This window comes from Centropristis striata, chromosome 1 (genome assembly GCF_030273125.1).
Source record: "Centropristis striata isolate RG_2023a ecotype Rhode Island chromosome 1, C.striata_1.0, whole genome shotgun sequence".
Lineage (NCBI taxonomy): Eukaryota > Metazoa > Chordata > Actinopteri > Perciformes > Serranidae > Centropristis > Centropristis striata.
Window position 1 is genome coordinate 17620622 of NC_081517.1, and position 101908 is coordinate 17722529.

At 38.8% G+C, this 101908-nt stretch overlaps 5 protein-coding genes across 8 annotated transcripts; 2 read left to right on the forward strand and 3 right to left on the reverse strand.

The window, feature by feature from the left end:
* The first annotated feature begins 8172 nt into the window (after positions 1–8172).
* On the forward strand, positions 8173–30699 carry lpar2b (lysophosphatidic acid receptor 2b). Its single transcript, XM_059333254.1, has 6 exons — positions 8173–8233; positions 8422–8544; positions 18496–18928; positions 20632–21126; positions 23936–24195; positions 27971–30699. The coding sequence occupies exons 3-6, from the start codon at positions 18673–18675 to the stop codon at positions 28067–28069; spliced, it is 1110 nt and encodes a 369-aa protein (XP_059189237.1). The 5' UTR covers positions 8173–8233; positions 8422–8544; positions 18496–18672; the 3' UTR covers positions 28070–30699.
* Positions 30700–35317: 4618 nt separating this feature from the next.
* On the forward strand, positions 35318–56344 carry LOC131971709 (calmodulin-regulated spectrin-associated protein 3-like). Of its 3 annotated transcripts, XM_059333275.1 has the most exons (19): positions 35318–35493; positions 41112–41389; positions 41819–41959; positions 44323–44409; positions 44578–44613; positions 45158–45205; positions 46536–46674; positions 46920–47059; positions 47357–47450; positions 47552–47603; positions 48417–48478; positions 48588–48618; positions 48794–51281; positions 51358–51479; positions 51597–51883; positions 51969–52068; positions 52866–52978; positions 53093–53211; positions 53612–56344. In XM_059333275.1, the coding sequence occupies exons 1-19, from the start codon at positions 35358–35360 to the stop codon at positions 53939–53941; spliced, it is 4803 nt and encodes a 1600-aa protein (XP_059189258.1). In that variant the 5' UTR covers positions 35318–35357; the 3' UTR covers positions 53942–56344. The 3 variants fall into 3 exon arrangements, with proteins under 3 accessions (XP_059189258.1, XP_059189274.1, XP_059189267.1); XM_059333291.1 differs by lacking the exon at positions 45158–45205; XM_059333284.1 differs by lacking the exon at positions 44578–44613.
* Positions 56345–60192: 3848 nt separating this feature from the next.
* On the reverse strand, positions 60193–67101 carry soul5l (heme-binding protein soul5, like). 2 transcript variants are annotated; one of them, XM_059333322.1, is made up of 7 exons: positions 66775–67101; positions 65322–65381; positions 64423–64504; positions 64175–64295; positions 63938–64077; positions 62349–62512; positions 60193–62232 (listed from the first exon to the last, which is right to left on the reverse strand). In XM_059333322.1, coding segments are annotated over exons 1-7 (1059 nt in total). In that variant the 5' UTR covers positions 66777–67101; the 3' UTR covers positions 60193–61742. The 2 variants fall into 2 exon arrangements, with proteins under 2 accessions (XP_059189305.1, XP_059189299.1); XM_059333316.1 differs by lacking the exon at positions 66775–67101 and adding an exon at positions 66646–66739.
* Positions 67102–68184: 1083 nt separating this feature from the next.
* Positions 68185–84480, reverse strand: LOC131971729 (protein GPR108-like). Its single transcript, XM_059333303.1, has 18 exons — positions 83937–84480; positions 82133–82252; positions 79647–79697; positions 79305–79396; positions 79140–79210; positions 78826–79025; positions 78685–78747; positions 78490–78591; positions 78280–78413; positions 74416–74491; positions 74205–74278; positions 74006–74123; positions 73794–73924; positions 72767–72810; positions 72626–72675; positions 72061–72144; positions 70886–71007; positions 68185–70011 (listed from the first exon to the last, which is right to left on the reverse strand). The coding sequence occupies exons 1-18, from the start codon at positions 84030–84032 to the stop codon at positions 69924–69926; spliced, it is 1716 nt and encodes a 571-aa protein (XP_059189286.1). The 5' UTR covers positions 84033–84480; the 3' UTR covers positions 68185–69923.
* Positions 84481–85450: 970 nt separating this feature from the next.
* On the reverse strand, positions 85451–87258 carry LOC131974626 (caspase b-like). Its single transcript, XM_059337022.1, has 3 exons — positions 87192–87258; positions 86012–86285; positions 85451–85899 (listed from the first exon to the last, which is right to left on the reverse strand). Exons 2-3 carry the CDS (start codon positions 86274–86276, stop codon positions 85700–85702), a joined length of 465 nt encoding a protein of 154 aa, XP_059193005.1. The 5' UTR covers positions 86277–86285; positions 87192–87258; the 3' UTR covers positions 85451–85699.
* Positions 87259–101908: the final 14650 nt, after the last annotated feature.

Below are 101908 nucleotides of genomic sequence, written 5' to 3' on the forward strand. Positions count from 1 at the left end.
GTGGTTAGAATCCAGACACTAACACTGACCCTCCAGGACAAAAATGTCTCCACTCAAACAGATTAAAACCACAATTTTTAAACCCACAGCCATGACAGCACAAAAACATGCAGTCTGTTATGTCAGCCTTTCAATTTAGAATCCTGGCTTCAAAATTAGCAAATTAAGATTGAGCCATTTTCTCAGGTTTGCCCTGTGAGGACAGAGACATGCTATGTTCCTTGTGTCCACTAGGGTTGTTGCTGCTGTAGTGCTGGAGCACTGCATTGTTTGATTCAATGCATCAAAATCAGTGTTGTTAATCATTAACCTACTTCAGACTGGAAAAAATAATCTCCTTACAATTTAGTATACAGAAAATATTTTTAATTATGTAAACGAATTTGCATTTAAACACTGAGAATGCATTAATATTTAAGAGAGATTATTATGACTGGTTTTCAAAGATGGCAGTAGCATTCAATAAAACACATCATTTTGAACTTCATTCTAATTTGAATTATTCTAACTGACTTTAAGTGAAATCTCTTTCAATTATATTAAACTGTATAAATGGTTGGTGGACCATGAAAACACCAGGGACAATGTTGGAAATAAGTTCAGGACATTTATTCATTAGTTTTATTTACAAAAAAGCTCTCTTGTTTTCCTTTTTTTTGGCATTTTAGCATTTTAGGAATTTATTAGAATGTTGAATGAGAAAAAAATTAAGGTTAAAATTAAAGTAAAAATACAGTACATAATATATGCATATATGCTGTAACTGACATTTTTGTTCATTTAATAGCTTCATAATAATAAATAAGCTAGTAATAGCCTAATATAGTTAATACATTTGAGGAAATAAATAGTTAAGATCATATTTGTAGAATTAATATTAAAGGTTACGGTAGTAGTGGAACTGTTGTTCGCCATTTCTAGGAGGGTTGAAGAGCAAGAGTTTTCACGGCTTAATAAACACCCGTCTTATCTTTACATCTCGAGGGGAGTCATATGTGCAATACAACACATTTACACTTTAGCACATGAGATTCCTATGACATTTTTCAGAAGATGTTTCACTTCCATACAATGTAGTGCAGTTTTATGATGTATGCATTTGTTAGAAGTTGGGTTTTTTTTTTTTTTTATAAAAGTGTCATATCATTTGACCTCTTTTCCAATGGGTGTGATAATGACAGGAAATAGAAGGGAGACAAAAGCCAATCAGAAGTAAACAGGACACAGAATTTAATGAGACTTGAAGGTGTTAAAGGGCTTACTCTGTAATTGGACCACTGTGCAGGATGTATTTTTTACAACAGAGCAGCAGAGGATGTTGTGGTCAAAACCAGTTCAAACCAGACGCAGGTTGGGCAGAAGCAGAGAGATTCAAACCTTGTCAGTCACATGATTTTAAAGGCGATCCAGAGCAAGTTCAAACATCAGCGCTTTGCATTTTGGGACGAGCTTGAACTCTCAAATATCACACATCTGAATTCTTGGCACACACACACACTAATACACACAATAATTCTGCACACACTGTTATTTAAACTGTATCCTAAACGGTGTCTGCTGTGGCCTTGAGCTGTCTGATAATGTGTACACTCATAACTCTGCTGTTGTGAGGATCTGTTGTTGTGAGGATCTGCTCCGTTCATCCGTTCTTTATCTGATTCAGCTTGCAGAAAGCTTTTCCTGTCTGTCGCCTTTTTGACTTTCAAATGAGTGCCTTTGTGGTTTTGCATAGCATTTAACTTGTTCGAATCAAGTCCAGGGCGTGACAGAAACCTAGCGAATTTCCAAAAAGGAAGGCGGCTGGCGAAACTAGATGTGGGAGAACTGCCAGGCAGGCCTCTGAATTTATCAGGTGAGGATGAGAAAAAGAGCAGCATACAAAGATAAGGGATGCTGCTGATATGCTGCACTCGCTTCTTTTTCATTCAGATATAAATACACAAGAAGTAGACAGCATACCTAAGTCTGGGCTACATGGAAGTGAGATTTAGAAATCTAACAAGTAAAAGGGAACCAACAGCATTTGTGGTTTAAGGCGAGACAATAGGGTACAGAATCTAATTTGTAATAGATATTTTACTTCCCCAATTGATTGATTGTAAATGAAGGCAGTTGTTTTTTAGTACTGCAAGCTTTCTGAAATGTTATGTTTAATTATACACATGAGGCAATATCTTATTAAATATGTGCTAATTTGCATACAATTTTACAACAGAAGTCTGAAAACTGGATTAAGCCAGGTTCAAAATGCTTGTTTCCTTTTGTTGATATAGTAAAGTCAAAGGCTTTTACAGAGGGAGATTTTGGATATCTGTTTTTACTACTACTGCAAAATCATAGCATAATCTCAAAAGCCATAAAAAGGATAGGAATGTTATTGAAAAGTTTGGTGTAATGCTTACTGAAGTGGAGATTTCTAGCTCAAAGTGTGAAAAAAATAACAAATATCACATGGAACATTGGTTACTCACATAAAGGTAATTATTTTTTGAATTACAAGCTTTCTGAAATGCTATGTTTAAATATGCAAATGAGACAATAATGCTATTACACAAAGTGTGGTAAAAAGAAGAAAATCAACTCAGTGTATATTTTGATGTTTTCTTTACACTAGTTTGAAGATCAAACAATAAAAAATGTATCAGTTCATAAAAAACAATGTTTTTTCTTGATGGGTCTAGAATAGAGAAAGGGGAACCAGGGATAATATGTGGCTTAATGAATGAAGAAGTGAAAAATGTGCAGAGACACAATGTAAGCATGACCAGCAGAGGAGTGACGAGGGGTGAATGAATAGCAGAAAAGGAATGAGAAACATTGGTTTCTACTGCATGTTGCAACAGACACTTCAGAGCTGAGCTGCGTCATGTGATCCTCTTATAGAGGCAGAGAGGCACTTTGCATTTTTGACCTCCTCTGTTTTGCATCTACTATTGCAGCAGAAAGGAACATTTATTCCATTTATTTAAACACAATGTTATGTTTCAATTCATTTTGTGATGGTTGAGGGGCTTATTTTCTTTTTTTCCTCTACTCTACATTTTGAAAGGAAATAGGGTTTTTAGCATTTGGTCTTTTAATAATCTTAAACTACAGAGTTTATCCCTGCTTCCAGTCTTTGTGCTAAGCTATGCTAGCATTTTATCCCTTCTTGCAGTTTGTGTGCTAAGCTAAGCTAACAGTTTCCCCCTGCTTCCAGTCTGTGCTAAGCTATGCTTGCAGTTTCCTCCTGCCTTCAGTCTTTGTGCTAAGCTATGCTAACAACCCCCATGCTTCCAATCCTTGTGCTAAGCTATGCTAGCAGTTTATCCTTGCTTCCTGTCTTTATGCTCGGCATTGCTAGAGACTATCTCGCCATTGTATATTTTTGTGCTAAGCTATGCTAACAATCCCCCTGCTTCCAATCCTTGTGCTCAACTACGCTTACAGTTTCCACCTGCTTCCTGTCTTTGTGCTAAGCTACGCTAACAGTTTTCACCTGCTTCCAGTCTTTTTGCCAGGCTTTGCTAGAGGCTTCCCCTTCATGTTAGTCTTTGTGCTAAGCTACGCTGCTTCCAGTCCTTGAGCTCGGTTATACTTACTGTTTCCCCCTGCTTCCAGTCTTTATGCTAAGCTATACTAGCAGTTTCCACCCAAAAGAGAATTTAAAATAACTCAAATTTAGTTTGCTGTAATCAGGTCATTCTAACTCAGAGGTACATTGTGATTCCCTCTTTTAATAGAGGAGAGTGTTTGGGAGGATGGAGGGGATTACACACGTACAGTACCACATGCCAGCCTCTTGTACTGCACATGTATGGCTTCCTCTCCACACTCAGATTGAGTAAGAACTGCTGCAGTCTTCCCGTTATTGCCATTAAGAGCGGTGGGGGGTGGAAATCGGTGATGAGGGCAATCATTGGGACATCAAGGCTCTCCCAAAAATCGATGCCAGATGACAATAAGCAGCTCCTTATGAGATTCAGGCACACGCAAACACAAAGTCACAATTCAGACTCAAGCACATTGCACAAGACCCCACATAAGTCTGACAAAAACACACATTTGCTGACACATTCTGCTGCTCACACGCAACTCACTCTCATGCTCTGTGTTTTATGGTGCACATGGTCGCCTGTGGGAAGTGATCTGGCTGTCATTCAGTTGTTGACTGGGCCTCCCCTCTCTGTCTCTGCCGTTGTTGTACACGCCCTTCTCAATAAATCACTACGAAGCACATCTGCTTTTCTGCCATTGTTGTTTGGGGATTGACAGTACATTTCCTTTTCCTCCTTTTTCCTCTTTCCTGTTCTAAAATAGAGCTTCCTTTTGTCTCCTTCGACTTTTTTAGTAACCGACTTTTTCTGCATGACCTTTTGGCTTTGTTTTTGCACTGGCGTAAAATTACGAGTGTCTGGTTAAATAAATAGCACCAGTGCATTTTCTATGCTACTCCCAATTTACACGATTTAGGATAACAAGAGAATTTAAAAGCTTGTGTTTTTATTTTCATTTTTTTTAAACTATTATTTAAACAGATGGTCCCTTGAAATAAAAACTGTCCTCCAACACAATACAACTCCATGTGTCATTTGTACAGCAGCTTATTACCAATCTTATTTATGTTAGCTAGCAAAGCCCTCTAGTGGCCGTAGCAATAATTGCAGAAAGGGAAAGCAAATGGGGAAGCAAGGAAACGGAGTGTAATGAATGACACGATCCACTTAGGAATGTTGTTCATGTTGTTGAATGGGTCCAACAAAAATAGGACTTTCATAATTTTCCGTGACCTAAAAGAAATTACGTCCTAATGGACTCAAACTTAACCCACCGCACTTACTCCTGCTATGTTTCTTGACTTCATCTTTGCTTGTGTTGTATTAACTCTCTAATGTACGTCGCTTTAGATAAAAGCGTCTGCTAAATGACATTGTAGAATTGTAGAATTTTTCTAAAGTGACAAACATCTGAGAGTTTATACAGCACAAGCAAAGATCTAGTCAGAAGACCACACATGAGTAAGTGCAGTGGGGTTAAGTTGAGTCCAATAGGACAAAGCTGCAGTGCAAGCAGTTTACAAATATGATGCAAGAAGAATTGGAAGAATAGGAGAGTTTTTTGTTATTATTCTTTTTTTTCATTCCCCATTATCCATGTTTATTATGTGTGAAGGAGCTGTATCTTTAGTCTCTTCTTGAAGATTAAGATGATGGAGTTTGGTAACTTGTTTCACCATTGGGGGACTACAGAAGAGAAGAGTCTGGCTAGTAACTGAGGCAGTAGTGGTGGAAGAGCCAGGCGCCTTTGACTGGAAGATTGTAGTGAGCCAGAGGTCAAATAGTTACACAATGTTCCTTATCCAGTTTTCTGTAAAGAGCTTAAGTTTATCAGAAAAACCCAGCCCTTTAATATACACGTTTTGCACAGTCAAAATGAATTCCATAGATTTTGTAAACAGCTCTGTCATCATTTTGATGACTTTTGGAAAACTGATGTGGCAAAACTGCTACTGCAAGACCTTTATGAAATAGTGCATGACAACAGCTACCATCTTATCGCAACACTTCTAGTGAAAGTGACTGCAGTATTTTGTCATTTTAAATGCTGGTTTGTCTGCCGTAAAGTTAACCAATGATCCTAGAAAGCCATCCTAGGTATTGTCACAATTTTTTCCATGCTATCATCATCACTGAATGGATCTTGTTGATCAATGCTGTTAAATGTTCACTCAAACAAATAAAAACAGCCATCAGATATAATTCATGAAGCAATAACAGCCAATATCAAACCTTAGATTTAATTGTATATCTCTGTGGCCTGCTGGTAACCCCGGTGTGGAGGGTGTTATGCCCTGACATGAAAGATGTGTTTGGTCATGTTCAGTGGGTAGCAGGTGGAGGAGGCATGGAGGGCAATCAGCATCCTCGTTGCTCATGACGACAGCGAACGCAGCCTCCGGGCAGCTGTCTGTGACGCTGAGAGGAAATGGAGAGGGCCTGGATACAACAAAGTGGAAACTATGACTGCTGGAACACACACGTCGGCTACACGCTGCGACACACAAGCCGCCTAATAAGGAAAGCAGATTGTACATGTTGAGCAAACATGCCTGTCACGTTCGTCGCACGCTAACCTCCACACACGCCATTTGTGTAAACAGGAAAGAGTCTCCCCTTTTTCCTTGCCTCATGCATTTTCAGTCTTGCTCCATCTCTGATTGCCGTACAATCTTCCTGTTATTTCCTCCTTATCTTTTCCCCTTATTTCTCCGCTCATTTTCATTATGAGATGGTACTTTGCACGCCTGATAGCCCTCTGGAGTTCCATAAAAAGTTATTGCAGCAATCTTGAGTGCAAACACTCACCCTAAATTACAGGTTCAGCCCTAGTAAAGCTGTGCCAAATTATGGAAGAAAAACAAGATAAAGCTTCATTCTGTTTCTGACATTTGTGTCTGTGCCCCTCTCACTGTGGCGGTGAACCCGGCTGCCTGTGGGCCTCGTGCCCTCATCAGCTGAATAAAAGATGAGACTGACAGCCTTTTGTTGCTGGAGGTTGGTGGTGTTGTTTGTCATTATTGTACTGTGCGAGGGGGCAGATTTGGTTGTGATGAGGATGAGGACGAGGTCAAAAGCTACAGCTTCTGTCTCGGGATGTTTTAACAACATGTGACAGTAAAATGAACTGATGTCCAGCAAAAAGAAAGGTTCAGCTTCGGCCCACAGAGTGAGACTGGTAGCCAAGGCGGGAATCTGAAGGGATCCAAACCACGAAGAACTGAAACTGAAGCTGCTATGATTTTCCATCTGGTTAGTTACTTTTAACGCAGTAGCGGCAGATGAAAGTATTTCAGGCATTTCCCTCTATTCAACAGTGGACAGTTGAAAGGTGACAGGAAACACGGGGGAGAGAGAGAGCATGCAACAAAGGTCCACAGCTGGTGTTGAACCGGGGACGCTGCAATCACGTATGCAGATGAAGAATTTACATTCAACAAGCTCATAAAGTCATCTTCCTCTTTTTGTCTCGTGCTTTTTCCACTGCGTCCACTTTTGTTTTCTTTTCCCTTATAGCATCCACAAAGCTCAAGGATGTTATATTTTAGGTTCAGTTTGTTTGTTTGTTTGTTTGTCAAAAGGACTGCAGAAAAAAATACTGACCCGATTTTCATAAAGCTTAATGGAAAGGTGTGGCATGAGTCCAGGAAGAACCTGTTGAATTTTGGAGCACATCACGGGGCGGGTACAGGAATTGTTTTTCACTATTGGTAACGTTGCGAGTTAGGGAATGACCTTGATCTAGTTACTGGTTGTTTCCTGCTCTCCTTTATACTGATGTGAAAGCATGAAACCACCAGAATTGGATTAAAGGAACCGAAACGCATCCTTACTTTTTTCCCCCACAGTAGGCATTGTTTCAAAGAATTCAAGCACTTTCTCATAACTGATGATGTTATAATTATTTATATATATAATTTTATTTAATTGTTTAGTGTCTCTTTATGACTTTTTGATTTTGGTGTTGGAGTCAGATAATTTAATTTTCAAGGTTTCCTCAAGCTATTTTTCTAACACTTTATGATAGCCTAATTCTATAATTTAAGAATGTTATTTTGTAGAAAAGACTAGATTATTTAGCTATTTGCATTCGCAAGGGTTCACAATTTTACAAATAAAGGGTATTTAAAAAATAAAACAGATTTAAAGCTAATGTCATCTCAGTATATTGAAGTTCCAATTCTCAAAAGTTACTTAAATCTCGTAATTAAACATATTACTAGTACTGTCATTTATTTATTTATTTAGCCTATTTATTTATTTTTACATGTTGTGATCATGGGACAGTGTGGGCAGTTTTGTTTTTCTCTTTTCTGCTGAGTAGCTGCTGTATGGGATCACTATTTTACAAAAAAAATATTCCCTTTTAAAGCAATATACAGGGAGACACAGTCCTAACCTCCAGCTAACCTTGGGCATCAATTATTCACCTCCCACAACTATGAAAATCATATAAACCCGCCTGAACAACATCATCCCTGCCCACACTGTCAATCACTCCCTGCCCCACTCTCATTGGCTGCCCACAGAGGGGGGCGGGACCACAGCGCTCAGGTTGGCAGGAGCAGCAAACCATCCCGCTCCTTTGTGAGAGAGAGAGAGAACCGGCAGCAGCAGCAGCAGCAGCAGCAGCGGAGGAGGATCGTGCCGCACCCTTTCTGCTCCCCCCGGGACTCAACGCGTATCACTCCGCACAGGTAACAACCGCTCAAACTACCGGAAGCAAAAGAGAAGCCCAAACACAGGTGACGGACACTGTCCACCAAGTTTGTCGGAATAAAAGAAAAAAGAGAGACTGGAATGGAGCCTCGGTAGAAACCGATAGAATAACGATTGTTTTCTTTCTGTCATTGTCGGAGTTTTTTTTGTTCACCTTTGTGCTCAGAGAGCGTTGAACGTGCACAAGAGGTGGTGACTTCAGGTACGAAGTCTTCAGGCACATTGTTTCAACTCAACGAGGACTCGCGCCTGGATTTACTTGACAAACAAGTTCACAGACAAAACATAGGTGAGTTAAGACTTTTCTCCCTCTTTCTCTCTATGCATTTTTTATTTTTTATTTTAAATTAATCTTAAATGTAGTTTGAAGTGCTGCAGAAGACAAGGAGTTGAAGTGCGTTCGTGCGCTTTGTTCGGGTCTCCCATCAGCATGCTGAGGCATCTGCACTGTCTCAAAGCGGCGTGGAAGCAGTCTGGAGTTCATTATGAACATCCTCAGTAATGCCCTTTCTCAGAAATGATCCCATCTCGACAACGCAACCTTGCGACATTTGACTTATCTTCTAGAAAAACAGATTTTATCTTCTTTCGCGCAAGATATTTCAGTTGTGGTGTCTCATTTGGGTGTAACCACGGCACATATCCTGGCAGTAAATGCCACTCAGGACGCATAAATGATTCACCTATGGGTCTTAGTTGCAGGCAGGATAGACAAATAACGATATGCCTTTTTATGATTCACACTTTACGGCGCAGGTGTTACCAGTTGTTTTTTTGTTACCTGCTCAATCTAATGCAATCCAGTGCAGGGCAGACTAGCCCTGCAATAAAGTCTGCCATGCTGAAGGTCAAACTGTTCAGGTATTGTTGACACTGTCACAAAGTGTAACTTTCCAATCCTGGGGGTCAGAAATGTACAAAACATGCAACTAATGATTATTCTCATTATTGACTAAGCTGTGGCTTATTTCTTTTCCATTTATTACTAGTTCAGTTTATGAGAAAATGGTGAAAACAGCTCATCACATTTTCCTGGAGCCCAAATTAATGTCTTTAAATTTAGTGGTTTTTGCCACACCGCCAGTCTAAAATACTAGAAATTCAGTTTATAGTGCTATAAAACAGAATAGTTCTCAAAGGGACAGTCAAATACACACATTTTATTTTACCTGTTTACCAATCCAGATTGTTTTGATGTGAGTATTGGCTGCAGAGATGTCTGCCTTCTCTTGAGTGTAATGGGATGAGATAACACTTCGCTCTTGGTGTTAAAAGATAAATAAAACCAAAACAAATTGACAATAATCAACGAAAATGTCTCTCTCCGGAGGTTATGACCCAGTCAGTCAAGATGCCCCACAGACCTGGTTGTGAGCAGTTTCATATAGTAACTATTTTCTTTATAGTATAGTTCAATACAACATCATGTTGTCCCCAAATACACATATGCTCATTCTAGATATTGATAAGCTGGGCAAATGCATTATAGAGAAAATCAAGTAAACACCTTTCCAGTTTAAGGCTTGGTTGTTTTACTAACTCTAACACACACTGTGCCACTGGTGTACGTGTGAGAAACCAATCTGCATCATCAACAGAAATACTTTCCTTTTCCATTAACGGCTAATTAAAAGTGTACTTAGTCTGCAGAACAAATAAAGGCTCCACACTGTTTAAACATAATGTCAGATGATCTCTGGGTTGATTCTGATATGTTAACGGAATCCTCTTCCGGCGCCATGTCTGGCTTTCTTTTCTCTCCTTCACATTGGTTGCCCTTTGTTTTTTAGTGATGCCTGAAGGTGAATTCATTGAAAAGAAAGTTTCCTGTTAAACTGCTCTTGACTTTCACTCAGGAGGCTATTAGCTGGTATTTATTCAGGAAACAATCATTTCTGAGGCACATTGGGAGAGAGCAAATATGAGAGGATAAAACAGTCCCGCTGGGCTTTATGTGTGACGCACAGGTCTCCCTTTTTAAAAAGGCTTCCTGTGTTATTGCCACAATTATTCTTTATGTTGAAGAGATTATGTTCATTCATGCTTCAGGAATAATCCTATTGTATTGGGTGCCTGTGCTAGTGAAAAAGGCAAATCATGTGTAGCGACCTTCATATCAAAGCAAGTGGCCTGGTTGGCTGCATGTCTTTATCAAGATAACAGATTCAGGCAACAACAGCAGGCCAGGCTGCTAGGAAGAAGGATGGTTTAAAGCGATCTTATCTATACTCTCATGTAAAATGTCTTTTTGTGATTTTTATTTTAAGCAGAAATGGCTAAATTAGAAATAACAAAGTGCATTCCCCCGGAATAACCCTGTGTTTCTAACCAGATCCACAGCTAATGTAACCTTACTTTTCCAAAAAGGACTAAAAACTTGATTCAGACTCTTAAGCAAAGACTTGAAACTTGGCTTAGACTATAGCCTAGCTTTGAGTCTTGAGGCTTGACTCAGATCATTGACCTAAGACTTGAAATTTGACTTTGGACCTGCATGAAATTACTTCTAAAGGTCTTTGGCTGGCACACACTAATAATAAAACACAAAGTAACTTAAACTTTGAGTTTATTGACCAAGTACTTTTATTATTTTACTTGAGTGGGATTATCAGATGGTAATACTCTTTCTTGATTTTTCTTTTATGAGTAAAGATTTTCCGTACTCTCCCCACCACGGACCTTATCTCTACCATAACACAGGCGACAGGTAAACCCACTGAAGGAAATTAACTCATTCTGACAATTTTTTTATCTTCCCTGTAATACAACCTAAACCGGGGATTTCCTAAAGGCCAAGTGACTAAGATATTGCCGTAAGAAATTTAAATTCATAGCCATAAAATTATTTTTTTATAGATGATATTTAGCTGTTTTTTATTCATGACAGTGTCTCCAAAGTATTTGATATAAGGTTATTAATTTAAAATGTTCCCTCAGTACAGTAGTTCAGATGCACTGCAACTATAGGTATATTTTTTATTCTTTTCCAACATGTGTGTAAGTTTGCTCTGGAGCCTTTGGTGCAAAAAAAAGAGAGACCTCTTTGTTAGATCGACCACGTTGGTGTCCTTGTGCGGTAAAAGAGGAAGTGTCTTTGCATGTGTCTCTATGATTAAATAGCTTAAGTTAATCATTATGCAGATGACATAGAGTCAGTCCCACTAGTTGCATGTCGATGCTTCACAGCTGGATGGAGCCGCTTTGGAAGATAAAAGTTAATTAAATCCAATACGCCCAGAGAGAGCACGGCTGGGGAGATGAACAGAATTTCTCTTTCTACCTGGAATAAGAGGTCACAAAGAGCAGACTATACCACCTCTGCAGCAGTGTTGGTTTTAGTCACAGATGTGTGTGTAAATCTTTCCTGTTGCTGGCTGACGTTGATGTGCTGAGGCTCAACTTTCAGAGAGCGAGAGCGAGGAAGAGGGAGGGGAGGAGGGAGAAGAAGAGACTCGGGTGTGGCTGCTCTGGTAATGACCGGTTTGCAGTCAAACTGGTGTTTACTGATTCAGCCCAGTCCGTTCACACACAAACAGACATATGATGCATGAAAACACACAGTCATGCAAATGCAGTCGTCTTAGAGCCACACAAGTGAACTCCAGAGTCAGCAAAGAAAATATGACGGGAGGGGAGAAACGGCTTAAACGCAATGAAGGTCATGATTACAGATGCACCATGAAGTTTTACTGAGTTGCACTGGAAATGCTTTAATTAAACATTAATCTGACAGATCGCATAGATCTCTTTAAAAATGTGATGTTCATGTTTTTAGTATCAATTCAAAATAAGTTCTGGATCATGCTTAAACAATTAACATGCTGTTCATGGATTACGTTTCGAAAGAAAGAAGTAGTTCAGCAGTTGGGGAAATAAGCTGATTCTTTTTCTGGCAGATGTAGATGAGAAAGTTGACACCACTCTCATGTCTATGAGTCAAATTTAGGGTGGCAGCTAGAATCTCCTTTGTTCAGTTTGCTGAAAAACTGAAGTGTAACGTTGTTATGTGTGGACTTGGACTATTTCTTGGCCACAACCGTTAACTTCTTGGAGCCTCCAATTGTTGTCTGACAACACCTCAGAGCCAAAGTCGTTTTTATGCCTCTGCAGGTGACAGCTAAGGCCAGAGGCATTGTGCTTTTGAGTTGTTTGTCCGTCCATCTCTACGTCCCATTGTCATGAATGTGATATCTCAAGAACGCCTCGAGGGAATTCTTCCAATTTGGCACAAACTTCAACTTTACTCAACATGAACTGATTAGATTTTGGACATCAACCGTCAAGGTCACTGTAACCTACCAAGCTACTTTTTTAGCCAGTACTCAAGAATTCATACACTAATTGTGACTACATTTCATGCAAATGTGTAATAGGATATGTATAAGTGATGGTGTTTTATATTCAAAGGGTCAACTTCAATGTGATATTAAAAAACATTTTTCTGGTCGTTAATCAACACCATAACTCATGACCAGAAGGGGAGATTGTGACCACATTTCACACTTGCTCAGATGCTGAATTGGTGACACTAATCTTGGGTGTCAACCTAGAAATTGTGATGATTGTGTAGATCTGAGCTGCTTGGTTAAAGATGATTTAGAATTTGTAGGTTGTTTGCAGCAACATCCACATTTGAAGCTTGGACTGTTTGTGAAGCTTCAAGGTAGTAATTCTGGCTACACTTTGTTTTCAAACTGGTTAAACTTATATAAAATGTTAATTAAGCCAGATTTAGCTTCATTTGGACAGAGCCAGGCTGTCTTCTCCCCCTGCTTTCGGTCTTCATGCTAAGCTAAGCTTGCTGGCTTCTGTTCGGAGCCTCATTTTTTTTACTGTAAAGAAATGAGAGGGATATCAGTCTAGTTGTCTAACTCTTGGCAAGAAAGCAAACTGTTTCTATTAGCATGTGTCTTGAAAACACTGGAAAACACACTTTAATTGTTTTGGTCTCCTCCAGCTCTTATGAAACAGCGTGTTCTGTTAAATGTGCCTCTGTGTTCACCAACTAGTTCTCACCTTTGTCTGCCTGCTGTTTGGAGCTAGGCTGGTAGTATACAGTTTGGTTTTGCAGCTTTTTAGCTGAAAACAGCTGTGAGAGCATGTGATGAGAGAATAGGCTGTATAATGAAAGCAGGGTTTCTGTCAGGATTTGGTCGTGGTGGTTCCACATCCTGTGTTTGCAGCTGCACGTGTTTGAGACCTGTAGCCACGTAATCTCTCTGGTTTCATGCACGTTTGAATAAAATCCCAGTTGTTGAAGACATGTTCTTATGTCACCTAAAGGTACACAGTATATTCAGAGTTTGAAGTTGGTTTTGTCCTCCTGTGCATCTGTCATCCTTTTTTAGCTACTGCATCAAACTGGTAAAGAAAGACTTCAGGTCTTTTATACGCTCTGAAGTAGAGCAGTTAGATGTTTATCGCACTTTGTTTTGTGACCTTTGATACAGAAGTTACATTTAAATCACTTGACTGCTTTGTGGTTGCTTTGATTGTCTGTTTGAGTATCTTGCTTCAGTGCACTTTGCAAAGGCTTCAGCCTCCAGGTTGCACTGTGTAATGCAACAATTTTTCAGTCAATATCTGAAAATATGTGGGTGGTCTGATTATTGATGAACTAACAAATTCTTCAAGGCACCTAGCAAAAACAAGCCAACGTTATCAAATGTTAAATGTAAAAAAGAAATTTAGTGGGATGAAATTCTATCTAAAATTGGTATAAAAGTTTTTATTTAATTCAGACCTTTCTGGCCTCATGTTGCCTCAAAGACCAACCACTGATTTCCCATTGCACTTTTATAACAACATTTTTGGACAATTTAAAAAACAAGGGATCAAAATCTATTTGATCTCATACATTTGTCTTTCTTGTCAAATCCTGGTGCACACATTACCCAAAATGCAACTTGACCATTAAAAAGGGTGTACTTGTATTATTTTGAGCTCATATTATGATTCTATCAGTGGCAACAAATTGCCTCATAATACAATTTATCCCTATTATTTGTGGGACCAAATGTCGTCCAACTAAATGTGGATATTGTGACAGGCTGAGCTGCATACAGCTTTTTTCAACCTATAAAGAACTGTAAACGGACTGTGATGTGCAAAATTGGTGGAGACCCCTTTAAGTAAAAAAAAAAAAAAAAAAAAAACAGTCCCAATTTTTAAATGTAGAAATTTAAAAATTAAAAAAAAAAAAAGAAACACTGGAGTCAGATCAGCACTGATCTGTAGATATTCTCAGTTGAGGTCAGGGTTGGTGTAGAAACTTCCAAACCAATTTGATATTAAAGGGACAGTTCACCCCAGAATCAAAAACACATACATTTCCTCTTATCTGTCGTCCTATTTATGAGTCTGGTTTGTTTTGGTGTGAACCGTTACTCCATTTGTAACCCACAATATGTTTGCACATGGTGATATATCTTATTACTAATGCAACCGGTAGATTCAGCGCTGTGACACCTTCAGTACAGGTTTTTACTTTGCCAGAACATGTCACAAGGACAAATGTCAGCTCAGCAAAATCATTCCGCTCCTCCATGACACCAAACTGGCAAAACTGGTTATCAACCAAACTCTTGTGGAGTTATTAGAATCAACATGAGCAGAGAGAAGGTCAGACATCCCGAATCAACCTGTAACATACAAAACAATGGGTGTGTTTATGTTTTGTCAGGAATTATACACTTCCTGTATGGATTTCCCCTGAGATTCTCCAACATGTTTTTAAGATATGTGGTGAATAAAAAGTGCAACCCTGAGGCATAATTTTAATGCAAAGCAGCATAAATGCTTGAGTTTCTATCTCCTTAAGCTGGTGCTTAAACACATGATGGACAGAGGATACAAAGAAAGGGAACTGTAAAGCAATGAGAAGCCTCCATAGGTGTGTCCTGATGTGGTGGAGGAAATGGGTCGACTTTGTGCACACGGCCCGGGGTCAAAGATTGACTGTAGTACAAGTGTTTGATTGATGTCTTGTGTCTCAGACGGGGACATCGACGTGCAGGGGAAATGGAAGAAAAGCCTCTCACTTCCTCTCCGCTCATTGCACGAACAAGAACTTGTTGGCATTGTTGAGACACACATTTGCATGCACACACACCACAAACACTTATTTTGTTGCATTCCCTCCAGTGTTTTACATCGTTCAAACCCTTTTAATCAAACCCTTTTCATGCAGTTGTGTCTCATCCATCATTTCCTACTTGAGCCTCTTAAGTTCTCACTCTTTCCACATTTTTCTGTTTTTGATTTGGCATCTCTCTCCACACACCCTTAGTAGGAGAGTGGGTCACTGAGGCTCCCTCCCTGCATGTGTGTGTGTGTGTGTGTGTGTTGTGCATGTTTGGATTGAGATTGAGTTACATAGCTGGATTGTGTAATTGTGAGGTGTGTCTCTGCTGTAGGGAGCTGCTCTGCTGTTTCCATTGTTGAGAGAGACTCGAGCTCTGAGCCGGCGGTACAGTTCTTGTCGTCGTGTTGCGCTGGTTTTCACAGGAAAAAGGAGAATGTCAGAGAGTTGTTGACTCAAAACGCACCATGCAGCCTGTACCAGTTTACTGTAAATAGAGGATTAAAGCATGTTGTTATTGACCACATTATGACTGCGTGTCTTGGATTGAAGTTCTACCCTGAGCTCTGGTTGGTTTTAATTACAGCATCACACTCACAAAGCCTTCCATGTTCCTGTCGTGACTTGTAGAGATACTTGTTCACTGAGCTCAGTTGTAATATGATAATAACTAGTGAATGCTGTTGCTGCTTATCAAGATTTTCTGGTTTATGGCGTTTAAAAATTTTGAACTTGTCAGGTTTATGAGTTAGATGCACTTAGGGGTGGGCGATATGGCCCTAAAAGAATATCACGATATTGGGCATATTTTAATGAAATTTTGTAAAGGAGAATAAAGGTTCTTGTATGTTTTATTTAAGGCATCTTATTTTGACAGTTTTCTTGTAAATTCTGTGGTGAATTCTCTTAACACACTGTGCTCTTATTTTGAAAGCTGCATGTGTTTAGCGACAGGGAGTAAGTAGCTTTTTGTGATTAAAACAACTTTAATTGTTAGCTAATGTTAGCTCGTGGCTAACAAACGGCATAATGCCCGTACTAGTTCATAGTATTTAATTCAGCTAGTGCGCTCACACAGACGCACACGGAGAGATGATGAGGATTTGGGACTGATACAGACAGGTCGGCACGTTTCTCTATCATGCTTCAATTGTTTTCAAGCTTATTGGGGAGGGCAGCTCGGTGTATTCAGTTGTGTAAGTGTGTGAATGCACGCGCATGTCTGGGACGAGAGGACGGAGAGGTGAGGGTCGGGGTTTGACTGACTGGTGACAGACACTCAACCTTACGCCACTACATCAAGAAGTAGGAACGTTGCCAATATAATGATATGCATTTTTTTAACCATAAAAAAATATACCGATATTATCGTGACGATACGATATGGCACACCCCTAGCTGCACTTTTTGTTGTTTGCATCAAACGTCATGTGCTGTTTTTATATTTAATAAAACATCTTTGGCTGGCTACGTTTACTCATTTGCTTACACACACCGGCAACTTTATGAAGTATACTGCTCATTAATGTAGATATTTAATTAGCCAATCACATGGCAGCAACTCAATGCATTTAGATATGTAGACATGGTGATGACAAGCTGTTGGAGTTCAAACTGTGCATCAGAATGAGGAAAAAAAATGATTTAAGTGACTTTGAATGGGCTGGTCTCTGTATGTCACAAACTGCTGAATTTACTGGGACACAACCATCTCTAGGGTTTACAGAGAACGATCCGAAAAAGAGAAAGTATCCAGTGAGCGGCAGTTCTCTAAGCTTTGTAAATGCCTTGTTGATGCCAGAGGTCAGAGGCCAGACTGGTTCAAGATGATAAAAAGCCAAGAATAACTCAAATAATCACTCGTTACCACCAAGGTATGCAGAAGACCATCTTTGAACACACCACACCAACCACCTTCATAGGTGAAGTGTGTACCTAATAAAGTGGCATGTGAGTGTATGAAAGACTTGTCCTCATGTGCGTTAAGGCCATTGAGGTACATACTTTAGTGGGGTTACCAAAGTGATCTCAACTCAGGAATCGCTGTTGTGGCATTTTATGAAGACCCGAGGACTGACAACAGGAGAGCAGTCTTTGGGGTTTATTATTACTTTATAAGAGGACACATCAGGTGGTGCAAGACATGTCAGTTTTATACTATTTGAGGAAATGTTCCATTACAAAAACGTAGTATCACTGCGGTTTGTGATTGCACATATTTGTTGGTGCTTTAAAAAAAAAGTCATTTTTCTTTGTAGATCTAGCCATTTTCCATGGTATTCTTGATAACAACCAAAATCATTATCAAGAAAACCACTTAAAATGTATATGTAATGTAAAAAAATATCAGCTTAAATTAAACTCTTATGAGCTACTTTTTTTGTTATCATTATATTTGTCCAAACAAATGTACATTTTAATGCCAAGTACAACTAAATGTTTTTTTGAAGAAAACAAGGGTGGTCTAATAATTTTTTCCATGACTCTTATGTATACAATAACATGGAAAGTAGATAATAAATAAACACCCAAAAAGCTTAAAGACAAACTTTCTAAAGAAGTCCACTTTGACCAACTACAACCATTAGATCTGGGGAAAGTCATTTTAATTAGTTTTGATGGCCTCAAAATGTTTTTTTGCTCACTTGGCTTAACCTAGTTGATGCCCAAAACTGCTTGGGTGCTGCACCAAAGCTTTATAATGGCTGGGTAAACCCTGGAACACACACACACACACACACACACAGAAGCAGACAGACGGGTTTTAAACAGGCAGCTGAAAACGTCTGGTCCATGTACATTTTATGGTTTTAAACTTGGCCCAATTTAATTTGTAATAGAATATCCCTGCTGTTGACGCTGTAAAGCCCTATGAGACGTATCTATGATTTGAGGCTATGTGAATAAAATGTACTAGTTTTAATTTCAAATCAAAAGTGACAGCACCGCCCCTTTAAATAATACTGTAATGATGAGTTCAGCCATATAGTTAATGCATGATAGTTTCCCGATCAAACTTGAATTGACTGTTGTGAACTCGACTGTGGGCTGATCGGCCGCTTATTTTTCTGGTTAGATATTGTTGAATTTTGCGGATATTGTCAGTTAAAATATGGATTTAAAGGTTTACATTTTAATGAAAGATTCATTATTCCACAGATTGAAGACCAGTGGAGTCCCTCCAGTCCTCACCGGTCCAGCTGATGGCATGCCGATCGCCAACCCACCAGAGAGGGCGAGTCTGAATGACACCCTAGACCTTCCCCTCTGCTTCCTGTGTACAGCGCCGCTCGCCTCTCCGTCCTTTCCAGCTGTTCACCCCCCAGATATCTGAACATGGATACTCAGAGTGACGACACTGTAGGATGCTACTACAACAAGAGCGTCAAGTTTTTCTACGAGAAGAGCGGCAAGAACATCAGCGACCACTGGCGCAACCGGGACTATGTGATCGTCACTCTGGGCATGACGGTCTGCTTCATCGTCATCTTTTCCAATCTTTTGGTCATAGGCGCCATCTTAAAAAACAGACGCTTTCACTTCCCCATCTATTACCTGCTGGGTAACCTGGCTCTGGCTGACCTCTTCTCAGGTACTACTGTGTTTCATGTGTTCTGGTTGTAACAAAGAGTCGGACAAATTATTTGAATGTGACTATTTAAATTTAAACTGCATTGTCACATCTCAAAATTATACACATTTGAGGATATCTGAATGTCTAAAAGCATTGAATTAATTTTAAAAAAAAAGGCCATAGAAGGTACCAGAAATCATAAATATTCCATCTTGCCTGCAACTTCTAAAACGTTCAGATTGCACACAAGTACTTACATATATTTTTTTTTATTAAATAATACTAGGCCACATTGCCCTTACTTTTTTATCACACTTTTTCAGGTATGGTGAAAATATTAGTTATGATCGATAACCAGATTTTTACTTGTGTTGGTTTTGTACTTGAGCACACTGTGTTCAAGTAGGTTTACTGCAGAATGTCACCTTTTTAATAGACAAAAAAATGTAAAAAAAAATAAAAATGAAACATATAAAGATTATCTCACCAATTACTCTCTGACTCTCAGCACTGTGCATCCCCATACTTTTTTAAAAAAAGTTTTACGACCTGTCAGGCAACTCGGCTGCCTTCTTCACACAGTTTAATATAAGATGTGGTTCGTACTACAAGACTGGTACACGCTACATTTAAACTGGCTGTTTTTAACCACACCACAAATGTTGCTCTCTTCTCTGCTACAAACTAGCTTCCAATCGCATCATGATATTGTTTAATGTTATAAAGAAAGTTAATTTTTTTAAGCATTTGGACAGGGTTGTTTTTTGCCATTTCTTGTTAGCTGAGTTCTGTCTCAACTTACATATTTGTTGCAACACACACACAGGCTGCGTCATGAAAAGTGGCATCTGGGCAACAAATGTGATAACATCGGGCATGAAACTTTTATCTCTGAAGGAGTAAAATGCACCTTTTTAATGCTGAAGGTTTTGTTTCTTTTCAGACAAGTTGGCCCATTGTTTTATATTATAATAACACTTATTCCAACTTTGTCACCTGTTTCTGCAGTCATAGCTGTTAGGGCTTGCAAATATAAACTGGATAGGTGATTAAAAATGTCAAACCATTTTTTTCCATGTCAATCCATGTCAAACCAACAATCCTAAAATGCAACCCACTCCTTGAACACAACTAGGGTTGCAAAATTCTGGAAATTTTTCAGTTGGAAACTTTCCATGGGAATTAACAGGAATTGATAAGAATAAATATGAATAAACCAGGAATTAACTAAATTGAAGGTTGGCCCTTAACAGGGAACTTAAATATAGTTGGGGAAAATATATTTCATGAGCATAATCTTGACTAAAACAACCAGATTTCATGGAAGTACACATGAATATCTGCTATTCCTCAATCACATTTCAATTCATTTACATGTTGAATGGGACTTTTTTTTATACTACTTAATTTTTAAATGGGTGGGGTCTGGGGATGAGAAATATTTAACTCAACATTCATGTTTTTGTTGTTCAATGAAAGTATTGATTGTTCAATAAAATAAATCTTAAAAAGTAAAGATAAAGTTTTCTGTTGAAATGTCATGTTTTTTTGATTTTCAATATTTCCCAAATTCCCCAGCTTAACTTCCCATGGAAAGTTTCTGCTTATTGGAAATGTTCCACCCCTTTGCAACCCTAAACACAACACAGTAATATTATGAATTATCCTGCAGCTCTTGTTTTTATTTCTCAGTTATTTAACCTTCCTCTCTCCTCCTCCAGGTGTCTCCTACCTCCACTTGATGTTCCATACTGGTCCCTGGACCATTAAGCTGACCAAGTACCGGTGGTTCCTGCGACAGGGTCTGATCGACACCAGCCTCACGGCTTCGGTCCTCAACCTGCTGGCCGTGGCCGTGGAGCGCCACCAGACCATCTTCAACATGCAGCTGCACAGTAAGATGAGCACCCGGCGTGTCTTCGTCATCATCGTGTTCATCTGGCTGGTGGCCATCATCATGGGCCTGGTCCCCACCATGGGCTGGCACTGCCTGTGCGACCTGGAAAACTGCTCCACCATGGCGCCGATGTACAGCCGCAGCTACCTGGTGTTCTGGGGCCTGCTCAACCTGCTCACCTTCTCCATCATGGTGGCCGTCTACACCAGGATCTTCATCTACGTGAGGCACAAGAGCAAGCAGATGTCGCAGCACACCACGCAGATGAGACACAGAGAGACGGTGTTGAATCTGATGAAGACCGTCTCCATGATCCTGGGTGAGAAAGCACACAAATCTCACGACTTAAATCATTTCTTCTGATTGACAAAACACATCTACAACACGTACAAACACCTGAGTGTGTCTTTAATGAGGATTTATTCATAACATAGGAAGTCAAGACTGTGTTCCTTCACTTAATAGTTTTGAACTCAATAACTAGAGGTGTGAATCCCAAGTGGCTCTACGGTCAGTATTATTGCAATTTTAAGCATTTTGCGTTATGGTGAGTATTGCGATATAATATATTGCGATTTAACTGTTTAACTGCATTCAATACAATCAAGAATTGTTTTGTCAAATAAGAGAAAATTCTCAGTCTATTCATCTCACTTCAGTCTTTTTATTTCTCCACAATGAGAGTCAAACCCACAGACTGACCAACGAAGTATTCAGTCAAACTGAACTGAACTGATATCAAACATGTAGGACGACAACAACTGCAGCATTTTATCAAACTATCTCAACTTTAAGCTTCACGGCTCTGAATTTTTTTGGAATGAAACATAAAAAAGCCGACTATCCTTATGCACATGATGCCTATAGATTCCTAAGATCTCCTACTTTCCTATGATACCAGTATCTCCAGTATATTCCTAAAGAAGTGAATCCAGAAATGAAACAAAAACGGTGAAAATACTGACAGCCCCATCGGCTGTCGGAATGCTAAAAATTGATACTTGGCGCCCATGAATCGATACAAGGTGCCACGCAAAATATTGCGATACTATGCTGTATCAATTTTTTTCCCCACCTCTATCAGTAGCCATGAGTATCTATTGTAAGGAGTGAGAAAATGATTCAAGTGTTGGAGAAATTGCATCTTGAGGAATAAGTGCTACAGAAAAAAAGCATGTTTTTCACATCAGTACACACAACACAAGCACAATAGATATCCTTAGCAAAAAAAAAAAACAGGTGTAATGACAGAAAATTACATACTCGACAGGCTCAGATGCAGCCATCTAATTTTAAAATGACACAACACAAATACAGTTTATCATGCAGATGGCAGAAAAAAGGAAAGGAAGCCAAAAATGTTCCCAATATCCATGTGTGTTTCTATATTACCTCTGTGAAGCCATAGTTAGACTAAATAAATTAAAAAAAACTGTTAATTGTTTCTAATGAAAAAACATTTTTCTGTTTGAGGTTATCTGGTGAATATTCAGCATCTCAGTCACGCTTTTTCCCAATTTAACTTTTTTATTTTTTAAGCCAACCAATGTAAGCACCTGTCAGTCAGACTTTATGAGGACCTTGTTTACTGTAAACAGTGGTGGTTTTTGTCTCCTCATAGTGGGAAACACAAACAACCTTTGGGTGTTAAATAATCATTGATCAGCTGATTTGTAAGTAATCAGGGTTAAAATGTTTAGCCCTCTATAACTAGTGAATATTTGCTATTTACTATGCAATATTAAAGCTAGTTACTCAACAACCAGGGCAGGACTGGTTGGTTGGTTTGCTCAGATAGATTGACAGCGGTGTGTATAAATTCCTGACAGAGCTCTGCTCACTTCAAACCTGCAAAGAAAAAGCACAAACAAAACCAAAATCTCTCCTGTGAAATGATCCGTGTCCATGTTACTGCGGCTGATGGTAAATCATGTTGGAGAAGCTGATTGGAGATTGGTTTGTGGGGCCTTCTATTTGTACAAACCCACACACACCACATGTATATATTATTTTTTATCATTTATAACAGATACAAAAGAGAGTTTTCAGGAAAAAGCTTGCCTGAATCTTCAGAGAATTAACTGACAAAGACTTTCAGGCTCTGAATGTGAACACTGCATCCATGTAGGATCCTCCCTGAGCGTGTCTGTACTTGTTAAGGAAGACTAAACCCCCCCCCCCCCCCCCCCCCCCCACACACACACACACACACACACACACACACACACACACACACACTCCTCTCTTTCTCCTGCTGATGCCCTCTTGTTTTCTGCTGAACTGGCCGTGCGCCCTCTCTCCTCTGCTCTCTTTCCCAGCCTCCCTCGCTCCTGCTCTCCCATTTTGAACTTTCGATTAAATTCCTCAAAGTTTTAAAAACGCTACTCTTCTCTGTGCCGTCGCTCAGCAGCCGGCAATCGGCACTTCTGGCATGTGATGAGGGTGAGGAAAACCCTGAGCGTGCCCTGACAGGGAGCTGCATAGTTGGTTTACTGACTGTTTATGACAGTGCTGAGAGCGTGTGGGGTGTGTTATCTTTTTTACTCAGGACCAACTTGAGTCTTTGACCTTGGGAGTGAGGTATTTTGGCTGTCTTCAAATTTCAATTTGGAGAGTTAAGACTTGGTTTTAGATGTAGTTTGGAGGTTAACCATGTAGTTGTGACAATTAAGGTCGTGGCGAGGGGCTGAGGAATGCATTACACATCGTGTGTGTGTGAGAGTGTGTGTTACCACATCGTCTCCACATTTCCGTCCGTTGCTCATACTTGTGCATATGTTAGTGCTGAACGTGCTGCAAATGAATTCCTTAGCTGCCTAATCGAGTATTATGATAATGAAATTTGATCATACAGACTAAACCCTGTGTGTGTCTGTGTGTGTCTGTGTGTGTCTGTGTGTGTCTGTGTGTGTGTTGTCTGCAGAGGAATTTACAGTACATTCCCTCTGTCCCTCAGCTTGCCCCCCATTTCTTCACATTCTTTACAACTCTGTTTGCAGTCTGTTAATTTTCTTTCCTTCTATTTTATCTGCTCAACTATCCACACCTTTTTATTTTTATTCCCAATGTTATCACAAGCTTTACTATGACCTTATTTACCCTCCATCTCCCTCTCCCTCCCCCTACAGGCTGCTTTGTGATCTGCTGGACACCGGGCCTGGTGGTGCTGCTGCTCGACGGCCTCGGCTGCGATGAGTGCAAAGTGCTGCGATACGAGAAGTATTGCCTGGTGCTGGCCGAGTGCAACTCCTTTGTCAACCCCATCATCTACTGCTTTAGGGACAAGGACATGAGGAGGACCTTCAAGGAGATCCTGTGCTGCCTGTGCCGGCGGGGCGACAACCGCAAGAGCATCTCCGGGGTTCACTTTAACACCATGGAGCACGAGGTACTGTCTGAGAGCAACGGAGCCGATGACAGCAGTCACAAACAAAACAGCCACTCGCACTAAGAACTGTTGAAACCACACTAACTGTATGTGTTTACCACATAGAGTACGACACGACAACCACCACTAAAACACTTTAATAACTGTGACAAACTGACCGCGTCGCTATTCACACCTTATGAATAATAATAATTATTATTATTATCAGTTTTCACTCACTGAAATAAAAGAAAATCTGATTTAACAACATCCAGGTGCAAATTACATTTGAAAAAAGACAGAACTAAGCCACTCTGTACCTTTCTTAAAGGCTCTTATTTTTACTTAATCGATATAAGAACAGTGTAGCAACTGAAATTGTAAAAAAAAAACAATGGGATCAACCTACCGAGAATTATTATTCTTAACATCCCCCAACTTTACAGAGCTTTATATTCAGTTTCTGCTCTTTAGGTGTCTGACTGCAACTTTACTGTTTTGTTGCTCTCAATGCTTTCAAAGTGTTGTTTTTGGGCCAAAGCAGGCGGCTGTTGTCAATGAAAAAGCACTAAAGATCCACTGCACAGTATAAAACAGCAGACAGTTGCAGTTAACGACTAGCTAGTGAACACAGTTGTGTGAATATTTGAGTGCACTATGTGGCCAGACACACGACCCTAAATGAAATAATCTGTTGCTCCGCAGTCCAAAATCAGTTTAAACTGCACAATGCTGTCCTGAAAATCAATAAACAGCAGAAATAATGAGCCGTGCTTATCAAAAATGTATTGCACCTGATAGTTATTATTGTATTCTACTGCAAGGAGATCCGCTGCCTTGACAAAGCAATCATCATTAGATTAAAACGTGGTGGTTTGTAGACTAAAGTCGTACTCGGCAGAACTGTAAAGTCATTACACTTAAGCTTTTTGTCTGTCCTGCTTTAATTCACTGTTTTAACCAAATATAAACAAACATGCTTGTGCTCTTTAGGTGCTCTGTGTGATTGCAAAGACGTTTGCAATGATTAACTCTAACTGTCCTGCAGTGTTGCTTTGTTGAATTGTGTCAGAGAGCATGCAAGTGTTGCTTAACGTTGTGGTATACATGAAACAATATTATTTCTAAAACTGACATGCTGTGCTGTAACACAATGAGTCTGTGGTTAACCTATGATAGAGCAAAGCAAAACCGGCAGCCGATCACCGCTCAGCCGGAAGCCTCGCTTCAGTGTGTTAACTTCGTTCAGTTCCTGTCCCATAACTTCAAATCATCATAATAATGTCATGGTAACCGCATCAGCTTAACAATAGATGGACTACACTGTTTTCGAACTGACACATTTTCTCCTCCAACAATGTTTTAAAACTTGAATCAAGTAGCTGCTTCTGGTAAAACAGGCGTCCTTGCTGGAAGTCTTTCATGGAAACTTACCATTACTCATTAACATCTTACATAGGAACTGAAAGAGTAAAAATGAGCATTCTGATTCATTTGGGTGTCCAAGTTTTACATTTACTGGACTGTGAGTATAATTACAGATATAAGTGTTTTTTTCCGCTACATTCATAGTAGTCGTATCATATTTGTGTCTCAAATTCTGAGCAATAGATCAGACAATTCATGCACTTTTGCACCCATCTAAGTGAGATTTTGTACTGAAATTATATTTGCAAGTGATTTATTTTGAGAAAAATCACTTTAATGCACAATAATTCCTTTGGTTTGCTGTCAACAACACCACATAGGTGCACAGTGATTTTCCCTCTCTTTAAGCACTCTCAACTCTTGCTCACAGTGTCTTTTGCCCCATGGTATTTCATGGGGCAGAAAAGTCCCTAGATTGATGCCTAATTACTTTAAAATTAAAAGTACAAATCTTTGTTCTGGGTGTGCATGCCCCCGGACCCTAACATGCCATCACCAGACTAATTTTCAGATCTGTATAAATGTGGAACCTTTCAGTTAATTTTTGATTTCCAAGGGGCATAATCAATGAGCCCAGAACACAATGCCTCTGAATAGATCTACAACAAAGAGAAAAACTGCTAAAAAATACATTTAAGTATGTCTCTGAACACATTTGAAGCCAAAAATAGGCTCTGCATCTACAGAATATTGATTCTTATTTGATCAGTGCTGCCTTGTTTGAATTGTGTCCGTCTTCATATTCAACCCACCTTAATATGAGATAAACGGTTATTATCGGGGGCTGCATCAGGTGGAAATCTCTCTGAATGGGAGAGTGATCAGGTGCATCTGCTACAGCAAAACATGAGCTCTGCAGATTTGACTGGTTTCTAGGGTACCTGGATTACCATAGCGATGAAAAGTCTAGGCTTTTATTTCATATTGCAATTCATATAGCATAAAATAAATATTGCTATAAAGTTTTGTTCTAATATAGAGCAGCCCAAGCCTCTTGCTCTTAACTCTCCAGTTTGCCTGCAGAGTGACATCGTGTGCCACAATTTCAGCAAATCAGAGAACTGGAGTAGGCCATTTCACTATTTGTCTTTGATAATAATTTTTCCACAAAATCTAACTTGTGTGTGTGCAAATTATTTTAAAATGTGTCCTGTCATGCAGACCAATGTAATTCCATACATATGTGTGTTCATCCAGCCAGGACGTCAAAGTTTCCATGAGGCAAACTTAGCGAAACATCAAAGACTGACCTCGATCAAAAACGAGGCCTTAATGGTCACTCTGCCTCTTACTATAAACAGATTGCTCTCTCTGGAATTACCCTTTTGTCTTATGCAATAGTTACTTAGTTTATGGGATGCACAACGTTTCCATGTTCTCTGTACTGTTTCTGTTAATGTGCGTGTCGGATCGTGTGCGCGTGTTGCTCAGTCTTAAACCAGTCCAGATGTGTGCTGGTGGTTACACTGGGTCGTGATCCTTGCCACATTTCCTCTGACTTGTTACTCTGGTATGTGTGTATGTTGGAGGCATGCGCTCTGTCACTCACACACACACACACACACACACACACACACACACACACACACACACGCATGCAGCCTGTTATTGCTGTTAGCAGGAAGTGCAGGTGTGTGGTCTCGTGTTCCTGTGTGTGTGCACATGCATATCTGAGTGTACACTGATTCAATGAAACATTGTTTTACATATTTTTTTTGTGACGTTAAGATTCGAGCTGAGGCCTGAGGGGTGGGAGGCAGAAGGGAGATGTTTTGGGCGAATCTGAAATGTGTTATTAGTAAAATATGCATTGACTCACACAATTAAAAGAAAGTTGGACACTCATGGATAATAGCAAATAATCAACTACTAGTACTCTTAAAGGGATAACCGTATATATATATAAAACTATATTCTTTGTCTTCAGATTTCAGGTAAATCAACGTGTTGATACATATTTTCATACTATAGACACTTCAGAAATCATATTGCTTTGGGTTTATTTTTGTACAAACATTGTTAAAACTAATATGAATAAATGCATCAATCTGCCTACATCTGATTTGTTTGGTCCCATCTGTCTGCCTGCTTTGTCTGTTTTTACCGTGATTGCTTCTTTGTCTTATTAACGTTTGAAATCATCTAAAACTGCTGGAAACACAGTAACACACATGCATGTTTTTAACATCTTACTCTCTCAGGTCATTCTGCTCTTTTTGCTAGTTTGGACACGACTAACCCTTTTTGTTTTCTTTCTTTTCACCTAATCCCATTCCTTATTTTTCCTTTTTCCCCCCTCTCCTGATTCTTTTACCTCATTTCAACTCTTGCCTCATATCCTTATCTGTCTCTCCACCTCTGTCTGTAGAACTGTAAGTCTCGTATCAGCGAGCAGACAGAAAAGAGCAATGGGGCGCTTCTCATCCGCGACGGCTCAGAAGACATCCCTGCCTCTTCAGAAACCTGAAATTAACTCAAACAACGGGAGGAACTTTCAACAAACTCGAGACATGGCAGCCACACACTTGACGCTGAAATCTACAGATCTGTGCAGGGACACGTAAACAAGCCCTGAGACCTGTTTTTCTTCAGCCAGCAGACATGTGTCAAGGTCAAAAACTGTTTAAAGAAAAACTGGATTTATATCTCTGCTGCCAGCACACAGAAGAATTCACTTGATGCCAACAAGACTGTGAACGTCTCCTAATTTAAACGGAAGCAAGCGGCTCGTTTGTGCTCCGTCATCGACCTTCAGCGGACAAAAAGGACATAAACTCTCCATTTCAGAGCCATTTAAACAACATAGAGGGACATTGGAGAGCTCATTTCCTGTTGAGACACGAATGAGAAGCCCCAGTTCAGAAGAAGCAGCACTGACGGCCACTGAATAACTGGAAGAAATGACTCAAAGTGTGCGGGGAAGTCGCAAAGCACAAATATGCCCCCTTTTCAATGCCAAGTAATAGATTCTGCCACAAATTATTTTCATCACGATGGATTCAAGTGTATGTAAGTTTATTAGCTGCACTGATCCAGCACCAATAAATCCATCATGACGGCTGTGAAGTTCAGGTCGTGTTGCAGCTGTTTAATAGAGACGTAGATCATCAGGAGGCTGCAGTAGTGATGCTGTTGAATTGTGCTGAACTTTATAGAGAGGTGTGTCCCCTGTTAACCTGCCCTCATTGATATAAATGGTATGAGTTATATATAAACACCTGTTGGTGCAATAAAGTTCAGCAGCAGCACAAACTACATGTGAATGCATTTGAATTGAAAACAGTTTAGACAAAAACTGAACATCTGAACCTTCCCTAATGATGATTTGGTGCTGGACTGCTTTAGTTTGAGCTAGGTGTACCTAATAAACTGGCAGCTGTGTATATGGAAGCACTGAAAAACACATTTCGCTGCCAAGGCCAATGAAGGTCATGCAGGAAACCACTTAATAATATTGGCTCATGGTTCATAGATCATTTCCTGATGTTTTATTGATTGGTCACAGGCTGTTGTAGAAAGAAACATTTGGGTTGCCAGGTTATGGAAGATGTTTAATTTACTGTTTTTTAACCTCTTTAAAGCAATACTTCAACCCCAAAATGATCATGTGTTTGTCAATGTATCACCCTGTGAATTGAATTCATGAAGAACACTTTGTTTCTCCTGCATGCACCAGGAAAAGTCTTGATGATATCCTACTTGTCTGGACATGCAGACGTAGCACACCTGTGCAATCTCAAGACTGTTTATGCAGAAGTCTTTAAAATAGTAAGGTTTTAGTAAAAATGCAATGTTGGGAAGCACTGATGTGTCACTGGAAGAATGAGACTTGGATTATACTGCATGAGGTGTGTGAGAGTTTAACAGCCTGTTTACTCCAGTTCTTTATGAATTTTCTTGCCGTGGAGGCATTTGATGAAAACAATTTATTTACAGAATTGAAGGTAACACAGGGTGAGTTATTGATATACAAATGATTGTAGGGGTGAAGTATTCTATCTATATCTATCTATTTGACAGTTTCGCCACTTGCAAAGCAGCAGAGCATCCATCAGTGTCTTAAGAATTTAATATTTAATCTAATTAAAGATCCTTCCACCTGTTTAAGCTTCACTCCGTCACTGTCTTTGCCTCCTGGCTGTTCATGTAACTTATTTGTTTTGATTATTGGATTTAAAATTTGTAAACAAGTTATTAAAACACAGACCTGATGCACTTTTGCACTGAAGTGACCTATCAGGGATTTACCACATGATGACTTACTATTAACCTCTTAACCAAGCGGCAGCCAAATACACTGAGGGCAAACAGCAACCTGGCAACTCATTTGTTATTCAAATTAATGGCCAATTGTTCTAAAAGGCTTTATTAATGCGTTATTTACATTAATAAAGCCTTAGTCTGAATTTAATTAAGTTTAAGAGTGTAGAAAGTGGTACAGTGACACTTCTCTCAATTTGTTTTTAACCAGAATCATAAACCGAATTTTAACAAATTTGTAAATTTTACTTTATTCATAGTTTTTACCCCACATATTTTAAGTGTATGAAACACTTCAGATAATTTTAACAAAGTGGAAGATACACATGTCGTTAATTTTTCTCTTAAATATCAACATGAACACACCGACTTGTAATTTAATGGATACAATCCTGTTTGTTCCTGAATGCAATACAAGTTAAAACTTTTTTTTTTTGGTGCAGTACCATACGTTATAAGCTGTTTCTTCTTCAAGATTTGATTTATTTTTTATTTTTTGTTGTCACTGTTTGCCACCAACACTGTTGTGTTTGCGTCGTGTAAAATGTCTCTGTGCTGGAATGACACACAATATTCTTTTTTTGTAAATTTGTTGTGATATAAAATTTTTATTTATGGTCACATCCTAATTGTAGATATTATGTACAGAACTCAGTGCACTTAAACAGATTTGCCAGCAGAGGCAACTTTAAAAAAACAAAAAGGGAAATCAAGCTCGTCATTATTGGTTATTGGATGATCTCCAGAAATGTTTTTGAATTCTAGATGAATTTTTATCAAACAAGACTGAGCAAAGAGGACAAGTATGGGTGATGTGAAGCTTTATGGTGAAATATGTTATAATAAAACTGTTAGATGTTTATAGGAATGAGCCTTTATGACAGTAACGCAGTGTTTGAGATAATCTGCCCTCAGTAACTGACAGAGACGCCATTAAAACCTTTGGATACACACATCTCTGACTCCTGGTGCCTTTTTACTGACAGCTTTTCTTTTATCTCTCTGCCAGATTCAAGTTTCTTCTTTTATTGGTTGTTTTTTCTTTACTTTGGATCTCTCCAGCTCCATTTTTCAGTCCATTTGTCTCATTCTCTCTCTTCACAGAGGGAGAGAAAGCTTCTTTAACCGCCCTCCTATGTTCCCCAGCCCTCCTCCGTCCCTCTCGGTCGACTCCCTCCTCATGTTGCCAAGAGACAGTCTTTTCAGCGATATCGGCTCTTTCTTGTCTGTTGAAAGTGAGAATCTCTTCTGGGAACGCTTCTCCCTCTTCAGGTTATCCAGGTTCAGTTTATCCAGGTTCAGTTTACTCTTCTTCTTGTGTTTCTTATTGGGTAGCGCCCTCGTCAGCTGACGCCAGGTTTTGCTCACAGGCGACTTCTTCTTCTTCTGCCAGGGAAAGGTCCTTTTGGAGGAGGAGCCACCCATAGCCAGCTGACATGCAGGAGGAAGGAAAACATGGTAAAAATAAAGATTGTTCTCGAGGCCAGTTTGCTTTTTAAAAAAAGTAAAGAAAAGAAAGGGAAGAAAACAATCTTGGAAGCAGCTGGATATACATTTTGATTATTTACATGGTTTGAATTTTCCTCTATTTAATTTGTAAATCAAAAAACCTGATTTTAAGTATTTTCAAGGATTCATACGTTTTTGAAAAGCAACATTTTGAACACCACATTCAGATTGATACTTTCCAAAGTAAATTATTTCAATTCTTGCAATTCAGTTATGTTTACATGTTTAATACTTCATATTCAGAAGTATATCTGACATTAAATTATAATTGTTTCCAGAAAGAGGGTTACTTAATACTACTCTCTTCTAAATGAATATCTAAAATAATGCTCTTTGAGTATCTAGAAAAGTGCTATACAAATTGAATGTATTATAAATTAAAAACAATGTAAATATGATTTGATTTATTCTATAATCTATTTAATATGGCCTGATTTAAATATTCTACTACAAAACTACAATATAATTGTGTCAAATGTGATATAAATATGCTAGTATCTACCAGTATCACCCTTATAATAAAACAATTTTGTTATATTATTACCTTTTTAATACAAACACAATTCAATGAGTAACACAAGACATTAAGAAAATAAGAGACTTAACAGATCATATATATTAGAGATAATTAGCTCTGTCAGTTCAAATGATCTTATTGTATCCAATATTAAACCTGAATGGTTTTCTGAGTTAAAGTCCACTCATGCTCTTATTTCAGACTTAATACATTCACAAAATGCCACACAAACCTGATTTCCTCTCCGCAGTCCGTCAGAACAGAAGGACGTGTTGCTCCTTTGTGTTGTGAGTCTGAAGGAACGGACAGTTTGTACCTTTATCATCATGTAAAGGATCTCATGGGCCGCATCAGATAGCTCCACTGACGGCACCAACACTGAGACAGCAACTGCCAGAAAGTTTTTACATTTTTAAAATGCAGCGGCCAAACTGGTTGTTTGACATTCTTAGTGACTTAACAGTTCTTTTGTTTCTGCTGATTCAACAACACCTACTACTTACGCCCTTAAATGTCCCATTACAGTGTTACATATGTATGCGTGTGACAATTTGCAGTTTGACAAAGACTCTCGTTTGTGTTTGTTGAACTCTTTTATATAGCAAATTTAACCTTTTGACCTTTTTAATTTTTTTACTATGAATGTGCAATATGATGACTTTGTTTTAAGGGCAAACCTACTGTATTTGTAAAAATAATTACATCCATACGAGTGCAATAACTGCATTTATTCTAGTGCAAAAATTACACCCATACTATTGCAGTACTTTTTTTTTTTCAGCAATAAGTACATTTATTCTAGTGCAATAAAGACAATTTACAAAGGCAAATACATTAAGAAAAGTGCAATAACTACATTTGTTCTAGTGCAACAAAACATTTATACTACCGTAATAAATACATTAATACTAGTGCAATAAATACATTTATTCTTGTGCAATAAATATATTAATACTAGTGCAATAAATACATTTATTCTTGTGCAATAAATATATTAATACTAGTGCAATAAATACATTTGTTCTAGTGTAATAGATACATTAATATTACTAAAAAAATTAATTTATTCTTCTGTAATAAATACATTAATACTAGTGCAATAAATAATTTATTCTACTGTATTAAATACAGTAATGTTAGTGCAATAATTACATTTATTCTTGGGCAATAAATTAATGAATACTAGAGCAATATTGACATTTATTCTCATGCAACAATTAACTTTATTCTAGTGCAATAAATGCCTTTATTTAGTTAAACCTGAATGGTTTTCTGAGTTAAAGTACAATAAATTAATTTTATCTAGTGGGGTAAATACATAAATACTACTGCAATAAATTAAAATAAATACATTTTTTACTTGTTTTTTAGAGCATGTTCTGTCACCTGTGGATGTTTATTGGCTAAAGTTGTTTTTCTGTGTATTTTTATTGGTCTGAAGCTTTCTGTGGAATTCTACTAGTCATAGTAAGAAAAAGCATGTGTTACTAATAACAATAAAGGTTAAAACAGTGAGCCAGCATGCATAATACCACGACCCGGAAACTGAGGCAGCTAAATGGAATTCAGCCATCATTAATGTTATTGTTTACATCTGTATTTTTCCTGCGGCGGAGTCTCATAGCTGGGCACTCAGCCCACTAGAGAAGTCTCAAAGTTATTTGACATGCACACCAGTGTTGTTTGTGCCAAAAAAAGGTAATATTACAAAAGTAATATTATGATAGAAACTCATTCAAAAGGCTGCCTGGCCAAGTGATCACAGCCCAGCTGGAGGGCCAGCTGTTGGTCCTCTCACATTAAGTGCTGCAGGATATTTTCCAGGGCTATTGTGCAGCTAACAAAGAGTTACATACTTACATCTATATTATTACATTTACAGTCTTTAAACTGTAGAAGGAGACAATAGCTATAGATTTTTTCTCTCTTTTTTTTTTGTTGCAGATTTGATTCTATTTTAACTTCTCACAGTAACTAGCTTTTACAGTCCATTAAATTACCTTATTGATCTAGAAGGTAACTCACTAACTCATTTATTTCACTCACTCACTCGTGCTAAGACTATCTGCCCGCTAAACATTTTCTCTTCTTGTTTAAAGCCTCATTACTCAGGCTTACAAGCAGTTTATTTAGACTCTTAGCAGCATCCAAAACGACTTTAATACAACATTAATACTAGTGCAATAAATAAATGTATTCTTGTGCAATATATACATTAAAACTAGTGCAATAAATACACTTATTCTGTGCAATAAATACATTAATACTAGTGCAATAAATACATTTATTCTACTGTAGTAAATACATTAATACTAGTGCAATAAATACATGTATTCTACTGTAGTAAATACATTAATACTAGTGCAATAAATGCATTTATTCTTGTGCAATATATACATTAATACTCGTGCAGTAAATCAATTTATTCTACTGTACTAAATACATTAATACTCGTGCAGTAAATCAATTTATTCTACTGTAGTAAATACATTAATACTAGTGCAATAAATAATTTATTATTGTGCAATAAATACATTAATACTAGCTCAATTAATACATTCATTCTCGTGGAATAATTAATAATATAATATAATTAATACTAGTGACTTATTGACATTTATTCTCATGCAACAATTACATTTATTCTAGTGCAATAAATACCTTCCTACCTACCTATCTGCCCGCTGCACATTTTCTATCTTGTTTGTAGCCTCATTACTCAGGCTTACAAGCAGTTTATTTAGACTCTTTGCAGCATCCAAAACAACTTTTATGCACACAGAAACCACTCTGCTCACTCGGTTTCAGATGATTTATCTTCTGAAATGAGAATGCCTTCTTTGTTAGATCAGGCACTCAGGATTAAATTCTCTCTTTTCCCCCTGAACTTTGCAATGCAAATATACTGTTTCTGCTGACCCAGGCAGGGTCACCTGGTTATTGGCCTGCGGCTGAAGTCTGTGCCTTGCTCAAGGGCACCACCATGTGGATGAAGAAGACACTGTCACTGACATATATGTTCCCAGCTCTTATAAGACATTTTAATCTGCTATTAAGGACAAAAACAATGCGGCTGTAATGCAGCAGAACATTTACCAGCTGTTAACGTTGCTGCTGCGTTCACGTGAGCCCAATTTTGGAAACCTTTTTCTGTGATATCCCCATTGGTCGAGATGTGACGTATACGGGGGCGTGGAGCCGGGATCATATTCTAGTATGAAGCATTTTATTCACCATATATTATATTTCTTTAATCTATAGAATAATATTGAGCCACATGTTTCTATTTTTACCCTCTCTGTTTAACGTCTTGTTTTCATTCTAATGTTGTGTCTGCATCACAGGGTCCTCCTCCCTCTCTCCTCCTCCTCCTCCTTCTCCATCCCTCCTCCTCACATTTTCCCGGTGCGGTCGGTGCTTCTGCTCCTGCTGCCTCCGTGTCGTCCGTGCGGCGCAGCGCAGCGCGGCCATGGTGGACTCTCCCAGCGCGATGAAGAAGACCTTCTCGGTGCCGGAGATCAAACCACTGGACCAGTACGACTTCAACCGGGCCAAGATCTGCGCCAGCGTCCGGTGGCTGCTGTCGAAATCGTACGGCTCTGCAGGTAGGAGCCACCGCCGCTGTAAGCTCATCACCGAGGCGCTGCTTGGGTGGGGCGCTTAATAATTCATCCTGCTATAGCCTATATATGGAGCTCTGAGTTTAGACTGTCATTTTATTTCACTGGAGCCCTCCAGCCTCCATCTGCCCGGCTGCATCTATCCGCATCAACCGCTGCACTGATGCTTAGTGAACCTGCGCGTCCCTCACGGGCTGTGCTGCATGTAGGTTAGGCTCCATGTTACTGAAGCCAATTTTCAGCCAATTATTGACATGCATATGAGACTTGTCAGGAGGAATCTCCTCAGCGCTGCGTGATGCATTAAGGTACTGGAGGCTGTCATCGCTGCAGTGCAACAAAGCCTTTTGTCATCAGGCCTGTGGAGGGGTCCACCGGCAGAGAAATAACTATAGATTCATATAATCTATCGTTTAATGACACGACTGAAACAAAAGACGTACAGGCCCTACATATGTGTGGGCCGGCTGTAAATGGGTCAGGACCGCATAATATTTGTGTCAGTGTTACGCACGCACGCTGTGCTATAGCGCGTGGCAGCCTAGTGAAGGTGACATAGTGGGTTTTTATAAGACAATGGTGGTGCTGACTGCTGCACATGTGGCTGCAAATGCAATGCAAGCATTTTATAATGAGTCATATTCGGATTATTTTGGGACATATGCTACAAATGGGAAAGCGTGTCAGCATTGTCATGAATGTGGCCAAAAATACAGTAAATACACTAATTTAACACTTGCAATGCAACCCAATGTTATACCATTGTGATGAATAGCATCTTAATAAGGCTTTTAATGTTTAATCGTTGTTGTTGAATATAATGACATCATGCTGTGGATGCTCCTTTTATGGGGTGCGACTGATTATCATTTGCACCAGCATAGGGATTTAGTTATTTAGTTCTTTATTTGCATAATTTATAGGAAAAGTCATAGAAACATGTAAATGAAAAATAAAATACATGTTCAGGTGAGGTAGAAACCCTGACAGATTTAATCCATATTTATTCTACTTGTAAATATAAATAAATTTGAATAAGTTTGAATTGCTCCTTTTGTCAGGTCAACACTCCAAATATATCAAATTCACAATCATATAAAACAGAAAATGCAGGAAACCCCCACATTAAGATGCTGAAAATGGGGAATTATTGGCAGTTATGTTTAATCATTGACCCAAATGATTCATTAATTATAATGTTCCAGTGCTGTTTCTGTTATTACACACCACTATTGGTGCGAATGACGTGTCCCAGTCACAGATCAGTGCAGTATGTGGGTTCAGGCTCTGCTGACTAACAGTGATGTCACACTGTGGTTAATACTGCAACAGTAAAAGTTGCATAGTTTCTCTTTATGTAATAACCCCTTGTTTTTTTGTCTGTAGTAATAGATTTAGACAGAATTTCATGTTGCATTTGTGTCTGGTCAGTGAGTGGGACAGGAGGAGAGATGAGCTGAAAACCTCTCAGCAGGGGACGCTGCATTGTTGTCTGTCAACTGGAAAATGCCCACTGGGTGCCTCATACAATTTTAATGGAAGCCCTTAAAGAAAATAGCACTAATAAAGCCACACAGATTCATACACACAGCTGAGATTCATTCTACCTGACATGGACACAGACACTAGCTTTGTTAGTGACATTTCTTCCTAATTTTGTTGTTATTTTGGATTTTCCAGTCTAGTTTAGCTGGACGATGAGGGGAAAATAATGTAATAAATATTGACAGTTTTAACCCATCTTTAATCTACGACTTGTAAACATAAATATATATTGAAGAGGTTAAGTCTTCAAATGTCTCTTTTTGTCAGATCAATGCTCCAAAACCCCAAAATATATAAAATGTACAATCATATAAAACTGAATAAAGCATACACAAAGAGGGGGAAATAAAATAATAGGTATTTTTCTCAATCTTGTTTTTGCACCGATTGTGTAGGGTTGATTATTAGTGTTTTTACAAAAATATTTACACAATTAGGTTTGTGATTAATATTTATCAGTAATGTAGATATAATGAGGTAAAGTTATGTGGTAGAACTACTTGAAGAGGCTGGTGGATTGAGAAAATAACTCACTTTTTTGTCATGCAGTTGTAACCAGGACTAAACAACACTTTTTGCCATATTATGATATCCAAAATCTAAGATGATAGTAGGTTTCATATCACAATATCAATACAACATTGAACAAGTAGGATTATACCTGATTTTGTCATTGTATATAATGTATATATTTTGATTTTCACCTTATTGTGCTTGCTATCTCAGACTTTTATATTTGCACTCTAACGTGTTGCTGCTGCAGCTATTTCCCCTAGGCATAATTAAAGTTTTATCTTGATCTAATTTTAACCAGGAAATGAACTCACTGGTCCTGTCCTCCTCAAGATACGATAAAAGCACATTTATAAAATAAGATTAAACATACCTGAAAAATATTCTCCAAATAAAATGTGAAGAGAATAATCAAAGATCATACAAAGATATTACCAGAAGGATAATGTACAACTGACAACATTTCAGCAATAAATATACCTTAATAAGATGTACAAAAGATGTTTAAAATATGTTGATTTTGAATCCTAAAAAGATAAAAACATATCTTAGTATTACGTTCTAATCTTGAGGTTTGTTGTTTTTCAAGCAAAATATTTTTAAAGATTTTCTGATATTAACTTCTCAAATGTGAGTATTTACTGCTTTTCTTATAAAAACTGATGGTTAAACAATTTTGAAAAAAAAAATGTAACTGCGATTATTTGGACTGATGTAATTGCGATATGATTTGTGACACTGGAGGGAATTATCATTTATGGATCATTATTCTCATTTAGAAATATGTAAAAATGATCATGCACCAACAAATGGTTTTTCTTATGATGATTTGAAAAACAAGTTGGAAAAAAATGCCTACATTTCGGAAAGAGTGCATACGTATATTTACAAAATAAACAAAGTTTTAGCATAAAGACAAGTTGTCTTTGTGCTGTATTCAATTGAATGTAGGTAACAAAGGATTTGCAAAATCACTGCATTCTGCTTTTATTACATTTTTTTCACAGTATCTCAACTATTTTGGCATTGTGGTTGTAAGCCAGGAAATATCTCTAGAGCACCATAATAATTTAATTCAGAATGGTATTTTAACGCATTGTGATTAACTAGTCCACAATGCAGACAAATATTGAAGACAAATTGGGCTCTGGGATATTAAAACAGACATTTCTGACCATTTACTTATTTGATAGAACAACAAATCAGTTATTTTAGAAAATAACTGGACGATGTTTCCAGCCTGTGTGTTCTTCTCTGTGTGAGGACAGTGAAGACAGGAGATTTGAATCAGTGCCACACTGTCATTTGGTGATTTCTACCTGATCATGCCCATACAGTCCATACACTGTTGTGCAGTTTGAGCTGCACAGGCCTGTTTCTGTGTTTTCCCCTGATTTAATCAGTATTATGTTAAATGGGTTAGCTGGTTCCTACTCTGCAGTCCGGCCTCATCGCTCTGCTGTGATCGGGACAGAATGGCCGATTTCCATTTCCACCATCCCCATGGTGACGGCAGTCCTTTTTCCTCCCAGTGCTGCAGAGTGTGAAAGGCAGAGAGTTTAACCCCAAACAGTGTGTGTCACACTGCAGTGGAGTGTGTGATTTTAACTGTTGTTTATGCAGTGACACAGATAGAGGTTTCTATTCAAATTCAACGTGGCTATGCAGCAATTTCTCTTTTCTTCACGGCGGAAAAGAAGGAGTACAGTTACATAAGAGAGCATCCATCATAACAGTAGGTGACACAGAGAAAGAAGACTCCTCTTTATGAGTCATAGTCAGATATGTAAGGACAGATGAAGCAGGAGAAAGGCTTAAAGAGAGCGAGGATTGACTGTTGTAGTAAGTGGAAGAGATGTAGACTCTGATATTCCCTTTAAGAAGTCCACTCCAATCTTCAGGATTATCCCGTCTCCTTGTTCATCCTTCCAGAGCTGGAATATGGGTCAGCCAGGGAAGTGTGTGTTCTTGTGTCCACAGCGTGTATTTGTCTATGAAATGACCCACTCGTAGTGGTCTTCTTGCACACACTTGTCTGGGGGACCTAGCTGAGCTGTTCATGCACATGATGGCATTATCTTCTCCTGCAGGCCTGCCGCAGTCAGACTCTGTCACTTACTGTCCCCTCATCGTCATAGTGGGAAAACTTCTTATCCAGGAGTTAGTCAGTTTTGTCTTCCAGAACAGATAATCAGCAGTAGTGATGTGAACTTTGTAATCTTTTCCACGATGTGTTGACGAAGCAATTCTCTGCACTAGAGCAGCACAATGCAGGGAAGCTGACGCATTTATCCCCATCTCTTCTATCTGCAAGAAATATCTTATTTCTGCACCCTAAACTTCATGGTTCATTCTCTCCTCACGTGCAGCTCAAAGAACATCCGTTAGTAGATGAAGGAGTTGCTCCACTCTCTGATAATTATCTCCATGTGTAGATAATGACTGAGTGGACTCTTTCAACTTCCGCTGTCCACTGAAATATTAATTCTGAGCTCTTTTGCCTCCATGAACTCGGTTGTTTCTTTCCTTCTAGCAGCTCTGCTTTGAGCTAAATGCCACCTTCAATATGCTAACCAAATCCATGATGCTAACATGCTGATGCTTAGCAGGTATAATGTTCACCATCTTACTTTAGCTTCTTAGTATGCTAACATTCGCCATTTAGCTCTGAAGTTGTCACAGTACCAGATTTTAAACTTTGATACAATACTAGGATCAAACAACAACTTGATACCCCTTTTGATACCATCGTAAAAAGCAAAAATGTCTATATTTTTTGTTTACAACAACCTGCACATAGTACTTGTTAAGAAAAAGACAATGTTAAGGAGATGGTATTGTACATGTGGTATCAAAACAGTATCACTGTTTTGATACTTTGACAACCTTAATCACCACTAAAGTCGGTACAGCTGAAGCTAATGGACATGCATGCCCTGCAATGTAATTTACAGGTATCATAAAGCTTTTCACACTCTTTCCTCACAGCAAGAGGGTCTCCAGTTCGACTCTGGCCAGTGGCTCTTCTGTGTGGAGTTTGCATGTTGTCCCTGTGTCAGCAGGGTTCTCACCGGGGACTCCTGCTTCCTCCCACAGTCCAAAAACATGCAATTAGGTTTAATTGGTAACTCTAAATTGCCCATAGGACTGAATGAGAGCGTGATTGTCTGTCTATATGTGTCAGCTCTGTGATAGTCTGGCGACCTGTCCAGGTGTACCCTGCCTCTCGCCTAATGTCTGGGAACCATGAGTGTCTATACCAAAGGCCATCAAGAATTTGTTGAAATATTTCTCCAAAAAGTGAAAATTTCTGCAGATGACACAAGAAGAAGAGATGAAGATGATAACAAGAGTTATTAGGATTCATGCTTAGATCAGCCTCTCCTCTGGGGAGCATGAATGTCTGTATAATGTCATGTTATTCCTTCTAATGATGGTTTAGATATGTCAGCTTGGATCAAAGCTGTGGACCAACTGAAAGACCAATAGAGCCATGCTACTTGCGTGGCTAAAAAGCTCAGTGACTCTCCTCTTCCCTTTTTCAGAAAATGTCCCTGTGGAGTTGCGAGAACCACTTTACAAAGACCAGTATGATCAAGAGCACCTCAAGCCGGCCGTCTCCAAGCTGCTTCTCTCCCCGGAGATCTACTGCAGAGCCCAGGCCCTGCTGGCACAGGCGCAGGGGGTCTCTCTGCCGGCATCGCAGGGGTCCCCGGCTGACAACTCCGCTCTGCTGCAGTTCCTCATCAAGAAAGGTTTCACTCCAAAAGTCCAGGATGCAGACGTCACCGAGGAGGACCTCAGCTTCATCCCCATCAAGACGGTGGGTTTGTTGGCGTGATGGATTTGTGTTAAGCTGTTTAAATTCGACTTCCAGTGGTTCTCTTTCTTTTATTGAGGGATTTATTTAAAGTAAAACCACAGGGGAAAGCTCCTTATAATAAGTAGGTAAATAAGAATTAGTAAAATGAACTCCAAAGCAAAGTAAAGAAAAGTTTGTTGTGTGATAACTTTGTTTCTCTTAATGTTTTTCTGTCAGTTGAAGTAAAAGAGGAGTAGCAGTAAGAGCAAAAAAGAAAGGACACAAAGGAAAAGGAGAGGTGTAGTGACATAAAAGTAGAAAAGGCTTAAAAAAATAGAAAGCCTTAAGCATTCAGTACCTACAGAGTCAGCACTGTAGTTATATATTGATTCATTGTGTGTTTAAAAGTCTGATGAGTTGGTTAAATTGTCCCTCTTGTGATCGGTGCAGAAAGCCCACCTCGCTCTGATCGACTCTCTGATGACGCTGGTTGCTAAAGATGCGGTGGGCAGGGTGAAGATGGCGGTGGAGGCGGAGCAGATGGGCGTTGGGGCTCCATGGGAAAATGCTCTTCTCTTCTGGGTCAACAGGGTGAGAGCACAAAATCACTTTCAAACGCTGCCATCCTCTTTATTTATATAGGTGTTCAGTTAAAGGACAGGTTCCATGTTATTCACTCGACACCTGTTTAAAATGTAGTTTACTGGCAGCTTCAGCCTGCAGCAGATTCTCACTTGGACTTATTGAGCCATATAAAACCAGGATGAATCTTATTTTACTGAATTCTGAGTAAACCCAGAGATGCATTTAAATTCTACCAGAAAACTTACTTTTTACAGATTTTACTATGCAAAGGTTTCTGTTTATTGTGTGGATGGAACCAAGAGAAATGGTCAATGAAACCCTGAGAGAAAACACCAATTTATAATCACATTATACACTGTGTTCCAAATTATTATGCAACTGAGTTTTTTCTCCGATTTTCCTAAATAGTCGATGCAAATGACAGTCAGCATAATTTAAGTCATCAACCATTAGTTTAATGAATTGTAATGTGATTGGACAAACCTCTCAATGATAACAGTATTTTTTTTTTAAATAAAAAACTTAAAATGCACTGTTCCACATTATTACGCACAACAGAGTTTTATAACATTTTATAGGTTTTTAAGAACTGAAAATGCTCATTTTTGGATTTTCCAGCATTCGGAGGTCATATTTACTGAAATCAAAAGCTATTTCAATCAAAATCATCTTAACAAGTCAAGTTACATTTTAACATAGGACCCCTTATTTGATAGCAGCTTCACAATTCTTGCATCCATTGACCTTGTGAGTGTTTGGAGAGTTTGTGCTTGAATTTTTTTGCAGGATGTCAGAATAGCCTCCCAGAGCTGCTGTTTGGATGTGAACTGCCTCCCACCCTCATAGATCTTTCGCTTGAGGATGCTCCAAAGGTTCTCAATAGGGTTGAGGTCAGGGGAGGATGGGGGCCACACCATGAGTTTCTCTCCTTTTATGCCCATAGCAGCCAATGATGCAGAGGTATTCCTTGCAGCATGAGATGGTGCATTGTCATGCATGAAGATGATTTTGTTACGGAAAGCACGGTTCTTCTTTTTGTACCATGGGAGAAAGTGGTCAGTCAGAAACTCCAAATACTTTTCAGAGGTAATTTTCACACCTTCAGGGACCCTAAAGGGGCCGACCAGCTCTCTCCCCATGATTCGGCCCAAAACATGCCTCGCCACCTCCTTGCTGACGTCGCAGCCTTGTTGGGACATGGTGGCCGTCCACCAACCATCCACCACTGCATCCATCTGGACCATCCAGGGTTGCAGGGCACTCATCAGTGAACAAGACTGTTTGACAATTAGTCTTCATGTATTTCTGGGCCCACTGCAGCCGTTTCTGCTTGTGAGCATTGGTTAGGGGTGGCCGAATAGAATAACTGATAGAATAACGCATAACTGCAAGCCTCTGGAGGATCCTACACCTTGATGTTCGTGGGACTCCAGAGGCACCAGCAGCTTCAAATATCTGTTTGCTACTTTGTAATGGCATTTTAGCAGCTGTTCTCTTAATCCAATGTTTTTGTCTGGCAGAAACCTTCCTCATTGTGCCTTTATCTGCACAAACCCGTGTGTGCTCTGAATCAGCCACAAATCTCTTAACAGTACGATGATCACGATTAAGTTTTCGCGAAATATCTAAAGTTTTCATACCTTGTCCAAGGCATTGAACTATTTCACGCTTTTCGGCAGCAGAGAGATCCTTTTTCTTTCCCATATTGCTTGGAAATGGTCATCTGCTTAATAATGTGGAACGCCCTTTTTAAGTAGTTTTTCCTTAATTGGGCTCACCTCGCAAACTAATTATCACAGGTGTCTGAAATTGATTTCAGTGATCCAAAGAGCCCTGAGACACAATACCATCCATGAGTTTAATTGAAAAACAAAAAATGTAATCTTTATGACACTTAAATACAATTTGCGTAATAATTTGGAACACGGTGTACATATAGGCAGTACAGAGGCCTAACTGTCTTTTGAGCTTCTTGAAAGGTAGATTTGTTTTCATTGTTTGTTTTATTAGTTATTCCCTTATTGGATGGTGAAAATGGCATGGCATAGAATGTATAAAGAGATGTGGGTGTAGCTTAGGGGTCTGAAAATTGAAACCAATGCAGAAGTGACTCAAACCTGCATTCTTACAAATGTCCAGCAGGGGGCAACTACACTGTTTGCAAAATAAGCCAGATTGTATAGTATTAATGTTTTTTAAAAACCCTCCTCCGTTGATTTATTACCTTTGTAAACAATTGTATTGTCCCATTTGCTACTCTGTACAGTATATCGCTATATATATCTCTGTGACGATGGTTAGTTCGGTCTTCATATATATTTTAAAAAGAAATAATAAATAAATGAACTTCTCCCTTTAACTTCCTACAGCTGAACCAGAAGTTGAGAGAGATCACAGAAGAAGAAGAGCCCAACAAGTCTCAGACGTGCACAGACCTGCAGACTGCCCAGGACACGGTAAAAAACACGCACCTACACACATACACATGCACGATGATTTGCTATGAAGCAGCTTTCTCTCATACTGTTTTTGTGTTGCTGAAGCTTCTAACACCGACCTTGCTCTGCTTCTGTTCTCCCCCCTCCTCCCTGGTTGTGTCTCTGTCATGCCTTGCTCTCTGGCAGTGTCAATCCAACCGTTGGTACTGGAAACTAGTCCCCGTAAGTGTACTCTTCTCCTGTCTATCTTCCTCTCTTAGTCCGTCCATCTGCTGTGGCTGACATTTTACTGTGCCTGCTAGAAATGCCTCTCACATAACTCTTATCTGTCCTGTTATGGGAAGTGCCTCAGTGTATGATGTCATTTAAATATCTGCTGACCTTTTTTCAACTGACTAATTAGAAATCATTCTGTAACTGCTTATTATTATTTAACAGATGATGTTTTGGACACTGGGTTGTTTGTGACTTTGTTACATTCAGTCATCAGTTTCATCTCAAACTGCTCAGATTATCAGAGCCGAGGGGGAGGAGATGTTGGAAAGGAGGGGGGAGAAATTATTCCCTCGCTGATATTTAAACCACCTCTGCGCCCCCTTTGTTCGTCCCCCTCCTCCTCCTCCTCCTCCTCCTCCTCCTCCTCCTCCCCTGTCGCTCTTCTCTCCCCTGAGCAGTGCCATGTGACTTTGTGGTGTGGCGGTTCCCATGATGACCGGCCCCCTTGTCATTTATGCTTGTTTCCCTCTCTCTGCCATCCCCCATCCAGCATGCTATCGCTTTTTGTTTGAAGGAGTCGGGGAATAAGCCGCCAGTGGTAACGTATAACACCTCGCTCTTTTCTCACCCTCATCCTCCTCGTCTCCCGTTGCAAAACGCACTCGACCTGACTGACAGACTGACCAATCGCCACACCTGTCCCACGCTGTCGACCAACGACTGACTGACTGACAAACTGCAAGCTAATCACTATTCCAACCCCGAGGTTGGATGGAGCAATTAAAACTCATTAGCTTTTAACAGTATTTATCCATATTTCGTCATGTTTTCCTGCTTTTCTTTATAGTGTGTTACTAAGCCATGTTATAGGAGGCATAATGACACTGATTGCTTCTCTTTACTGTTTAACTTTATCCTCCTCCAACAAGGCTGCGTAACATCATTTACAGCTGATGCACATGCAGCATTTGTATTGTGTTGGACTCTTTTTTTGGGTGTAATGTATGAGGGGCCGTATAGGCCATGATGTATATTTTCCCACTTACAATCACAATTTTACCTCTCACATACACAAAAATACCTCTTTTTTTGTGAATGTGCGAGGTATATTTTTGTGAATGTGAGAAGTAAAATTCTGAATGTGAGTTATTTTTTTGTGAATGTGAGAGGTAAAATTCTGAATGTGAGAGTTCTTTTTTTTGTGAATGTGAGAGGTAAAATTGTGAATGTGAGAGGGATGATATGAATTATGACCTGTACGGCCCCTCATAGTAAAGCGTGGTACAGTACAAGAGCTTTTCACTTTGATTAAATTCACTTTTTTTCTTATCTGATTATGTATCTCTTACGTGATCAGAATTGAAGGCTCACAGTGTCGTCAGTGCCTGTTTCTGCTGCATGGACACCAGAGGACAAACGTCCTCATTTTCACTTAGAATCATTTTAATACCCATATTTCTTTTTTGAGCAATGTCCTTTTTTTATTACTTTGCACTGCACCTTCTGGTTGGTGTGTGTGTGTGTGTGTGTGTGTGTGTGTGTGTGTGTGTGTGTGTGTGTGTGTGTGCGTGTGTGCAAATGTTTCCTAATTGAGGCATCACTGGTCTTGCGCTTTGTTTCTGTTGGTTTCCTTCTCTGTAAGTTACCTGGAGTTTGGCTGCCATCATAGTTTGAGTTGATGGTTTTTGTTTATTGTCTGACAGAAAGAAATTCCTGGCTGGTTGTACATTTCTTTTCTCACTGTTCTAACTCTTTGAAAACAATATTATCTTTTATTTTCACATTTGTAACTATCTGTATCTCTCTTACGATCCTTCCTCTCTTCCCCTCACTCGCCCATTTGCTGTTTCTGTGTCTTTGCTTCCTCTTTTTACCCTCTTCTCTCTCCTCATCCTTCTCCTCCTCCTTCTCTCTCCTTTCTTCCCTAGATCCGCTATAAGAAGGACAAAGTGCAGTCTAAGCTGACTCCTACTTTCCCTCTGGTCTCTGCGGTCAAAGATCTGTCTAATGGCTGCGCTATAGCTGCTGTGTTGCACTACTACTGCCCCAGCTTGCTGCCTCTAGAGGGTACACACATGTACTCAGACGCAAACACACATGCATACACCTACACATTTGATGATTAAATATTTATTTTTGGCTGATGTATGCTGCAAGACAGCTAAATGATGGCCCCATAATCTAAAAAAGGTTTCCGATAAATGTGGTTATATCTACTGGGAGAGCAAAACCTTTCCATTGGTACAATTATTTATAGTTTTATTTTTTTTAAAGTATCTGATGTTTATGTATGATTTCTCTGCTCCTTCCAGATGTTTGTCTGAAGGACACCATGTCAGTGGCTGACAGTCTCTACAACCTGCAGCTGATAAGAGAGTTTTGTGAGAGCAGTTTACAGAGCTGCTGCCCACTCGGTGTTGAGGACTTGCTCTACGCTCCACCGGTTCTGCATGTAAGCATTATAACCTTTCACTTTTACAGTCGATGCACTGTGGACACATAAGTGTAGATAAGCAAAAGAGTAAGGATGAAAAAGAAAGCATGCACACAAGTGATTAAAATTATTTGTGGAAGAAAAGTATCACTGCAGGATGAACAGTGAATGCAGGATTTCAGCCGGGGTGTAGTTACTCTTTAAGGTGTTGACAGTCCAGTTTCCATGCAACATCCCTTTGAAACGATGTCTCAATGGTAAATTTAAATATTTATTTTGTGACACTCTCACACAATTTTGTTTACTTTTTGTCAGTTGAACATCATGAGCTTCATAGCTGAGCTGCTGGAGTGGTTTGAGGTTAAGAAGCCTGATTTTGTCCAGCCGATCCAACCCATTGACCTCTCAGGTTTGTGACTCAACAAATACGTTGATGTGAACATTTTTCTCGCTGTATAATTGGCCAACTACGATCAGTCTCTGACACTGCCTTGTTCCTATGTCTTTCAGATATATCAGTGTTACTAGACTGTAAAAGTCCTGTCAACGGGAACAGCAACAGGTAAAAAACATCCCACTAATACCACCAACACAATGGTGATCTAAACTGAGCTCAACCTACAACCCTGAATACATGAAAGAGAGGAAATTAGTTTCACTGTTAAATTAATAATTTGACAATACCCTTTTTTGCTTTGTTTCCAAGAGTCAGATAAGAATATTTATACCACTCTGATATCTGTCTTAATTTTACACAGGATTATGTGTTGGACTAAGGCTCCAAATGATAATATAAATAATGATAATAATAATGCTGATGCAGATCCACACGACTTCTAACCAGGTTGCGGAAAGTTTTTTCATTCTTTTTGCTCTTTACACACTTGAACATACTGGAAAAGTCATGTTTCTCTCTAATGAGCAATCAAGTCTGCAGTTATAAAAATCCATAATTAAGAGTCAGAGGCAACCAGCTAAAAAGCTGGTCATAAACAAGGGTAGGGAAGCTGTGTTAAACATTATTACAAACAGAATGCAATGATATGTAAATCCTTTTCTACCTACATTTAGTTGAGTAGTCAAGATATCCAATGTTCTAACTAAGAATGTAACTTTTTTTTTGGAAATATACTCTCTCCCTCTCTCCTGAAATTGATGCATTCTGTTTTACGTGCCCCAACTTCTTTGGAATCAGAGTTTTAAAATACTATGGTATTTATTGAGCCAAAACCAAATTAAAACCTAAAGAAACCTGATATGAAATATGACCCGGGTTCGGCTTTGAATCAAGGCCTCAGCCTAAGCACACTATTGTGAAATTTGCTTTTATTAGATTTGTGAACTAAGAACATTTTATTGTATTTTTCTGTTTCAGTGGTTCTCCTTCCTTTGTCTTCAAACAACCCTTTGTGCCCAACTGCTCTTCAGTTTCACCAGGTAAGAAATAGAAAGAGATCCACAGAATATTTATTTATTTATTTATTTATTTATTTTCAACCAAAATATTCCTGAATTTGATTTGGACTTTTTTTTTGTGTCTTCCCAGAGCACAAAAGTTGGACAAAGAAACAGATCAGGTAGTTATACTTCAAAGCTTCATGTGATTTCTATAGTAAATGTTGTGTTGCATTCATATTTTATCTTGATTTTTAAAATCTTCTTACTTTGGCTTCCGTGGTCTCTGCTTTACCATTCTTTTTGGCAAAACCCATCCATTTTTCCATCCCTCCGTCGTCGTCCATCTCTCCGCAGTCGTCCTCTGTCCGCAGTGACTTTCAGCATCCCATTTGGGCTGGACAGTGATGTTGACATTGTCATGGGAAACCCAATAGATTCTGTCTTTCGCTCTGTCAGCACTGACAGCCTCACCACCGGCATCCCTGCAATGACTTCACCGGTGACATCAGCAGGGATGACTTGTGTCCCGTACAGCCCTTCAGAGGACCTCAGCCACCTGGTCAGCGCCTCTGCACCCTCGCAGCGCTCTTCCTGGGGCCCTTACGCACACACAACGCCACTAGGAGAGCTGCCGACCATCGAGGAGGCGCTACAGGTGGTCCATACTCCAGGCAGCAAAGATCGGAGGAAGGTAAGGATACCAGAGAAAGGTGGAAGAGGAGTGCTGGGAGGAAGGCCAGAGCCCAGGTTACGTCCTGAAGGAGCCCCTGCTGGTTTCTTTCTACACTCCCCTGAGGAGAATAACTCCAAGCTCAGTAGCTCTGCTCCCTCTCGCTCTGGTGTCCTCCACCGGCCTGTTGGTGGAGAAGCTGGTGACACTGAGAGGCAAGGAAGGGGAGAGAGGCGGGAGAGATCAGGACGCACCTCCGATATGTCCCGTGATGATGACTCTGTTCTACGAGATGGCAGCGTTGACTCCTCTGAAGCATCGGATGATACCCCTAGAAACGCCCCTGGTAATATTCGACCCGGTAATGGTCGACAGGGAAACGGCGCCAACAACAGTCCACGCATGACAAGCTTTGCTGAACGTCGCGACAACAGAAGAAGACAACCTGCCGCTCCTGGGGAGGAGTCAAGCACTGCTCCGACCCCAACAACCCCTGGAACTCCACATACACCCTCCACCCCAGCAGGGGCACCTGGCCGCCAGGACAGCCCAGGTCCCAGAGGTCCTGAACCGGGCTCTGAGGCCTGGGAATTGGGGGTTCGTCTAGAGGAAAAACGCAAAAGCATTGAAGCCCAAAAAAGACGCATCGAAGCCATCTTTGCCAAGCACAGACAGAGGCTTGGAAAAACGGCTTTCCTTCAACTTAAAAGAGAGCAAGGAGAAGGAGGGGGGGGGGGAGCAGAGGAGGATAATCTCACCCTGGAGGAGCGCCTCACTTGCGTGGAGGAGCAACTTAAAAAGGAGGAGGAAAAAGAAGAGAAGGAAAAGAAGGAGAAAGAAAAGGATGGAGAGGAGAAAGAAAAGCCATCTGTTTCCAATCCTCCTCGGTTAGAGAAGCAGGTCACTTTCTCTATTGAAAGTAAGAAAGGGACAGAGAAGGAAAAAGGAGCAGAGAAAGAGAAAGGAGGTGAAGCGGCCATAGTGGAGTGCAATGAAGTGGTGCAGAAACTGAGTGAAGCTCTGCAGTCACTACAGAGGGACATGCAGAAACTTACAGAACAGCAACAGCAGCTTATGGGCAACCAAAGACCTAGAAATACACCCAAAACCACTCCCAAATCAACTCCTAGAGGTACCACCAAAACACCACCCAAGACTCCTCCTCACACCCCAACAAAGACACCACCAAGAACCCCAACAAAGACTTCCACAAAGAGTACCAGTAAAGGTTGGGTGATTCCTAGTCCCAGTGGCCCCACTGCATCCTCACCGTCACGGCGTTCTCATCTTGTTTCTTCTTCCACCTCCCCAAAGACTATCATCTCTTCTTCCTGCCCGGCTCCTCGCACTAAGATCCACTCCTCCACCACTCCCCGTAGCCCCAAGCACCAGCCGCGGGGCCCACATCAGCCTCACCCACGACCTTCTGAACTCAAGTTTCCCCCACTCAACCGCGCCTTGGCTCCAACCCAAAATGTGGACACCCTTCCCCACTTGCGGCGTGTGTCCCCTAGCAAGTGCCAGGTTCAGACCTCCTCTTCTTTCCGTATCGGTGGGCCTAGAACTCCTCAAGAGTCTCCTCAGCCTACTCAGCCACCACAGCCTGACGAGAATGCCTCGGACACAGCCTCTAGCGAGACACCGACTCAGTTCAGCTTGGAGCTGGAGCAGGAGGATGCGGAGGCTCTAGGAGGGCTGCCAGTCTTACCACACCCAAGACAAGATCGTCCAAGAGCTGCTGGTGGAAGCAGCTCTGGCGCTCCTTCTGAGTGCTCATTTGAGAGTGAGGCCTTCTCCCTCTCTGCTGCGTTCAGTGCTATAGGTGAAGGTGGGAGAGGTGAAGGTGCAGACAAGCGCTGCAGCCTGATTGAGGTCTCACTGTCATCTCTTGGAGGACCAGAAGGGGGCAGTGATGAACCAACTGATGAAGGGCAGGACTTTTCCTCTGACTCTATGAGTGAACACACAGAATCTGCAGCAGAACCTGCTAGAGGACTTGCTGCAGAACCCCTAGATCCCATAGAGCAGCTGGCCATAGATCTGGCCGCAGGAGTCAGCAACTTGCCAGAAAAACAAAGTGAATCTGAAGGAGAAACGTCCAACAAGACTTTGGAACCAAGTGCAGAGCAGAATGGGCCCGGGACCAAAGGTGGAATTGGATTCGTTTTTCAGGTAAGTGCTTGCAATTGAGTGCTCATTAATTCTTCATGGCAGGTGGGTATATGATCGTGTGTTTGTGATTTTGTAGGAGGAGGTGCATAGTGAGGAGGAGATGGCCCAGCGTAGAGCTTTACTGTTGGAAAAACAGCAGAAGAGAACTGAGGAGCTCAGGAAGAGGAGGCAGTGGAATGAGCAAGAAAGGGAAAACAGGTAGCACACATGAATAGATTCATGAACGCTTACAGTTATTTGCATTGCTTCAATTTGTATGTTGTTTGTCAAGTCATAAGTCAAAAGCAGAGATGCACATATTTCTCTTGGTTTCAGACCGGTATCCACAGACAAACGAGTGGCATCTCCCTCAAATACACCTCCCGCAGGCCAGGCTTCCCCATCCCCAACACCTCCTGCTACACCAGCCCGCCGGGGAGATTTCACACGAGGGGAATACACAAGGCGGAATCAACTCAGGATCATGGAGGACTTGGACAAAGTGCTTCGACAGAAATCAGCCACTCAAGGACGATCTTCTGCGAAAAAAGCCCGCTCCCGTCCTCGCAGCATGACTAGGGAGGAAACACAGCTGTCTCTGAGTCCAGCCAAGGGAACAGCAGGTAAAGTCAAAAGTGGAAACAAATTAAATGTATTTGCAAATGCTTTCAAAGCTGTTTTAATGTCTTAATATCTATGTTTCTCCAGCCGCTAAGTTGACCAAAGTCTACTCCAACTCCTCCCTCAACCTGGCAGCTACGGATGAGCCGAGAAACAGATGCAGTGACCTGGCTAAGAAACCTCAGAGGTACTCTGCTGCATAGGTCTTTTTTGTGTATGTTTTTGTGCAGTTTTTTAGCCATACTGGCACCTTAGCTTGAGAGATGGCAGTGGTGGTTCGTCAGGTTTTGACTGTATTTTTAGCTCTATAGAAACTATGGATTGCAATTAAGTTTATACAGAAATATTTAGTTATTTATCTATTTTTTAAGGGACTGTATACAATTTAGATACATTTGTTGCACTGTACCAGATTGTAGCTTCAAGCTAATTAACATCTGCAATCTATTAGCAGATCCATACAAGGAAACAGCACAACAACAAACACATAGACTAAAAACTCAGTCCAAAATAAGAACATACAAAGACACGTAACACAAAGCTAAGCCACAAATGCATTCAAACACTTTGCCGATGCCCAGTCATAACTTCTTAATATTAGTTTGATGCTTCATACATATTTAAACAATGCTAAAGGTAAGCACATTAACCGTAACCGTACACGTTACCATGCTAACATTAGCTGAACTTTTAGGTAAATAAAGGTAACATGCAAATACAGAATCAAGCTTAAGCATGATAGATGCTTTTATACTTTTGATTGTTAACATCCACAATTTTTAACATACATGTCACATTATTTTTTGCTTCAGAACTGCCCTAACAAAGGCACTTGTACATGTTAAGTTAATTGATAGGCTAGCTCACGGGTCGGCAACCTGTAGCTCCGTGCATGTGCATCATAGCTCACAAAAGTCAGCCCTTTTTTTAATACAGATAATGAGATGATAACCTGATGGTTCATTGTTTGACTTTCTCCAACAGCCGCCCTGGTTCACCTTCAGGATGTGTGACACCAAGTAAACTGGCAAATCAGAATGGAGATAAAGATTGGGATTCTGGTTCCAATGGAACCTCACCTGCCCCAGAATACACAGGTACAGCACCACAAAGTACCTCTCCGTGCTTGAGTATTTATATTCATGGACTAAATGCCTAGAGTTGTACACCTGGATTAGCTTCAGCAAGTGTAACTGTGTTTGTATGTGCAGGTCCAAAGCTCTTCAAAGAACCAAGCTTAAAGTCCAACAAATTCATCATTCACAACGCACTCTCTCGTTGCTGCCTCGCTGGAAAGGTCAACGAGACACAGAAAAACAAGATAGTTGAGGTACGTGATTCATTTCACGTCACAATGTGCCACTTTGCTACCTCTTCAGTAAAACACATGGCATTAATCATTTAAATCTTGTTATGAATTTGGCATTTTACTGCATTTTGCAGACACCAAGTTATGTGACTTGCTGTGCTTAAAGAAATAACGATGCTACAATGTAAAAAAAATACTCCATCACAAGTAAAATTCATGGCTTTAACATAACATATTAGTAAATGTACACAAGTATTATCAGTAAAATGTATTGAAAGTGTCCAAGGGAAAACTACTTCTTCATACTTATGCATCAATCTGCATGTTTATAGACAATACAAGCAGATGGAAACAAAAAACAGATACCAAATGTGATTTTTTTTTTAAATGTCTGTTATATTCCACTTTCCTCCAATCTCAGGAGATGGAGAAGAGTCCCGCCAACCACTTCCTCATCCTCTTCCGTGATTCCAGTTGCCAGTTCAGGGGCGTTTACACCATGAACGCCGACTCCCAGGAGCTCATACGATTGGCTGGCGTGGGCCCGCGGACAATTGGCTCCACCCAGGTGGAGTCCATCTACAAATACAGCTCAGACAGGAAGCAGTTTAGTGCCATCCCCTCTAAAACCATGGGCATGAGTGTGGACGCCTTCACTATCCCCGGCCATCTCTGGCACGGAGGAGGCGCGTCAGGAGGAGGAGGGAGCAGGAGAGCAAGCATTACTAAGAAGGCGGTCATTTCTAAGTGAGGAACATAACACATCACAGTGGCAGATCATTAAAGAAACCACTATAATCACACTGTAATTATAGTGAAATCTGTAGTCAAATGTGGCATACAGCTATTTATATGCACACAAATGAGTCTTTAGCCATATGTGGGCGTACAGTCCCCTTACCTCTCTTGCCCTTGGATTTAATAGAAATACAAAATGTTAAAAAATCATTTTTACTCCCCCCTTAATGTGCATGAGAATGTTAAAAGCACAGATTTCTTTTCCTAAACAGAAAACAGAGACACACTCATATCAAGAGTGTACAAAGGAAGGTTTTGTAAATGTTAAGTTGATTGCACAAGGAAGAGGTACTTTTAAAAAGTCTCATTACTTATACTTTCATTGTTTAAAGTACAAACTCAAAAATGACTTTTTTCTTTCAGAAGAATTATTAAGTTGTTTATTGAAAAACACTGACTTTAATATGACACATGATTACTGTCTGTTCCCTCTCTGGTTTTTTGGGGCTGAAGTCCTCAAGTAGAACACCAGTTTTTTTTACATTAAGCCAAACAATGGAGAAAATGCCTTCTCGTGTCAGAGTGACTGGCAGGACTTTTATTTTGTACAACTTGCAAGTTCAATTCTACCAACCACTGTATGTAGGTGGATCGAAGCACATTTGATTTGCAAAAGAAAGGTAAATGGTTGATTCTAAGAGCAGAAATGAACTCAAATAAGTGTTGGTGGTTTTTCAGAGATGATTGCCACGGGATAAATGGTTATTTACTGTATGTGGTATAAGCTTATTTCAAAATAATATCACAGTGTGGTTTGATGAAACTATGTTGATAATGGGTAAACGTATGAGTACCAGATGCCAATTAAACAACAGTGAACTAATAGCATATTGAAAATGATATGTGTCATGCCAAGCTTACATTTAGAAGTACCTGTATTGTTGCGCTCTCGGTTAGGGGTGGGTTCCGATAGCCATTTCCAGGTGGTAAACCACCCAGATTTGTTAAAATTTGCAGTCAATGAATCTGAAGCCTGTTTCACCACTTTCTAGCACCATGTTCATCTGCAAGAAATTACTTTAGAAAGTACAGAAACTGTTGTTTACACAAAACTGACTGAACACGGTGAACCGCCTTAACTTAAACGTTGCCTGAGGGTCACTTGTTAGAGTAAAAGCTTGTGCAGCAGTGCACCACCTAAAAGCCTTCCACCGATGTTTCACTGTATTCTGTGACCTGTCAGATTTTGTGACCTCTAGCAGAGCAACTAGAAATTCAGGTAACATTAAGTGCATCGTGCATGTAGAGAAATCTGTTGATATTTGCTGAATGAAAAAATAGAATTAAGATTATTTTCACTGTGTTGTTGTACTTTAGCTTCTACAGCACAAGCAAGGAGGGAACACAGCAAGAGGACATTTCTGCACCATTTAGGCATTGTAGAATCTCAATAGTTTAGGTATGATACTGACTAATACATGCATATTCTGCTAACCACAGTAAGGCCCTGTTCACATCTGGCTCTATGTGCACATAACACATATCATTTCCATTTGCAAAAGACCAAATGCATTGTTGCTTTTAACTTCCAGAGAGGCACTCGTCGGGCCTGGTCAGCTGGAAATTAAAATAGGAACTCAAAGGAATACAGACACATCTCAATTTGGATCCTTTTAATAATGCACTTCCATGTAGCACACTCTGCACACAGTGTACTTGCTTGCATAGTATGAATTTCAACAGAATAGTGTTCCCAACCTCAGTAGATCAGCTGGTGATAGTCAGCCACAGACATATTCAATTAATTCTGATGAATTAACCTAACAATGGTGGTAGTGGTAGCGAAAAAAAACATGTATAACCTCAATTTGTATAGTTAGATGTTAACTGTTTCAGCTGCAACTTCTGCCGCTTCCTTGATCACCATTTTTCACAAGTTTGAAATAGATTGATTGCAAAGTGCACTGCATTTTATCATACATTAGTATGCATTCAAAATAAAATATGCGAATTCGAGACACAGCATGGGTTTATTCCTTGCCATTTTTCAGGCAAACCAAAATCTCAGAGGACAAAGCCATCTTAAGTATCGTTGTTGTTGCCGATGCCTGTTGTCGTACTTTAATATGATGCTGTTGGTGCACAAATTAGTCAGTACAGAGCTGTCCACTTGTGATTAAATCACCAAACATGCATGTTGATGTCAGGTGTTAACAGGGCCTAAGACATCTCTATTTTTCCCACCGAACAAACCTGTGTAACAAGTTTCAACAAGTGGATTCAGAACTGGTTTCAGATTTGATGAAATGCTGTCGAACCCCATCCCTATAAGAGTGCGCACCCTTAAATTGGTGTATTTCAGACCAGCATTCATGTATGAAATAACAAACTGGATTAAACTCCACTGATCAAGCTGTTTCTCTCTTTTGTTCTTTTTGTTCTTCAGTCTTTGTCATACGTGATAATGAGCAGAACCAACTAGATAAATGAGCAACATCAAACCTCTAAATAATAGAGAAGGTGTGAACCAACTGTCTTTTGGTTCCTCCAAAAGTACATTGTCATATCTTTTTATCTTCCAAGACTTTTGACCCGCATCAGTCCTGCCTCACCTCTCAGTGTTATGAGAGTCAAATTATATCTCATAAAAAGTTGTGTTAAGTAGGTTTTTTCTGTAGCAGTTAACAAGGAACACATTTTTAGGTGTGGGTGGTTGCATTTAGGACAAACTACCATTTCAACATACTATGGTGTTTTTAAAATATTTTTTCACATACACTACTATTACCATGCTCAATGTACTATTCTAAAGCATTTTTAAAGCGGATTAGCTCAATATTTTACACCAATCGTCCACTTTGTGATAAAAGCATGAAATTTGGTAGATGTGTTGGTGAATATGTTTCAAACAAATCTGGATATTGGGCCACCTCAAAAGCGTCCCCGAGTGGCCGTGGCAGGCATTTGTTATATGAATAAATCAATGATGAATAAAAACTGCCCTTTTAATAATACCAACTGGTGATGAATTGTATATTGTTGGAAAGCCTGATTAGTCACCTTTACAACGAGGTACAGCTTGTAAGTATCGTGCATTCATGGAATGAGCAACGGGGCTAAACGTGTGGGTAGCACCCCCCAAAAATGTGCATCCCCTGTGGGGCGGATTAGCTCAATAAATCACAAGAATTGTTTATTTTGTGATAGAAGCACACAATTTGGTGGATGTGTTGGTGGATATGTTTCAAACAAATCTGTATATTAGGCCATCGCAAATTCGCCCCCTAGTGGCCAAAGCAGTCATTTTCTTTGTTAAAATTACAAAAATTATTTAAATTATTTCTTAAAATATAAAAAAAATGTAAACTAAATATACAAACGTAAATTAAAAAATGTAAATACACATATTAAATTAACAAAAATCCAGTTAGACACTTTCAGTTATTTTTCCTGCCCCACCACATTCTGGCTAGCCATCGAGCTAGCTAGCAAATGAGCTAGCTAGCATTTGCTTCCTGGGACAAGCAGTGCAGTGGACTGTCCATCAAGGTATGTCTAAAAATTTTATTTCACCTGTTATAATTATGAATAAAATATGCTATGAACATCATAAAGGCTAAAGAGAAAAACAATCATCATGGGCCTTGGCGGAAAAGTAAATTAGCAAGATAGCAAAAATAGGTACTTAAGCTAGCTAGTTAGCTTGGAACATGTATCAGTGGCTGTTGGGTGTGAAAGCTTAATAAGACACTGTTAAATTATGTCCTGTGGAATGTGGAAATCTCTCTCTGCACACACACACACACGAACACATACACTATATGTCATATGTCTCCTTTGCCCATGTGGTTCTTTTTTCCTTTTTTTTAAATGTATTTTATAACTCCATCACAGTTAGTCAGGTGGCTTAGGACCAGATTTGAGAAGAAAGGGGACACGCCGGACAAAAGCACCAAAATTTTTCCATATGCTCTCTGTCAGCAAAGGTTTCAACTTTTGGTAGGAGCCACTTCATCAAGATTGCAGATCGGAGATGGCAGCCATATAAGTCATAAGCCATAAGTCTATGAGAACCAATATATCTTCCAAGCCACTTAGAAGGTCAATCTTGGTGTCAAAATATACATTTTCTGGGTCAAAGAATCATTTAAAGCCATTGAGAATATCACTAGATGACTCACTGTAAATAATTTGTTGATCAAGATCTGACATGAGATGAAAGCGTGCCCTTGATTTTTTTGAGCAGTGTACATGGCAGCTAATCCACACTCTCCCGTGAACATTGATTCCAAAAAGTTTCAGATCAGGATACCCTGCTGCAGCACTTGAAGCGAGTTGCCCAGTCTGAGTGAAAATGAACATATCTATTTGATCAAATAATCATCTAGTGATATTCTCAATAGCTTTACATGATTCCTGGACCCAGAAAATGTATATTTTGACACCAAGATTGACCTTCTAAGTGGCTTGGAAGATATAGCATTTCTCATAGACTTTATATGGCTGCCATCACCGCAATCTTGATGAAGTGGCTCCTACTAAAAATTGAAACCTATAATGATAGAGAGTATGTGGAAAAAATGTGGTGCTTTTGTCCGGCGTGTCCCCTTTATTTGGCTAAGCCGCCTGACTAAGTCACACACCTCAGTACAAGGATTTTGCCAGAAAGAGTAACCTGCTACAAGTAACCCTAGTAGAATTTTCAAAATGTATGATTTTTTTCTCTGTCTAAATGTGTTTTGTTTTTATTGTTGCAGGTCATACAATATTGAAAATTATTTTTTCTTTTTAAGGAGCAACAGAAGAATACAAGCCAAAGAGGAGGCCGTAGCCTGTGAATGGGAATATCAAGACCTAATAAAATGTTACACAAAGTTAATGTTCTTTTCTGTTAGACTGTAATAAAGCTTTTGTTACTTTAACATGTCTCTAAATTATATTTGTGGTGCTGAAAACATGAAACAGCAGCTGTAGGGTAGGCAAAGCATTCCACGCCAGTAACCACCACCACAGCCATCAGAATTTTTTTTTTGCGATGGCCCAATATCCAGATTCATTAAACATGTATTCAGCAATGAGTGTACCAAATTTGATGCTTTTATCACAAAATGAACGATTGTTCAGCTAATCCGCCCCACTATTAGGCATTTTTGGACTTACTACTCTATGAGCATTTTTGACTTTTTTTCCGCACTTTGACTTTTTTTCAAATTTTTGACAATCCATAATATGGCGGGTTTTAAAAATATATTTTTGCACATACTAGTATGATTTTTTTCATTTATTGGACATCCCATAATATGTTGTTTTTCTGTCATTTATGGACAAAATATACAACTAAAATGTATCGATAGACTATAATGAAGTCAATTTTATATTATGTACAATGTCGATTTTTTTCAGCCTAAAAATGCTGAAAATGACTTTAATAAAGTCTACAAATACATATTAGATGATAGTTTGTACATAGATGACAGAAAAAAAACCTTTTATGGGATGTATGTATGTCGATTTTGGTCAAAATTTAAAATGCTGAAAATTACTTTATTATAGTCTGTTGATACATAGTACATAGTAGAGGATAGTTTGTCCCAAAATTACAGAAAAACACCATATTATGGGATGTCCAAAAGTTGGATGGAAAAAAAGTCATATTATAATATGTCGATTTTTGTCAAAAATGGTCAAATTTTAAAATGCTGAAAATGACTTTATTATAGTCTGTTGATAAATATTAGAGCATTCTTTGTCCCTAAATGACAGAAAAACACCATCTTACCATTTTGACTTTTTTCGACATACTATACTATAACTATTTTTTCACTTTTGGACATACTACACTTTTCTTCACATTATCAAAGTATTGGACTTCTTTGGGTCAGTGCAACAAGCTAAACAATCAAACAAAAATTCAACATTGACATATTAATACCTCATGTTTTTTTTACAATGTTCTTACCTGGGGCAAGTACTGATTTTGGTGCCACCAACCAAGAACTGGAGAATAAACTAATTAGAATCACAAACAACAACATCATTTAACAAGACTTGACAAGGTTTGTCGTAGAGACCTTTTCAAGATCATGTAAAGGTAATTACCTTTACATGCTCTGTCTAACATTGTTACTCTTGATGACTACCACCCATTGGAAATGATGTAAGAAATTCTAAATATCCTAAACATAAAGGCAAAACAATCACAAGGAAATTATTCTCTTGGTTAATTAAGGACAAAACAGCAATAATGAAATGAGTCCAACAAGAGTTTGTTATGTTTTTTATTGCACCTTCCTCAGAACACACAGTATGTAGCTCAAAGACTCATAGATAGATTTATTAACTGATGTGAGTCGTATTGCATTGGCTGATCAGGTGTGATTCTTTGGGATCTTTGTGGCAGTCCTTCCCACCTTCATTCAGACTGGGGATTGCTGTGGTGTTCAGGATTCAGTTTTAGGGCAGAATTAAATTAGGGCCTTACTTTGCACAGTGCAAAAGCAAGACAAAAGGTACCCTGTGGGATTTCCTTGTAAAAAACAGTTTTGTTAACATTCTGCCTGACATTATGTTGAATGTATTTCCTACCTCATAACATTTGTAAAGTTTAAGAGTCTGGCATTGTTTAGATATTCTTGCCATCTTGATGCCACTGATGGTTTACTCAAATGGATCAGAGTTCATATATGCATATCTCTGTTTTGTATCTGTTTGAAACAAAAATAAATGACAGGTGATATATTGATTTAAGAAACATTTTGGTTTAAGTTCACTGAAAGAAAAAATAATTGTTGTAAATATTATATTTTTACACTTAGGTTTGGAATTGTGTGGATTCAAAGGTGCTAATATATTTATTGCTACAAGCCACTTTCTGGTACACAGCATACTATTTTAAAATCTTTTATGTCTCAATCCACGTTTATAATATTGTAATAAAAGTGATGATTGAATTCTAGGGGCCTAACACATCTAATCAAACAGCTTGTATAATTGTACTGATTTCAAATACTGAGATAATAAGTTTAGCAAAAACACAAGGCCAATATTTTTTACAGGCACTTTTTGAGCACCAATACTGGGGAAAAGGCAAATATTTATTAAACTCGTACAGTATTAGTTCTGAGGTTTAAGGCTGCTCTAAAGATCCCAATGAATGTGAACGCTGACTCTATAATGATTCACCAATATGTTGCCACATATATCATGAAACTAACTGACACAAAGTTAAACAGAGAGTAGAAGCTAGTAGGAGTTTATGGTTGAAAAAGAAGAATCACTACTTACAGCATCAAAGTTCATTGACAATAATGGCTTAAACACATTATGATTGTTAAGTTTCCTCTGATATATCAGCCTACTACTGTTAGTCCCAGCATACACTTTACTTACCAACTACAGACAGACTGCTAAGTTAGCTTTAGGGTTACACTGATGTTAAACAGTGTCTATCCCTGCCTTCAGCTTCGGCTTCAGCTGGGTCAATCAACACTTGGAATCTAACTTTCTAACTAATACATACAATGTTACTTAATTCTATGATGCAGCTTTGTGAGAGGCTCAGAAGGACAAAGTGGACAGACATGTGTTTGCCGTTACAGGAAGCTGCAGGTGCAAAGCTGTGATAGAACATAGAGTTAAACACTAAGTGCCATAAGAAGCAGTACGTGTAATACACAGGAATAGAGAGATAAGGAGGAAGAGAACAGCTTGTCCATCTATCACAATTTCACTCACTTTTCTGCAACACCTCCACTGCTTCTTTCCTATTTAGATTCCATGTTAATATACCTGGAACAGCTGCTTAAACCGAGTTGCTAGTGAGCGTCTTCCGGCTCCACCACAGGGTTACTGTCAGCTTGTGTATCCAGAGATCTGTGGGCTGTGCTGTTCCACAGGGCGGTGTCAGACTGGGGCTCCAGGGACGGGCTCACGGAGGCGGGGTTGGAGGAGTTGGTCGTTAGGTCCAGCAGGATCTGGGTGGATGTGGGGGGGTGGCTATACGGGGCGTCGGCGGGAAGGTTAGATGAAGGGCTGGGTGGGGCGTTAGATGGGGGGAGGGTGGGTGTGTCAGGGGACCTTTTTAAAGAAGAGTTGGTGGTCATATTTGAGGATACGTTGGAGAGAGGGAGGGAGGGTGAATCGGCCAGCATGTGAGGGAGAGGCTCAGACGAGGAGTCGGTGGGTGAGTTGGTCTGAGTCGGCCGGGGTGTGTGCGCAGGGGTCGGCTCCTGTGGATCTGTGCAAACTAGCTCCCCTTCGGCCACATACCACACCTCATTGTGCCTGTTTAGCAGCTTCAAGGGACTAAACACACACAAACGCACACAAGAACAGAGGAAGAGAAACAAGCACAACAGTTAGAAGTGAGTGACATGTGCATTGTCTGTGTTATAAGGTTGCCCAATATTTATGAGTGATACCTGTCATAGCCGACTCCGTAGTGGTAGCTGTGGTTGTAGGAAGCCCGAACTCTCTCCAGCTCTTTGGTCAGCAGGTGAGCGTGAAGCCTGGAGGTGACTGACAGCATCCAGCCTCCGTAACTCCTCACATACACATCCATCTCTGGCATCTCAGTGAAGTAGAGCTGTGCAGAACACACAGACACAACAACAGCAGTCAGACCTTAACACATGATGTATCACGGCAGAGAGAGAGAGAGAGAGAGAGAGAGAGAGAGAGAGAGAGAGAGAGAGAGAGAGAGAGAGAGAGAGAGAGAGAGAGAGAGAGAGAGAGAGAGAGAGACATGGACAGACAGGCAGAGAGAGGGAGGGAGGGATTATCATTGATTATTATTGTCTTATTTTGAATTTTCTCTTGGATGCAAACGTTATTTGTGGTGGTCCAGATGTCTTGTATAGTATGTGAATTTTTTTACTAATAGAGTCTAGATTTAATTTCTATAAAGCAATATAAATTGTATATATTTCCAAATTATAAAGTAGGAGAAAGTTAAAAGACAGGAACATAAAAATGTTTACAGTCTACGCCTGTTGTATTAAATGTGCTATATTAATAAACTTGACTTGACTTTGTATTTCAAGAGAAAATTTGACAGTTTTTAGTCCAATAATCAGCTTGGTTTCAAGTTTAAAAACAGCCAAATCTAGAATTAGGAGGTTTTTGTATGAGTAAGCAGAAAATCTTAAAAATGTACAGAAAGAACTGGACCATCAAGTTACTTTTTCTACAATATATGAACAAAATAATAATATACTGTATCATACTTGATGGGCTGAATGAAGATGTGGGTTTTAAATCTTATTTGTGTATGAGGTAAGGGAGTTTTGTAAATTCTTCAGGTAGAAACATTTAAAAAAAGGAAATAAAAGAAACAACTAATGTGAATTATTTGTACATTTATAAATGTATACAATAATTAAGTTTATATATTTAGTGTTATACATTGTCATTTATTTATTTTCTAATTCAGGTTTGGTTTTCCTTAGTGCCAGGTCACCAAATCATATGAACATAAGTCAACAAACCGAACAAAAATATTATTTGGACAAAAACACATATATGACTGTCAGTCATTGAACAGAAACATAATAACTTACGAACTACTAACTTAATAGCTAAATTATTATATAATATAGTTTGTAATTGTAACTTATCAGGACAGACAGACAGACAGACAGACAGACAGACATACATACAGACAGATAATACTTATTTTATTTATTAATCTAATACTTGTGGATCTCTGCAGCCAATTTCAGATGAATAAAATGGATAAGAATGTAAATTTCCACTAACAGATAAAGGACCTCAGCACTGATCATGATCCAGCATCATCTATTTCTGTTCTGCTGAATTGGTGAAAGCTGAACTAAAACTGCCCGTCTATTAAAGCTATTGATCTCAAATCGACGATTAAATTACACACAGAAACTGGGAGGATAAAAGCATTTGACCGCATGACTCGCCAAGTCCAGAACAAAAGAAAAACTGCCTCCCCCTGCACCTAAAGGCTCTTTCCTCTCACACCTCTCTCCTCGTTTGAACTCACCTTGTCGTTAGTTGGCGTGGGCGGCTTCTCCTGATAGGCTGCCGGCAGTGGGAAGTTGAGCGTGTAGATAGCCGGCTCCCACATCTTGGTCTCCTCCGGGATCTTAACCAGGACAGGGGCGGTCATTTCCATCTGGACACCTGCACGATGACAGACACACACACACACACAAAGATAAACACACACAACATGAACACACTCATGAATGCTGGTTACTGTGCTCTGTCCTGCTTTTACCTCCTTCATTGGCTCCAGTGATGTACTGGAAAAGTCTCCTGAAGGCCATGGCTGCACCCACACCCATGAAGTAGGCCTCGGCATCTGTTGACACCCAGCGTGTGGGGCTGTAGTGTCGCACCTGAACACACACAGACACACACAGACACACAGACACACAGACACACACACAGAAATCAAAAATCTGTCCCAGAAGTGACAGCTTGATGGACAGGTATTACGTGCTGTTTGACGAGAGCTTCACTCGCCTCATATTCATCTGTTTTGCAGACCAGCTGATATTCCAGACATTCCTTTGACTCGGTGCAAAAGCTGGTGTTGGAACTCGGTCTGTAACAGTGATAATAAAAATTATTTTGTTACCATTTCCACATTATATGGGTGGTGGGGGCTCAGATCCTTAGTCAGGAACACTACTAAAATACAGTGTTGAGATCTGGCTTTGAAAACATTGTGCACAATTTTAGTCAGTGCACTTAGAAACACCTCTTGTACTCTTGCCCAATGGCCCTGGGGGAGCAATCGTATTTCAAGGAGTGGCTCCATCCAGTCACGTCCCTACAGGCTCAGCTTAATCGCTAGTAAAGATCCTGGTATCATAAAAAAACAAGACAACCTTGGTGCCCCTTTTCTAGAGGATTTAGATTTCTCCCAGTGGTCAAAGGAAGCAACAACTCATTTAAGTAGAGAGGAACATGACAATGCAATACCTCAATTGTTGAAAGTAACATCTGGTAACTAGTGCCCACGACAAATGCAGTGAATAGTGAGAGTATTCCTGCAGCCAGGTTCCTAAATCTCGTTACAAACCTTTCCAGAAGAGTGGAGAATGGTTATAAAAGCAGATTATTGCCTATTGTCTTTGAATGACATGTGGCTGTAACTCAGGTGTCAGAATTTATCTTGGATCCTACAATTATTACAGTCAACCCATTTACATGTCAAACTGTTTCTTAAGTAAGATGACAAACTCAAAATTCCTCTAAATGTGAGAAAAACATGTGTTCCTTTGGACAAAAATGTCTGCCAAATTAACTTGTAATATTTTGAAGTTATGGCAGGTTTATTCATACAGCCAATATATCATACAGTTGCAGTATCCTTTTGGCCATGGATTATCTGCAACTATCTGAAGCGATCAACTTACCCAACACTTCCTTCAGCAGAGACCGCGAAGGCCAACAACGCCACGGCTGAGATGAAAATCCTGAGGGAAGCACAAATTAAACACTTTCATTAAAAATTATCTCAGAAGGTACAGTCACTGTGAGCATTCCTTGAGCTTATTCATTATTCATATATATTAATACAGTAATTATTTACACTTTGCATATATATTTTGTATCTTTTTACACCATCCCAGTGGACAGATTAACAAAAACAGCCTGAAATGAAGCTATAAATCTCTATAGACATGTAATATAACACCTCATGGTTACTTTAAACACATTTTACGTATTTTACAGTAAGAATAATGGGTTAAACTGAGCCTTGCCTCATGGATAACCATGTCTACTTAAAAAAGGAGGCGTGGCTCTACTGCAGTCCACTTCAGATGATGCTTCATGACTGTGATTGGCTTACAAACATCCAGTCAAATAAGTTTGTGCATTTGGGAGTCAAAGGACAGGAATCATAGACCTTCATAAAATAAGTGTCCACCTGAAGAGGTTAAGCTGCAACAGTAGTGATGTTTGGATCAATAAGTCTTCTCCAATTCAATATTCGTAAATTGGTTATTCTTCAGGCTCATTTTATTTTGGTTCTTTATACTTTTACTTAAGTAATATGTTGTAGGACTTTTTATTTTATTTTTTGCTTTGAATATTTCTATGGAAATGCTATTTTAACTTAAGTTAAAAAAAAACTAAATTGGCTGCTTCTTTCACCACTGGCCAGCGGGAGAAAACCAATAGACTGATATTGTTCAATGATTAGAAAAAGAAATAAATAAAAGATCCGAAATCTTTGAGGGGAAAAAATAGAACCAGAGGAAAATTCTGGATTGTCAGATTTTTAAAACGCGTTGTGATGCATGTCTGTGCATGTGCCAGTGTGCTGCACCCCGTTGTTTGCACTGCAGAGATGAAATGGGACACGTTTTTTCCTGCTCTCCTCTCTGAGCGACGCAAAGAGGAGAGAGAGATCTGCTGCATCATCATCAAAATCAAAGGCGTTTCGAGGTCATGAAGAAACAGCCTTCAATACCTCATTACATCTCTTTCATCATAACCTTTGCACTGTTTTTCAGCCTAACATCTCATTTATAAGCCAAACCCGTTTGAAAGAGAAAAAAACGAGGTTAAGAATGCTTTGTCTTGTCTTATAAAACAAATCACAGATCAGGTTTAAATACATGATGCTGTATTTATGTATGTACAGCCTGCTCAATGTGGAGTAAAATTGTATTCTTGTCATGCACGCACAACCATGTAATGGGCAAAAACAATGATGCAGAAATCCAACTTTACCTGTGCATGACGCTGCAGCAAAGTCACTCAAAAAGGCATCGGATATGATCTAACATGCCTGAGAAAATGTGCCCAAATCTTCCTGTTTGACATTTATTTAAAGCAGAATATATAAGAGGTGATACTCACATTGTCCCGGCCCCGTGTGTGTCCTTTCCACCTGCCAGGAGAGTGCAGGGAGGCGGCGGAGGAGGAGGAGGAGGTGCAGGAGTGTGATGGAGACTGCAGTCTGCTGCACTCTGACGGGCTCCGGTGGATTTACTGCGGACTGCAGTGAGGACCGTGGAGTGGAGCTGGCAGGAGGGGAGGGGCTGAGCTGGCTCAGCCTGCAGACCACTGGGCCAACACCGGACAGATGATATGTGCCCGTTATTACCGTGAGCTCACCTCCGGCGCTGCAGCAGTCTGCTCAACAATCCGCCATCATTAGTCCTGCATATACTTATACTGTTCTAACATGAGAGGAAGTGCCGCATTTACACTCCTCTGATGCGGGCTGTTTACGGTTGTTTGCATAGTTGAGACAATATATTTAAGCTGATTGTTCAGTTATAATAATACTTTAAATGCCCATGCCACTGTTTGGGATATTCTACCCCTCACTTAAGATGATGGCTATTTCACATTTTTATTCAATGTTTTCTGATGCATTCTTCCGTTTTTGTTGTTTTTAAAGGATTGTATAGCCATTTCAGGTGGCTAAGGATTTTCTACGGAAGCCCTGAAGCGAATTGAGGGAAAAAAAATCTGGTGATCCATCATCTCAGTCTGATCTAAGTTGTTAACTTTACTTTATGATCTAAAATACGTGTAAAAGGGTTTTGTCAGGGTAATGCAAGTCATGTTTTTTTTAACTGTGATACATGTTTGAAATTTAATGTTTTGCCAGGTGAAAAAAACTTTTTGGCTCCTCTTTTGTGAAAAAAGTAGACAAAAAATGGCAGGTGATTTTTTTATTATTATTTTGGAAAGAAGTTTGTTGTGGTAATACTTATGTCAGCAACAAAAAGCAGAACCCAGCCACTACATACATACAGTGTGAACCTTGTAAGCAAGTTTTCTAATGCACAAAATGTATTTATTTTAGCACATTTTTTTAACACAACATATTCAGAGTGCATGGAGAAAATTTAACCTCAAACACAAACTTAGAGCCTGGGGTATGATTTGTGATATTGGGCTAAATAAATCTGATGTGAAATTAGACAAAACCTCTCTCTAAAGCTGAAGATGAGTCGACTGATTGTACACACCAAAATCCGGTGATTCATCTCGGGGAGTACGACTTGGTGCTGAGCTCAAAGACAAGAGAGCATTTACCAGACAAGAAGGGTGACAAAAACACACTATTGAGTTGCGTGGTAGGGTATGTAGGATTCTGCTTTTTTGTTGTTTTTTTAGCCATATTAGTGACTGAAAGCCAGGGTTTATTGAACACTTGAATGTTCTTTTTCTGTTTTATTTATGGAAATGGGTTAAATCGGCAAACACAGCTTTAAAAAAATGCTTCAGAACATATACAACATAGCTTCATTTGAGACCTTTCCAGAACACCAGCTTTATTGTGACAGTTCACACAGACATCAAACGGCCCTCTGTCATGAGAACAAAAACCCTTTTCTGCTCGACCGGTTTACGGACCGTTAACTCCAGTCCTCCCAGGCACGCGGCATGAGAGCCTGGAGACACATTAGCAGTCTGTAAACACTGTGCAGCTGCGTCATACCTGTACAGGAGTGTCTGTGGTTAACCTCAGTAGTTTTTCATTGATTCCTGACATTTACTCCTCCCCTCAGTCTATTAAAAGAATCAAAATATCAAATTGAACCGGAGCCTGTGTCTGAATCACTGCCTATAAAGCCTCTATACAGTTTTTATAAATGTTATGTGCCTTCCTTTTGTATCAACAGTCTCTGTAAATTATTTACAAATGGCCATCAAACCCCGCCTGGCTGCACACGTTTTCTGATCTTTCACCAATAAGTCATCAATAATTAATAAAATAAGCTTCACATCAAGAGCAAGAAGGTAAAACCAAAAGCAGACAAATTCAAAGAAATGATCAGTTAGGTCACTTCTCTGCCCAGATTGGCACAGCGTGGCCAATAAGAGAAAGAGGAAAAAAAAAAATAAGAAGGCCATCGTCGAACACAAGTGGAACCACTGCTCTGGTTATGCGAGAGACTGATCCAACTACCTCTTTATTCTTTAAGAGGTCGACGTGTCACCATCTGGGACATGTGAGTTGACCTCAACCACTAAAGCACTAAATTACAGCAGCGGTCCATATGACGGACTGGGAGGAACTCTTACTTCCCAACATAAACAATAATACTGAAATAAAACATTTCAATATGCAGTAAGTAAATATATTGAAATATGCAGCCTGTTCTATACATTTCAATATACAAATTAAATACATGGGGGAAAAAGTAACATACTGTAATGTGTGGTGATGAAGTTTTAAAATGACCAATGCGACATCACTGACCCCTGAATAGTGGGAAGAAGCAACGGCATGTTAAGGTTGCTGCCTAAATTTTAAATATATACTGATTAGCCTTTTACCTGAGTACGGGCCATTGTCTCCAAAGGGAAGGAAAAGAATGTGTTGTTGTGTCCAAATCTTGTGTTGTCTCAAATTCACACACACACACGTGTAGTCACATCACACACAAAAAAGGTACAACTAAGAGGCTCACAGAAGTACCGTTTTAAATAGCCGATATAAACGCACCCGAAAGCAAGTCTTTCTCTAAAATGATAATTATCTTTGGAGAGAGAGAGAGAGAGAGAGAGAGAGAGAGAGAGAGAGAGAGAGAGAGAGAGAGAGAGAGAGAGAGAGAGAGAGAGAGAGAGAGAGAGAGAGAGAGAGAGAGAGAGAGAGAGAGAGAGAGAGAGAGAGAGAGAGAGAGAGAGAGAGAGAGAGAGAGAGAGAGAGAGAGAGAGAGAGAGAGAGATGAAAAATAAAGAACTTCAGAGCTCCTTTCCATATCTCCACCCATCATGTGGCAGGAGCTCGTCTCCTTCTGAAACCTCTCAGAGTTTCTTGGTGTTCCGAAGAAATGGAGATCGTCCAACAAAGTTAGTCTCTTTTTTCTTTTTTTTTTTTGCATAGCCAGACAGTGGACACAACCACTGCAACCACTCTTAGAGTTTTGAAAGGAAAGCCGTCACTGGGGGGGTGGGGAGCCTTGGTCCGTGTGCACCCCTTTGTACCAGCTGGCCGGGGGGATGTTTTAGTGGGTCCTCTCCCCCCCAAAGATGCAGCTTCCCGCTCACAAGGTGGACTCTTTCTGGCGCTCGCGTCCGTTGCATGTTTTCTTGACTTTGGAAATGCCCTCCAGTGCACCGGACTCAGTCACTCTGAACACAGGTAGAGAGAGAGAGGGAGAGAGAGCGAGAGAGAGAAGCAACAGAACTTCAATTCGAGTCTTTTCACTTTTTATCGATCCTTGGTACCCGACTGATGCAAAATAAAAAAATGAAGCTTTATAACTCTGATAACTCTGGTGAAACATATGGCTACCATTACTTCCTGATTAATATGGGATTTTTAAGACAAGTATCAATTGTAATTTCAGAGGAGAGAAATTCAAGATTATCGATATAGCCGCTGATATAATACATTTCTGAGCTGGAATGAAAGTAGACATTTCCTGTGTGGATTTTGCACCAATTTTGAGTGTATGAGTGTACAAAGACACTCAGAAGGTTTTCTTGAACAAGCAACTTTCATCAAGAACATTTAACATCAGTATATGCTGTAGAACATTTAACATTTAATTTCAAAATCATCTAAAGCATTTACTCTTTCCATTGTTAGTGGCATTTACATAATCCATTCAATTGACTAAATCTATAAAAATTATTTGAAATTATATTAAATGGTAATTATATAAGAATAAACTTTTCTTCACAAATACAGGTTATTCCATTATTGCTGTCAATGCATGGTTACAGTGCAAGCAGGAAATGTTACTAGCTGATGCATGACTTGCATCTAGCAAGTAAAGAAATACAGGTAAAAATAAACAGTTAGGGTCACCGTTTCAATGGAAACCCTGGGCACGATCGGAAAAATATCTAAAATATTAATTAATTCCTCTGGATAAAACTGCTTAATAAATGAAGCCATTTAGCATTTTTTCACCACACAGTCTGTGTTAGACAATGTGTTGTACCTGTGAATAATGTGAGTAAAAACTGATCAAAAAGCGTGCCAGGTGTGTGAGCTTACACTTCATCTGCCTCTACGTCCTCCTCGTCCTGGGGAAGCTGGAGGTAGGGGTTGTTGGACGCCGGTCTGAACTTGTAGCCCGTCAACACGAAGAAGATCAGAGTAGACACCTCCACCAGAAACTGAAGAAACAAGACAGTGTGTTTAATGGCAGGTAGAATTAGAATTACTGCCTCGCGGCTGTGTGCCTCTGCAAACCAGCAGAGTTGCCGTTTACATCCATGTCTGTCCAGACAAGTAGTCATGACAGTGGACGATGTTTCAAATATGGATGTTGCTGCAAAGAAGCTACAAATTCTTAAACGTGGATGCCTCAACCACATCTTTACCCAGCAGCACCGAAGAGCACTACAATCAGCACAGTTTTCTGTGTTTTTGCACAATATTATGCTTTTTTTAAATATAAAATCTAATCATGTCAACATTTCATACTATTAGATGGTTGTGCGAGTTGTTTTTTTCCCACAATTAGTGAAAATTAGTAAGAAATTGCCACAAGGTTTTCCTGAGATATCACATTCATAAGAATTGGATCGATGCAAGGTCTTGTTAACCTCACCTTTCACCTTCAAAATCGAATCAGTTCATGTGGACATTTGTGCCAAGTTTAAAAAGAAATTCCATGGAAGGGACAGACAGAAAGGCCCACTACATAATGCCTCCGTCCACAGCTGTCACCAGCGTGGAGGCATGAAAATGATTAAGGTGAATGCACAAATAACAAAGATGAATATTGTTCACAGCTGACCTGCAGTTCAAGAGCTGCCAAAAGCTTCTAACTAACAGCTTCAATCTCTGTCAAATTTCTTTCCAAACAGCATGCAAACAAACTTCATATTACTGGCAGCAGGCAGTTAAAACATAAATCTTAGTCAATGTGCTATTACTCATTCTTTAAGTTGATATTAAAAAGGTTCAATTATTGAATCAGTGTAGCCTGAAACATTTTCTCTTTCCAAAAATGCTAATATCCTATCCTCTGGTGTTGTTGACCATTTGCTGAGTAACAAATGGCTCCGACTATGTAATGTGTTTGCAAACATCCTATTGGCACACATCCCAGTAAAACTTCCAGCCAATTATGCCCGGCCATTGTTGAGTCAGCGTTAAGATACAGGATGTCTTTGACCTTTTACAACCAAAAGTCAGACTGTTATTGTACGTTGTTGTCTTACCTCATAGCACCACTGCCACTGGAACGGCATAGTGACCTTGAGCAGGATGGCTATGATTCTTGTGAAGTAGATATAACACACAATCTAAAAAAAAACAACAGAATTTTAAGAAATTACACAAAGTTGGTGGTTGGATGCTTAAAACCATGCAATTTTTATTCTGAGCAGAATCTTCCCCTTACTTAAAGTTAGTTAAACTTGTGACAAAGAACAATGGTATACATTGTTAAAAGGGTGAAACAGGATGTGGGGTTATGTGCAAAGCTTTTGTTGTGGCTCTGCTGCGATGACTCTGCTGAATGAGGAGCCTGTAGTGGACTTGCCAAACACTGTGACTCAGTGTAATTCACTGTAAGAATAGTGCTAGATACCAGATAATAAAAACATGTCCTATTAAAATAACAACAGGCAATATGAGCCACATTAAGGTAAGTAAATGTTTGTATTCCGAGAGGATTTAGATGTCAAGCTACGAAAACTGTGGTTTGAAATTTCACTGGCAATCTAATAATGGATGGATAGATTGATGGTCGAGGACGGAAGAAAAACACTGCTGACTCCTTACCATCACATAATAATGCCGGAAGAGCTTGAGCTTCTCCAAATTCATGGCAGCTGAAAGAGACAGACCATATTTAATTAGATAAAACAACACAATATCTTCAACTTATAAAATATTTTGACCTCGACTGATCAGGATTATCACCTTTGCCGTCGGTGCTAGAAGCCTCCTGTAGATGACGGATGGACCTGTAAAAGACATGTTTGTTTGAGAACTACAAATAGACCTGCACACAACCTGAGGATTTGTTTGTAACGTAATGGGATAGCTTGTCCACCTAACAGCTTTAAGTTTAAATCTGCAACAGCTGTGGCCATGTATGCACATGCATTTCAGCCATGGAGGGCAAAAACTTTGGTTGCCAAAAATTGGGAGCATTTTTGTGGATTGGCTGACCAAACAACCAAGCTGCTGGTTGCGTAGAAGAGGAGAACCTATGATTGACTTGATTTACTTGTTTTCGATGATTATTTTTGGTCCTGGCAAGCTCACCTAAAATGTATTCTTTGTCCTACAACCTTGCCCCAAAAAACATAATGAAAACTGAATGCAATGATATGCAAATCCTTTGCAACCTACATTCAATGAATACCGTACAAAGAGAAGATATTTAATGCTCAACTGGGAAACTTTTTTTTGTAAATATATGCACTCATTCTCAACCTGATTTACATTTTACACAGCGTCCCATCATCAGGACTGTACAAATGATCTGAAAAATGGGATGATTTCTAAGCTGTACAGTTCCCTCTCACCGCCCTCTGCAACTTGCCGCCTCCATTCATTTCAATGAGCTGAGGGGAAGCGGTTTCAATCATATCAGTAGGAGTATGAAGCAGTTGGCACCCGCATTAACACACAGATTTCGCTCTGTCGCTCTGAGTTTATCATGCTGAACTTTGGCAGTAACCTCCCAGCTGCAGGAACTGCTTTAAAAGAAAAAAACCCGCTTTGCTTTTGTGGGGAACACTCTTGCAGGTAGGTGGTGTGTCTAAGCAGCTTAAGTGCCAAATTTTGCCATAAAGATCCTTTTATCTCAACTAGCATGTCTGGAAATAGCCAGCTGCTTATACATCAGTCTCAAAAGTAGTCTTAATTCAATATTTCAATGGTTTTTCTTAAAATGGAAAATGTAACCGATACAAATTAGGCAGACCACACATGCACTTACCAGACAACAGGGAAAAGGATGGCTCCGCAGCAGATGAGGTCGACCAGAAAGAGGATCTCCTTCCACAGATAATACTCACTGGAGCCTTCCTCTGTTGACTCGATAATGATGTAGGCAACATTGGCCAGGACCTGGAGGATGACGGGTGAGTGGGTCATCAAACTATTTCACTAAGTGCAAATGATCACCCGCTGTATCTCATGCACACACACCTGCAGAGGGATGACGATCATGAAGATCTTCTTTTCTTTGTCGGATAGGATGTATTTGACGAAGGCCCAGCCGGTGCCAATCAGTGCCAGTGTGATGAACAGCAGAGCCCCCTTGAGCCTGGAAAGTACACGAATATAAACTGTAAGAACACAAAATACAGTTTTAAATAACTTCATATGCTGGACTTACTTTACTTACAGGTGTGTGATATAATACATGACAGCCCAGCCTTCAATAGGATGCCCCTCCGTGTTGATGAAGTGATAGTTGATCTGAACGACAGAGAGAGAGAGAGAGAAGTTCAATAAAAAGACAATGAATTCCAGGCATGCTGTTTGCACATGGAGCAGTACAGACAGAATAAATAGACAAATACAAATAGTGTTCAGTGCAGTGAGGCTGTACTTACACTGTGGAAAACCAATGATATGGACTTGGTGAAGGCCAGAGCTGCCATCAGCCAGTGGATCTTAAACACACTATACCTGGAAAGAAGCACACAGGGGAAGATATTTAAATATCTTTTATGGTAGTGAATCAGTGCCAATACATCAATTTCACTTAAGTTTCAGGAAAAAATTCTAAATGGAAAAAAAGTCATGTTATTGTGATGTGCAGCTTTTGCTTTTGGTCCAACAAGCGTTTAAAAAAACCTTTGACAATCTTCAATTTAAAAGTGGAATTTCTCAATGCATGACATTAAATAAATTATTTATTATATGGAAAAACAGTCATGTAAATTAAAAACTTTGGCAAAAGTTTACCAGTTTCTGACTTCAGTAGGACTGTTTAGTTTTCTTTTTAATTCACATGTATTCAGATGCTTAAGGCATGCAAGTTATGGCATGTCAAGCAGGAAACGCACAGGTGTAACCGATACAATTAACAACAACTGCATTCCATTGCGGTGAGCTCGTTACAGGTTCCTGCTGTTGCATGGGTTGGCTCACTGGGACACTAAATGCAAATGAGCCATCATTAACTGGTCAGAACGTCTGCCATGAATAAGGTCTGTTTGTATTGAAACAAATTCACATTCTACAAACATTTTCCCCCTCTGGATGAACTGTGATAATTTTTGGTAATCCCTTAACTTTTCATCTAGTGTAATCAGCATTTTTGAAATTTGTCTTTGTTTGACAAAGATTTATGACCAAAATACCAGCAAAACTAACAACATTCTCATAAGCATCAGCTGTACTTTGTATTCAGTGTCATTTAGTAACTTTTTGCATGTTAAACTAAACTAAGATGGTGAACATGATAAACATTCTTAACTGACTGTTGTTAGCATTTAGCTCAAGGCAACATTGGGCCTCAGTGCAGCCTCTCAGAGCAACTAGGATAGGTGTAGAGCCTGATGCTACATTTCCACTTCATGGGACAGTATGGCTCTTCTTAATTCAACTCGCTCTTTTTTGGTTTTCCATTGTCAAAAGCTGTGGATAGCACCTGATGCCTGCTACTTTTTTGGTGCCATCTCTGTCAAGCTTCAAAGCTCCTGAGCCAATACTAGAAGGTGAAGTTAAAACACTGTAGAGCACTGACTGATCAGAGAGAATAATCATTAGAATAGACACAGGACAGCCTGCACAAACCTGCCATTTTAAAATAGCCAAGCTGTAATTTTTTTTTTATCCACTCAACTCAAATTTAAAAAAATGGCAACCCCATACTACACCATTCAATTGACAAAGTGCAGATGTTCCTCCGCATTTAGTTGCAAATAAATGGATCCAGCAAGTGTCCAGGTCTCTCACGATAACTACATTTATATATTGTCCTAGAAATAATTGTGATGAATGATATTATTGTCCGTTTAAGAGCATTTAAGGCCACTGCATACCGCGGTGCATGTAGAGAAAGCTGCCCGAGCCTGAAGCAGCACTTCAATATCCAAATCTATAAGACCAAGTCCAAGTCTTATAATAGTTGAGAAAATCCTGCTGTTTATTCTGCCATCACGTTGGCAAAAATGTTGGTGACATTCTCATGTAAACAAACATCCATGCAAACACTACAGGCGATATTGTTTGAAATATGGACATGATCCAGTAACGTGTGGTCAGAACAAATAAATTAAATGGTTATATTTATCAAATGGTTTGAACTATAAACTAATTTTCCATTCAACTTAGGGCTGGGCGATATATCGATATAAAAAATATCGATATATTTTTAAATGTGAAATGGAATTAGACCGTATCGCATATATCGATATAGTTCAATTTTTTTTCTTTCTTCATATATAAATGCTGCCCTTACTAGGGTTTGTCATATTTAGTTCTTTAGTAATGTTCATTATTCTTTTCTCATATAAATATATTTATTTCAGAAAAAGATTGGTCTATTTTATTTCATAGGCTTTTTTTATTTAAGATATTATTTTATTTAAATGTGCACTTTATGGAGCTTTGATTTTTTTTAAAAAGTACTCCTGCTGTTATACAGTATTTATGTTCACTTAAATAAACGGTTTCAATTAAACTGCTTGTGACATGTCATATTTGGCTTTGACTGAACATTTGCAATAAAAATATTGGGATATATATCGTATATCGATATTCAGCCGAAATATATCAGGATATGACTTTTAGTCCATATTGCCTAATTCAACCTAAACAATTTTGATTGCTTTTTATAAAAAATCGCTACATTTTTGCATTTCTCGCTCAAATACGGGGAAGAGACGAAACGATGGGGCAGCAGCGAGCTGAGCCTCACCTCTGATGGTGCAATCCCTCACAAACTGTGCTCTGCCATGCAATGAGAACGTGTTACTGTCTCTCTGTATGTCGCCAATCAAATACTTAATTAGGGGTGCACCGATTTCCTTAATTTTGCGGGATCGGCCGATTCTTTTAAATCAAACCGATCTTATCTACCTCCGCAAAAACCTGAAACTGCATCTGCACGTATGCCGGAGGCCGGCTCGTTAAGAAGAGCCGCCGTTAGCAGCAGTTAGCTACAGTTAGCTCTGTAGCAGTACAGTGTGTATGTTCTGCTGCTGCAGAAGGTGTTCACTTAGTGATCTCTGTTTGTTTACAACAAGCACCGGACACTCTGTGTACAGTTAGCGATGTCGTTAATTCACAATCACTATGTTTATGATCAGCGGAGACTCTGTGCATAATTAGCCATGCTGCTTTCAGCTGCTGACGTTGTGCACAGTTAGAGACGGTGAAATCCATACGTCACCTCCAGAGTCTCTGAATCCCTCTGGGGCCAACTTGTCCCGCCGTGGACAACACCCTCTCCTCCGTTTGTTTCTTCTTCTACAGCTTGGCATCTAGCCCGCCACACTGTATCATTAAATGCTACGCTGCCCCCCGTGCGGAAGGCACCAGTAATACAACTTTTTTTTCTTCCAGATATGATGAACTATCCGATTTGTTATGATTTGATGACTATTCGAATATCGATGCCCATCCTTAGTTGTATGCATGTTGAACTATAATGAAACCAAAAACTCAGGACACTTTATTTATGGTTGCAGTTCTTCTGTTAGTTTGTCCTGTAAATTGTTGTTATTTATTTTAAGTTCAATATTTTATTAACTACCTCAGACATTGTGATTTCCTTTATTTGTTAAAGAAAAATACTGCTGTGTTACTGTTTTTCAATAAAATAAGATTCAAACATTGAAGGTGTATGCTGTGAGTTATAAAAAAAATCAGTATCAGCCAAAATCGGAATCGGCAGGTCAGGCTTTTTAAAAATCGGTGATCGGCTAGAAAATTGCAATCTGTGCACCCCTACTTTTAATATATGCCCCACTGACTTCCTATAGTTTATATGTATATAATATGTGTGCAGCCTGTTTCGTGTGCTCAGCAATCTTACAGCGGCAGTGAAGAGGCACTAGGTGAGGCAGGCAGTTCAGTGCTTCACCAGCCATGAACCTCACTGCATGTCACTGTGAATCATATCATGTGAAGATGTCACAGCAGTTTCATGCAGTGTCACTATGGCGTTCAGCCGAGAATCTCGCCGACACTGACGGGTAATTGTCTGCAGTGGAAAACTAAATAAAGTGTGGAACCTGGAGAATATGGAAGCAAATCTGAGTTTAGTCAAGTTAAGTTGAGTTTAACCATGCTGTGGAAATGTGGCATTAGTGTGTGTTAATGTGGGTGTTGTCACAAGTTCACAGCATGACTTTGCAAACGTCCAACCACACACAAGTCATTTGGCAACTTCAAACAAGGAAGCTGTAAGATTCTGCTACACATAATGTAAGCATTCGTGTCATGTTGCCTGCATGCATGTGTACCTGTGCTTCATGAGCGTGTACACCCAGACCATGGCAGCGGTGAAGAAGACTCCAGCCATACCAATGTAAAGGCGAGACAGAGGAATTTCTGCTGCAGACAGAAAGCCATCTGGATTCTTCTCTTTCACTTCCACCTGCAGGGGATACATTCAGGTTAACACATGCACACACACCTGAGCACGCATGTACGAACAAACACATTGAACTTACAGCAAAGGAGTAGGGGAACTTGATTCCAGGCGCCCTGTTCTGACAGTAGTGGAACTTGAGGCTGTACAGACCCTCCGCCAGCTGGCCGACCACCATGTGGAACTGTAGAAGGATAGAGAGAGAAATGTCATGCAACAGCAAACCACATCAAGCACTGTTCACATCATATGTATTGGTTAAGAAACGTGTGCTTACGCTGAAGTTGTAGGAGCCGTTAACTTTGTCCAGAGCTAAAGTCAGGGCCTTAACCTTATCCAGCTAGAAGTAAATACAGATTAGAAACTGAATTTTTTTATCGATCACACAAGCAGACACAGGTAAACAAACTCATTTGACCTCAAATTCATTTTCCTCCACTTTTGTAGCTTCTACTGCAGGCTTAGGGATTTCTTCCTTCTCATCTTCTTTCTTCTGACCCTCAGAATCATCTTGCTGTTTGACTTCTTTCTCTGCAGGTTTATCCACATCCACATCCGGTTGCGGTTCACCTCCACCTACTTGCCCAGCAGATTTAACGGCGTCCCTGGATTTCCTCGCTACAGGAAACAATTACAGGTATAGGATACAGCAAGTTACTCATCATATTCCTCAGGTTTCACAATATGGTGGTAGAATTGAGTTGAGACTTGTAAAGTGTGGGCAACACAGACCTTTAGGTGCTTCCGCCTTTGGCCTTGCGATCAAGAGGTTGTCTTGGTCACCCATAGCTCTCACATTGACGCTACAGAAACACAAATTATATAGTCAGTCTTCACATTAGGCTGTCAGGGCACAGTATTTCACACTTCTGAAGACTGCTGCTGAAGGATACACACCTCAGCGTGCTGATATCAATAAGAAAAAGAATGAGAGGCTCATTGTTGTTCAACTTTGTAAGAGAGAGCGGGCATGTCTCTGTCTCCTCCGCCTGCAGAAAAATGATTACAAATCACAAAAGTCAAACAGATAATTAAGTCAAACCAGCCAACCACAAATTTCATCAATAATCCTACCCTGACATATCAATAATCTGATTTATCACTATATTATTAGCATTCATAACATCAGACAAAAGACAAAGATTTTCATTGACGGCATAAGAGCCTGACTAATTAAAACAAGCTTGAAAATAACCATGTTTTAATTTCTACAGAAATATTTATGAATGATGTACTCACTGTGTAGGACAAGACTCCATTCACACGAGACCTGGAGAGGCTGAAGCCAACCTAAAGAGTTATAAATGTGGTCAGTCAATGGGTCCAAAGTATATTATTTTTCAGTTTAACTGCGTATCTTTTATCACTCCAGGTTCATTTAAGAGCTCCCAACGTTTTCCTACAAATTCTAAAGGCCAAAATAAAATAGACAGCAGGAGAAATCAATCATCGTACATGCTGGAATGCAAATTAGTTCACTGGCTTGTGATTCTTGTGTTTAGTTGGCCAGAGACTTTTCTGCTGCTAGAAACACTTCATCACATCTCGAAAATGACAGCCCACAGCGCAGACTGAAATCTTGAGACAAAAACTGTCTTCATATAAAATTGATTTTTTGTGTGAGCTTTTTGATGTTTAAGTTTGATGATTACATTTTCATAGAGGTATTAAAAGTTCAAATGATAGTGGCTTTTTAAAGGCTGATATAATGACAATTTGAAGCAAGGAAATACCAGTAGACAATAATTGGCTCATATCAAATGCTGACTTGCTGTAAAATCTGCTGTTTCCTGGGACGACAAAGATTTAATCCACATTGTTTAACCCTATCTACAGAATAATTATTAATGAAATAATTTTTTAAGTTTTTTCATGGAGTGGAGAACTGCTTTCTGAAAAGAGGGCAAACAAATATGAGAGGCAACTACTTCTATAGGCGTATTTAATTAAATATAATAAGTATGTCTTTTAAAAGATCTACTTACCTACACATTAAAAAATTAAATAATCCCTCTGTTGGTTTAGGAACGAGAACTGAGCCTGGGCTTTTTATTAAAGTTTTACAGTATATATAAAGGATATTCCATGCTCTGAGTGAGTTATGCTGCGTGTTATGTTAATAGATTTCTAATGCATGTGATATGTCTTATGTAATGTGATAGTGTTCTACTGTGTCTATGAAGGAGGCTGTCTTTAGTTTATGGTGATGGAGCTCTCTGCTTAGGAGGGAGACGACTGCAGAATTTTTATTTCAGAACTGTGATAAACAGCAGTAGTGCTGTTTTTTCTCTCGCAATCAAATATTAATTTTCCTAACCAAATGTCCAAATTCATATTTGAATTTAGCATATTGATTATAATCCAATAATCTCTTTATTCTTAATATATATAGCCACCACCATATCACTGCCATCATCCAGCAAGTTTTAGCTCCATAATATTTTTTTTATTAATTTGACTGATGAAGTTTGGTTTATTCATATCAGTTAGTCATTACATTCATCCAGCAATAAAGGAGGCACTGTGTTCCAGTGCTGCTACATAGATTGAATGCATTGTCAGCCATTCAGTTGTCTGCATTCATGCCATTCTGGGCAAGACAATCAATAATAGATGTGATGAGGCTGAACACTGATGAGCTCTTGACATTTGAAGACGTGACGTACTGCATAACAAACTGTTTTACTGCCACATTATATTACTCTGTTTATGAACTTCATGTGACTAGTTTTTTTTTAACTCTCATTTCTTATTTCCTACACGATAATGAGAACTTGAGCAGCATGTTAAATTAATTGGGCAGTTGCCTTCATCCTTCCTCAGAATGTTATCACAATCTAATAAACAGAATGTGTATTGAATAAAACAGTATGACAAAGATAATCACTGTAGGGTTAGTTAAAGGGTACAGCTGGTCTTGTTGTGTATTTTGCTTATTATCTACAAATACCGTTAAAGGACCAAAACTAACTGTGCATAACAACCTCTAAATACCTTCTGGCACTCAGCAGCCCAAAGCTCATTTGTTTAGACTGAAGACAAATATAGAGAACGAACGAAACGGCATATTTGCCTACGGGACTTTTGCATTGGATTCTGGATGCCTGCAGAAAAAAAAGCTCTAACAAACACAAACGTTTCTGATGCTGATGCGTTTTGTTCAGCAGGATAATCTTCATGTTTGAAGTGTTAATGCAGCCGATAGAAGTACAAAGCTAACGTTCTGCTATAACAAACTCATTCCTGTGGTGCCCTTTTGACAAAACCGATAACAAATATATAATATAAATTTTTTTTAAATCTATAATGTTGGGGCTTTTAATACTCGTGGACAGTCAAATGCAAATAAAAGGGTCAGAGTGATGTATGTGGGATTGACTCAAAAATCAATCATGGTGATACAGAAATCATGTTGACAAACTGTGTGGCTTCTTGATGTGTATTTGGGCAACAATAAAGCTCTTTGGTGTGCAGAGGAATAAACTATATCAGGCTTACTTCTAAGTACAGTAGGAACAATTAATTGTTTGTTTTTTTACTGTAAGAAAACTGAAGAGCCCCACCATCTTAATCCTTGAAAACTAATATAAATCCTTTTCTGCTCTTCAAATTAATGCATTCAATAAAAACTATTTTCAGCAAATGACTACACTGATTTTAAAGTTCAGTTGGTCAAATAATAAAAATTCTCACAAACTCACACACACAAACAAACTTTGTCTTACAGGGTAAATGCTGTAGTTCACCAGGCTCTCTGGGATGCGCAGAGAAAGCAGGTTGACATCCAGAGTCCCATTGGCATAGAACCCAAAGTTGTTGAGGTCGACAGCAAATCGAGTTTCATTCTGGGAAGAAAAGAGAAATAGAGAGTAGGAGAGTTGAGGTGTTGTGATGAACTTTTCAGACATTTAACAATTACACAGCTAATATTCATTCGCAGACATTGGTTGAAGAAGTATCCAGATATTATAGTTAAATACCCCCATTCATCTGGATATTTTATCAGAGAAATTCAACTTCAACAGCGCTTTTCTTTTTCTCGTGATGCAGGTCACTGTAACTGTGTTATACTGCACAAAATACATTTTTGAGTTGTTCAAACTTCTAGTCATGATTTGGATGATTCCATAGAGCTGCAGGACGCATATATTGCAGTCAACTAAACACACAGTGAGTAAAATGTAAAAAGGGCAAACATGTAAAAAGAGAAAACATTTAACATTGACATCTTCTATTACTTATCTAAATCTGAAACGTAGCTAGCAACTATGCTTGTTAGTGGTTCAATATTTGCCTCTAAAATGCAGAAGATCAGAAGACAAAAGGGGCAGAAAATGGAAATACTCAAGTACAAGTAACTTACCTCAAAGTTGTACTTAAATCGATACATGAGTAAATGTACTTTTTCAAGTTATGCAGGAAACACAAAAAACTTCACCAAAAGTGTAACATATGACATTTATTGATCATTTCACTCAAAAAGGATGTAACAAAGGATGGCTATTGGCATAGTAATAACACCGTGTATAAATTGTGTAACTTAAGAGAAATAAATGACTTGGGCAATTTTTTTAACATGCCTTTGTGACTTTAGCAAGATATGGTAACACTTTATTTTGAAGGTGTCTACATAAGGGACACAAGCCTGTCAGAAACATGACATGACAAGTATCATGAGCATTAATGTTACTTCAAAGTGTCATTAATGTTCATGCATGTAGACACCTTCAAAATAAAGTGTTACCACATCTTGCCAAAGGCATGTTCAAAAAATTGCCTAAGTCACATTTTATTTTGATTTAGGCATAATAAATCCGATTAAGACACACACTTGACCTAGGCCATTATCTTAAAGGGGTAAAATCACATGATCTGATCAACTGAGGATGTAGGCGATTTTACCATAGGTGGCCGGCGTCATGAGGAAAATGACAAAAAAAACAATTTTGACAAAAAATGACATAGGCGATTATTTTAACGGAACAGGTTCATGAATTTGTGTTCATCACAATAATGTTGCAGCTGGTGAAGGTGTAGTTAATTTGAATTACTGTCAACACTGCGGTGTTGCTTAACCTACATACACCAGGATGTAGGAATTGATATATATATATATTATTATTATTTATCTAAATCTTGCTTGCCAATGTCACTAGCAACTGTAGCTGTTAGTGGAGCTAAAAGTACCTAATTTGCCTCCAAAATGGAGAAAATAGAAGAGAAAAGTGGCAGAAATTGAAAATACTCAAGGGAAATACAAGTAACTTACCTCAAAGTTGTACTATGAGTAAACATACTTAGTTACATACACCACTACTAGCAGATAGCCTCATATGCATGGTATCATAATCCTCACAAGTCACGTTTTATAACTTTTCTATACATCAAGCTTTACATTGTCACAACAACACGACACCGTCTGTCAGAGCTCATGTTAATTACAGCGTACTAGCCAGCCACTAAAACGCCGTCTGGAGCTACTACTACTAGCTAATATACCTCTATATATGTTTTAGATAGTCGCCTTACCTTCAGGGTGAGCTTGTGTATCCTCGCTTTGCACCCAGCCAGCAGCAGTAGGAGAAAATATCCAGCCACAACACCTCCTCGGTGCGTCGCAGCCATCGCCAGGCAGTAACCGACCTGCTAACAGTTAGCAACGCTGCTAACGTTAGCAAGCGACAATCTCACCAGATGGCTCAACAGCGAGCTAACTAGCAGTGTTAACAGCCTACGAGGCGAGTTACGGCGATGTTAACCTTTGAACTCGGTGTAACGGCTCTCTAATCACGTCGCCTGTGATCAAATTATAACCATTTATGTTGCGTTTTCCGGTTCTTTTGTGCTTTCATCGCGTTAAGGTAACAGCTAGCCTGTAGGTGGCAAAATCTGTCTTCCTGGTCGCCAATCGCGAACGAAACATTAAGCAAAGGTAGAGACAATACCGTCGGCATCCGATTCACTGCCATAAATATAATTCAGAAGACCACACACTGCAGCAGTTATACACAGAGGCAGGGTTTAATGTGATTTATAAAATCTCCCGATATGAAACATCCATAATCGTGTGTTATTTCACCGTAAGACAATCGCCCTTTTCGCCTCACTCTGACGCTCCTGACTATTCCTTGAACTACTTGTCCTAGAGTTGGTCACGTGCTTCCGGCTGAAAGTGTTCACATGATTGACCCTCCACGTCGGATCATGAAATCTCCGGGTTGCCATGTATGCAGATATGATGTTTAACTCCTTTTAAAAAATTTTTTTATTTTTTTACTTGAAATGCTCTTTTTTAAGCCAAACTACTTGGCATAAATAGTTTAAATACTGAAATGAGATTTGGTGTAATACATGGCCCCAAAATACGCTACAATCACACAAACAAAACAAACAAACCAAAAAATAAAAATAAAATATATATATTTTTAAATGATATAAAGATATACTATGCAGTTCAATCATTCATCATCCTTAACCACTTATCCAATTTCGGGTCACAGGGGGCTGGAGCCAATCCCACGGGCCTTTTATAGTCACTGATTAAACCTAAGCTGCATGTTTTTGAACTGTGGGTGAAAGCTGGAGGACACAGGGAGAACATGCAAACTGCTTGCTGTGAGGCAAAAGTGCTATCCACTACATTTTGCGAAGAGGTGCGAACTGAAGCCAAAAATGGCAATCAGGCCCATAAGATAATGAATTGTGACTTTCCCCGAATGAAGAGTGTGAAACTACTATTGCAAAAACATTTTCACAGTAGACACTGACTTACACATCATTGGAACTAATAACATCATTCATTTCTTTATTGCATAGCCTGCATCGCTGTAAAGGAGGCATCATTAATAACCTATTATTAATCCCATCTGCTGTTCCGCTGCTGATTATTTTTTTAACAAGTGCTCTGATGCTCATAACAATTATTGACATTCAGATTAATATAAAAACAAGGGTCATTGTGTTCAGGCTACTTTTTGTTTCACTTGAAACCAACAAACCAACGTAACAACAGCAGCATAAGTGAAGATGAGCCATAAAGTCATTGAACTGACAAGAATTTATGATATAAAATGCATTTTCTCTTGGATTTGAAAAGCTGAATTCATACAAAATAAAACACAACCTTTGTTCCAATATTTCTTTAATGTCTGCAGAAATCAACCAATTGTCCAGAAACCCCTCTGATTCAGACTATTCAGCATCACACAGACTACAAATACACTTTCAAATCACATATCATGAACAACATGTTTCACATTTTAATGAGGTGAAGAACCATTCAACAGAATCAGTTACTGTGTATTTATGTTCATATTAATTGAAACACCAGAGCTGGTGCCTGTAATGTTTGGTGCCACGATTACGCTTTTCCCTTGGGCACAGACTGAGGCACCAGCAGCAGGAGTCAGAGCAGAGGTGGAGGAGGAGGAGGAGGAGGAGGAGGAGGAGGAGGAAGGTGCAGGAGAGGGGTTATGTGCAGCTGTTGATCCACCTGGTTATAAAAGACAGAAAGAAAAAAATAATCTCACTCTGAAAGCAAGGATAGTGCAGAAGATGAAAGATTTGACTCATAGATCAGCCTGAGAGAAACTGATCTTCCCTACCTGCATATTTTTGCTTTAACATCACTGCATTGTTGTTGTGGCCAATCCTCTTCAGGATTTCAACAGTCACGTTCACAGCCATCTCTTCACCGTAGCTGTCAATCATCTTACTGACGGTGTCCTGCCGGTCTGCACTCTCCAGATGGACCTTACGAATGGGCGCACATCCGTCCAGCACCGGCAGACTCAGGTTCCACCGAAAACGCTTGAACTCATCTGCACCCAGATCTTCCAGAGTGTCTAAGATCAGACGAGAAACCTGCATTTCTGATCACTGAAAAGAGGAAAGATGAACTGTCAGTCAGCAGATTGACCTGTGATTTGAAGAAGCTGCAGTACAAGTCAGCAAGAAATATATCCCTTTGGAAAATGTAAAAGGTTTTGTTTTTGATTGTTAGATTTCAATGATGTGTTTTTAATTTGTTGTTGTTGTTGTTGTTGTTGTTGTTTTCATTTCCAGAGTGCTTTGAAAGAAAGGATACATCATATTAAAGGTTTCAATTGTAGTTTAACTTTTTTGGGAGTTATTTTTCCTTTCATAGAGTCCAATGTTACATGTTTTATCATTTTATCATATTTATCTATATATCTACTTTTAACTACAAGGGAAACTTGCTTTTTGGGTTTTGGGTTTTGTCTATCCAAATTACAAATAATATAAGAATTTAATCATATATGCTGCAGTTTTAAAACACAGCAACTTTTTTTTCCTTTTATTTTTACTAATTTCTCACTCATTTGTGTTATCGCTTCTTTTCTTTGAGTAAATACAATATCTAACTTGTGTCCTAATACCAATGAATGTAATGCCTGTTTTTATCTATTATCTTTAAATAAGGAGGATTAATCTTAGTTTTAATATTCACAAGTTGTGAAGTTGGTGAAAAATGTTTTTTAAGTATCTTTCAGGTTTGTTTATTAATTATTTGGTGTCAAATATTTGACAGACCACCAGGGTCCTTTTAAAATATTCTCCAATTTCAAAAACACACAGAAGAAAACTAACTTTATTGTCTTCAAAGGAAACAAGCACAAAACTCAACAAGTTATCGAGATGATGAGTAAGAGCAAACAATCATGGGAATCACAGAACAAACAGGTAAATAATATAATCATGATAAATGTTTTTATCAGTAAGTGAGAAGTGTTTTCTTAATTAATTAATTAATTAATGTCTTACCGTGGCTGCAGACAGTCGTCCTGACTGAAGTTTATCTAAGATGCAGCAGCTCTGTGTGATAATAAACTCCTTTCAGTTTTTGTAACTGAGCTGTAAAACAGGAAGTTTAATAAATGCTGACCACAGGCACACAAAAGTTCATGTTAAAACTCAGAACAAAACTGACCGAAGGCCTTTGTTTAGTACTTCCTCCGTGAGCATAAAGCACGTATGCAAACCACAAGGAGACATTTCCCAGAAGAAGAAAATCTCATTTTGATCTGATTGTGTCTCTCTTATGTCTGCGCAAATCCACTGCAGTTGACCAGCTGAAAATGTTGTTCAGTTAAATTGTTCAGCTCTCCCAGATAATCTAGTCAAGACTTAAGCAGTCTAGGTACTCTGGCTTTCTATTTGGACCTGGTCAAACATGGTCCAGGTAAGAGAAAAGCACTCTAATCTGCCTTGATTGCATTTTCACAAATAGAATATAGTTTCACAAATCAGAAACTATGTTTTAAAGAGTGTTTAGCCTCTCTCAGATAATCTAGTCCAGATTTGAGCAGTCTAGGTACTCTGGTTTTCAGTTGTGGAAAAAGCATTCAGATCCCTTACTTAAGTTAAAAAAAAATACTAATACCACACTGTGAAATTACTCCACTACAAGTAAAAATCCTGAATTCAAAACTTACTTAAGAAAAAGTACAAGCAAGAACATGTACTTAAAGTATCAGAAGTAAAAGTACTTGTTTTGCAGAATGGCCCCACTTACATGGTTATATGCTACATATTCCAAATATAATTCTGGATTATTGATGATGCATTTAAATTTTCTCACGTTAGAGCTCATTTTAACTTCTTAATTCTTAATTTTAAGAAAATGTCTAATCACTTAAATTTATGATGTTTTTATGGTAAATCTCGACCTGAAAAGTAAATAAAGTTGTCAGCTAAATGTAGTGGAGTAAAAAGTACAGTTGCCTTAAAATGTAGTGAAGTAGAAGTATAAAGTAGAAGTATTAAGTATAGGAAATACTCAAGTAAAGTACAAGTACCAAAGTACAGTACTTGAGTAAACTTAGTTAAATTCCACCACTGCTGGTTTTACTATCTGGACCTGGTATAACATGGTCCAGGTATGAAAAAAAGCAGCAAAATCTGCCTTGGTTGCATTTCCAGAAATAGAATATAGCTTTATTAATGTATAAACTCTGTTTTAAAGAGTCTTTAGCCTTCCTGGAATAATGTAGTCCAGGTTTGAGCAGTACAGGTGCACATGTTTTCTATCTGGATCTGGTCTAATGTGGTCCACATAAGAAGAAAAAACTGTGAAGTCAGCATCTACTTTATTAATAATAAAACAAAACATAGCTTTCACAAATCAGAAACTGTGTTTTAAAACTGAATATTTTGGGAGATTTTAGAAGGTCCTGTAGGGTGCAGTTGTTACATATCAAGCATTAAACACGAGTAATTAAAATCAACACACAAAACTGTGGCAAAGATGACTAAATATCTTTTTTATACAAAATACAATGACACTATCAAGGAGTGTCCAGCAGGGCCACAGCCGCCCTGACACAATCACTAACTACCGCATTAAATTCAATTAAAGTTGTATGTTTGTCTTTTAAAGGTAAAGGTCTGTGAGCTGTTTGAAGAACAAGGACTTGCATACAATGTATTCTCATAAAGAGACTCGTATGATTTCCTCCAAAAACTTTCACAGCACCAATTATGTCACTTGAGGGACATTTAAACACACTGTTAATGCAGAATAACAGTTACATTTAGTCATTACAACCACTTCCTTTAGGTTAGGCACAAAACACACTATTCTAAATAATAGGGTTAGGAAAAAAAGTACAGGGTTAGATTAGAAGAAACACTATTTCCAGATAAGTTCATGTTAGGGGGAAAAAAGAACACGAGTGAGGCTTAAAAACACTATTACTAGATGTAACTTCCAACAGCAGGATACAATCTTCTGTTAAATAAGAAAAAAAAACTGAACAGAAACTTGATGTCACTTGAATGTTCCCCTGGCTCCACCTGTTGACAACAGGTGGAGACTACAGCACCTGCACATATAACTGAGCTACTTTACTTCTACTTTTAAATAGAAAAAACACCACTTTAAAGCAAAATTAATTAAAACAGATTGTTGACAGTGTGTTGTTTCTCTCTGGTGATAGCAATTCTAATGTATTGAAAATATAATATATTACACCGCCACATTAAATTAATTCAAAGCTGTATAATTGTCTTCTTAAGGTAAAGGTCAGCGAGCAGTTTGAAGAACAATGAATGCACACAATGTATTCTCTGGAAGAGACTGGTATGAGTTCCTAAAATAACTTTCACAGCACCGATTATGTCATTTGAGGGGCGTTTAAATAAGTTATTAATGCAGAATAACGGTTGCTAACACCGTTGCTCATGAAGTTGGAATAAAGTATTTTTTTTTACCTCTTTCCATGAACTGATCGTGATAAAATGATTACTGATGTATTTAAATAGAAATAGACAAAGGATTGTTTCTGAAAACAACATTATTCCAACTTTATACATATATACAAAGAGGTATCATCAGATACCATATTCCACATGATAAATTATGAGACAGGGACAATCAACCTACTTCTTTGGACCCATTTGCACATTTTTCACACATACATACATATTTATTGTAATTGAGGGTCACCTGTTGTCTGCATATTATTGTTTTGTTTTTGTCATTACATATTTATACATGTCCTGTTTTAATCTTTCTTTCTTTTTTCTTACACGTCGTACTGTGACATTTAGAGTAAATTAATTATAATGCATAATTGTGTTGCTTTGTTATTTCTATTTTATTTATATGTATGTGTACATATATTTTGATGTTTTTTAGATAAGCCTGTGGTGGTTTTTACCTCACCAGTACAATAATTTTATTTTAATGTGCAATTAAAGAATTAAAAGAACATGAAAATAATTAAATTGTAACTGTTGTAGTCAGCCTCTCCTATACAGGACTAAACAAAACACTTTTACAGAGCAAAGAGTAAAAACAGAGGCTCCATTGCATTATAAAAAAGTATTTATTAAGAATAAAGTTTCTTTTCCAGCATATAGAGTGGCTGTTGCTCATAATTTGTCTAAAAACAGATTAAAAAGACACACTTGGTCATTTCATTGTAACGGATGGTCATCAGACTTGGACTTGATACTTAAAAACAGTGTCAGCTGTAAAGAACGGCCCAGAAAACAAGAAACTTAGATAAGACATAAAAGACCCTAACGCTTTAAACATTCACACAAATAACATACATACTTTCCTCTTAGTTGCTGTATTTCTAAGCATTACTGATGAATTAAAAAAAGGTTTATGACACACTATAATGTAGTTGTAAGCAGATATCAGTCTTTGGTAATGTATTTGTCTACTGTAAGAGTGTGCACAGCTCTATTATATAAAATATGTTGTATTTTAGAAATTACAAAAGATATGGTACGTTAATAACATTAAAAAAAATCTTATTTCTGTTTACAACTACATTATAGTTTGTTGTTAACCCTTTATCAGGCAAAGAACTACATTTGGTAACTTCAGGTAATATTTTGAGAAAAAAGTGGCAAATCTACAAGAAAAAAAGTCGCAGATTTCAGAGATTTAAAGTGGCAAATCTGCGCGAAAAAAGTTGCAGATTTATGAGAAAAAAGTGGGAAAAAAGCAATTTTTCTCTCGTAGATTTGCCACTTTAATCTCGTAAACTTTTTTCTCAAAATATTATTTTCATATGTTTTTTACACATTCTGGCAGTATGTAATATCCTCCAATATTCTCTAGGGTTGGAATTTGGAATTTGCAAGTATTTCAATGAGTGCCCTATTAAGGGTGAACAATTTATGTTTTTTTTATTGCCAATAAGATCTCCAACGTGAACGACAGAATAGGCCGTTTGTCAATACCACCCATAACCACACATATGATCGTTTTGCAGCTTGAGGTTAAGTGGAGGAGAGTCTAAAACATAAATATAGGTGGTATTTTGCTGCCTGAACAAACAACCTATGGGGTTGTTTTTGAGAGGAGACCAGTCTCTTTATTGCTCATAATACTAAATGTGGAGATTTAAAGTGAATTCCACATGTTGTGGTAGAATGTGCAAAGGTTTTCGTGTTACTTGGAACAAGTAATCGACATGGTCAACTAGTGTACATGTCAATAATACCCTTATACCATAAAAATATAATGTGTGTTATCCCATCCTGCTTGTGTTTCCTGAGATTATTTATGGAAGTTTATATTCACTGGCCCAGTGGTGCTGCTGTTGAATGTCGGGGCGAAGACCACAGCTCCGTCCTGAGCCGTAAATGTTTGAGCTGCTGGAGCTGCAGCAGCAGCAGCAGGAGCAGCAGGAGGTGCCACGGCAGAGGAGGAGGTGGAGGCTGCAGCTGTTTTGAACGCTGCAGGTGAAAAGATACAGATGCAGAGAATCAGCACAAACAGGAAAGAAGCTGAATTTATTTATTTTGACTCATAAGTGAAATTAAACGTCCACTGCACCTGCATATTTTTTCTGTAACTTCTCTGCAGAGTTTCTGTTCCTCAGCTTCACCAGAATCTCAACGGTGACTTTCACAGCCGACTCTTCACTGTAGTTGTCTATCATCAAAGTCACAGTCTGGTGACGGGTTTGAGACTCCAATTTGGACTTGGGAATTTGATCGTAGCCATCCAAGACGTGCTTTCGGAGGTACCACTTGAACGTATCAAATTCTTCTTTCGACAAGTCATTCAGAGTTTCAAGGAGAATCTCCTCAACATCCGACATGTCTGCTCACTGGACAGGTGAAAGAGAGGAAATTAGTTTCACTGTCAAAGGAATTAGACGACAAAAGCCTTTTTTGCTTTGTTTCCAAAAGTCAGATAAGAATATTTATACCACTCTGATATCTGAGCGGGAAGTTTTTTCATTCTTTTAGCTCTTTACACACTTGATCATACTGGGGGAAAAAAATCATGTTTCTCTGTAATGAGCCCTCAAGTCTGCAGTTATTATTATTATTATTTTTTTTTAAATTGATAGTCAGAAGTCAGAAGCAACCAGCTAAAAAGTAATCTACTTTTTGTACAATTATAAAAGTAAATAGGTCGTAAACAAAGGGCTGCTGGAGTCAAGTTAAGTCAAGTCCATTTTATTTATATAGCCCAAAATCAGAAATCACAGATTTGCCTCAAAGGGCTTTACAGACTGTACATGGTACGACATAATAATAGTATTATATCATATTAATAGACTATTGTTCTATGGTTGTAAATATCAATAACTTGTGGATTGAATTGTGTTCCAGAAAGGAAAGTGGTCTAAAAGGACATTTAAGGGGTTTCTTAATGAACTTAAGGGGCACGCAAGCTCTTTAATATTACACTTTAATGAGATTCAAAGATAAACAGTCAAAATTGAAGCAGAAGGGGTCTAGATATCCTGACTTATACACAGTATGGGCCAAAACTACTGGATCCTACATTTCCCATAATGCAAGTTGATAGAGCCATTATCTAAACAATCTACCAATGACACCTTGAGGGTTCTTTTGTTTTTACATCATAGGTTTGAAAAAATATATTCCCATAGACTGAAATGAATGTGTACAAGCAGAGGAATTCCTCTTTACAAAGAGCCACACTGAGGGGGGGTTTCCACAACCTGACAACCCACAAGTGGCTCTAATTAATTCGACATTCGGTAACAAATCTGTACAGTATAATTAACTTATTAAGCCATTAATTAGAGTTTATAAAGGTTTATAAATGATACCTGATTATAAAAGGGGGCCGGAAATCATTTAGAACATTAATGGATTTCACACATCTGGATTTAATCATTCTTATGTGGGATAAACAGCTGGATAAACGGAAGTGGAAACAATTTATGACGAGTAAAAATCAGGCTGGATGAAGGATTTAAGGCTGTAATCGGTGGAGAAAGAGTGACAGACCGACAGCAAACACCGACTCAACAGGTTCCGTCACGTTTCTATAAACTTCTGCTGTAAACTTGAATCGTTAAAGTTGCTTTAAGCATTTCATTTGACAAAGTGTGGAAGCAGCAGGCCGAACCACACCGGAACCAAAATTCAACAACATCTTTTAATGAGAAATTTAATTACAAATGACTTACCGTGCCTATAGATATCCACGAGAAACGATGTGCAGAAGGAAATGGCGCCAATGTTTACTTTCGGTTTCAACAGGGGGTTGGAAAATGCCGAGAGAGACTAGTAGTAGTGGAAAGTCAAAAGTACTCACTGTTATATAATACTCCTCTTTCAGTAATAGTAGGCCTAGTAATGATACCACACTGTGAAATGACTCTTAATATATGTAAAAGTGCTGCATTCAAACCCTGACCTCAGTAAAATTACAAAAGTATCAGCATCAAAATGGACTTAAAGTATAGGTACACAGTCATATATATAAAAGTAAAAGTTCTTGTTATGAAGAATGTCCCAGATTTTTATAGCATAAATGCATCACATTTACATATCACAGGAAGTTGACTAACCAGGTTTCGTATATGCACATTTGATAATTAGTGACATTAACTATAGAATGAGAAACCAAAGTATATCAGCCGAGAAGATGAAGAACAACATCATTAAGCAAGAAGCTCCAGAAGGAGGCAGCAAAGAAGTGAAAAGTGCTCAAAAAGTACCTCTGAGTCCTGAACTCTCCTACTGACCTAAACACTCCAACAGCATATTAGAATTCCTCAAAAGCCTGAGCAATAAAAGTATGCTAATGACTTCATTTTGTTCTACAAATCATTTTTAAAAAGTTAAATTTGATAACAGAAGAGAAGACAGCCATCACCAGTTGAGTCATCCATCCAAAGTGCCATTGGAGCATGTCACAATTTTATAAACTGATATCTCATAAGTTCCACGAAAAGAAAAGAACAAACAACACATAGATTTATTTTTCAGACGTTCAGATGTTCCTTCAGTTGTCCCACATGAAGGCTGTCTTAATCTTCTGTTAAATAAGAAAAAACTGAACAGAAACTTGATGTCACATGAATGTTCCTTACAGCACCTGCACATTTAACTGAGTTACTTTAACTCTTTGAAGTAGAAAACCACCACTTTAAAGCACAATGAATCAAAACAGATTTTGACAGCATCAGTTTATTTTAAATATGTATATACTGAATGAAATATTTTTTACCCCTTCCCATGAAATGATTGTGACAATGCGATTTATTAAACAGAGGATTGTGTCTGAAAACAAAATCATTCAAATTTTTTAACTTTATTTTTTATTTCCAGCACCAGCACTTTATAAATTATGAGACAGGGACAAGCAACATACTTCTTTGGACCCATTTGCAAATGTTTTCACACATATATACTTATTTATTGTAATTGAGGGTCACATGTGGTTGTTGTCTGCGTTTTATTGTTTTGTTTTGTTATTTTTATCGTTTTTTTTTCTTACACGTTGGACTGTGAGAAAAGAAAATCTATTTCTGTGTCTTGTACGTATGTTAAAATTGACAATAAAGTAAAGTTTGTAACTGTAACTGTCCTTTAACAGTCTCTATTTATTGACAAGTTCAAATGTGATTAGACATTTAAAAGAAATGAAATATAATGCATCATTTGTGTTGCTTTCTTATTTTTATGTCTATTTATATGTTTGTGTACATAGATTTTGATGTTTTTAGATAAGCCTGTGGTGGTTTTTACGTCACCTGTATATGTATTTAATTTCTATTTACTTTGCTTTTTAATGTGCAAATAAATGATTGAATTGTAACTGTTGTAGTCAGCCTCTCCTATACAGGACTAAACATTACACATTTACAGAGCAAAGAGTAAAAACAGAGGCTCCATTACATTAAAAACACAATATTTATTAAGAATTACATTTCTTTTCCAGCATATAGAGTGGCTGTTGGTCATAATTTGTCTAAAAACAGATTAAAAAGACACACTTGGTCATTTCATTGTAACGGATGGTCGTCAGACTTGGACTTGATACTTAAAAACAGTGTCAGCTGTAAAGAACGGCCCAGAAAACAAGAAACTTAGATAAGACATAAAAGACCCTAAAGGCTTTAAACATTCACACAAATAACATACATACTTTCCTCTTAGTTGCTGTATTTCTAAGCATTACTGATGAATTAAAAAAAGGTTTATGACACACTATAATGTAGTTGTAGGCAGATATCAGTCTTTGGTAATGAATTTGTCTACTGTAAGAGTGTGCACAGCTCTATTATATAAAATATGTTGTATTTTAGAAGTTACAACAGATATGGTACATTAATAACACTAAAATGTTTTTATTTCTGCTTACAACTACATTATAGTTTGTTATTAACAATTTATTAGATTTTTTTTATTGCCAACAAGATCTCCAACCTGAACGACAGAATAGGCCGTTTGTCAATACCACCCATAACCACACATATGATCGTTTTGCAGCTTGAGGTTAAGTGGAGGAGAGTCTAAAACATAAATATAGGTGGTATTTTGCTGCCTGAACAAACGACCTATGGGGTTGTTTTTGAGAGGAGACCAGTCTCTTTATTGCTCATAATACTAAATGTGGAGATTTAAAGTGAATTCCACATGTTGTGGTAGAATGTGCAAAGGTTTTCGTGTTACTTGGAACAAGTAATCGACATGGTCAACTAGTGTACATGTCAATAATACCCTTATACCATAAAAATATAATGTGTGTTATCCCATCCTGCTTGTGTTTCCTGAGATTATTTATGGAAGTTTATATTCACTGGCCCAGTGGTGCTGCTGTTGAATGTCGGGGCGAAGACCACAGCTCCGTCCTGAGCCGATATTGTTTGAGCGGCTGGAGCTGCAGCAGGAGCAGCAGGAGGTGCCACGGCAGAGGAGGAGGTGGAGGCTGCAGCTTGTTTAAGATCTGTTTTACAAATGCAGAGAATCATTAAAACAGGAAGAAACAAGAAGCTGAATTTACTCATTTTGACTCATAAGTGAAATTAAACATTCACTGCACCTGCATATTTTTCCTGTAACTTCTCTGCAGCATGTCTGTTCCCCATCTCGGTCAGAATCTCAACGGTGACCTTCACTGCCATCTCTTCACGGTATTTTTGCGTCATCAAAGTCACAGTCTGGGTCTGGGTTGCATGCTCCAGGTCGGCCTCAGAAATTGGATCGTAGCCATCCAAGACGTGCATTGGGAGGTACCACTTGAACATATCAAAATCTTTTTTCAGCAAACTTTTCAGAGTGCCAAGGAGAAGCTTGCTAACCTGCATGTCTGGTCACTGGACAGGTGAAAGAGAGGAAATTAGTTTCGCTGTTTTAGGGGTTAGACGACAAAACCCTTTTTTCCTTTGTTTCCAAAAGTCAGATAAGAATATTTTCACCACTCTGATATCTGTGTTTAGACTATGGTTGAAATTATTAATAATGATAATGATAATAATAATAATGCAGATCCACACAACTGCTAACCAGGCTGCGGAAAGTTTTTTCATTCTTTTAGCTCTTTACACACTTGACAATACAGGAAAAAAAATCATGTTTCTCTCTAATGAGCCCTCAAGTCTGCAGTTATAAAAATCCATCATCAAGAGTCAGAAGCAACCAGCTAAAAAGTCATCTACATTTTGTACAATTATAAAAGTAAATAGGTCATAAACAAAGGGCTGCTGCAGTCATTCTATAGTTGTAAATATCAATAACTTTTGTATTGAATTGCGTTCCAGAAAGGAAAGTGGTCTAAAAGGACATGTAAGGGGTTTCCTAATGAACTTAAGGGCACTCAAGCTCTTTAATATTACACTTTAATGAGATTTAAAGATAAACAGTCAACATTGAAGAAGAAGGGGTCTAGATATCCTGACTTATACCCAGTATGGGCCAAAACTACCGGATCCTACATTTCCCATAATGCAAGTTGATAGAGTCATTATCTAAGCATTCAACCAATGACACCTTGAGGGTTCTTTTGTTTTTACATCAAAGGTTTGAAAAAATATATTCCCATAGACTGAAATGAATGTGTACAAGCAGAGGAATTCCTCTTTACAAAGAGACACACTGAAGGGGGGTTTTCCACAACCTGGCAACCCACAAGTGGCTCTAATTAATGCCACATTCGGTAACAAATCTGCACTGTATAATTAAGTTATTAAGCCATTAATTAGAGTTTATGACGTTTTATAAATGATACCTGATTATGAAAGGGGGCCGGAAATCATTTAGAACATTAATGGATTTCACAAATCTGGATTTAATGATTCTTATATGCGATAAACAGCTGGATAAACTGAACTGGAAACAATTCATGACGTGTAAAAATCAGGCTGGATGAAGGATTTAAGGCTGTAATCGGTGGAGAAAGAGTGACAGACCGACAGTAAACACCGACTCAACAGGTTCCGTCACGTTTCTATAAACTTCTGCTGTAAACTTGAATCGTTAAAGTTGCTTTAAGCATTTCAAAGTGTGGAAGCAGCAGGCCGAACCACACCGGAACCAAAATTCAACAACATCTTTTAATGAGAAATTTAATTACAAATGACTTACCGTGCCTATAGATATACCCACGACTCGAGAAACGATGTACAGAAGGAAATGGCGCAAATGTTTACTTTCGGTTTCTACAGGGGGTTGGAAAATGCCGAGAGCGCAGCATCAGAGGTAACCCACAATTGGTAAGAGAGACTAGTAGGGCTTTTACTAAATACAAGTAAAAGTGCTGCATTCAAACCATAGACTGATTCAAACCAGGCGGCAACCTCCCGGTCTGAGTTATACAGTCTATGATTCTGACCTCAGTAAAAATACAAAAACATTAATAAAGAAACAACAAACTATTTTTTAACTACTTAATTTACTGTCATGTTGTTAAAAATAATATATATATATACATATATATATATATATATATATATATATATATATATATATATATATATATATATACATATACATATATATATATATATATATATATATATATATACACACACCATTTTCTAGCACCAGCACTTTATAAATTTTGAGACAGGGACAATCAACCTACTTCTTTGGATCCATTTTCACACTTTCACACTGTATACTTATTTATTGTAATTGAGGGTCACCTGTGGTTCTTGTCTGTGTTTTATTGTTTTGTTTTGTTATTGTTATAGTTTGGGTTTTTTTTTTGACAACGTGGGACTGTGAGGGGAAAAAAAATCTGTGTTTGTATGGTAAAACTGACAATAAAGTAAAGTTTGTAACTGTAAGTGTCCCTCAACAGTCTCTTGTTATTGACAAGTTCAAATGTGATTAGACATTTAAAATAAATGAATTATAATGCATCATTTGTGTTGTGTTTATTTATATGTATGTGTATATATATATTTGATTTTTTTAGAGAAGCCTGTGGTGGTTTTTATGTGGTTATTTACTTTTCCTTGAAAAAATAATTTCATTGTAACTGATGAATGTCAGCCTCTCCTATATAGGACTAAACATTACACATTTACAGAGCAAAGAGAAAAAACAGAAGCTCCATTACTTTAAAAAATATATTTATTAAGAATAAAGTTTCTTTTCCAGCATATAGAGTGGCTGTTGGTCATAATTGGTCTAAAAACAGATTAAAAAGACACACTTGGTCATTTCATTGTAACGGATGGTCGTCAGACTTGGACTTGATACTCAAAAACAGTGTCAGCTGTAAAGAACGGCTCAGAAAACAAGAAACTTAGATAAGACATATAAGACCCTAAAGGGTCATTATTGATGAATAAGAAAAAGGTTTATAACACACAATAATGTAGTTGTGAGCAGATATCAGTCTTTGGTAATGTATTTGTCTACTGTAAGAGTGTGCTGGTGTTCAAACAATTACTATATACTGAATAGCAGCTGTATTATATAAAATTATATGGTAACAGAAATGGTATGTGAATAACACTTAAAATTTTCTTATGTCTGTTTACAACTATATTATAGTTTGTTATTAACAATTTATCAGATGTTTTTATATTGCCAATAAGATCTCCATCCTGGACGACAGAATAGGTCGTTTGTCAATACCACCCATAAGCACACAGGACCTTTTTGCAGTGGAGGACAGTCTAAAAATAACTAGCGTAAGTCCATATTCGATTCCCGAAGTGTGCCAGCTACAGGAGCAACAGGACGAACAGGAGCAGCAGGAGCAGCAGGAGGTGCCACAGCAGAGGAGGAGATGGAGGCTGCAGCTGTTTTGAACGCTGCAGGTGAAAAGATACAGATGCAGAGAATCAGCACAAACAAAATGGACACGTTAAAACAGGAAAGAAGCTGGATTTACTTATTTTGACTCACAAGTGAAATTAAACATCCACTGCACCTGCATATTTTCTCTCTAACTTGTCTGCAGCATCTCTGTTCTTCATCTTCATCAGAATCTCAACGGTGACCTTCACCGCCATCTCTTCACAGTAGTTTTTCGTCATCAAAGTCACAGTCTGGGGCCGGGTTGCATGCTCCAGGTCGGCCTCAGAAATTGGATCATAGCCATCCAAGACGTGCATTGGGAGGTACCACTTGAACATATCAAGATCTTTTTGCAGCAAGCTTTTCAGAGTTTCAAGGAGAATCTCGGGAACATCCGACATGTCTGCTCACTGGACAGGTGAAAGAGAGGAAATTAGTTTCACTGTTAAAGGAATTAGACGACAAAACCCTTTTTTGCTTTGTTTCCAAAAGTCAGATAAGAATATTTATACCACTCTGATATCTGTCTTCATTTTACAAAGGTGTATGTGTTGGAAGAAGGCTCCAACTAATAATAATGATGCAGATGCAGATGCAGATCCGACCTGTCCAGGGTCTACCCCGCCTCTCGCCCAGTACCAGCTGGGATCGGCTCCAGCCCCCCGACCAGAGTGCGGATAAGCGGTAGTATTAAAAGTAAAAGTTTGTGTAGTGGCTATTTGTAAGTAAGTTCTTTCACCTTATAAACTTGCACAAAATGCCACTGATGCACCAGTTCAAGCTGAATGTACTCACGCAAAAAGAAGTCCATTGTCCAGGCAGGATCCACGTTTTGATTAATTTGATATCCAGTTCAAAGCAAACAAACCTCAACCTTTCATGCTGCCTCTCTTTGCTCTGATTAAAAACTGTGTCTGTTCTGGGGCATTATCTGTCCTTACCACTTGCTACCTTTTTCAATACCTGTCTGTCGCTTAGTGCCCCTAGTGTACACAAAAATAAATACAAAATAACCAATAATAATATAATAATCATCCATCCATCCATCCATTTTCTTCCGCTTATCCGGGGCCGGGTCGCGGGGGCAGCAGGCTAAGCAGGGCATTCCAGACGTCCCTCTCCCCAGCCACAACGTCCAGCTCCTCCTGGGGGACCCCGAGGCGTTCCCAGGCCAGGAGAGAGATATAATCCCTCCACCGTGTTCTGGGTCTTCCCCGGGGCCTCCTACCAGTTGGACGTGCCCGGAACAGCTCTAACGGGAGGCGCCCGGGAGGCATTCTTACCAGATGCCCAAACCACCTCAACTGGCTCCTTTCGACGCGAAGGAGCAGCGACTCTACTCCGAGCTCCCTCCGGATGTCTGAGCTCCTCACCCTATCTCTAAGGCTGAGCCCAGCCACCCTACGGAGGAAGCTCATTTCAGCCGCTTGTATCCTCGATCTTGCTCTTTCGGTCACTACCCAAAGCTCATGACCATAGGTGAGGGTTGGAACGTAGATGGACCGGTAAATCGAGAGCTTTGCCTTCCGGCTCAGCTCCTTCTTCACCATGACGGTCCGGTACAACGCCCGCATCACTGCTGACGCTGCACCAAACCGCCTGTCCATCTCACGCTCCGTTCTACCCTCACTCGTGAACAAGACCCCGAGATACTTGAACTCCTTCGCTTGAGGCAGTACCTCTCTCCCCACCCAGAGGGGGCAGTCCACCGTTTTCCGGCAGAGAACCATATATAATAATCAAATTAATGAAATAGCTCCTACAGTTTGTGTTATGCAGAATCGCCGAAGAATATGTTCCAAATATATTATTGGATTATAATTATTATTAATGATGTATTTATGTAAGCATTTTTTGTGTTACTGTTTTCAATGTAGGGGGATTTTTAACTACTTAATATACTGTCATGTTGTTTAATCTATGAAATAAAAAAGTGTTTTAACCTGAAAAGTAACCATAACAGAAAGCCAAATGTAGTGGAGCAAAAAAGTGTAATAATTGCCTCTAAAATTTAGTGGAGTAGAAGTATAAAGTTAAATAAAAATGAGAATACTTTGGTGAAGTACAGGTAACTCAAAATTGTACTTAAGTACAGTAGTTAACCTTGTTACAACCCATTATAGCTGATGATGTTATCAGCAAAATACATAAAATATAAAAAGTAACCTTCTCATTAAGCAGTGGAATGGTTTATCTCAGTGTTTTACATAAAATGTGATGTTTTGGGGTAAAAATGACTTGCTTTCAAGTGTATGTTGCATTTTACTGCTGCAGTGTGTAAAGTAAGTAAGTAAAAGTCCTGAATTTAAAACAAATACAAATGTATCAAAATTAAAAAGTAAAAGTTCTTATAATGCAGAAGACTGTTATAGCCTATCCATGCCAAATATATCATTGGATTATTTTCATTATTGGTGTATTTATGTAAGCAGCATGTACATAAAGTAAATGTAGGGCTTTTACTATTACTACATAATTATTACTGTTGCATT

What these genes read in the sequence shown, in the direction of transcription:
- LOC131974626 (XM_059337022.1), bottom strand. Translation starts at nt 86,276, where the DNA reads ATGCAGGTTTCTCGTCTGATCTTAGACACTCTGGAAGATCTGGGTGCA. An exon ending in GTTAAAGCAAAAATATGCAG is followed by an intron (nt 85,900 to 86,011) that starts GTAGGGAAGATC and finishes TTTTATAACCAG; the next exon opens with GTGGATCAACAGCTGCACAT.
- soul5l (XM_059333316.1), bottom strand. An exon ending in GCAAAACAGATGAATATGAG is followed by an intron (nt 64,296 to 64,422) that starts GCGAGTGAAGCT and finishes GTGTGTGTTCAG; the next exon opens with GTGCGACACTACAGCCCCAC. An exon ending in CCACGCCAACTAACGACAAG is followed by an intron (nt 62,513 to 63,937) that starts GTGAGTTCAAAC and finishes TGTTCTGCACAG; the next exon opens with CTCTACTTCACTGAGATGCC.
- lpar2b (XM_059333254.1), top strand. Translation starts at nt 18,673, where the DNA reads ATGGATACTCAGAGTGACGACACTGTAGGATGCTACTACAACAAGAGC. An exon ending in TCTGGCTGACCTCTTCTCAG is followed by an intron (nt 18,929 to 20,631) that starts GTACTACTGTGT and finishes CTCCTCCTCCAG; the next exon opens with GTGTCTCCTACCTCCACTTG. An exon ending in TTAACACCATGGAGCACGAG is followed by an intron (nt 24,196 to 27,970) that starts GTACTGTCTGAG and finishes CTCTGTCTGTAG; the next exon opens with AACTGTAAGTCTCGTATCAG.
- LOC131971729 (XM_059333303.1), bottom strand. Translation starts at nt 84,032, where the DNA reads ATGGCTGCGACGCACCGAGGAGGTGTTGTGGCTGGATATTTTCTCCTA. An exon ending in TGATCGTCATCCCTCTGCAG is followed by an intron (nt 73,925 to 74,005) that starts GTGTGTGTGCAT and finishes GTCATCCTCCAG; the next exon opens with GTCCTGGCCAATGTTGCCTA. An exon ending in TCCGGCATTATTATGTGATG is followed by an intron (nt 72,145 to 72,625) that starts GTAAGGAGTCAG and finishes GTTTTTTTTTAG; the next exon opens with ATTGTGTGTTATATCTACTT.
- LOC131971709 (XM_059333275.1), top strand. Translation starts at nt 35,358, where the DNA reads ATGGTGGACTCTCCCAGCGCGATGAAGAAGACCTTCTCGGTGCCGGAG. An exon ending in GTCAACGGGAACAGCAACAG is followed by an intron (nt 47,604 to 48,416) that starts GTAAAAAACATC and finishes TTTCTGTTTCAG; the next exon opens with TGGTTCTCCTTCCTTTGTCT. An exon ending in GAGCAAGAAAGGGAAAACAG is followed by an intron (nt 51,480 to 51,596) that starts GTAGCACACATG and finishes TCTTGGTTTCAG; the next exon opens with ACCGGTATCCACAGACAAAC.